Consider the following 125,857-nt stretch of genomic DNA (forward strand, 5'->3'; position numbering starts at 1 on the left):
TATTTTTTACAATAAATATACAAACAAAATCAGATTATGTGGAAAAGTTTTCAATAAATTACTACATATTTTTTATAGAAATGTATAGTCAGAGCAAATGTACAACAGATAATTATTATAACTAAATCATTCTTATTCATCCTGAATTGCATTTTTAAAATGATTGTGTATTATTGATGAACCAATTTATTTTATTTCCTCCGGTTTCCTCCCACATCCCAAAAACATGCACGGTAGGTGAATTGAAGACTCTAAATTGCCCGTAGGTGTGAACCGCGAGTGCCAATGGTTGTTTGTTCATACTGTATGTGGCCTGCGATTGGCCGGCGACCAGTTCGGGGTGTACCCCGCCTGTCGCCCGGAATCAGCTGGGCTAGGCTCCAGCACGGCCTCGACCCTCGTGAGGTTAAGTGGTATGGAAAATGGATGGACGGATGTGTCCGTGGCGATTAGATTGGCTTTATGGTTTTGTGCTCAATCTCTGTAATGTCCCAATCACTCCCATCTCCATTAGAGACCGTACGAGTGCACAACAGCAGGTGGTGTGTGCGTGCGTGCGTGCGTTCGTGTGTGCGCTGCTCGTCCTTAAATGACCCGGAGGCCAGCGCAGGCCGAAGGCCAACCTTTTGTTCCTTCAAAAGTCCTCAGTGACCCACTTCCCACCTCCCCCTTTCCTACACACACACACGCCTGCAGACGGATACATGTACACACACACACACACACTCAAACACGTAGACACACAATAATATATGTGATAAGAGTGTTTAATGACACCAGCTGGCTCAAGTGAACCAAAAATGGAAAGTTGACCAGGATGAACATGCATGCGAGATTAGGTTTTCCTTTTACTGCGGCATCAACATTCATCGCCATGCTCTGTCCACGCGTGATGTCCAAAATTCAAATTCTTTGACATTTTTGATACATGGTTTCCCGTCAATTTTGGAGAAATTGGACAAAACAATCTAGAAGTGGTTTGTGTTTAAAAGAACCCTGGAAATGGGCAAAATGATCATTTCAACCCCAAAACAAAAGGGTGATTTTTATTTTTATTTTGTCTTTTTAAGCATGGCTTCTTCAGACTTTTTGGAGGGTCTATTCGTGATATATATGTGGACCAAAGGTTCATATCTGTATTGCTAAGAGAAACTGACTTTGGTGGTTTCATTTTTCGATTTTTTTTTTAATTCGAAAGACCCCTGGAAATAGGCAAAATGAGCCACAAATGTCTGCTTTAAACCAAAATGTCAGACTTCCTGTGTCTTTACGGGCATGACCTTTTGAGACTTTTTTTTGTGGGTCTACTCATGATTGACAAGCCTACCAAATTTCATGTTGCAAAGTGAAACCGAATTGAAGTCTGAATTTCGAAAACATGAATTTTTCGAGTTTGGTGTTTTTGTTTTTTTTTTAACTCGTGATCAAATTTCCTCGCCATGTTCACTCCACATTCAATGAAGGAAATTGAAATGCTTCACAATTGAATGTCACCCGTATGTTTAGTACTCATGCTTCCAATTTGGGAGCGACGGGACAAACCATCTAGGAGTTGTTGGTCTTTGAAAGACCTTGTGGAAATGGTCTTTTCTGGTGTTTTTGAAACAGTGACGATGCAAACATTGATGGTCCATTTGGTGGTTAGTCAGAGAAGGTTCGGGCAAGCGGGACACCTGTTCGCCAAGCAGATGGTCCACACGCGCGTGCGCACACGCACACACATATGCTCCCTGAGGAGCGAACCTGTCAGCTGTGCCCCAATTAAAGAGTCACTGCGGGAGTGCGTGTGTGTGTTTGCATACGCAAGTGTGTTTATGTGTGCGCCGTCTCCAAATGTCCAAAAGTGTGGAGGTGCGCTTTTCAGGGAAAATAAGCCACTCTGCCTGTTCTGGCTGCTCAGTACAATATGGCTAAAGCAAACAAAAACAATAAATAAAATACTGCATATAAATGAAATTGTCACAAAATAAAAAAAATAAGCAATAAATATGTATTATATAATGTTTAACAAGAGAAATCACTAAGTTAAATAATATATAATATTTATATTATAATGTGTATTTATATATATATATATATATATATATATATATATATATAAATGATCACAAAATAAATTGTATATAAGTAAAAATCACAAAATAAAACACATTAATACATATGTATTTAATCCTGTATTAAAAAATAAACAAATACGAACAACATAACACTTGAAACAAAAATCACTATATTAAACATTAACATTTATATAATAATGTATATACAGAAAGACACAAAATAAAAGAATAATTTAATACAATCATAAAATGTAAACAACTTATGACTATGTATTTAATACCATATATGAAGAAAAAATCCCAACATTAATGCAGAAATAAAATCTGATAATGTATCTAGCAAAAACAAAATAAACACTGTACATAAATAAAATAAAATCACATTAAAAAAATCAGAAATATGTCTTAAACTATATAAAAATAAGAAAATGCTGCTTTAAAAATAATAATATAATACTGGACATAGAGAAAGCAATAAATATTCAATGAATAAAAGTATTTACACAAAGAAAATAAATCACTACATTAAAAACAAAAAAATTACAATGAATACAATAATATATAAAGAGAAACGAGAACATTAATAAATGAAACCGGACAAAAAGAAAATTCACTACATAGTACTGTGTATAAAGACTATTTTGGATGATGAACACTTGTACTTGACCTCTTTTTACATTTCAACGACCCCTAAGAATGTTAAAAAGCACAAAAATGTGTGATGCGCCACCTTTTTTAACATGACATCTTTCTTTATTATCCACCGATTAACTTTGTTTTTACACATTTATAACAGCTAAGAAGGTTTGACTGACTTAAAATGTCAAATGTACACTTTCAGCATGGCCACAGCTTGACCCAGGAACAGATGATTCCGATTTCCCGTTGGGAAATTGCGTGTTTGTAGACGGCGTACAGCTTTTATAGCAGTGTCGATCTACTGTCCCCTCCAATTAACTCAACACGCAGCCATTAATGGTTAAGCTGCTGGCAACAAAGGTGAGTCCACCCCTAAGTGAAACTAGAGACTACTTTTAATTCAAAACATTTTTTAAAAATAATCTGGTGATTGAATATGTGTGTGAAATTGTGTGAGCGTGTGTGTGTGCAGCTGCCTACTGAAGACCCTCCTTTGTGCATACGTGCACCCCCCTTCCTCCGACCTTTATTGTGTGTGCGTGTCGAGGGGGGAGGAGACAGAAAGGGGTGGGGTGAGTGTTGGTGGAAGTGTTCCACAACGTAGACGGGACCCATCTCACTCGAAGGTGGGCCGCCGCAAAGGAAGGAAGTTCCCAATCGCTCCCCACGTTGTTGTTTTTATGGAGACATTGTGATTTTTTTTGAGGGGGGGGGGTGGGCGGGGGGGTGGGGGGGTGGGGGGTGACATTGTGCATCTGCATCTCTGCTGGCTACAAGACGCACTTGTGGGAAATTCCACTCCAAAAAGAAGAAAAACAACACAGGTTTCAGGAGATTCTTCTCTGAGGTAAGTCAGTACTAACTGGTAAAATCTCTTCTTTGTAAATATATGTATATGACAGTGAGTTTGCAAGTCAAACAACTACCCTATAATCTGTACTAGGAATGTCGTTTCTGAAGAACCAACTCGCTCAACGTTTTTCAACTCAACTCAAATGGTGAGTTTTAAAAAGGATTTGAGACGTCGGTTGATCGACAGACCACATGTGGTAAAGGCCCTGTAACATTTACAATCTCTTGCATTCCTTTAGCCATTTCACCCCTACAATTAATCCAAAAAAGAAATCAAATTAATCAGAACTAATCAAATACTTTTTTGAATCGATAAATTATATAAAACCGCCCCACAAATATCATTTGAAAAAAAATACTTTAAAAGTTGCTTAGAAATGAATGCCACAACAGAAGCGCATCAAATAAAATATCTTATTTGACATTTATTATTATTTATTTATTGTTTTTCAGTATCCTATAATTATTTTTTCCTAATCTATGAATAGTTTTGAGGATTATATCTTAAAAAACAAACATTCACCATCTAAAAAATGTTTAATATTACAGTCACGAAACAATCAAAATTTATTTTACTATAGAAATCGGGCATGTACATATATACGTAGAGGTAAGCACTGAAATAAATAAACTTTTCCACCATATTCCAAATTATCGAGATGTATCTGTAATAACACCAAGAATAGAGGTGTATAAAATTATTTTACATATATGATGCATACATTCAACTTCTGTTTACGCCATCTGAATGGTCTGACGCCCAAAAATCACAAACTAAAAGAACACAAATAAATAAAAATAAAATGTAAAAAAAAAAAAAAAAAAAGGAAACTATTTTGCATATTCAACTTTTTTAAGATGGCCTACAACTGGTTTGCCCTTCCAAAAATCACTTAATTAAATGAAAATTTAAAAAATGGATGGCACAGCAGAACTGTATAAATAAAAAAGGTGGGGGGGGGGGGGGCAATCACTTAATTTTATTTATGCTTATTAGGTATTATTTAGGAACAGCCCTCAGCACAACGAGTAACTAAATGTAACGAACTTTGTCGCGTCATTACATAAGGTGGTCAAAATATTAGGAACTGCCCTCAGTATGGCATTACCGACTCCTGTGTGTGTGTTGGGGGGGGGGGCTTTTGTGAACCAGATGTAACGATCTGAGTGTGTGTGTGCATGTGTGTGCACGTCAGAGGTGAAAGCGAGTGCACGTGCGCACACACTGGTGACATGTATATCTGGGGTGCACCACCAGTTGCAAGATGCTTTCAGAGAGTGTCCTCAGCAGGCATCTGGTGCCCCCTCCCCCACTCCGCACCGCCCAAGGGGGACTATCATACCCCACCGGACCCCCCCCTTCCAGCCGGTCCCTGGCAGCCGCCCAGCAGGCCCCGAGTGCCGTGTGGAGGCTTTTCCAGGCCTCAGGGGAGGAGGGGGGGGCATAGAGGGGCACCCCCCCACCTCCCCTCCAGGGAGGTCAGTGGCTGAGGAGGCATCTGCTCGCTGTGGAGGCATGAGGTGCAGACCCGCCCTGCGCAAGCCCCCCCCGGGCTAGATATTACTCAGCAGCTGAGTTATTTCATGAGTTTGCTGCGTGGCTCCTTAAAGTTTGTAGTAGCACCTTAAGAAATACTCAAGTACTACCATCATTACAATACTGTCGCGTAGTAGTCTCATGTGTTCATCAAAAATAAGTATATTTGATATTTTTGGGAGCCACGTTAGCATGATGCTGTTTGAACATTTAACACTGCGCTTAAATATAGGAAAATAAAATGCTGTACAATTATTTACTATAGTTGATTTTCGTCATCCATCCATTTTCTGTGCCACTTATCCTCACTAGGGTCGCGGGCGTGCTGGCGCCTATCCCAGCTATCTTTGGGCGAGAGGCGGGTACACCCTGAACTGGTCGCCAGCCGATCGCAGGGCACATATAAACAAACAACCATTCCTGCTCCCATTCACACCTACGGGCAATTTAGTCTTCTATTATCCTTGTTTTTGGGATGTGGGAGGAAACCGGAGTACCGGGAGAAAACCCACGCAGGCAAACTCCTCACAGGCCAAGCCGGATTTGAACCCGGTCCTCGGAACTGTGAGGCAGATGTGCTGAGCAGTCGTACACCGTGCCGCCCTCATTTCAGTTATATCCATCTGGATGGATACTTAATGCTCATTGAAAACATGTCCCACCTCCCCAAAACATGCATGGGAGGTTGACTGAAGACTCTAAATTGCCCGTAGGTGTGAATGTGAGTGCGAATGGTTGTTTGTTTATATGTGCCCTACGATTGGCTGGCGACCAGTTCAGGGTGTAGCCCGCCTCCTGCCCAGAGTCAGCTGGGCTCGGCTCCAGCCCAACAGGATGAGGGGAAGCAGTTCAGAGAATGGATGGATCGATATTTGGAATTGTTCATTTTAGTCATATTTTATGTTTTTGAAATAGAGAGCTACTTCTTGGGTACCGAGTAAAGCAAAGGGATACAAGCGTCTCAAATAACCTTTAATAATAGTTTATTATTATGTGATATTATTAATCATTATTGATATTAAATTATGTAAGGTACTGATCATCTTAAATGATTTCTCACAATAATTAGGAAATTAATAAATATCAATATTCAACACTTTATTCCCATAACTCTCTGCCAGTGTTTACATTTTTAAATGATTAAAAAACAAATAATATATTTCTTTTCTATTTCTATTATTTTTATATTTTTATTTCTATTATTATTTTTAGAAGAGGCCTGCAGGCTACAAATGTAGTTCCTAAAAGTTTAATACACATGAACCGTACACGACTGGATTATAGGAACGTGTAAGCCACTGTACCATCTATCTATCTATCTATCTATCTATCTATCTATCTATCTATCTATCTATCTATCTATCTATCTATCTATCTATCTATCTATCTATCTATCTATCTATCTATCTATCTAATCTCTTTGTTTTGATCTACTTAAATTGTTATCAAGAATGTACTTAAGTTAAATTCATGACGAACCGTGTGTGTGTGTGTCTGTGTGCGCGTGTGTGTGAGAGAGAGAGAGAGAGAGAGAGAGAGAGAGAGAGAGCGACAGTGGGGGAGGACATAGGGGGAGGTTTAAAAAAATCTCCGTCTGTGCAGAGCACCCAGAACAATACTTTGTGTCACAGAAGGACAGATTGGCTGGCAGCTGCTTTGCTCAAAAGGAGCAAGCCAGACACACTTATAACCCCCTGCTACACAAACACACACCCACACACAAATATATTCTTTATCCCCTGAAAAAAATGACCATAATTACCGCAATTTACTGAGCTTAGTTGTGACCGTCAAGAGGTGGCCAACGTGGCACAACAGAAGGAGCAGCACAATGCCCAATGAATTGAAGCAAAACATTTTGCAAAAACGGTTTCATTCTTGACATTCTATGTAATTATGTCATTTATGTATGTTTTTATACATCACAATAACATAGAGTGCTATTTTTCTTACTAAATGCAACAAGACCGACAACATCCCTGATCTAAACCCAACCAGGCAAGGAAAAACTCCAAAGAAAAGAAGAAACCTTAAGAAGGGACCACAGGTGGAGGGATCCCCCCCCCCCTGCAATGGATGTCGAGTGGGCAACATTTACAGTATCACATCGTATGGTGCTGTACAACGTTAGCCGAAACAGCACGAAAGTCCACTCCGAGAGATTAGATGAAGCGCTGCAGAACCGGTCGGTCGGTGCAGAATCCATACAGCAACGGCCTCAGATTCGATCATTGCCGCCTCGGAGGGGGGGGAAGGAGAGAGGAGAATCGGCAGTCAAACAGGCGTACGTGTAGTTTAACTCAATGCCAAAGTGTAAAATTAAGTCTGAAGTCGAGATTTCAACATTTCTCACTGAGGTCCCCCCGGGTCGAGCGTTTCAGAGTACTGGAGCCCAGCTTCCTTTTGGCTCTCGCAGTCACCAAAAGAACATACTGATACAATAAAGTGTATACATGGGTACTGTACGACAGAGGATATTGATTACCACAACTGTGACTTAAATGTAAACTCGTCTTCACAAGTGCTATGAATATGAATAGTCTTCATCGCAACTAATACTTAAGTGTATACTCCTCTTTGTGACTACTAGATTATTCTCTTTTCTGCAAATACTGGCTATGAATATGCGTCATCCAAAAATGACCAATATCTATCATCTTCAACACAACTATTAGAATATTCTTTTTTTGCGAATATTACAAATATGAACTTAACACAATTACTACTTAAGTGTATACGTACTCTTCTTCCTAACCATTACTAGCTTAAATACTCTATAACACGTAACTAAAGTGCATACTGTTGATCACGAATGTGTACTTTCTACTCCTTACCTTACTACTGAAATAATACTTTAGTGTACACTCGTTGTAATTATTCTATGATTACTTTGGATCACAGTAGTTACTTAATTATATACTCTGCTTCACAACTATTGTGTACTCTTCGCAACTATGACCAACAAGAATACTCGTCATCGCAACTAATATTAAAGTGAATGCACTTCTTCAGAATTCATACTAGCGAGTATACTTACTAACTATAATGACGTATTTTAGTTGCACCTATTACTCTTTACCTTAACCTCTATGCAATTCCATATACTCTTTAAAACTATTACTAATATGAATACCTTCCATCAGAAAGTGTGTACTCTTCATCACCACTAACTATTGAAGACTGTACTCTTGATCGGAAGTAATAGTAAAATTGGTTAGTCTTGCAGCTACGATACCATTTTTGTTATGGTTGTTGATAAGGTGTAATGTGGGTTATTCCACACCACGCGCACCCACATAGATACACTATTTTGCCCAAAGTATTTGCTCACCTGCCTTGACTCGCATATGAACTTAAGTGACATCCCATTCCTAATCCATAGGGTTCAATATGAAACCCTTTGCAGCTATTATAGCTTCAACCCTTCTGGGAAGGCTGTCTACAAGGTTTAGGAGTGTGTTCATGGGAATTTGTGACCATTCTTCCAGAAGCGCATTTGCGATGTCGCACGCTGATGTTGGACGAGAAGGCCCGGCTCTCATTTGTCATTTGGCCGCTCGTTTCCATAACAATTCAGGGAGCAAGCGACGGGCACATCGACGCATCCGAAATGCGACTTGAGAGTCATGCAATCAAAGGGGTCTTTGGGATGTCTCCTAGTCCACGTTGTGCTTTTTAAAAGGAGGTCAACACAACACTCTCTGTTTGACCACTCCACTCTGTTCTTTATCTCGGAAATACGTAATCCTCGTGTCAGATTATTGTGGCTGCTTGGCATTGTCGTGGTGATTTAGGCCTCCAGGACCCCTTAAATCAGGGGAGGCTCCGATTTAAGGGATTCAGACATTTGTAAATGAAATGCATGTTCACGTTTTAACTGTATCACGTTATTTATTTATTTTGGGGTTTTTTTTTACACAGAAGCTCATTGAGTTACGTATTAATTAATTCCATAATCAAGCTTGAAATGAATTGAATCCCATTAATCCATTGCAGCCTCACTGAGGTAATTTGTTGAATTAAAGTTTTTCGCATGGACACAGTTCCACATCTTAAAATGTGTCACATGGGGAGGGGGATGAAAATGGTATGTAAATAAATGTAACTTTAAGGAATTGTTTTAAGTGTAGATTTCTAATCGGGTGAGAGAACAACACTGGGTGGCAAAGGAGAACAGCAGGCTTGAAAACAGTTTATACCACTTATTTGAGCACAACCGACTATACAAATAATTTGTAGTGAAGCTCAGTCCACAATGTCGACAAAAATAGTCTAATCGGTGCTAAAATGGGTAAAACAGAGTTAAGACCACTAAAGTATAAAAGGCAGTATTCAAACTCTTTTAAAGAGTGGCAATGGGTGGGAAATTAGTTTTCAAGTCACAATGAGGTTAACTCATTCACTGCCAGTTTTCCCAGTTAACATGGATATTTGACTTATAAAGCCGTCAATGGCAGTGAATGTGTTAAAATGGCTGTCTCACACATTCCGGCAAAGGCTAGCTGTGTCGCAATGTGGCCGAAGTTCTTTCACAGCCATGGACGACCACCGTGGGATGGGCCCTATAGCGACAGGGGACAAAAATACCAGTACATAGCACACACAAAGGTCACCAACGTCACAGTCCTCGACTCAGAGTGTCACAACTTCTTTTGGGGTTGTCGCGCCACAGGCAGCGCTCCTCACTCTGATGTTGCAGTTATGTTGCGTCATGACACCCTCCCGACTGGCCGACCAAGCGTCGCTCACCAAACCGTCTGCCCCATTCTCCACCTTCGCATACCTTTGCATTCTATGTCCCACCTTTGCACACCTGCTCCCCCTTCTGGTCATCCATCCATGTGTGTCTTTATCCTTTTGGTTTGCCTTTGTTGTCATGCGCCCTCAGCCTCGAATTGGCTGATTTAGTGTACTTTTACAGCGAGGTAATGTTGTGGACGTTGTATTAGTTTGCTGCTGCCATCTAGTGGCTGATTGTTTAAGCAATGTTTTGTTTGCGACACAAAGCAAAATAAAAAGTCTGACAAGCGACAACTCATAACTTAAAAACCTTATAAGTTGTGGAACTCGCAATGTAATTGCCTGTAGATGCCACAAGATGGTGCCAATGCATTTGTTTCTTTTTGACAAAGCTATGACCTGACTAAGCAAAGCTCCTCCCCTCAGGTCAACATAGGTGCTTGGCACCAAGATGCCATCACAGCAATATTTTTACACGAGACATGGCTTTTGGCTCAGCACACAAAAAAGTGACTAACAGAGGATAGGTTACACCAAAAATCCCCAAACAGGCAAATCACGAATGCTGTCCCGCGAATATGCAGGTCTTGTATTTGTTACTTCCCACCACTGGAGAAATAGCAGTATGATCCATGACACCGAGTTGCACCTGAATTAACTAATTGTCTCTTTTTTTTTTTTTTACCTTAATCTTAATCTAGTCTGCTCGCTTAATCTAGTCTGCTCGCCAACGGCCGGGTCTGGATGTGTGAGGCGGCTTCATGGGCCTGAGGGACCATGTGGGGGATGGGACAAGCCACATCCTCAGCCCGGGGCTGGTTCTGGACTACCTCCACGTGGACAGCTCGAGCGCCGGAAAGGACGCCGGGAAGGTGTCATCGACAGCGGTGTCGGCTTCCGGAGACTCTGGCCTCAGCGACAGCACCAACAGTTCGGATAGCAGCAGCGCTAGCGTCAGCAGCTTCTTCTCCGAGGAGAGTGGAGACAGCGAGGATGAGCGTCTCCACAACGCTTCCACCCAAGCGCAAAACCGGGACTCCCCCACCAGGCTGGACCTGGCGGACAACCCGCAGACGAACACCGACTGCCGCACCAAAGTGGACTTTGCTCTGAAGCTGGGCTACTCAGAAGAACTGGTGCAGCTGGTGCTGCAGAAATTGGGCCCGGCCGCGCTCATCAACGACATCCTGGGGGAACTGGTCAAACTGGGAACCAAGGCGGCCCCAGTGGAGCCACCAAGAGGTGCGAGGGGCTCTCAGTCTCCTTCATCTTCTTCCGCGTACTCCTCGTCTTCCTCCTCAGTGGGCGGGCTGCTGTGCTCGTCCCAAATCCTGGAGGACAAAGAAAACCTTCGGCCTGTGGTGGTGGATGGAAGTAACGTGGCCATGAGGTGAGGTCCCCAATTTACCACCAAGCTTTGTTCCATTTTACAACCCTTCCTTCTCCGTGGTCATTTTGACCAACACATTAATGGAATTTCAGCTGAAATTGAGCTAAAGAATACCACTGAACTGATGCGTAAGCAATTTTAAGAGCAAGCATTTCTGTACTTTTAATGCACGTGTAGTGTAGAGTTAATGCCAGATTCACTCGTATGGAGTATCTAGACCAGCCACGGCTGGTCCATAGCCTGTATTAAAGTGGGTGGGTTGCGTGAGGAGGGGCATTTGGCTTAGCTACTTTGACCTTTAATGGTTCAACATGAGACCATGGGGGAATCTGTAATTTGACTCAAACAATAGAGTTGAGTACTTTGTAAATCGTCATATCGTGTGGATGTAAAGGCTGGCAAATCGTTGTCACCCATGTCCCTTTTACGCCTTCAGTCACGGCAACAAGGAAGCGTTCTCCTGTCAAGGCATCCAGCTGGCTGTTGATTGGTTCTTGGAGCGAGGCCACAGTGACATCACGGTATTTGTCCCCGCCTGGAGGAAGGAGCAATCCCGTCCAGATGCTCTCATCACAGGTAACCACACACGGCAGAGTTTTAAACCCTACATGGTATTCGGGTCAAATGTCATCCCTTTTGACTTTTGACATTATAAAAATGGCCTAAATGTAATTCGTTCACTCTGGAATTTGATGACTTTTCCGAAAGTGATCCGAAATTCACTTTTTCTTTTGTACAAGTGCTACAAAGTTTGTAGCCCAGGCTGCCAACTTTCTGTCCACATTTGCACAGGAAGCTACCTGAGTTTATATTTCAGTGACTGAGGTTATGGCAGACAATTTATCGTAAATGTTTTCATACAAAAACAAGTGGGGTAAAACATCAAATGTACTTCCCCATTTCTCTGAAACCTTGATTAAGGATTAATCCTCCATGTATTAATGTCAGACAGGCTATTAATACGTAGCTCTGTTGTTCATAATTGATATAGACAATTACATAGATCGTTTCACACTTGAGACAATGTGAGTCCCGGGATGCACCTGTCTGGAAACAATGAGTCCCAGCCCTGGAACAATGAGTCCCTGCAATTTATCATCAGCGAATACAGATCCAGTAATCCCTCGCTATATCACGGTTCTTGAAATATTGCAGATTCGTATTACAGTTGTTCCTCTAGTTTTCATACTGTTTGTACAATATTTTAGTTTGATCTGATATAGATATATTAGAGCATAATAATGCAAGTACATCCTTTTTATCAACAATTAACTCAAAGAATATATTGAGCATTGGAATGTAGAACAATCAATAAAATATCTTAGATAAATATAAAATATAAATAAAACACACTCAGGCTCTGTTCATTAAAATTGCACAAATATTAAACATCGGGCACAGATTCACAGATTACACACATTCTAGCCTTAACAGGCAATATACAGTCCCGCCAATCAAGTTTCCAGTTGGTTGAGAAAAAGTGCAAAGTATAGCAACATTACAAAATAGCACAACAAGTCGATCAAAGCAACCGGTTTTGATTCACGATTTGTCCTACTTTTCAAAAGTCTGCAGCCTTTCTTGAATTGCTGCTTTGTCGACATGTTCAATGGCTGCATCTCTTACAATACTGACTACACTATATTGTACATAATGTGAGCATGCATGCACCATGTACGCGTTCACGTTTGTATTGTCGGGCAAAGGGTTCCATCATTTGCGGAGATTTATTTGTTCCCCCCTCCAAGACGGATGAGTGTCGAGGTGGACCATCACTCTTTTCTTTTTAGCAGGACCATTCAGAAATTAGGGCACTTAGGCGACCAAATTAATCGCACTCTAGAGCCCTGCCCTGTCACGCCCGAGTCCCAGCACCACGCCAGAATACTTTAATCCATAGCATTGCGTCCTGGGACGCAGATTGATTTTCCTTTATGCGTCCCTGCTCATTTTTGTGCATCTCAGATCAACCGAGAGCCCTGCAATTATTACATGGATATTTTTGGCCCTGGTCAAACTTGATCCGGAACCTATTATATGTGCGTGGAAAATGAACCGTATGTACTGTAAGTCTTAATAAACCTCCCTCAAACTTCTCCTCAAATTGACAAATCAAACTTTTTTGTCTTCAGACCAGGACATCCTGCGGCAGCTGGAGAAGGACAAGATCCTGGTTTTCACGCCGTCCCGCCGCGTGCAGGGACGGCGCGTGGTCTGTTACGACGACCGCTTCATTGTCAAACTGGCTTACGAGTCGAACGGCATAATTGTCTCCAATGACAACTACCGCGACCTGGCCAATGAGAAGCCAGAGTGGAAGAAGTTCATTGACGAGCGCCTTCTGATGTACTCCTTCGTCAATGACAAGTAAATCCTTTTTTGTGCCCTTCTAACTCCCTAAAGTGTGTGTGTGTGTGGCGGGGGGGGGGGCCTGATTATTTTGAATCATCTTCCATCTACTGTCATTAGATTCATGCCACCAGACGACCCGCTCGGACGCCACGGACCTAGTTTGGAGAACTTCCTAAGGAAGCGACCAGTCATTCCGGAACACAAGAAGCAGCCGTGTCCCTATGGTAAAAACATTTTGGCTTTAGGTGATTTGAGGCGGCGCTAATGTGTGATACCTCTTGAACTCCAGAAACCCATTTATTGTGTATTGACTCACTTTTCCTTAACAGTCCTTTTAATTAGCACCTTTTGCTTCTGTTCTTTCTTAGGTAAAAAGTGTACGTACGGCCACAAGTGCAAGTTCTACCACCCAGAACGAGGCAGTCAGCCTCTGCGTTCCGTAGCCGATGAGCTCCGGGCCAGGGCCAAAATATCATCTGCGGCATCCAAATGCCGGTTGGAAGACACCCTGACGGCCAGGAACCAAACGCCGTCTGAGTCCGGCCGGGCAACCCCAAAAAAAGCATCAAGGTCCCTCACTGAGCTCCTGGCAGACCATCTCAGAGTTCAATCCAAAGTAGAAGAACGCAGGGGAAGCGGTAGAAGCACTCTCGGGCATCCTGTGCCTGGGAGGTTGCCTTTCTCAGGAAACCCAGATGGACGGGATTATGCACGAACCTCAGGACCAAGACCAAGGGATTATCGATCTGAGTCTCCAGTGTTGGGCTACAACTCTCCGGTGAAGACCTCGCCTATCCTGAGTATTTCCACTCCGGAGAGTCCCGAGCACTTCTACCCTGTGGGTCTCCGAGCCAGGTATCTACCCTTTGACTGCAGCAGCGAAGGCAGCTCAGAGTCCTTCTCCCCGGATCTGGTTTTGAACGACAGGCCCCCGTGCCACCACCACCTGCGCCACCATCATCCTTGCCCCTGCTCCAACCAGTACAGAAGACCCATAAAGCGGAGTCCACCTGGTCTGAGCCAGGACGCTTCACCTGGAATTAGACAACTGGATTTAGATGTGGAACAAAGTCCTTTCCAGTCCATTTCCACTCACGGTCGGCTGACTCATCTGCCACTTCTCAGAAGAAACCCAGGAGAATGTCTGGGTCCTGGACTTCATCCACCACAAACATCCATGTTTTCTCAGTGCTCCCTCCTGGCCAGTTCCATTTGGCGAGAGGACCGACACCAGGACTCCAGAGGGTACTATCAAGGGTCACTGTTTCCTACCAGGGGGAACCAATCTGAGTTTCAACAAATGCAGACGAACTGGGACCAGCACAATCAACAGCCACCCAAACCTTGTTACGATCTCTTCCAGCTCCAGGATCTTCCAGAGGCTTCTGAGAAAGTCTGGTCCTCTCCACAGATGAGCAGACATTCGTCACAGCGTGGCCTCGCACCCTCACCACAGATGTCTTTTTCGTCCCCCCTGCGAATGAAAACACAGTCCCTGCACCGTGGGGAGCCCTCCTCGGTGGCTCAATACCAGGACCTGCGGGAGAGGCTGTTCCTGAACCTCTGCGGAATTTTCCCGGCTGATTTGGTGAGGATGGCGATGAGCCGGAACCCGAGCGTGATGGACGCGCAAGAACTGGCTGCCGCCATATTGATGGGAAAATCTCATGGTGGCTCCTGAACAACTTTTGAACCCCAAACCCCCGAATCCAAAAGACTCCCAAGGTTCAGGTAGAAGGTTTTCATACTTGGTCAAAGTCATTAATCAGCAGTTTTTGGAAACATTTTTTAGTTACGGAGAAAAAAAATTTCCGTGGCCAAATTCCTAAAGCTCTGACAAAGTTTCCCAGTTCTGGGGCATAGTTTCTCGTTCCATGGCAAAGTGAAAACACCTGCCATATAAGTGCTATTTCTAGTAGTACATATAAATACATAAATATGCTATACTAGCACTTAAGAACCTTTTGGGATTTTGTAACATTGTAAAGTGAAGCCGTTTCCATTTTTGCTAATACGGTTTGTGAGTCCAGGCTTTCAAGGGTAACGGTGCATTTTTAAGTAATTTATTCCTTATATTTTAAGTTATTTATATTATCGCTATTATTATTATGATTTGGGCACTTTTGTTTCTTGCTTTTATTTTTTGGGCAATCATATCAGGGTATTACGAAAGATAACACAGCCTACCTCTGAGTATTCGTGTTTGTGTCAGGTTATTTTTCGTCGGTGTAGATTTCCCCCCGAAAAAGGGAGGTAAACTCAGAGAGCAACTGCGAAAAATCGAAAAAACATCCCCTCAAAACTCCCTCTACTGATTCCGCTAAAGTCATTCATTGTTCAGAATTATTCTGTGTTTTGGACCTAAAGCTTTGTTTATTTTTGAACCATTATATGGTTTTAAGAGGTCCTTGAATGAGGTCCCTGAAGCCATATTTCTAGCCTAAAAGCTTCAGGAACTATTTAGTTACATAGTTCTTGGTACTTGTTAGTTCCTGAAGCTAAACCGTTCCAATCAGGTTCCTGGACCTCTCCAAAGTACTCAAGGGTATTTGTTTGGCAACTAAATATAGAACACAGTTCCTGCAGTCCAAACGCAGAAATGGTACTACTAAAGTTCCAGTTCCGGAGCAATGTTTTCAGTTCCTAGTTCCGGTGTGTAAATTGTTTCATTCCGGGACAAAAGTGTGGAGTTCCGGAGCAAGGTTTTTCCAGTTCGTGAGCAAAGTTTGAAGTTCTGAAGCAAAATTTATACTTCAGGGGTAAAGTTTCTGGTTCTGGAGCACAGTATCACCTTTCCGAGGAGAGTTCCTAGTTCCCATGCAAAGTTCCTGCAGAGGAAATGCTAATTAGTTGCTGAATTGAACGTTTATTTATTATCATTTTAAAACTTGAAATCATTCCTTAATATACAGACACGACTGCCACTTTTTGACAAAAGAAATGTCTTTACAACAAATAGAACATTTTATCATCTGCTTTCCATTCGATCAAAGTTCATTTTCATCATTTGCGAGCCAGAGGAATATTTGTCATTTCCCGGCATTACATTTTCAAGTCAGATTTACGACTAACTTACGCTTTTCTTAAACAAACGTTGTATTAATCTGACAGTATTAAAAAAATTTAAAAAAAATTGCTCCAGTAAACATGGATCAATTGGTGCCTGGTTGGCATATGTTCCTGCATCTTCTTTGTTGATACAAATTGTATCAAAATGACGATATATACGTTTTTATATGAGAATATAAGAAACATCTTGTGAATTTGTGACAAACTTTGTCACATCTGTTTTTCTATTTCCTGTGACCATTCCCGATAAATTATTTGTCGATGATGATGATGTTGAGTTTTAGGATGTCATTTTTTAATGTCGGGCTCAGGTGGGTGACTTTTACATACGGAGAAGTAAAAGGTGTTGTCAAGTAACTTGTGTTAGTAAGAAAAGCACGTAACAACTTTTAAAAGATCTAAATTCCACCATACAATGAGAATCAGATAAATCATCAAAGACAATACGACTTCATTTTGTCAGTAGAAACCATCAAAACAAAAAAATGCTGTGTTGTAATTTGTAAAAAATAAAAAAATAAATCAAAGATGAACTAAAGTCATGGAATTAAGTAACAAAGACAAAAAATGATGTTGTTTTATGATTAGGAAATATCAACAATGACATTTGCTATGTCATCAAAGACATAATGATGTCAATGTAAAACAATTGGGAAATATAGACAAAAAAATAGCGTCATGTAACTGGGGAAGATAAAATATACGTTGTTCAGCAGCATCAAAGACAAAATGATGCCATGTTGTCGGTAGGATTATTGTTATCATTAATTGGGAACATTAAAAACAATATTGTGACATGTTATTCAGATGTCATCAAAAACAAATGTCATGATTTCAGGAAAATTAAAGACTAAATTATGTCCTGTTATCATTAAGAATAATCAAAAACAATGTCATGATGTCATTAGGAGACAAAAAATAAAATGTTGTTTTGTGTTTAACAAAAATCAAAGACAATGTGATTTCGTGTTGTATTTAGGAAATATCAAAGGCAAAAATTGTGTTGTAATTGCGAAACACGGCGGTACGGTGAGACTGGTTAGCACATCTGCCTCACAGTTCTGAGGACTGGGGTTCAAATCCCGGCCCCGCCTGTGTGGAGTTTGCATGTTCTCCTTGTGCCTGCGTGGGCACTCCGGTTTCCTCCCACATCCCAAAAACATGCGTGGTAGGTTGTTTGAAAACTCTATAAATTGTCAGTACGTGTGAATGTGAGTACGGATGGTTGTTTGTGTATATGGGCTCTGTGATTGGCTGGCGACCAGTTCAGGGTGTACCCCGCCTCTCGCCCGAAGATAGCTGGGATAGGATCTGGCACGCCCGCGACCAGAGTGAGGAGAAGCGGAAGGGAAGATGAATGAATGAATGAATGAATTGCGAAACACCAAAACAATATTATGTCTTGTTGTCATTATGACAAAACGTTGTCATGTTGTAATTAAGAAACAGCAAATTTTCATTATGGAATTAATAGGAAACACCCAAGACCAGATGATGTCATGTTAAAATTAGGAATATAAAAAAGACAAAGCATGGATGGATGATGTCCCATCGTAATTGTGCTTCGATACACAAAATGCGGCTTTCATCCGCATAAACTGTTTTTTTGTTTGTTTTTGTTTTTGCTGATTTGTTGTTTACGTTCAGGATTGAAACATCAAAGACAAAAATGATATGTGGTAATTAGGTATTGGCATCATAATGTACATCAAAGACAAAATGAATTTAATGCTTTCCTTTAAACCAAAATAATTGCAGCCATCCCTTCCTGAATGCTTCAAAATGTTTTTTTGTTTGCTGATTTGTTGTTTACGTTCAGGATTAGCCGGAAAACATCAAAGACAAAAATGATATGTGGTAATTAGGGATTGGCATCATAGTGTACATCGAAGACAAAATGGATTTTAATGTTTTCATTGAAACCAAAATAATTGCAACCATCCCTTCCTGAATGCTTTAAAATGTTTTTTTGTTTGTACTGTGGGCATCGGGGGAGCTAAAGAAGCTTTACGTACCCCAAAGCACAAAAATTAAACTTTTCTTCCCGGTGCAAATTGACTGTTTGTGTTTGTCATGTTGAAAATGAGCAATAATTAAAAAAAAAAATAAAAAATTTTGGTCTGGCCCAGTTACAACTGTAGGTGAGAGTGGGGTAAGATGAGTTTGTGGGTAAGTTCACCCACCCCTTGTTGCTAAGCAACAGGGCGAGCAGTCCATTGCATGGCATCTGTGAAGGTATGAGTCACATGGCAGAAGTGATTTGATGTTTTTCACGCACCATAAAAGTGCACCATTTTAGCTGTAGGGATTAATACATTTAAAGTGGAAACCCTGGGGTAAATTGAGTATTATAGCCAGGGGTGGCTCAACTTACCCCATCAAATGTATTCATTTGGCTGTATAGCAATTTAATAGATAGCGTAATTTAAAAAAAAATAAAAAAATGTGAAGACACGTATAGTGACTGCAACATCTAAGAATTTGTTGGAGGCGTGTCGCAAAGAGATAGAAAGGCAAGAGAAGGAGAGAAAGGTGAGAGGCCTAAAATAATAATAATAATAATAATTGCTCCAATAGTGACACCGTGGTTCTATTGGAGACAGACCATGAGCGCTCCGATTCCTCAATTGATGAGGGAAATACTGAGGTCACAGTGGGTGACTTTGTAGTAATGAAGTTTAACTAGAAGTTACAACTACATGAGTCAGTAGCAGAAGGTGGATGGTGACAACCTAGAGGCCAACGTTTTGAGAAAAGCCCAAGCTGGAAGATATCGTCAGTTCGATGAGCAACTTACCCTGTGCATGTTGAAAATTCTGCCACAAGACAACTCTTTTGAACAGGCTATAGCACTAAAACTGTTATACTCACACTCAATCCGCCTGTTTGCAGAGGAGCGTAACATCCTCAAATATACAGTGGGTACGGAAAGTATTCAAACCCCCTTCAATTTTTCACTTTGTTAACGAGTTGCTAAAATCTGAAGTTCATTTTTTTCTCATTAATGTACACACAGCACTTGTTAAATTTTTGGCAGATTTATTAAAAAAGAAAAACTGAAATATTACACAGCCATAAGTATTCAGACCCTTTGCACAGTATTTAGTAGAAGCCCCCTTTTGAGCCCATACAGCCATGAGTCTTTGGGAATGATGCAACAAGTTTTGCACACCTGGATTTGGGCATCCTCTGCCATTCCTCCTTGCAGATCCTCTCCAATTCTGTCAGGTTGGATGGTGAACGTTGGTGAACAGCCATTTTCAGGTCTCTCCAGAGATGCTCAATTGGGTTTAAGTCAGGGCTCTAGCTGGGCCATTCAAGAACAGTCACAGAGTTGTTCTGAAGTCACTCCTTTGTTATTTTAGCTCTGTGCTTAGAGTCATTGTCTTGTTGGAAGGTGAACCTTTGACCCAGTCTGTGGTCATGAGCACTCTGGAGAAGGTTTTCGTAGAGGATATCCCTGGTACTTGGCCGCATTCATCTTTCCTTCAATGGCAACCAGTCGTCCTATCCCTGCAGCTGAAAAACACCCCCAGAGCACGACGCTGCCACCACCATGCTTCACTGTTGGGACTGTATTGGACAGGTGATGAGCAGTGCCTGGTTTTCTCCACACATGCCACTTAGAATTAAGACCAACAATTTCTGTCTTGGTCTCATCAGACCAGAGAATCTTATTTCTCACCATCTTGGAGTCCTTCAGGTATTTTTTTTTTTTAGCAAACTCCATGCGGGCTTTCATGTGTCTTGCACTGAGGAGAGAGAGGCTTCCGTCAGGCCACTCTGCCATAAAGTCCTGACTGGTGGAGGGCTGCAGTGATGGTTGACTTTCTAGAACATTCTCCCATCTCCCGAGCGCATCTCTGGAGCTCAGCCACAATGCTCTTTGGGCTCTTCTTTACCTCTCTCACCAAGGCTCTTCTCCCCCGATTGCTCAGTTTGGCCGGATGGACAGCTCTAGGAAGGGTTGTGGTCGTCCCAAATGTCTCAAATATAAATTAAATGAGTGTCACAGCAAACGGTCTGAATACTTATGGCGGTGTGATATTTCAGTTTTTCTTTTTTAATAAATCAGCAAACATTTTAACAATTCCGTTTTTTTTCTGTCAATATGGGGTGCTGTGTGCACATTAATGAGAAAAAAATATGAACTTAAAGGATTTTAGCAAATGGCTGCAATATAACAAAGAGTGAAACATTTAAGGGGGTCTGAATACCATACCCACTGTACATTCATACTAGTTTGTCCCCCCAAAAATAACTACATTCTTGTAGTGATCCTGATAAAGTGGCTCAACTTCTCCCACTCCTTCCTCCCCCTCAAAACAAATCAAGATGGAAGTTAACATATCAATTTGTTTTTAACAGTGGCAGGCGGGGACTTTGGGAGCTGGGCCTTCAGTGGCGTAATCCACCTCTTATTAACACCATCACGCTGCAAAAACAAAAATGTACAAAAGCACTACACATGTATAACTATGTGTGGCATAAGAGAAGAGGCAGAAGAGACAGAGGCATTCCCCATACTGTATTTGTGGATGAAGCTATTAATATTTGATCCAATAGGAGAATAAGGACCGCAAGGAAAACGAGAGCATCACAAACATGGGTGCGATTGGTTTGCGTGTTATTAGTCACCTGAAGAGCCACATGAATGTTTGTTCTTATCCAATAAGAGACTAAGGGCCGGCAGGGAAATCGGGAGCGCTGCAGCCAAGTGGAGACGGTGACGCAAAAAATGGGACGAAAAAAGAGCTAGAGGACTGTCTTCACTTTGCTTGGCTATCCTGGTCAGCTGATGAGCCACAGAAACGTCACATTTTATCCAAACGGAGACTAAGGGCAGCAAGGAAAACGGGAGCAAAAGAAACAGAGTGAGGACAAATGCGTTTCTTTCGCGTGGTTGCTGGCTAGGGACAGCTGATGAGGCACATGAGTGACATTTGATCCAAGAGACTAAAGACCTCAAGGAAGCCGGAACACTGCAACAAAGTGGAGACTGTGGAGTAGAAAAGGGGCACAAAAGGCGCAAGGCGTTGGGTTTGCGTGTGTTTACTGGTCAGCATATGAGCAAGAGGAACGTCACATTTGATCCAATAGCAGACTAAGGGCTGCAAGGAAAACGAGAGCGTAATAAACGGGTAGGACTTGTGCAATTTTTTTTTGTGAGTTTACTGGTCAGCTGATGAACCGCATGATTGTCAGATTTGATCAAATAGGAGCCTGAAGATTGCATACAAGAAAATGGAAACGCAGCAGCCCAATAGACACTGCGGAGTAGAAAAGGTTCACAAAAGGGCGCAAGACGGGTGAATTTTGTTTGCATTTGTTTACTGGTCAGCTGATGCACCACATGAGCAGGAAAATAAAAAGAGAATCCTACGCAGGAAACAAAAAAAAATGCTCAATATAATGTTAGCCAAAATAAAATGTTGGAAATAAAAGTGAGCGACATTAAAGCGTTTGAGTCATTCTTAAGAGTTGGCCATTTTGTCGGCAAGTAAAAAGACGCTTTTTGGGAGCTTGGCGGATCTTTGGCGATGCGCAGGCGAGAGTCTCCGCTTCCACTTTTCTTGTTCGCGGCCCTCACATGGACTCAAACTCGTCGACGCGCTGCTTGGTGTTGCCCTGGCGGATCTGCCGCAGGGTCTTGTATTTGTCGCGGCCCACTCGCACGTTCTCGGCATGGAGGACGTCGTTGGCCGTCGTCTTGGTGTCGTCGCGAGCCTCCGCCAGCTCCGAGCTCAGAGCCTGCCAAGGAGTTCAGAACAGTCAGATATTCTCCGTTCCCATTGAAAATATTTTAAAAATTGTGGGAAATTTACTCATTATACCAAGCAGAAAATACACTTTTGCTATGGCCTTTTAATAAATGACTCTTTTAAAAACTTTTTTTTTTTTTTTTTTAAATATGCAACTTTTTTCCAAAAATATGACTTACCTGCAGCTGCTTCTTGACTCGCTGGTTCTTGTGCGCCTCAGTGACTCTGTCCTCTTCGCTGCGCTGGCTGCTGACGCCGTCGCTGAACAGCTCGGCGCTGGCCTCTCCGTCGCTCTCGTCGTGCTCGTCGTGCTCGTGCGGCGCCGTGTTGGGTGAGGTCACGGCCGCCCGCAGCTCCTCCCGCGTCCGCTCCAGGTCTTCCTGTGCCGCCATGGCCTGAGCGAGAAGGTGTCGTCAGGGGACATTTTCCAAACGCTAAAATGATGAAGCGAGTGTTTTCGAGTTTACTTTGTGCTGCCATTCGTTGGCGTCGTCCTCTTTTTTCCTCTTGGCTTCTTCCAGCAGAGAGATTTTGGCGGTGAACTCGGCTAATTCAGCAGCCTGTCAATCACAACACATCATCACTACACAGACTACTATCCGTATCACATCTGCATAGTATTCATTAAGTAAATAAGTAATTTACTGTTATCCCTAATGGTACAGTATCAATTTTGGGACGTGACAATATAATGATACATTACGATATATCTCGCATAGTACAGTATCAACAGCAAAAATGTCACTATAGCAATATACCGTACAGAGTAGACACTGGTACAGTATCAATTAGGGGTGGGACAAATTATATAGATAACATAATATTATCTCTCATGGTACTATATCACGGCGGCACGGTGGACGACTGGTTAGAGCGTCAGCCTCACAGTTCTGAGGCCCCGCCTGTGTGGAGTTTGCATGTTCTCCCCGTGCCTGCGTGGGTTTTCTCCGGGCACTCCGGTTTCCTCCCACATCCCAAAAACATGCATTAATTGGAGACTCTAAATTGCCCGTAGGTGTGACCGTGAGTGCGAATGGTTGTCTGTTTGTATGTGCCCTGCGATTGGCTGGCAACCAGTTCAGGGTGTACCCCGCCTCCTGCCCGATGACAGCTGGGATAGGCTCCAGCACGCCCGCGACCCGAGTGAGGAGAAGCGGCTCAGAAAATGGATGGATGGTACTATATCAATTAAGGGTGGAGCAAAATATCAATATGTATCATACCAGTTACACAGGGAGGGAGGTGATAAATTGAAAATGTGATCATTGCATTACTGATCGATTACAGTTGGGCCAACATATTGATTCTGTATTATACCATACCGTATCATTATGTCTCACAGTACAGTGTTCATGATGGGGAGGTGACAACAATGTATATTGCAATTTCCAATAATGGGTGGGCAAAATATTGTAGCGGTGTATAAAACGCGTGTACCAGTTGTTCCTGGGTCTTCATCTGGTCGGCGGCCTGCTGCGCGAGCGCAGCTTTGGCCTCCTCGGCGGCTCTGCGTTCCTTGTCCAGACGCTGAGCCTCCTCCTTGGCCCGCTTGCGCTCCTGTTCCAGCTCCAGGGCCTTGCGGGTCTGCTCCTCCAGTTCTTTCTGCGCCCGCTGCGTCTGCTCCTCGATGTTGCGCAGGCGCTCCATCAGCTCGTCTTTCTCGCGCTCCATGCGCTGCTTCTCTTTCTCGGCATGCTCGCGCTTCTTCTTCTCGTTCTCCAGCTGCGCTCTGAACCGGGGCCATCAAGAACGTGACATCAAGAACAGACCACAGACAGGAAGGCTGGCACAACACTGGCCCTTATTGCTCACACAGCCTCACTGACACATCATGACCGAGGCCATGGTTGTTTGTGCCAATTTTCAATAAATATAAAAGCAATTCAATATTTATTTTTCATCATCATCATCATCATCATGAAAATTTTAATTAATTGATTATTTTGCCCATAATACTATTTAAAAATCTATTACTTACATTTTTTTTCAATAAATTATATTTGACCTATTTAAGTCTTATTTTCACGCCAATTTCTATATGGAGTTTTTCATTACCTTTTTAGATACTGAATGGATAGATTTTTTTACATTTGAATTATTGATTTAAAATAATTTTATAATTGGGTACTATTTAACTGACTTTTTAAATGTATGGCATTTTAATGCAGTTAAGGCCTTTTTATTTTATTAAGTTTTAATTCTTTAACAGAGTTTTTAATGAGCATTGTATTTATTGCATGAATGGAATTTCTAATTAGGCAATTATCCATTCATTTAAGTAATTATTTTTATTAGAATATATATTTAAGAGCAATGCCATTAACTAAAAAGGTCAATGAAGTTGATAAATAAAAAATAACAAATAACTGATAAATAATTAAAAATGACATAAAAGTAAATGAAAATGTCATTAAACATTCATTCATTATTTTTTTTGTCATTAAACAAATAAAAATGTCATTCATTCAATTTAAAAAGACCTGTTAAATACGTTTACATATATATATGAATTAAGTAAAAAGACAATTAAAAAATCTGTTAAATAATTAGAAATGGCAGGAAATAAATAAAAATGACATTGAATAAATAATGATGCCATTGATTTAATAATATAAATCTGTTAAATAATAAAAAATTGAAGGGAAATAAAAAGGCCATTAATTCAATAAAAGCAGCAAAATAATAAAACATATCAAGCAAAAAGCCATTAAATAAAAATAATCAAAAATTAATTAAATGAAAATTAACGAATAATTATAAATGAAATACAACTGCCAATCAATAATAAAGAGGTAATGAAATATATAAAGCAGTCCTGACAAATTATTAATATATATGGTCAGATATAATTATTAAATACCGTCTTTCACAAGTTCATTATATTAATGGACAGTTTAATTCTTATTATTTAAAAATACCCTGTGCTTATTAAAGCAGACTTTTTCGTCATTTGTACACTGCCTGGGACGGAACAAAAAGTTTTTTTTAAATAGCGTTTTTGTTGAAATAGTGGCCCCTGCTCTAATAATCATTTAATAGACACCTCTCCATCTGCTTGTGATGTTTTTCCTCCCGGGCCTGAGCTTTCATCTGCTGCACCTCGATGGTGTCGGGCTTTCTGCGCCGCATGTACAGCTCGTGGTTGCCCATACACAGCGCCAGGATGCGCTTGTTGATGCGCAGGCGCGGCGCGTAGAAGACAAAGTCCTGCAGCACACACAGTTACGTTTCCATAAAAAAATAATAACCATAACTTTTCATGTGCGGAGCGGTGGACAACTGGTTAATACGTCCGCCTCACAGTTCTGAGGACCCGGGTTCAAATCCGACCTCGCCTGTGTGGAGTTTGCACGTTCTCCCCGTACTTGGGTGGGTTTTCTCCCGGCACTCCGGTTTCCTCCCACATCCCAAAAATATGCATGGTAGGTTAATTGAAGACTCTAAATTGCCCGTATGTTTGAATGTCTTTGTTTCTATGTGCCCTGCGATTGGCTGGCGACCAGTTCAGAGTGTACCCCGCCTCTAGTGAGGATAAGCAGCGTAGAAAATGGATGGATGGATAACTTTTAATAAAAAGACACAGGACTTACCGGCGCTTTCTTGTCGATGGGCTTGATGACAAACTTCTTGTCGTTGAAGGAGATGTTGCGGATCTCGCTCCATGGGAAGCCTATCTTGGGCGACAACCTGAGGAAGATAGAAGCATTATTAATACCATAAAAAACAGAAATCAAAATAAAATAAAACATCTAATTATATCAAAATAAATCATTAAAAATTACTTGTTGAACCAAGCATCTCACTCCATAGACCACAACAATAAAAGACACAATTTGCTCACAAATCTGATAATTTTCCAAGATTTTTCTTTAGGCCTCTTTGATAAAAATATTTTTTTCATGTGCTCCATTTTAACAGTATTATAAGTATAGTACTGTATCAGTCATTCTCAAAATTCTAAAATAAAAATGAACCCAGGCCAACACAATTACTAAGTAGTCAATCAATATTTAGTTCTGACTACTTTTTTCCCCGTAAAATTGTAAAACAATGACCATAAAAAGTGTATAACCTTGAGTGTTTTTCTTTGTCACTGCCGTCAATATATTTATACCATATACAAAAAATACATATGTCATATATCTATGTAACTAAAATATTTTTAAAAGTACTATATAGAGAAGGGGAGAAAAATATCTGCATAGGAATATACATCCATTTTTTTGCCCAAATTCTAAAATGTTTTTTCTTACGTTTAAAACTACAGAGGGTTCAATTTGCCCCTCACCTGAACAACAACATCCGGGTCATGAGCTTCGGGCTGACACTCTGGCTCACCAAAGGAGGGCAACGTAGCCACATAAATGCCATCCTTGTGAGGCAGCGTTAAAAACAGCCGATGTAAACATCAACCCTCAGACTTGCCCTCTAAATCCCCATTCGCTACTCGGGTTGACAGTAACATATGACTTCCAAGTTAGAATCGAATCATTACTCCTTGCGGTATTACAAAACAAACAAATGAAAAATCCAATTTGATGATAAACCATCTACTGAACCGGAAAGAGTACGCGACTGCATTTTGGCTGCCTCTGGAAAAATAAAAACATATTTTTAGTTTAAAATGGCTTGCTTACTTACTTAATGCAGCCGTGAGCCATGATCAGTTGCAGAACTACAGTAGCCTACTATACAACCGCACATATACGCATGCACAGTCAATCAAAATGATGTCGGCCATAAACGTAGGCTAGTAAATGCGGCGTGGCAGCAGTTGCAGCCTTTGTCAAAATAAATATTAAGTCGTATGATATTCTAAGATTTGTTGTGATTCGAGTCCAAAAATTCTCATTCGATGATGCCTTTTCCACGCTCATTTGAATCCCGTTGGAGTCACCACCCGTTCGTCAATAGCCCTTAACCCTGTTGTTATGTTGTGGATCAAATTGACCAATAACCTGCATTTAAAAAAAAAAAAAAAAACATTGCGTACCTTATCCTACTTCAAGCATGATCTGCAGCAGTCAATGCACTAATAATCACTGATTCTCAAAGTATTAATATTTAGTAATCTATTGCGCTTACTTGTCTTCGTGCTCATAGATGTTGAGTCCGAGGGCGTCGACGCCCAGCCACAGCTCGGTGCCCTTCTTGTTCTTGATCTCAAAGTAGTTGACGCCGTACATCTCCAGATCCTGGGCGATCTTCAGGTACTCCATCATGGCGTCCTCCCTACAAATATACACAAGCCATTTTTCTCATGCAAAATGAGTCATCGAAACAACAGGAGGGATTTATTATTGCCCCTGAACAACAACATCCAGTCGTGAGCTTCCGCCTAACACGTTGGTTCACCAAATGCATTTTGCATTTTCATTGTCACATCTACATCATATTTCTCCCATTTATTTTCTACACTACATACTGTATTTCAAGTGTACCGCATTGACATCATATTTAATAAACTGTACGCACCCTCTAGTATACACTACCATATGCACATCATATTCAATGTCTATACGCCTCTGGCTTGAATTTACCACATTTAAATTGTATGTAATATACAGTATAATTTGTACCTCTAATGTACCACATACACAGCTTGAATGTACTACCTACTACGTACCATTTTTACATTATATTGTTTATGCACTTCTAACGTACCATATTTGCATATTTAATGGGCCCACACCTCTAAGGCCCACCGTACACTGCGCAATGCGCTCAAATCTGATTGGACTGAATCATCGCCAAAACAAACAAAACAAAACAAAACAAAAAAGACAGCTGCCAACTCACCCCCACACATTGAGTGAACGTATATATGGATACCCTGAACCACCAACCTGTATAAGCGTTTGATGCTGCACATACAGTGTATTGTACTTTATCATATTTATTCAACCATAAAAAGATCGATTAATAGTTAAGAAATCAGCAAGTTGCTACGAGACATGGGCAAGAATAAAAGTGAGGGTAGATATTTTACAAGTGGCTCGCTCGCTCCCATTCACTTGAATGTACCCAGAGCGGTACGTACTGCGCGCATATTTCATCCACAGGCACATTATAAATATAGTTAATTAATGTTGTAAAACACAATATTATATACTGTAAAATGATTTCTGTTTTTCTGAGTAGCCTCTGTAATGTCTTCATTTGAAATGTGGACATTTCATTTGAAGAGAGTTTGGAGGAGGGATATGTTGTAATGGGAGTCGGATTCGTCATTCCCTCGCCGTGTGATGTTCTTTCACCCGCGACTTTCGACTTGAGATAAACACTCACTAGAACGCCACTACAGAGTGATACTGTTACAATATGCTGAAGTAATTTGGCGGAACCTCTCTTCGAGGAGGGGGAGGCAGCGGCGGCACGCGTCTGTCGACCGACGGGGCTTCCCGGTCATAATACTTCGTGTCGATACACCTCTAGTGTTCGATATTTACATTATATTTAATGCTTGTTCAACGACTGTATCATATTGACATCATATTTAATGCTTCACGTAGCACCCACCTGAGCATGCTCGTGTGTTCCTCGTGCCAGGTCTGTATCCTATCCTCCCACTGCTCCTTTGTCAGCTTGTGTTGCTCCAGAACTCTGCCGCCACCCAGATGAAGACGATAAGATGTCGCCGTGACAACAAAATGGCGCCATCATCATCTGACAACGTGAATTGCACATTTGTACCTTTGTGGCAGCAGGCGATCTGCGGCCAGGTAGCCGGACTTGTGCATGTCCTTGTTGTGGTCGCCAAACTTGGCCTGGACGGCGTAGGAGGCCAAGAGCACAGCGGTCTCGGGGGGGCAGTAGTTCTCGTCATTCAAGATGGCTTCCTTTACCTGCACGGATATAAATAACATTAGGGAGTGTGTTGTCCAGTGTCTACGGTCCAGTGTTTTCCTGCATACAAAATTTGGAGGCAGCCATCTCCACCTATTTGGTTTCTTGAAGGTGTATTTTCGTATAATACAGTGGTACCTTGACTTACAGGTTTAATTCATTCTGTGACCATGCTCCTAACTCAAATCACTTCTATCTCAAAGTTTTCCCCAATGAAATGTAAGGAAATGCTATCAATCCGTTCCAGATGCCCAAAAAACACCAACAAATTGTTTTAATGTGTTCTTAATAAGTAAGACACTACAGCATTTCATGGTATAAATACCTACAATAATAACATTATTAACTAGAATGTAAAGAATCGAACTGCTTTAGCAATATGCTTTGATTCAATGGGCGTTGTGCTGCTCCTTCTGATGTGTGCGCTTTGGCCATCAGGGGAAAGTATAATACATATACTGCAAATGCATGCAGATTTGATGATGAAACACAAAGACGGTCACAACTAAGCTGTAGTATGTTTGTCAATTTTCACAGCAATAGAAGAATATAAGCCTATGAGTATTATTATATGCACTGTCTGTATGTGTTGCCGCACCATTAGCATTCAAATATAGGTTAAAATAGGTTTAAAGGTTTCTCGCGCCTGTAATAGCGATGCTAATTTAGTTAGCCCGTCAACGGCGTTTTCCATTATGAGCTACCATCAAGCTAGTGGACTTTCGTAAGACAAAGTTACGTGGTTTAGTTACAGTACAGTAAATACATGTGCTATTCTCTTTTTATGTTTATTTTGACAGTAAACTTCAAATGGAAGAGGCACTAAACAACTTTATGCAAGCACGAAACACACAGGGACGGTGGAACTGACATTAGCGTTTTAGGCTCCATTGTATGTTGCTCTCAACACAAAGTGAAAGAAATTGACTCAGTGACAGCTTGTAAAAAAGACTAACTAGTTGGGGCACTCGTAAATAAAGGCACTGCTGCATATGATTTAAGAAAAAGAAAACATTTAAAAAAAAAACAATAAAATGCATGGAAGCGCTTGACAGAAAAAGGCTGCCAATGATCAGAATCAGAATCAGAATCAGAATCATCTTTATTTGCCAAGTATGTCCAAAACACACAAGGAATTTGTCTCCGGTAGTTGGAGCCGCTCTAGTACAACAAACAGTCAATTTACAGAACACTTTGGGGACATAAAGACATTGACAAAAAACAATTGTGCAAAAAGATTCAGAGTCCTCTAGCACTTAGAGCAGTTCGAACGACTAATATTGCAATAGTCCGGTGCAATGACCATTGTGCAAAGGGCGCTGAGACTTCAAGGAGTGTATGCGGTTTAAAGTGACGAGTAGTGCGATCATCTGGGACAATGTCGGTTGTGCAAAATCAGAATGATACCAGCTCTAGCTCAGTCTGAGCCAGGAAAAATCCTATGTACCTGAAGGAAAAAGAGCCTCTGTGTGATCTCCTGGATGAGCTCCTCCGAGACGTCCTCTGGAAAAAACTTGGCCCTGAACTTGAACTGCAGAGGGTTCTCCTTCTTCACATCCTGCTGTGTCACCTGGACAAAAAAACCAAAACAAAAAAAAAACACCGTACCCTCTTTAGGAAAGGGCCGTGTTGCGTTCAGTGGGCTTCAGTCTCACACACCTTCTTGTTGAGCTTCAGCCACGTGACGTATCCTTTGCTGTCGGTGTACTGCAGGCCAAAGAACCACACCTCCCTCAGGCCCACCGTCTTTACCACCTGGAGAAGAATTGGGTGTTTTCTTAATTTGTAAAGTGAATGGACTGAGGTTCCCCCAATCTTACGTTTGGCTTGGAAGTACAGAATTTGCTGCCTTGATTGTGGAGGAAACTACAGTACCCAGATAGATAATCCATTATGGGTCATGAATTTCCCAAATCATCAGTCAGTCAAGGACATTTCTAAAGTGAATGGAGTGAGGTACCCACTTTGGCGAAGTTAGCATGTCAACAAGTTGAACTGGCTCATTTGTCTCGAAAACAAATCCTTTTGTTAATTGTGCATTTGAATGTGAAGAAATTTAGCTCAGAACATCAGAATCTGCTGGCTTGATTGCATGGGGAACCAGAGTACCTGCATAGATGATCAATTATGGGTCAATCATTTTCTGAATCATTAGTCACCAACATTTCTAAACTGTATGGAGTGATATTCCCAAGATGGTGAAATTAGTGCTTCAATAACTTGGACTGATTTCACATATTGACATGTTCATATGTCTTTACGACTAACATAATTGTGTTAAATGTGCATTTGAATATGAAGGTGTTTGGCTCAGAACTTCAAAATCTGCTGCCTTGATGTTGAGAGGAAGCAGAGTTCTGTCCCCCAATAGATTATCAATTAGGGGTCGTGAATTTTCAAAATTGTTATTCAAGGACATTTCTCTGACAACACATAAATGTAAATGTAACATGAATTGAGTAAGGTTCCCCAAGCACGAGTTCTACGCGACTGCATTCACATAGTGGCGTGTTCCTACTCCTAGGTATGACTTGATTTTGTTAACTTTACTTGCACATTTGAATAGGAAGACATTTAGCTCAGAACCTCAGAATCAGCTCTCATTACATGGCACCTATATACTTTTGTTTGGCATAACACAAATAGATTATAGAAATTTACACCGCCCCAATCGTTGATAAAGGCAATTTCTTTAACACAGGCTGGTACAAAGTGAATGGAGTGAGGTTCCTCAGGCTGGTGAAGTTAGCACAACTTTCACTTGCTTGCTTCGCCATATTGATGTTGATATCGGTCTTTACCTTTTTGTTACACTTGACCAGTGGATAAGACGATTAGCTCGGATCCTCTGAAGAAGAAGCTTATTTTAAAAGGTAGCATTAAATGACAAGTAAAAAGCAGACATTATGACGTCTGGATATGTCAGAGCTCTTACAAGGAATAGGGCTGATTTAAGATGACATGTATTGTTACAGACACTTGTGCCAAACGGGTGTGTGACCTCCTTCTGAAAAGCAGAACACATAAAAGAACCAAAAGCCCCTTTTCCCTTTCATTTGTTTTCCTTCCTCTTCATCACTGAAGCCTTTCAGGCAACAATACTGAAAGCTGCCCTTTGACACGCACACACACACACACGCATACACACATATATATAGGCACAAAGAGATCTTTGTCAGTCTCGTATTAGATGGAACCAGAAGCCACCCAAGCACCTACTGGCACACATTTGCAGTGCCGCCTTTGCTTTGATGGAACAACAAAAGATGACTCAGACGAATTGTGTGGAAAAAGCCCCCCTGATTTTGCGTTGTCTATGTAGTATTACCAGAAAAAAGGTTCTAATTTTACATTTAAAAAAATACAAAAACAACAGGAGAAAAGATTGTATGTGGGGGAAAAAAAAGAATTAGGCTCCAGTACACCAATGACTCGCCTGTGGCTAAGCGCTATAGAACATGGAAGCATGGTTAACGGGAGGAAAAAAAAAAGATCCAAGAGAAAATATTATAATTTTACCTTAAAAAAGATGTTTTAAATATTACAAAACAGGTTATACAACCATCAAAATAAGAGAAGGTTGCACTATCATGTGGGGGAAAAAACAAATCAAAATACAGTATTAGATGTATGTAAAAATGCAATTTTTTTTAAATATCGTGAAAAAAAAGCTTATAAACATAGATAAAATTAAAATGTTATGAGAAAAAGTCACTTATACGGAGAAAATACACATTTTATGAGGGGAAAAACATCTAAACTGTGAGAAAAAGTTTTAAACAAAAAGTTTAGTTTCTCAATATGGGGAATTTTTTTATGTGCTATGTGCTACAATCATCAAAATAATACATATTTTAAATATGAAATACTTCACTCTGAGTCTCTGCAGTGTGCAGTTCATCTCTATAATTTCACGTTTTGAATTGAACTACCTAATAAAAGATTTACACTATTCACGTGTGAGTGCCAGTGATGTGTGCGAGAATGTGATTGACGTGCTCACGTGAAAGCATTTGAGTAGCGTTGATGAGAGCAAGACGCATGCGTGTGAGAGCATTTGACTAGTGTCAATGAGAGCATTTGAGTCGTGTCAATGAGAGCATTTGAGTAGTGTTAATGAGAGCAAGACTCATGCATATGAGAGCATTTGAGTATTGTTAATGAAAGCAAGACTCGTGCCTATGAGAGTGTAGTCCTTATGAAAGCCTTTCAGAAGTTTGTGTGTGTGTGTGAAAGCATTTGAATAGTATGTGTGAGAGCTAATCCTGAATAATGTCACTAACGGCCCCTCATACATCTCACCTGATCAAAGAGCTGCTTGCCGGTGGTGTTGGGCTGGATGGCAAACTCCAGCTCAGCATCCATGGTGGTAACACGGACGTTTGTCTACAGGACACAGATGACCAAATAAAAATGAAAAATAATAATACACAAACAGGTTTGGCATGTATACACACACACACACACACACGCACACACGTACTTGTGTGTGCATTTGTATGTGTGTGAGACGGAGAGAGAGAGCGGGGCCATATGTTGCCTTCGAGGTCACTCTGTGTGCATGCACGGCTGCAGCTTGTTGATAAGGTTTCCACGTTATGCAAACAAAGCGTACATGAAGCAATTGGTGGCTTCATGGATGTCGCTACTCGGCAGCCGCCACCAAAGGGAGTACCGTAATTCATTCAGGCCCGACTAGTATGTTGCCGACAAAAATAAATGACTATTGACAATATAACAATTTTATTCTGGTAAACAATAAAACTTCTCTCTTGTGCCATTACAACTTATTGCTTTTAAAATTGACTTATTGCTTGTAAAATAAAGACTATTCTTGTAATGTTAAGACTTTATTTTTTGTAACATTACGATACATTTTTTCTTGTAAAATTACAACTTTATTCTCGTAACAATAAAACTTTGGCAACATGAAAACTTATTTCTTATTTCTAAGATTGTAAACACAATTATGACTATTCTTATACCATTACGACTTTTGTCCCATAACGTAAGTACTTTTTTTTCCTCAAAGCTTTATTCGGGTAACATTGCTGTGTAAAATTACAACTTTTTTCATAATATTACAACAACTTTTTTTCTCGTTATATCACGACTTTATCCTCTTAAGACAATGACTTTATTCTTGTACCATTACGATTTTTCCCTCATCAGTTTGATTTTTTTCCCTCATAACAATACAACAGTTTTGAAATAAAATAAAATAAAATAAATTTTCTCCCATTCCAGCTTGATTCTTCATAACGTGGATTTTTGTTCTATTAACTTTACGACTTTATTCAGTAACATTCTGACTGTATTCATGTGCCATTACGCCTTCTTTTAAAATTATTACATAATTCTTATAAGTCAGTCACCAGAGGGTGGAATTAGTGTAGGCCCGACACTAGTTTGTTGCTTAAACAGGTGGCAATCGAACAGGAAGTGAGCTAAATTTGAAACCGTTTCGAGTAAGAGTACATTAGGGTGGGAACAATTAATCAATAAAAATAGCTAATTCAAAGTGTTGGCAACAAATTACATTATCGATTTGTTGTGTCGCACGATTATTACATCAGTCACCCATTAGTTGCGGCCCTAGAGTACATCATTTCTTCGAAAGCCCCATCTTTGTTAATCAGGATCACATGAGTACAAGACGCCACCGGACAGACGCTGCCAAGCGGTCAGGGCGGATTATCCAGATTGTTTTATGGGATTGCCCAGTTCCAGATTATAAGAAGCACAATAAAGTCAGTAGCTGGGCTTCTGAAGAATAATGAAGTGAAGAAACAAGACAAGTCTCCATTTTGTGTTAGCAGCCTCCTCTAGAGCCTTCCATCCTGCCTCATAACAATCTAGGTCAACACGTACGTAGGCCTGCGTGTGTTTTGTGCTTTGTGTTTGTGTGCAGCAGGACCACCTGGTGACACTGTTTGTGTATGTCCGTGTCCAGACTCAGACAGCCATAATTCAAAGCTCTTCGCTGCTAAGCTGGTTAGCAGGCTTAGGGGTCAGCGGCGGCAAACTTCTTCAACTCTTCCTCACCATTGCAAATGTAATGCCGCTGCTAAAGAACAGTAGGCAGACATTTGCTGGGCCGAACGGCAGGCCTGTGAGCATTCTACCAGTATTAAGCAAATTGATGGAAAAGATTATGAGTATGCAGATTCAATGTTATTTTTGATGGAAATTATATTTACAGTGTCTTCATGTATATAGGGCTGGCTATTCCACGAGCACAGCACCAACATCTGTGACTGACAACTGGTTTGAAGACAGGTCTGAGCCGCTTCTCCTCACAAGGGTCGCGGGCACGCCGGAGCCTATCCCAGCTGTCATCGGGCAGGAGGCGGGGTACACCCTGAACTGGTTTGCCAGCCAATCGCAGGGCACATACAAACAAACAACCATTCGCACTCACAGTCACACCTACGGGCAATTTAGAGTCTCCAATTAATGCATGTTTTTGGGATGTGGGCGGAAACCGGAGTGCCCGGAGAAAACCCACACAGGCACGGGGAGAACATGCAAACTCCACACGGGCGGGGCTGGGGATTGAACCCGGGTCCTCTGAACTGTGAGGCTGACGCTCTAACCAGTCGTCCACCGTGCCGCCTGAAGAAGCTATTAAATTAATCAATTAAGTTATTTGTTCAAAAGGCTACAATGTGTGATGTTTAATGGTGCGTTTTCACATACGGTGACAGTACAATCCGGTGTTCCACAGGGGAGTTGCTTGGGTCCATTATTATATTCAGTTTATGTTAATGATTTACCAAATGCAATGAGAAGCCAGCGTCAGGCAGGGTCGTAGCAGCGGGGGAGGGAGTGAACTAAGTAATTCGTTCAGTGAACTGGTGTACTGAGGAACTGAAGAACCGAAGAGTGATTTCTTCAGGGGAGGGACTTAAGTGAACTGGGTGATTCGTTCAGTGAACTGGTGTACTGAGGAACTGAAGAACTGAAGAGTGATTCGTTCGTTGACTTATCGTTCACGATCCGTTAGACACGAGTGAGTCATTCGTTGAACTTCTTCGTTTGTGATCCGCTAAGGAGCGATGTACTACTACGATGAGTGATTCGTTTGCGCAAGGAAAGCGTACTACGCCGTGAACGTACTCATGAGTGATTTTAACCGCAAGTCCCGACGTCCTCGTGGAGATAGTTTTCACTAGCAGCCGTTTCTGCAAGCTAACGGCTAATGTTGAGTCAGTCAAGCACATGCAAACAAGTACACTTATTTAAAATGCATGTAAATTAATAATAAATACATACACATCATTCCCTCTGTCTCTAATGCAATTATTAAAGCTTTTTATTTAATAATAATAAAAATACATTCAACTTATATAGCAAGACATTCAGACACTTTCCACTATTCAGATGACAATAACAGTAAGGTGGGTGAGCAGCTGTGGTGGCGGGTCTTCAATTAACCTACAGTGCATGTTTTTGGGATGTGGGAGGAAACCGCAGTACCCCAATTATGAACTTTTTTAAAATAATATTTAAAAAGTGTGTAAACTTACAACTTTCTTCTTCCTCTAATATTTTGATTTATTTCACATAGAATTACAACTGTTTTCCCCCACAATATTGTGGTGGTTTATTTAATGAAAAATTAAAACCTTTTTGCTTGTAATACTACAAAAATTGCGCAAAATAAAAAATGTTTTCATTTTTATTTTGAATATTTTCAAGTAAAATTACAGCTTTTTTCTCATAACAGTTCACCTTTTTTTCTTAATTTTATGGTTATTCTCACTCGCGCACACACACGCATGCAGACACACGCAAACACACACGTTCATACGTGTTACACCTACAGCATGTGATAAATGAATAATGTACGACATCATGGCGTGGATTAACAAGGCTTCATTGCGCATTGCTTGGGGCTGATTTAAGCGTATAAAGAATCCATGTCTTTGAACAGATGTGACCAGGGTGATGCTGATTCTCCTTTGTTGGTGTTGAACACATTTTGTTTTCCTTGGGAAGAAATATGGCTTCCCTTCCCAAGACAAAATAGGGCTCGTAGAATTGAGTTTACATCAGACAATGCCTCTCATAAGATGACAATTTTTTTTCTAGTGACATTATGCTTTTTTCTTGTAATATTAAGAGACTTTACAACATTTTTTTTAAGAGACATTACAACATTTTCTCCTTATTATACAAACCTTTTACCCTAAATATGACTATTACCATCACACCAATTTGTTTTCTCTGACTATTACTTATTTTTCTTGTAACATTTTTTTTCTGTAAATGTACAACTTTATTATTGTACCATTACGACTTTGTTCTCCAAACATGACCTTTTTTCTCTCAATGCTATGACTTCATTAAGAGAGCTACAGAACAACCATTTGGAAAATCATCGTCTTTCAACAGATTGTCCTGCACCATTCGACCTCCTTTAGGGTTCCGTTTATTTGATCTTTTGGGGGTTGTATTGTTGCCACGTGTGTGTTCTCCTTTGGTTTCTTACACGCATTTAAATAAAACAGAAAATAGCTTTTTATGGGATGTGGCAATGCACCTTGCAACTGAATGCCTCTGCAGTTACATCAGCTCTATTTGTAGGCTGTGTCATATAAGCAAAAGGAAGCGATCAAGTTGCTCTTGTGTGTGAAGCGTTGCATTGTGGGACGCTTGCAGGCTTTATAATAAATGAAACATGAGATTAAGATAAGGGGGGACGATTAGATTCAGGTATGTAAGCGCACACACTAGGGCTACACTGTAAAAACTTGGTTTGGCAAATTTTCCTGTTCTATTGGCAAGTTTGCTCAAGTAATGATGACAACCACCACTTCATTACCTTGTTTTTCATATATTTAAGACCAGTTTTTGCAGTGGAATACAATGAGACTTTTTCGTTAAAAAAATGCTTGAAGCAAGTAAAATGCTCTGCCTGGTAAGAAAAAATATCTTGGCAGACAAAGAACAAGAATATTTCGCCTTGATTCGAGATATTTCGTCTTTGTTAAATACATTTTTTTGCTGGCGACTGGGGGCCTTTGAGGATACACACACACAAATGGCATTAAAAGACAACCTGAGGAGGCCCCGCAGTGCATCGGCGCCGTTTTAACGGCCTGATACGCAGCTAACGAAGCTAAGCTAGGCGACGCGTTTTTTTAACAAGCATGGCTGCAGGGTGCCACAATGCACAGAGCAGGCAGTGAAAGGGTCCTGTGTGTTTGTGTAGGGGACACGGGGGATAAGGTAACCAGACGGGGAGTTTCCCCTCAAGGTGGCATTGGATAGCTGAGGTGGACTCCAACAAAGTGCCTCTCTCTCTCTCTCTCTCTCTCTCTCTCTCTCTCTCGCTCTCTCTCTCTCTCTTTCTCACTCGCTGCCCGAAAACATATGGCCACTTTCTGACCATTTTGGCTTTCTAACACACTGAAAAAAAAAAAAAACCCATTTTGTTTATATTTGTTAGCTAAAGAAAACTTTCACATTTTTGTAATTCGATGAATACCCATTTTGACTTTTTAGAAAAGGTTGATATACGCATTGTCGCTATTTGATGAAAATCTTGTGTGTCCACTTTATGACAATTTTCATCAACTTCCACACTTAGCACCACAGCACTAGCCGTTGTGTACTCTGCAGCAGAATATTATGCCCGTCCTTACACACCAAATGGACACCCAGCTCAACACAACCATGTGAATCATAACTGGGACAATTCGCTCAACACCACTCCCCTGGCTCCCTATCTTATCAAACATTGCTCCCCCACACATCTGGTGAACAGCATCTACTCAAAGGATGTTCCAAAAGATTGAAGGCTACCCCCATCTACCGATCCATCAAGATATCCTCAACCCACCCACTGCTTGACTCCCATCAAGACGCCTCATCTGGAAGAACTTCCCACCAGCTGACTTTACCATCCAAGCAGCTTGGAAGAAGGAATGGGCATTCGAGGAGGTCCCCAATAAACATCTGGTGTTAGACCCTACTCAACAAGTCCCTGGCACAGAGCTTTCAAGGAGCTAGTGTTCAACCATTAATAGATATAGGACTGGTCATGGTCCGTACTTGGCCAACCTTCACAGATGGGCAGTACCCAGTCCACCGTGTGCTTGTGGAGAGGAGCAGACAATCGAACACCTCATTGAAGCGTGCCTTCTCCAAAGACTGAGAGGACGATTAGCCACCCTCCACTCAACAAACCAGGAGGCAACTGATTAGCTGAAGGACTTTGCATTCACTGAATAAATACACTTTTACATTTGCACCCACATTGTAACTGTTCGATGAAAAGTTTGAAAATCCACTTCACGGCAATTTGGACTTTGTACGTCCATATTGCCGCTACTGTGTATGTCCACTTTCTGACAATTGTTCTTATGTCCATAAGGTCAAAATTCAACAAAAAAAATGTAAGTCCACGAAGTAAACTTTTCCATCCACATCCATTTGATGAAAACCTTGTATATTAACTTCTGGACGATTTAGAATTTTCACTTTTTCTTTTCTTTCTTTCTTTCTCTTTTTTGTCGCCTGTTCGTCTGTTAGGTCAAGCAGAATGGAAACTCTGTATCCCTTTTATTCCAGAACAGTTTTACTGTGTCACAGTGTAGTTTTTAAGCTTCCGCTGTGGTTCCTTAGTATTACAATTCAGGTTTATTGAGAATCAGACTTGATCACTCGAACAGAACAAAGTTTCTAAACGGGAGAGAGAAACAAGGACAAAAGACAAAGCACTAATTGTAAACAGGATGAGCACATTTCACCGCTTTTAAGATCACTGCATTGGCTCACCAAGTGTTTCAGGATCGTGTTTCATACACGCCTTGAAGTCTCAGCGCCCTTTGCACAATGGTCGTTGCACCGGACTATTGCAATATTAGTCATTCGAACTGCTCTAAGTGCATCTTTTTGCACAATTGTTTTTTGTCAATGTCTTTATGTCTCCAAAGTGTTCTGTAAATTGACTGTCTGTTGTACTAGAGCGGCTCCAACTACCGGAGACAAATTCCTTGTGTGTTTTGGACATACTTGGCAAATAAAGATGATTCTGATTCTGATTTTAAGTTTATTTTACTAGTTTCCAAATGTCTTACCGACCATGGCCATCATATCTACAGTATCTGATATACTTGTGTCATTTTAAACCTTGCAAGTCTTAAGGTCGTCCGGCACCGACCTTTTAACTATTCCAAAAACTAGGGGAAAAAAAACACAGAGAGGCTGCATTCAGCCATAATGCTTTCAAAAGGAGACTCAAGACTCACGTGTTTGCTTTAGCTTTTTCTTCTTTTCTTTTTTATTTATATAGACTTTAACTGATTTCTTTATTCTTTATTTAGACATTTAGCGACTCATTTGCTTATTAATTTAAATGTTAAATGTCACAATTTGATGAAAACCCTGTATGTCCACTTTACAGCGAATTTTGAGTTTTTACCTAATGTGACCGCCGTTGTCCACCGTTGTCGCTATTCAATATAAATCTTGTATGTCCACCTTGTGGCTATTTTGACTTTCTAATGGTAAAATAAAGGGAAAGACTCACCGGCTTGGGCATCTTCATCCTCTCTCTGCCCGTCCTCTGTTGATGAGAAAAGAGAAAGAAGTCGTCCTCTGTCTTCCTGCTAACAACACAACAACAGACAATGGCGTTAATAATGAAATAAAAAGTGTTAAGTTTGGAACTTTACCAAAAGACTTGTACAGTTCATGTAGGTCACACTGTCTTCTTTATCTTTCCAACATTTTCACTGCAAGAGGATTTACATATTAAAATGGATCTTGTCATTTCTATAATCCCATCCAGGCTTCCGGAATTAAGGACGCTGACTTAAATGTGACACCTTCCAATCATTACGTCTCTTTTAGGACAAGTCCTGAAGGTAAACGTGGCCTAGAATAGGAGACCATGCAGCCTTCACTCTATGCTTCTGCTGAGATTGGTACTTTTGTTGTTGGTTTTTTTTTTTAGCTAAAATGTTAGCGAGTTTAGCGTCTTCTTGTACACTGATTGAGAAGGTATAAGAATTTTTCTTTTCACACTAAGCATTTTTTGACTCGCAAGTTTTTTTCTTGAAACATTACAATTTTATTCTTGTAATGTGACAACGTCTCACAGAAATATGATTTTCTCAAAACATTACAGCTGTTTTCGATAAGACTTTTGTTCTCAGAACTTTTTAATCGTACCATCATGACTTCTTTTTAGTACGGTTTCTGTTTCTACTACCGACCTTTTTCTCGGACAGCTACACATTTTTACTCCTACCATTAAGCATAATGTGTACATTTAAAAAAAATCATGGTTTCTTCTTGTATTAAAGACTTTTTCTCAAAACATTACAATTTTACATTGTACATTTTCTTCTATCTTCTTCCACACAACACTGCGTCTTTGTTTCTTGTAACATTACGACTTTATCATACAATCATGACTTATAACGCGCAACATTAGACTTATCTTGTAGCATTACAACTTTATTCTCATACCAATACCTACCACCTTTTTACTCATACCATTAAACAGAACTCTTACATTTGACAAATTCCACTATTACAAATTCTTCTTGTAAAAATAAGACTTGGTCTTGTACTATTAAAAAAAAATTTCTAATTATTACAAGTCACACTATTATGAATTTGTCACGTAACCTTAGGACTTTATCTTGTACCATTACACCTTCTTTTTTTTAGTATCATTACGACTATTTTCTTGTAGAATTACACTTTTTTCCTTGTACATTTAGAAACAATTCATACCCTTATGAATTTTGCTCGTACCATGATGAATTTTTTCTCATACCATTATTACTTTTTTCTCATAACTAAGATTTTCTTCTCAATTAAGAATTTTTTCTTGTAACATTACAACCTTTTAGCCGTCTATCATTCATAACTTTTCCCCCTAACATTGCATCTTTACGACTTTATCGTACCATCATGACATTTAACGCGTACCATTAGGACTTCTTATTGTATCACTAGGGCTTCATCTTTTAACATTGACTTCATTCTCATCTCATGACAAATTTTTCCATTTAAAAAAAAATCTCGTACTATTAATTGTACACGTACTACGTGTTTTATTACAGCTTTCTACCTGTATCATTACGACTTTACTCCAGCTACAATTTATCCATACCACCTTTTTCTAGTACCATTCTGACTTTTTACTCATACTATGACAACTTTTTGCTCAGACGACTACAGTTTTCTTGTGCCAACTTTCTCATACCACTTTCTGTCTCCTAATATTACAACTTTATTCTCAACTATATTAAAATGTTCTCATAAAATTACAGTCTCAAAATGACATCTTTTTTAGCAATATTTTGAAAAATACATGTAACATTCTGGCGGCACGGTGGACGACTGGTTAGAGCGTCAGCCTCACAGTTCTGAGGAGCGGGGTTCAATCCCCGGTCCCGCCTGTGTGGAGTTTGCATGTTCTCCCCGTGCCTGCGTGGGTTTTCTCCGGGCACTCCGGTTTCCTCCCACATCCCAGAAACATGCGTGGTAGGTTGATTGAACACTTGAAATTGCCCGTAGGTGTGAATGTGTGCGCGAATGTTGTTTGTTTGTATGTGCCCTGCGATTGGCTGGCACCCAGTTGAGGGTGTACCCCGCCTCCTGCCCGATGATAGCTGGGATAGGCTCCAGCAAGCCCGCGACCCTAGTGAGGAGAAGTGGCTCAGAAAATGGATGGATGGATGGATGGATGTAAAATTCTGACTCCCTCCCGTAATGTTTCAACTCATTTCTCTTCATTGCCCTACTTTATTCTCATTATAGAATTAAACTCATTAACGCTGTCGTGGCGTTGCACTATTTCCCCTTAAATTTTTTCACTTAAAAACTAGCTTTGTGTCAGTCACCACAAAATGTCTGCTACCCATCAAGTCCTTTCATCCAGTGATTTCTTTTAGTGAGAAGATGAACATGCACATTTTTAATACTTTGGATTAATTCCTGACATGGACTTTATCAGCAAAAAAAAATAATAATAATAATAATGCAGGTCCACTTGAGAGATCCTCCTGGTGACCTGCATTATTATTATTAATAAGACCTGATGTATAATTTTATAGCTCCACTCTAATCGCTTTGTTATGAGTTTTGGCTAGACTTCGTCAATCAGCTTTGTTCCTCGTCCAACACAGTGAATATGATTGCACACGGTAAAACTTAATCATTTTAATGGTCCAGGTTTTATGGCAACGCACACCGAAAGTGACCTGCTGTGTGCGTGCGTGCAAGTGTGCATGCGCGCAACGTGTGCTGAAACACAGATCAGCTCTGTTCAGAAGTTTGCTGTTTTGTAAATGGGATGACCTGCAGTAATAATAATGCTACAGGGAGAATTGTGTCGAAAAATTGAAAGAAATTAACAACAGGGAAAAAGTGCAAATATGAGGGGGAAAAAAAGTCACTTTTACATGGAACAGAAGTTTTTACAAAAAGTACTCTCTCTATGTGTGTGTGTGTGTGTGTGTGTAAAAAAAGTTTTCCATGCTAATTTTCTAAATGAGAAGTCATATTTTTTTAAAGAATAAAGTTGTACTTTTATTTTTTTAAAAGTGGCATTTTTACATGAAATATTCAGATATTAAGAGCAAATTTGTAAAATGTTACAAGTAAAAAGTCAAAATAATACGAGATTAAAGAATAACTTTACAAGAAATAGGTTGGACTATTTCAGAATACAGTCAGAGTATTACAAAAGATTTTAAAAAGGAACGAAGACTATATATTACAAGTAAAGAAGTCATCATTTTGTAACAATATTTTCCAATAAGAAGGTTGTAATATTATGAGAATAATTTAAAACAAATTACAGGAAATTCTAAATACATTTTTATGGAATACAAAAAGTCAAATTGTACGGAATAGTTTAACTTTAAGTTCACAAAAAAATACCATCAAAATGTAGTAACATTAGGAGGGGGAAAAAAAATTAAAAAAATAAAAAAATATATATTTCGACAACACAGTCCGATTTTTTACAGGATTTTAAATGAACACACTTTTTAAAGAAAATTACAATATTTAATTCTAAAATAGAATAAAATACAATAGAATATAATAAAAATGTAACACCATATCATGTTTTTTTTTTAACAGGAAAAATGTTGCAATAGTTAATAGAATAATCAAAATGTTGAAAGTTTCTTTGAGAATTAAAGTTGTTAATTCATGGCAAAATCTGAATATTTAAGTATGAGAAAAATGTGTAATATTCTCAGCATTCGTTCTATGATAATCTGCATACATTTGGTATATAAGATCTTGTGTAAAGACAACAATGTACGAAGGACCTCGCGGTTAAGATAAGTCCTCACACTAAGCATTTTTATTTCCGTTGACACTTCCTGATTCAACTTTGTCATACTACTCTAGTGCTTTTTGGTAATATACATATACATCAACAAATGTACAAAATACAGCCTGACAGTGGCAACTCGTGTGAGAATTGACTGAATTATGAATACATTTCTGTACAAACCACATTTTACAGTAGTAATAATAAGAATTTATACATTGATTTGGGAGGTGTCACTATTTTCTAACAGCGGTAACAAGGAACAGATGCTATCTTGTTTCTTGTTAGCATTTGACTTCGAATAACTTTAAAAAAAACAACTTGACCATAGGATTTATGTAGCAATACAGAAATGCAGCTGAAAGGGGGGAAATAAGTGGACAGCTTGACGAAATCAGCAATGTTAAGAGTGACATACGGTGCACAAGAACAGACAAAAATAGGTCATTAGAAGAAGAATCACCTTTATTGTCACGAACATGCATGTATGTACACGAAATTTGTTCTCTGCATTTTACCCATCACAGTTGCTCAAGGACACAAGTTAGATAGTGGTTTCTTGGCACTTTTTTCTTGCAATATTACAACTTTATGTTTTACTTTTTTAAATTAAACTTTTACTCTTAAAAAAAAGTAAAACAATGTTTTACAATGTGTGACTTTTTCTCATGCTATTTTGATTTTGTTCTTGAAATTTAGACTTTTTTTAAAGTGTAATATTTTGACTTTATTCTTTCAAATTTCCATTGTGTACTCATAAAAATTATTTCCCCCCCCCTCAAAATATGATAACTATTGAACAAAAATTGTTACTTGTACTATTATGCCTTACTTCTTGAAAACGTGACTTTTTCATGTAATATTTCAATTTTATTCTCAAGATTCTCTGACTTTGTCGCTGAAATTTTGTGAAGTCGATCACAGAAATTCCAACCTTGTATGCGTGTTAAAATTACGTGTTTTTTCTTTGTTAGATTTTGACTTCATTCCATAAAGATTTTTTCTTGCATTTTTTAAAATGTAAGACTTTTCCATGTTCCCAAAAAATTTGCAACGTTCTTTCTCGAAAATTCACCGCTTTTTTCCTAGTAACATTTTGACTTTATTCTCTGAAATTACACATTTGTACTCATAAAATTACATTTATTTCCAGAATGTTATGACATTCTCCAAACTTTGCAACTTTTTTCTTGTAATATGACTTTATTCTCAAATATTTGACTTGTTTTCCCGAGTACCATGGCAAATTAATTTTCTTAAACATTGTGATTGTAAAAATTTGTGATTGAGAAAAAAAGATGTAATGTTAAAATAAAAGTTGCAATTTCCACACTAACTACCCTGACGTGCCAAGGAACTGTCGAAAAGGCGTGAGCAACAAAGGATGCCGCCAATTAAAACACTCCTCCACTCCCTGTTGCCCAATCAGCGGGGCTATAAGGAGGACCTTGTGGCAGTGGGTCTGAGCGACAAGCAAGGCAGCCAATCACGATGCTCCTACGCTGCTGCTTCGCCAATCAGCGGACTTTAAAACTCACCGCTTCGGTTTGAGCTAGGAGTGTCCCCTGGCTAACGGCGGTTCAGACGCCTTATTTAACTGGCGTTTAAAATGACATGGTGACGTGCGAAACGGGCTAAAATAGCGGATGATGGGGGAGTGATTCAGAGCGGCTTTATAAAAAGGAAGTGGAGATGACTCACTGGAACAAACGTATTCGGACTAACTTAATGTGCCTCAACGTGTCAAAGCCATTCGTGTTAACGTCAGTCGATGTAGCCACGGGCTAAGATTAACCAATAACTAGTGGGCAGCCAGGTATACGTCTCCAGACCAAAAAAAACACGCTTGTAATCTTCACAAATTTCGTCAATGTAACGTCTCAACAAGACAAGAGCCACCTCATGAATTCGGCTAAGTCATTAAACGTGCCCCGGAGGTGCCCCCGGTAACTCATTAGCCTGGCCGTTAATGACGCACCTCATCCTCGGAGAACATCGTGACATCTCGCCACTCTCCGTTCACCTCCAAAATGCCCGCCGAGTCGGCGCCGGAAAACGCCGAAGAAGCGACAGATATCCGAACTTTTCAAAAGGCATCACCCCTGGTTCGAACTCACCTGTACGACCGCGCTGTGTCGAGGTAAAGGGTGCCTGCGGTGGAGTGTTGTTCCCGCGCCAGTACCGGTCGAGCACTCTGGCTGTCAGTGGGCACTGCAGCCAGGTAGATATCGAGACCCAAAAAAAGTTGCTATAAACATCACTAATATTCATTCAACGAAGCACACGTTACAATGGTATATCAACAATGCACGAGGCAGCGTAAAAAAAATGTGGCTACAAGTCATTCCGGAGATGCCCCCTGTATACTGGGGGTAAAACTAATTAGCCTGGCCGCCAATGACGCACCTCACCTCGCCGACAAAAGTGATACCTCACCGCTCTCCGCGCAGCTTCAAAATGTCCGCGAATTCTGTGCCGGAAAGCGCCGAAGAAGCGACAAATATCCAGACTTGACAAAGAGAATCACCTCCGGTTCCAACTCACCAGCACGGCCGCGCTGCGTCAAAGTAAAGGATGCCTGCGATGGAGTGTTGTCACCCCGCCGCCACCGGTCCAAACTCTGCACCTCCTCCTCCTGACCCGGGCGCTGCCGCTTTATATATATCCACGCTGCGGGTAAAAATAGCCCGCTGCTTCGGAAACGGAGCTCACTGATACGGGTAAGCGTCGTCACACACTCACGCGTACTGTCAATATGGCTGAGCAAGTTGCTATAGTGAGGCGTGGTAGTGGTGAGCGGCTCGCCTCAGTCTTGCTCGCCTCACACGCTCTCTCACCAGTCAGGCAGTCACCACTTACTCACTCGCCCCTCCCTTTTCCAACAAGCTCCAGATTTTATTTATTATTATTATTATTTTTTTCTCCTTTGAGGTTTTTTTTCCTCCTTACTCCTACAAAAAAAAAAGTAAAACCATGAGCAGGAAAAGGTCGTCATTTTTGGGTGAATATATTTGTATATTACAGGAAACGTACAGTCACAATGGTGCCTTGAGATACGAGTTTAAATTTCCGTGATCACACTCTCATGGCAATGGAAAAAAATAACTATGCTATTGTATGTTATAACAGCAAACTGACATGATTCAATAGAATGTTAAGATTAACAAGATTAAGAATGTTAACGGTCTTTGCCACATTTTTGCTTCAATTCAATGGACATTGGGCTGCTCCTCCGAGTGTGTGTGTTGGTCACCTGGGGGCAGTGAAATAGAGAGAAACTTTAAGTTTCACAACTGACTCAGTAAGCTGCAGAAATATTAGTCATGTGTCCACAAAGGGTAAAAATTAGATTTGTTTAATCAGAATCATCTTTATTTGCCAAGTATGTCCAAAACACACACAAGGAATTTACTTCCAGGACATGGAGGACAAATAATAGTACTTATTTGTTCTACTTTCTATTTTGTTCTACTTTCTTTATACTTTTGTTGTTCCCAACATCTGGTGAAATTTTCAGGTCAATAGCACCTTTGGAAGTATATTTAGTGAGAAAAACGGTGACGTGTTAAATACTTATTTTTGCCGCTGTATATGATGATAAAGCAATGATTTTACTTATGGGGAAAATTTGGATTTTATAAATACAAGCATGACGTTGAAATATTGAAGGGGGAAAGTATTCATTTTACAAGAAAAAATGCCATAATTTTATGAGGGAAAATATGGAATACTAAAAAAGTAGAATATTTTTTCAAGACTAAATATTCATTTTTCAAAGAAAAAAAAAACTACAAAAAGGGTTACAAAAAAGTAGAAATATTGCCATAGTAAAGTTGAACTATGAAGTGAAAAAAAATCTAAATATTTTTAATAACAATTAGTTTTATGAGAATAAAGTACCAATTTTAGAGGGGAAGAAGTTTAAAGAATAAAGTTGAAATATGAGAAAAATGTAATTTTGCAAGAATATAGTCAAAATATTTAGAGAATAAATGACAAAAAGACATGACAGTTTTTTTAGTTTTGTTTTTGTCTTAAGTGAAGAATAGTCCAAATAGCAAAAGAAAAGTCCTAAACTCTTGAAAATAAAGTAGTTATTTTTAGAAGAAAAAAATGGTTAGATTTTACTGGAAGAAAATGTAGTGAACAAAGTCAAGTTTAACAGGAATGAAGTTGAAATATTTCAAGGGTAATATTTTTACAAGAACTGTTATGAGAAAGGGGATGTAATGTAAATAAAATGGTGACTTTTGAAAGACAAAACGTACTGAAATTCCAATTAAAAAAAAGTGGTCCTTTAGAGCATAAAGTCAAACTATTAAGAAATTACCTTAACATTACAAGAAAAAAAAAGCTCTTTTCTTAAAATACTCAAAATATACTCAGACAAATGTTTTATTTTAATGAGTATAAAGTGAACATTTTGAGAAAAAGTTGGATTGTAAATAAACACTTTACATGGACAAAGTTGAATTGTTACAAGGAAAAGGTCTGAGTATTATGAGGAAAAGGTCAGATGATAAAACGTTCCATATTCATCACCTGACGAGTGAGTGTATGAGTGAATAAGAGTAAAGTAAGCGCCTCACATGCTCTTCACCCAGCATCTTCCTGTGTGAGTCATATGCATGCTTATCTGTCCTAGTCAAATGAAGGGCACATGCAAAGTGATGAATGAAGCCAGTAAAGGATTGTGACATGCGCACGAAGACAGTCTTGACAATTTTTGTGAGCAAATATGGTCTTTCATTGGCAAAGTATTGCATTCTTTTGGAAAAAAACATTACGTTTATGGCCATATATAATTTTTGTGACAAACTCTAATAGTGTGTGGGGCCTTTTGCTACACGATTACGACATTTTGTGGTCAACAGTTGCATTTTAAGGTGTGTGTTGAAACAGCATCTAGCTTTATCTTAAAATTGGTGTGAAACACTGACACCGTGTGACCAATTTGGAGTAGGACAGCTCGTTGCCAGGGCAACCCAGACTCATCAAAAATCAGCCTGCGTGATTCTTCACTTTGTCCACAAGGTGTCAGTAAAATACCACAATTTGCATTAGAGGTGAGCTTTAGCTCCATTTGTCATCAGGAATCGAATATTAACCTCTTTCAAACACTTCCATCCCGACTTTTGTGTGTAGAGGAGTGTCCTATTTGGCTTTTCACAATGGATGACGTCATGACACAATAGCTAATCATAATGTGTTTGCCCAGGGAGGAGATTTGACCTCAAGCTGAGTGGGAATGCGCCATGGTCATCTTTTGTTTTGTTTGTTTGTTTCATGATATTTTCATATTTGATAAAGCGCACCCTCGTCCCATTAAGGGTTACGCAAGATTTAAGGTGGCAATAGGATGTCATGATTACATTATTGCATTGTTTTTAAACTAATAAATCAAAACTTTATTTGATATAGAACTTGTCATGCACGGGAACTGCAGCACATAGTGCTGCACATAATAATTTCCCCCCAAAATCAAAAGGAAAAATACGAGAATAGAACTAAAAACAACTGGCTTTTAAGTTTTTATAATGTTTGAAGAAGAGGGTCTTCCCTGATTTGAAATCCTAATTTCAAAACCTAACCCTAGTTGGAGGCCGTAACCTTTGTTTGAAACCACAACTTCAAACCTGAACCCTGGCTTGAAAGCCCAACTTGAAACCTGGACACTGAATTGAAACACCAAATTGAAACCCTACCACTACTTAATCTGAAACCCTAAATTTTGCTTGAAACCCAAACCCTGGCTTGAAACCCTAAACTTTATCAAGTTTGAAGCACGAAACCTGGCTGAAAACCATAACCATGAATCCGGCCTCCTATGTATGCCGTGCCCCCGTGGGTTTTCTCCGGGTACTCCGGTTTCCACCCACATCCCAAAAACATGCGCGGTAGGTTAATTGAAGACTCTAAATTGCCCGCAGCTGTGAATGTGAGTGCAATGGTTGTTTGTCCCTTTGTGCCCTGCGATTGGCTGGTGACCAGTTCAGGGTGGACCACGCCTCTCGCTCAGAGGCAGCTGGGATAGGCTCCAGCACAGCCACCTTAGTGAAGATAAGTGGTACTGAAAATGGATGGGTAGAATTTGAAATCCCTAACCTTGACTTGAAACCCTAAACCTGGCTTGAAACCCCAATTTCAAACCCGAAACAGTAACCTTTGCTTGAAATCCTTACCCCTCTTTAAAATCTAAAATTGTAAACCTTAATACTGCCATAAAGGCCTAACTTGAAATCGGAACCCACCTCTGCTTGGAACATTCATTTGAAAACATAACGTTTTCCTTTGAAACCCTACTTTGAATCCCTAATCCAACTTTTAAGACCTACTTTGAAGCCTTAACCCCACCCTGCAAAAACCCCAAATCTTACCAAGAATATTTGTCTTATTTGTAGTCGATCTGATTACACTTAAACTGTCAGGATTCAGGTTGCAAGTTGGACCCAGATGCAGAGAGGACAGGGAGGTGAGTTTGTGAATAACGGTTTATTGCAGTTTGGAAGCGAACAAAGGAACTCCGAGAACTAAATTCAGGATTGGCAGGGTTCCAACGAGGACCGGTCTGGCAGGGTAGGAGTCCGTGTTGTCGGTGGGCCGCAAGAGGTGAGCGCTGGTTTTGCAACTCTGAATTTGAATCTTTAAGCTTTGCTGGAAACACCTAAAGTTGTCTTTGTACTTGAGTCATTGCAAGAATTATGAGATATGGCGCAGATTGCAGAAAACACGTCAATGTCCCACTTCAACTAACCGCGTGGACCTTCTGTTGATGACAATCGTATAATTGTTGACAGTCGGCACGGGTCGTACAGTGCACACGTTTAACGACGGCTTTTTGATTTCCCTTCAGGTTCAAAGGCGTGCATGGAGTCCTTTAAATCACAAATAGGGCCACGATGCTCCCGAGCGCCGTAATTAGGGAATGCTGTCCGCAAACAGTCTTGCGGAGCTTACATAACCAAGCAGCAGAACTATGCAGTGTTGGGGACTAACTGATTACATGTCATGAGATTACGCAATTTAATTGCAAAATATATGTACTTGTAATCCAATACATTACTAAGAGAAAAAGTGCAATTGCAGTTGTGCTCATAGGTTTACATACCCCGGCAGAATGTATGATTTCTTGGCCATTTTTCAGAGAACATGAATGATAACACAAAAACCTTTTCTTTCACTCGTGGTTAGTGCTCGGGTGAAGCCATTTATTATCAAACAACTGTGTTTACTCTTTTTAAATCAAAATGACAACAGATACTATACAAATGGCCCTGATCAAAAGTTTACATACCCTTGAGATTTTGGCCTGATAACATGCACACAAGTTGACACAAATGGGTTTGAATGGTTACTAAAGGTAACCATCCACACCTGTCTGCTTGTAATCAGTGTGTGTATAAAGGTTCAGTGAGTTTCTGGGCTCCTGACAGACCCTTGCAGTGACATCTCTGGATTCTGAGTCGTGGGGAAAGCAAAAGAATTGTCAAAAGATCCGCAGGAAAAGGTAATTAATTGAACTGTTTAAAACAGGAAAGGGAAATAAGAAGATATCCAAGGAACTGAGAGTGCCAATCAGCAGTGTTCAGACTCAAATTAAGAAGTGGAAAATGAGAGATTCTGTTTGAAACCAAACCACGATCAGGTCGACCAACAAACATTTCTGCCACAACGACCAGGAAAATTGTTTGAGATGCAAAGAAAGAACAACGGAGGAGGTCACCTGAAATACAGGACTTTCTGGGAAAAAAAGTGGTGTGGATGTTTCAAGATGCACTTGAAGAAAAATGGGCTGCGCGGTCGAGTCGCCAGAAGAAAGCCATAGCTACGCCAATGCCACAAAAAAAAAAATCACGCTTACAATATGCCAAACAGCACAGAGACAAGCCTCAAAACGTCTGCAACAAAATCATTTGGAGTGATTTTGGCCACAACCATAAATGTTACATTTGAATGGGAGGCAACAAGGCCTGTAATGAAAGCTACATCCTTCTTGTTGTGAAACATGGAGGTGGATCGCTGATGTTTTGGGGATTTGTGAGCTACAAAGGCGCTGGAAACTTGCTCAAAATTGATGGCAAGATAAATGCAGCGTGTTATCAAAAAATACTAGAGGAAAATTTGCACTCATCAGCAGGAAGCGGCGCATGGGACGTACTTGAATATTCCAACATGATAATGATCCAAAACACAAAGCCAAGTCGACCTGTCATTGGCTACAGCAGAATAAAGTGAAGGTTCTGGAGTGGCCATCTCAGTCTCCTGACCTCAGTATCATTGAGCCACTCTGGGGAGATCTCAAGCGTGCAGTTCATGCAAGACAGCCCAAGAAGTTACAGGAACAGGAGGCCTTTTGCCGAGAAGAATGGGCAGCTTTACCATCAGAGGAAATAAAGAGCCTCATCCACAACTACCACAAAAGACGCCAAGTTGTCATTGATGGTAAAGGGGGTAATACACGCCATTAAAAACTGGGGTATGTCAACTTTAGATCAGGGTCCTTTGTGTACTTTCTGTTATCATCATGATTTCAAAAGAGTAAACACAGTTGCTTGACAATAAATAGCTTCACCCAAGCACTAAGCACAAGTGAAAGAAAAGTGTTTGTGTTATCATTCATATTCTCTGAAAAAAATCCTAGCAGGGTACGTATGTAAACTTATGAGCACAACTGTAAATTACAGTTGCATTTTGAAATAGTTGTGATTACAATTGTATTACATTTGGAAATATAGCCACAAAAGGCTCAGATGTCTTTCATATGACTTCCTGCTTTGAAAGCCGGCGCTTGTGGTTGGCTCTTCTCTGGTCATGTGCTATTCTCCCGTAGTCTCAAACAGCTCATATTTTTCCAGCTATAACCTCCAAGTACCACTTTGTGGTGCAATCTATATAAAGTTTGTGTGAGATTTTGGAAAGGTTAGACTCGTAGTTACACTGCATACTTTTTAACACATAAAAGAACATTGACTTTTGAATAGTTGTAGCTTTATAATTTCTGACTTTTTATGGAACCTTCACTGTCTGGTTTGTCATATCTAAATTGTGGATATTTGTCATTTGGTCAACCTGGTATCATGTTTTATGTGCGCTGTACACATATAATGCAACAAACACATTTATTATGTATTTACCTTTCATCATGTTTTGTTTTCACTTTGTTTGTGTAAAGACCAATTATGTGGTTAATTCCAAAATAATGATCTATGCTTTTAAGCCACGATTTTAAAGGAAACATCCAAGGGTCCTGTTGATTTGATTGAAAATTACGAGAAGTAATTCAAATGTAATTAGTTATATGACTTTGAGAAAGTCCTAGAAATATTTACAAGTACTATTACATTTTCAACAGGGTAACTTGTAACAAACTACATTTCCAAAGTCAAATTCCCAACACTGAGTTTGTCTGAATACAGTTTGTATGGGTGCTCCGCAATGCTGTTAATGTTCTTGTGGTGTTCGCATGTGGCAGCATGCCAGTGTCGTTCGAGCACTGGAGCACGGTTCAAAGACGACGTTCAAAAAAAACGTCAGTCAGGACCCGACGATGCCGTAACTCTGGCGGCGAGCACACTTTGTTACTGTCACACTTTGTCCCGCCTGCTTAATGCCGTTGTTATGAGTGCCTTGAGGCAGAATAAACTTTTCCTTTGTTTGGTGTACACACGTTGCATTTCTACGCCTTTTTCGCTGCTTTTTGTCACCCCAACGAATTGGTCAAGAGATGCCGAAGAAGTCATTTTGTGACAGGTTTAGCAACTAATTTCAAACCCTAACGCTGGTTTGAAACCACCCTCATTTCAAATCTTAACCTCGGCTTGAAACCCTTGTTTGAAAACCTTAACCAGTCTTGGAGCCCTAATTTTAAACCCTAACCCTTGTTTAAATAACCCCTGTTTGAAACCCTAAATGGCTTAAAACCTTACTTTGAAACCCTAACCCCAGCTTCCATCCCTGATTTGAAACATTTGCCATTGCTTAAAACCTTAATTTTAAAACCTTAACCCTGGCTTTCAACTCTAAATGCTAACCATGGCTTGAAACCCAAATTTGAACACCTCACTCCAATTTGAAACCCCAACGTTTAAAAATTGTAACTGCTAGAGTGGTAAGAGAGCATTTTATTCAAATGTTGTACACAACTAGACAGAAATATGCAGCAAATAAAGTTTCTATGGCGACAGCAGCAGCAGTACATGTACAAAAATACAATTTGATTTTATCATATAGCAAATATCAGACATATTTATCATATACATATTTCTGTATTATAAATACAAACAACTTTACAATGTGGGGGAAAAAGTTTGAAGAAGACGCGTTACTTCATTATACAAGATGATACGGTGGAAAATTTTGCCAGGAAGTGGCGTTTCAATATCCATATTAGGATGTAGAAAGCACTCATTCAGAAGCATGGGCATTAATTAACACTAATAAATAAATACCTGCCAGCTTGATTCAATCATTACAAAATAATAACTAAATATTCATGTGGTAAAAAGGTGACTCTCTTTCATTTTGGCAACTGCATGCTAGTTCAATCCCCAAATTTGTGTCACTTTTCAATTAATTCAACTAATCTTATGTGTTTCCAGCGCTTAATTTGGCAGGTTGTGAACGCAGATGGCACCCAGGAAGTGGGAAGTTAAGTCATCTAGGTCTGCTACCTTAGCCACATTTGCTTCTCATACATCACTATTTGTTTTAGCAAAACTGATTTACATGCTCTTATTTTGGGAGAATGTGAATGGGCACCCGGGAAGCAAGAAGTCAATCTGTACCTGCTTCTTATCCAAATGGTGTCTGTTTTTGTTACTTTGGAATAAATTAGAGCTGCAACTAACAATTATTTTATTAATCAATGAAGTTGTCAATTATTTTTGGGATTTATTGATGAATCATCTTTAAAAAAAATAAATTAAAAAATCTGCTTTTCAAAAACAGGACATTATTTCAAAGTGAAAGTGAAATAAATTGATTTTGATTCCGTTACTGTTTTGGGCTGTAACATCCGTCACAAAAATGTTGATCATTGTTTTCCAAATAAAAAGCAGATGTTTTCAAAATGTCTTTTATTTTGATTAAACACAAAAGATAATCAGTTTGGCTTCATCGCGATGACAGAAATCGAAGAATATTTACTGTTGAGAGGCTGAAATTCTGATAATGTGGACAATTTTAAAATAAACAAGGTCTCTAAACGATTAATCGATTATTAAAATAGTTGATTAATTTTAAAATCAGTTGTCGGTTAATCGATTACTTGTTGCACCACTAGAATGAATTCTTTTCATTGTTAGAATTTTATTTTACTTTTTTTAATGTGAGTGAATATTTATCTGTTACCTCACACATGTGGTGCCTCTTTTGGTCACTTTTGGGTGAATTCTCTTTTTTTTTAATACACCAAAGTGCAGGTTGCCTCTCTAATGCTCTTAATTTGGCGGGCTATGAATGCAAATGCTCTTATTTTGTGTTAATACATATGGCACTAGGAAGTGCATCAATACCTGCTACCATATCCATATGGTGCCCTTTTTTTCACTTCTGAGTGACTTCTGTTTGTTTCACCGGAACCAAAACCACCTTTTATTTTGGCGGGTACCTTTTTAAAACCAGAAGAAGTCACCCACCCTGGTACCGTAAACACACCACGTAGACAACAGTGAGTAATAAAAAGCGGGTACAAAGGTGGTAGTTACACGTAGGATTCTTCGGCGAAGAAGAGCTGGTCGAAATCGTCTAATTGCGGCTCGCTACACTGCCGACTGTGCCACTCCCTCTTGGCCTGGGCGATGGCCAGCGCCACCTCCTGGCTGCGCCGCGCGCAGCCCGCCGCGTCCCCAGTCGTGGAAAAGTAGTCCCGCACAGTGCGATTGGCGGAGGGTGACAGGGGCTCCACATCCGACACCCTCAGGCAGGCCCGGGGTCTGTCCACTGTGCCCGTTTTGGAGGGGTGGCACACGGGCTCGGACCGGCGGCGGGGAAGCGTCCGGCTCTGGACAGGGAGTGTCAGGGAGTGGGACTTCTGCCGTTTAAGTACAAGAGTGGTGGAACTTTGTCCATAGAAGACACCCATGGGGGGCTGGACAGTGTCAGTTCCCACAGGGGGCGTGTCGTGGAGGAGCCTAAGCTCTCGCACCGTCAGGGGTTTGTCCGCCCCCTTGTAGAAAGGTGAGGTGCATTGTAATTGAAGCAGCGCCTGCTGGTAGGACGGAGGACTGCTGGAACGCCGGTTGGGCGTCCCGTTTTGGGTACCAGTGGACGGCGGCAAGTCCTCACTTGCGTGTCCGTTGAGAGGCTGCTTCAGGGACAGGCGGTGGTCCTTCTTGATCCACGTGTTGGGGTGGGCGCCGGGGCGAGGATCCTTCTGCGGCGGAGAGCACCGTGGGGACCGAAGTGGGGCATCCCCCGGCGGGATGGCACCGTAATCGGTGGAGTACTGCGAGAAAGCGGAGTCTAAGGAGCTGAGTGAGGAGCCGGTGGGGGAGGTGGCTGGCGAGGAGAGGCTGGAGCAGCTGGCGTCCAGGCGCAGCGAGGGCGGGGGTGCTTGCTTGCTCTTCCGCCACCCACTGTTCTGGTCCTGTTCCGAATTCAGGTGGAGCCCCTTTAGCTCCTTCTCCAGGAACTCTTCCTCCTCTTCCTCGCCCTCCATGGCGGCATCATAGCTGGCCTTGCGTAACGGGAGGCGTCCCCCCGTGAGGGCGGCCAAGGCGGGCTCCGAGCTTCGCCTCAATCTCCGGCTGGCACCCTGCGAGGACACCCCATTGGCGTGGCGGACGCGGGGCTGGCGCGTTGCGGGGCTGAAGCGGCGCGGCCGGGCCAGGGGCGGCAGTTGCAATAGGAGGTCATCGGCGCGGCCCTCAGCGTCGGGTTCGCAGTCGCTGAGCGTGAGAACCGAGTCGCGGCTGCGGCTGTCGGGCTTGTCGCGTTTGTCACGCAGAGGCAGTTGGTCCTGGCACGGGGACTCGGGCTCGTCGTTCAGCTCGTTCTCCAAACTGTCGTACGACGAGTCGTTCATTTGGAACGACGACGCGTCTAGAAGGGACCACACACAATGCGTAAATGTTTGGTCAGCACATACAACGATGCTGCCTAGTCTTGCTGCGTTTGTTGCCATTCACATTTGCACATGTACAGTACTGTATCCTATGCATCAGCTGCTTACACATAGACTAATTATTTATACACATACAGTTTTTTATATACTACCCACTGCTGCGGATGATACTGCCTTCTTTCCACATTCACATCTTATAGTAAAACAGTGTATTCAGCATCCTCCATACGTTATTATACATTGTTGTACATACTCTTTATTGACACCATGTATATCTTTTTTAATATATAAAATTCTGCTGACTATTTTTGCTGCCTTTTGGTCACCTGGAAATGCGTATGTACTGTACAGTATAACTTACGATACTATCCATTAACTGCTTCTATGTAGATATGCAGTTTGTTGTTTGATACAACCCTGCTGACTAGTCTCGCTGCCTTTCGTTGTCATTCACAGCTTTATACTTATGTATATGTACAGTGGGGTGCACAGTAAACTATCAACTGCTTATAAAAAAAACATATTATGCAGTTTGTTGATGCATACAATGCTGCTGACAAGTCACTTTAATTTCATATTCAATACCAAAGACATGAAAAAGGTGAAAAAAAAAATTATTTGTGGGGGTCTGGGGGGACCCCCCGCCCCCTGCAGAGAATCTTTTTTATTTTAACAGAAATTAAGAAATCTGGAAGACTCCGAAGACTACAATAAAGCAAAATTAAAAAAATATATCTTCACGCAGAAAAACATTTATTTACACCATGTTAATGTACAAATTTATGATTACAATTAAATTTGCCTAATTTCTTTGCTTTTTTGTTTTGGCCTCCAACTTGAGCCAGGCCCATCTCCACCTGCACCTGATGCCTGCTTCAAGCTGTGCCACATGAATAGCATCCTCCTCTTTCAGCACTCTCATTCTGGAAAAGAACTGGCGACAATCGTCTGTTTCACTTCATTTTTCACTATCACCAACTTCAAAGGCTAATCCCAAATGCATCCTCCAGGAAAATATTAAGTACAGTATTTTTCTGTTTCTGAATTTGAAATTAGTTCATTCTGTGATGTGACATAACCCCTAACATCGCTCCGTCGCTGAATACATTTAACATTAACATCCGTAAATTAATTAGATAATTGTAGACGCGTTTCCTAATTAATACAAAATGTACTAGCGGATCAGCTCTTGTCGCCGATGTTACTTACATGCGCTTTGCGGGTCCGCTGGGACCACAACCAAGCCGCGACCGGCAGCACCTCAACGCAAAAATACAAAAGACCAGTGCAACAAATAAGACACTGGCTGATCTGCTGAGCAAAAATGTTGCTTGAACGTAAGAGTAGCAATAGAGGATGTCCGCTCCAGAGGTGGGCAGAGTAGCCTAACATTGACCTCAAGTCAGAGTACTGTTACTTGACAATAAAGTGACTCATGTAAAAGTAAAAAGTAGTCCTCCAAAAAAATACTCGAGCAAGAGTAAAAAGTACACAGTGAAATAATTACTCAAGTACTGAGTAAATAGCACAAACAATAAAACAAAAAAACACGTTATAAAAAAACACCAAAAAACACCACGTTTGCGCAGACAAATACTACAATACATGAAAGCTGTTGTTTTTGTTCGTCTAAATGTAAACAAGAGTAGCGCGCAGTTGCCTTCATGGTAACGACAACCTTCTCAAAATGGCGGCCATTCAGGCACGACGATCAGCCGGGCTGGCTTATCTCGTGTTAATACCTATGCCCGGGAAGCCCAATTGAAGACATTGTGTGAGGTCATGTGACTTTCCCTTGTCGTTTGATTGGTGAACGCCTATGACAACAGCGACGGCGACGTTCCATATTTGTATCGTACTGTCACGCAACATAACGCAACTGTCACGCAACATGTCACGCAACATAACGATGGGTGTCTCACCAGAGCTGTGCTCACTGCCGCCACCCTTCGGGCTGAAGTTGGAAAAGAGCAAGGTGACATCGTCGCCCAGCACGGCGGTGCAGTTCTCGATGAGGAAGCGCACCAGCTCACACACCTTAAAGGCGGGAAAAGCAGTGTCAATCTTCACACAACATTTTGAAAAAGCAGAGTTATGTAAAAATTAGTATGAGGAAAATGTGAGATTGTTGTCACGTGAAGGACAATGTATCCTGCCCGTTCTGGTTTCTGTATAAAACAGGCTAAATTTCTCTTTTCTGTATGAAGTGCAAATGGGACTAAGTCAATTTCAGTCAATTTCCTGTAGGATGCAGTGTTTCAGTGTGAAAATTGCAACAATACCCTGCCTTTACCGAGTTCTGTGTAAAAGTCCTAATTAACAGTTGTGCAAAAATATCTTGCCTTTGCTGTGTTTTGTCTAAAAGCCACATGCTGATAAATGCTGAATTTTCTGTTATGCGCCAATTTCCACAGACTGTGCATACTCTGTGATGTATGCATAATCGACCTCCCAAATTAATATTCACAATCAATACTCGTTGCATTTCCTATCGCTGAGAAAACAATTTTACTGAACTAGAAAAATAAATCTCTGTTTTTTGCAGATGATGTGGTTCTGTTGGCTTCATCAAGCCGTGATCGCCAACTCTCACTAGAGCGGTTCGCAACAGTGTGTGAAGCGGCTGGGATGAAAAGCAGCACCTCCAAATCTGAGACCATGGTCCTCAGTCGGAAAAGGGTGGAGTGTCCTCTTCAGGTCGGGGATGAGATCCTGCCCCAAGTGGAGGAGTTCAAGTATTTTGGAGTCTTGTTCACAAGTGAGGGAAGAATGGAACGAGAGATCGACAGGCGGCTCGGTGCGGCGTCTGCAGTGATGCGGACTTTGTATCGGTCCGTTCTGGTAACGAAGGAGCTAAGCCGAAAGGCGAAGCTCTCGATTCAACGTTCGATCTACATTCCTACCCTCACCTATGGTCACGAGCTGTGGGTCGTGACGGAAAGAACAAGATCCCGGATACAAGCGGCCGAAATGAGTTTCCTCCGTAGGGTGTCCGGGCTCTCCCTTAGAGATAGGGTGGGAAGCTCGGTCATCCGGGAGGAGCTCAGAGTAGAGCCGCTGCTCCTACGCAGGATGCCTCCTGGGCGCCTCCCTGGTGAGTTGTTCTGGGCACGTCCCACCGGGAGGAGACCCCGGGGACGAGCCAGGACACGCTGGAGAGGCTATGTCTCCCGGCTGGCCTCAGAATGCCTCGGTATCCCCCCGGAAGAGCTGGTTGAAGTGGCTAGGGAGAGGGAAGTCTGCGCGTCCCTGCTAAAGCTAATGCCCCCGTGACCCAACCTCTGATAAGCGGAAGAAAATGGATGGATAGATAAAAAAATAAACAACATATATCAATATTAATCACTGGTTAAATCTCAACATAAAATACATTGCATTAGAAAAAATGAAAATGAAAAAATCTGTTACATACAGTAATTACATAGATAGCTGGTCACCCTTTTTCAACATGCTGAACCTAGATCTTTGATTCCTCTGCCTGGGTAGAATGCCATCTGGCAATAACAATATTACATAGTAAATGTAATAGCAAAGTTTTGCCTTCTGTATTCTTTGTTGTTGTGGTTTTATTTTCTCCTTTTTCTCATGTATTTATTTACTTTTTCCCTTTCTCATACTTTACACTCATTTGCATGATGAAAGGACACATGCATGGGTTGGGGATCTTCTCTTCTTGACCCTGTGCTCAGGTTCCGCGTGTGCAGGTGTGGTACTAACTGGCGTCGGCTTTGGTTCCCCGTTCTGGCTGCTGGTGGGGATGGTGGCGCCTGATTTCTCCTCTTCTCTCTGGTCCTTTCGTCCAGCTGCGGTCGCCTACCCCTCTTCCCGTGGGTGGCGGGGGGTGCCCTGCTGACCGTGGAGCTCGCTCAGGGGTTTTGTCACTGCCTGGTCCAGGGGCGGCTCCACCTTCCGCACTCTGGGACAGGTAGCGGGCGCTGGCTGGGATGGGGGGGAGGGAGGTTCCAGCGGGCGGTACAGCAAGGCTGTGTGTGACGGTCATTTCTCCCTGTGGTTGTCCCGCTGGATGGGCCCGGCCTGCAGGAGCCATTCCTCTTAATCACTCAGCACATATTCACTCACTTCATTCCCTCTCTCACACCGCTCAATTCTGGTGCGGGCGTCGGACCGGGATTCAGTACATCAGTGCTGGTTCGTGGTCTAGACGCTTTGCTTCCCCCCCGTGAATGCATTACACACATCCATCCGCATTTTTTTAATGCGCTACATACACTGATTCCTGGGGGGTCCTCACGGGCCACGACAGATTTTAATTCACTACACCACTCGGGTCACTATGCACAGGGTACGGCCAATGACTGGCAGTCGGGGACCAGGGGGTTGGCTGGGAGGTTGACTTTGGGCCCCTGCGGTGTCCACCGGTTGGTGGAGCTTTGGTGGAGCCAGTGGACCATCCCGGGTCCCTCTGTGTGAGTGAGTGGTGTCCTGTCAACTGGGCCACTCTAAGGTGGGCCCCTGGGCCCGACCCCGCCTCTCTGCTGGGTTGGGTGGGATCCTCTGCCCCTGCGATGCAGGCGCAGCAATTCCAGATCACTTCTGAAAGTTATTGTGCATGCGAGACGGTATCAATTCACTTGCATGTGTCCGCAGATACTCACCTGGAAGTACTTCTGCTTTTCGCTTAGTGGGGCCACTCACTCATTACGATAACTAATAACTATGCAAACTTCCTCGGTGTCCCCTCACTTGCACTTCTATAGATGTTTAGAATTTACATAGCCACTCCCACCACACTTCAGTTGTACAGCTGGGGTCCACTACCTCTGTCCTGCATGCGTCCCCTCCTATCCTTGTCCTGTACAGTCCTGTCCTAGATTTTCCTGCCCTTCCTTCACAGGGTGTAAGCACTACTGCTCCATACAACACTCAAATCTAATCTGTCATTGTACGAGGCATATAATGATTTACTTTTGTCATCTTTATTACAGCTAATGTCCTGTCTTTTGTTTTGTTCTCTTCCTATATTATTTAGTTAACTTTTCACTGTTTCTCCCCTTTGTTTTGTTAGTTTTTTTTCTGTCATTCCCCTTTCAAACTTTGTTCTGTTTTCAATAAAATTCCATCAGAATACAAAGAAACAGTGGCAGCTTAAAACTCCACTGTGGCACAATAAAAGTGTTCTGGCATAAAAGGGATACAGATGCTCCTTTCTGTTTGACCCTACAACTGAACTGGACAAAAAAAAAAAAGATGTGCCAATTTTACGGTATCTGTATGAAACAGGGGTCCAGTTGGGTCCACACGGTTGTGCGGAAATATCCTGCCATTACTGGCCTCTGTGTAAAAGAAACAAGACGCTAAAATCTGGATCTTATGTTAGCTGTATCTCTGTATGAAAGTGGTTACAGATATATTACAATATCCTGCCATTGCTGGGTTCTGTGTAAAAGTAGCAGTATCTCTGTGTGAAAGTGGCCAATTGTGTTAAAATATCCTGCTTTTGGTGTTTCTATTTTTCTTTTTAAAAAAGGCCAACAAAGTGCTGGATCTTCAATTAGATGTCGTTTTAGTGGCATCTTCGTAAAAAGCATTTTTGTATGTGCTCTGTGTAAATTGTATGACGTCAGTTTCAGTCAATTCTACACAGGAAGCTGTGTTGCAGTCTGAAAGATGAGGTTCTTTGTGAAAGGCACTGATGAAGAAATGTTAGCTCTCTTACAACCTAATTTAGCAACATTTCTGTGCAAAGTTTTCCAGTAATAGCCTTCATTTGTGGGGTTCTGTGTGAAAGCCAGAGGAACTGGTGATCTCCTGTTATGTGCCTATTTAGCAGTATCTCTGTATGAAATCGGGTACAGTTGTCGTCAATTCTCTTTGTCATTTTTCTGACAATTTAGTGGGATGCTGTGTGAAATTTGCAGACTTTTTTTGACAAAGGCAAAATAAATGCTGAAACTGCTGTTACATGGCAGTTTTGCAGTACCACTGCGTGACAGTGTTTTCTTCCTCTACACACTAGTGGTAGTCATCAGACAACACTAGTGGAGTGTTTGCTCACATGAGACATGCTTATTGGAGGAATTCCAGACCTAAATAACTTTCCCCCCCCCCCTTGATATTGGCACAGCTGTCCAAACTTTTCTTCACATATTTTTATTCTGAGAATATCCACCTTTTCCAACACCCACACGCGCATTCCAAACAGAACACGTAAACAAGAAACCCCCCCTTGTACCTCATCATTTTGGCAGAAAATCTGGGCCGAAATTGCAATCTTTCTTCACGTTGACTGGTTTTATGTGCATTTATTTTCACCGAATCCTTTCTTGACATAAACTGGACAATAGTTGTAGACACTTGTTAGTGCATCCGGAAAGTATCCACAGTGCTTCACTTTTTCGACAGTTTGTTGTTACAACCTTGTTCCAAAACTGAATTTTTCCATCAAAATTTTACAATAGGTTGACTCCAATTAAGCTCTAGAAACATCTGAAGGCTGATCAGTGGAAACAAGATCAGCGCTTGAGCGCAATTTTGAGCTTCATGCCAAAGGTTGTGAATACTAATGTGATTTCTTAGTTGATAAATGTTTTATGAATTCACAAAAATCTCAAAGCAACTTTTATTCATTATTGGGCTGTTTTCTTTTCAAATGTACTATAACTATTACAACTATTGCAGCACATCAAATTGCTTAAACTGATGGAAAATGGCAATGTCGGTTAAATTTAAACCATTTTCTAATAAAGCTATGACATAGCAAAATGTGAAAAAAGTTATGTAGTGTGAATACCTTCTCGATGTACTGTCTATATCTATCTATGATTTTTAAGTTTTTGATTTTTAATAAATTTGCAAAAATCTCAATACTACTTTTTCACAATGTAATTATGGGGTGTTTTGGGTACAATTTTGAAAATGAATCGTAACTAATTTGGAAAAATGCTGTAACAAAGTGGCTACTAGTTGGATATACACTTCTGATGTGGCTTCAGGATCAACTACATGTCAATTACACATTATCCATTCGACGGCTGCAAAAAAAAACATTATTCCCAAATACATTAAAATAACTATTACTTTTTTCCATATGAGTCAGTTACTAGTTTGGTCTGTAACAACTTTCAGAAAGTCGTCAAAAATGATGGTTATTGTTTTCGAAAGTAAAAATGTTTGCAAATGTCTTATTTTGATTCAACACAAAAGATAATCAGTCTGCTTTCATGGACGACCACAGAAATCTGAGAATATTAACTGTTGAGAGGCTGATATCAAAGGATATGGAAAATTTTAAGGTAAACAATGGCGCTAAACGTTTAATTGATTATCAAAATCAATTAATTTGATGATCGATTAGTTGTTGATTAATTGTGACACCTCTACGTAAATATTTGCTTACCATTATTTTCCATGACTTATGATTTCAAATCAATTTTATTTATTCAATTTGTTGTTTAGCATATGGTTTTCAGAGTCATAGCAGAGTGTAAATTGAAATTTCCCCCTGAGGGATTATAATGAGCATAATAAATAGCACTGTAAAAGGAAAGCATAACTACAATATGAAAATGAGTTTAAGTATCTAAAATGTCTTCCAAGGAAAAGTAGACAGAACAAGGCCTGCATGTGTTTGCACAAGCAAGTTAGCCTCGCTGACGCCATGGAAACGCAAGGCACCTTTTGTTTGTTTGGCTCCAGATGTTGCGGCTTAGTGCGTCTGAATGCTGTTTGCATCTGCGCGTAAACAGCCAGGCTGCTCTCTGATGTCACTTATTTGTCCGATTTTTAAAAAGAGAAATAAAAAGAAAAGACGGCCACCTGGTTTGGGATTAGAAGAATCCACATTCCCAGCTGTGGTTTTGGATGACGTCCACTGTGTTCTTTGCAGATGTGGCTCCAATATGCTGGCAGTGTGGAGCCGAGAGTGTATATTATTGCCATGACATCCTCCTAATTCTCCTCTTTTCTTCTTCTTAGTCTTAGTGTAACAAAGATGAAGCCAAAATTTCCTCATATGTGATGACAACGAATCATTTTTAGTCTTTTGAAACAGCTAGGAAACGCAACATTTGCGCCAATCTACGAGCAAATATATTGCTTGAAGGAGAATCCATACTCAAGAATGATACCGTAAAATAAGATACAATGGTGCCTTTAGATACAAGTGACCCCAGTTACTAGCTTTTCGAGATGCGAGCCATCGTTCGGCTGAGTTTTTGCTTTGACTTGGAAGCAAAAACTTGCGGTAGGAGCGCTGTCTGGTGGCAGTGGAATCAACTCACTTTCGACCAAGCAGCAGTTTGGCAGATAGAATTAATTAACAATTCTTTTAAAATTTCTTCACCCTGTTTATTGCCACTCCCAGCGGAAGTTTGCTGTCAAACTAAACATAAAACAAAGAGGCTGACTGGCGACCAGTTCAGGGTGTAGTCCGCCTTTCGCCTGAAGTCAGCTGGTATAGGACTCCAGCACCCCGCGACCCTAACCAGGATAAGTGGTGTTGTAAATGGATGGATGGATGTTTTGAGTTGAGAGCATGTCAGGGAATGAATTAAACTTGTAACTCAAGGCACCACTGTATAATAGGATACCCAAAAAGAACCAGAGACCCAACAATTGCCCATTAACTTATCCCATTTCCTGTGGCATGCCAACATGCTAACATTAGCACTCATCACCAACAATGTCCCCTATTATGTCCCACTTTGTCCCCTTGTTTCAAATTATGTCCCCCCCACTGTATTATGTCCTGAAGTATCCCTGTGATGAGAGTTCTACCATGGAGTTATCCGGAGTCAAATGAGATCAAGCGTAATGCGTTTTCGCGTTGCTTATCTCTTAGCATTTGAAAAAACTAAACGCTAATTGTAAACAACAGCGTGGTCATGTGACTCCGGTCTGGATTGGAGACCGGTCAGGACTCAGCAGGGGTGCACCACAGTCAGGCTTGGCCGCCGACTCAGGCAGGCCCCACTAGGGGAAATGTCGTAAGCAGAGTGTTTGCCAAAGAGATATTTGTGGTTGCTGAGGTTATTTTTTGCTGACATGTCACTTTTTTCCATCTTAAAATGGAAGTACACGCACACACACGCACGCATGCACACACGCACGCATGCGTTGGAAAAGCAAGCTAATGTAATTCAATATTAATAACATCGCAAGAGACTTTTTGACATTGACTGCTAATGTTAGTACCTTAGCATGCCAGGTTATGTTAACTGATAAAGTTTTAGGTCCAAGCAGTGTTGCCAGTTACCTTGAAAAAGTAACTTTGTTACTTTACTGATTACTTGAGCTTAAAAGTAACTTAGTTACTTTACTGATAGCTTAATTTCAAAAGTAATTAAGTTGGAAAAAAAAGTACATTTTTAGTTACTTTCAGCAGCTGTCAAGTGGCAGGAATATCACTTATCCACAGTACAAAAAAATGCATTAGCTTAACCGTACCCATTACTTGGTAAGAATATAGTGTTTTGTCTGTTTTATTAGTCATTACTAAAACAAAGGCTGAATATTGTTCTACATTTACGACATACACCATGACTGAATCAAGTGTCTTGGTTATTGACTTGCCTCATGTTCCCAAGAACTGTAGTTTGTTAATGATAAATATCTGTTGCCTGAGCTTCAATAGCATATTTTAATATCAAAAGCATATAAAGCTCTGATTCTGGTGAACAAAAAAGTAACTCTTTGCAGATAAATCAAATTAACTAATCTGACTACTCTAAGTCACCTGACCACATTTTTAAAGTAAGTTCAAGTACTTTAAGTAAGTTCAAGTACTTTAAGAAGAGATGTTTAGCATTAAGTGCTTGCTTAGCTTTTAGCATGCCCAAATGCTAACAGTTAGCCTCTTGAAAGAACATACCTGTTGTATTGTTGCTGTGCTTGATGACATTTGGAAGCACACTATTGGAGTTGATGTCATCACTCAATCATTGTGATAACGATGCTAGCATGCCAAGGAACCGTTATTAGGATTCCCACATAGTTTCTAACCAGGACACGCCCCGCTGCAACATGATTGGCTCCTGCGTCGTGGAAGTACAGGTTATGCAGATGTAATGAGTTACCATCCCAAACGTATCAAATTTGTATGCAAATTTTTTTTTAATAATAAGACATAAAAGTATGCTATGGTTAGGTTCAGAGCAAGGTTTGGGCTTAAAACCGTTTAAGATGGGTAAAGGTTAGGATTAGGATGGGTTAACAACGCCGCCACACTTGGGTCACATACTTCTTTTCCCATCTGGCTGCAGTAGGACGTGTTCTACCGGGATACAACAGCCAATCATAGTGCAGCGGCGCATGTCCTGGAGCCAGTAATATTGGAGCAGGGCGTGTCCTGCCTGGACACGATGTGGGAATCCTCATAACACGCCAGGGAAATTGGGATGAACTACAGTTACTGTATGTTAAGTGTTAGCATAGCTATTGGCGTCCTCAAATGCCAACAGATAACACCTAATGTCATTTGGTAGGCCTCCATTATTGCTGATGCTGGATGCTTATGTTGGCAAAGTCATCGTGGCAATTTGGAATTCGGATGATTTCTGAAATGTTAAGTGTTAGCTTAGCTTCTACCCTCCTCAAATGCTAACAATTTAACCTTGTGAAAGAACGAAGCTACTGTTGTTGCTAGGCTTGACGTCATTAGGTATGACAACATTTTTGTTGGTGCATGTCATGCTAATATTGTCATGTCAGGCTAATTGGGATGAGCTAATGTTACATGCTAAAGTGCTGGAGCTCTGTCAGTCCAAGTACTGTAAGAAGGAATATTTGTGTCGCAGTCATTGTTAGCTTAGCATTTAGCCTTCTCGAATGCTAACCGATTGCGTTCTCTCACCTTCTTGGCACCCTCCCCCTCCATCTCGGGGGTCCCAGGTGTGGGGGCCCAGAGCATGCTGGGAGCAATGCAGACGGATAGGTTGAAGGCGTTCATCTGGTTGTCGTGGGCATAGCCTTGAATGCGGTACAGCACGGCAGCCACGTGGCGCAGCAGCAGAAGATTCTCGGCGGGCAGCAGGCGCAGTAATCTACAAAATGATGGGAAAATGTGGTTATTTCTGTTGATCAAGGGGGAATTAGATTAGCTCGTGGCGAATGTCACTACCTGTGGACTTCGCCGGTCACGTCGTCGCTACCCTCACTGTCCATGGCCACCGTCCACTGGTCGTAAAGGTCCGAGCACAGCAGGCTGCCCGGGATGCTGCGAAGGAAGTCCTGTAATGGGTAAAAAAAAAACAACATTTCTAGTCATCTATTTTGATATTGTGGATCATTTCTATTTTGTGACATGGTGGTTATCATGACTAACTGTCTAGAGTGATTCTCAAACTGTAGTACAAGTACCAATAGTGGTACGCATTCTCCCTCGGGTAGTACATGAAATAATTACTGAATTAAATGTTTCAACTGTGCATAATGTTTAAAGCAAATGTTCTTTTTTTTTAAATCCAGTACCTTTTGTTAAGTACAGTTGAGTTGTATTTGACTTTTAAATTATATTTTAGAAAAAAAAAATATTTTTTTAAATCAAATTTTCTATTTGGTCTTCGAAATAAACTACTTTACTCATTCATTCACTCAAATTACTATTTCAAGTGCGATAGATTTGCATTTAATCATTTAGAACTGTCTATTTTCAAACATTTATTTAGGTACGATATTTAACTGGTGTGCAATAATTTTTATTTAATCACTATTCAAGTGCAGTTTTTCATTCCCCTATATTTGAACGCAGTCCTAATGTTCAAACTGGCATAATGTAACAGTGGCTGAGAAAAATATTAAATATACATTTTAGGAATGGCGGCACGGTAGACGAGTGGTTAGAGCGTCAGCCTCACAGTTCTGAGGATCCGGGTTCAATCACCGGCCCCGCCTGTGTGGGTGTTTGCATGTTCTCCCCGTGCCTGCGTGGGTTTTCTCCGGGCACTCCGGTTTCCTCCCACATCCCAAAAACATGCATTCATTGGAGACTCTAAAATTGCCCATAGGTGTGAGTGCGAATTGGCTGGAAACCAGTTCAAGGTGTACCCCGCCTCCTGCCCGATGACAACTGGGATAGGCTCCAGCACGCCCGCGACCCTAGTGAGGAGAAGCGGCTCAGAAAATGGATGGATGGATTTTAGGAATTAAACTGTCTGACTTTTGATTAACACTTGGTCCTACTACATTACTGAATGTTTACGTTGTTCATTATGGTGGTCATTTGAAATAGCGCCAAGGTGGTACTTGGTGTTAAAAGTTTGAGAACTACACGTCGAGAGGTTTTATAGGAATTGTGAAGGGAACCATCACATAAGGAAGTATGTTACTAAAAGAAAGTTAGTGTGTCTGTTTTATGTGTATGCTCATGTTACCTTGAGGACAGCGGCAACGACAAACACGGACTGACTCGAAATCTCGCCGTCGTCTGTCCCGGCATCCAGTCGTTCACGCAGCTCCCTGCAGGCCTTGGCCCCTGCTGAGCGCCGGAACACACCCCGAGTATACGGACCCTCCATGTACAGGAACACCAGCATGTCCTGAACAAAGACCGTTGTTTACTATTATTAGCATGTAGCTAGCCTAGTGTAAGGTTAGCATTTTGAGGTAACAACAGTGTAACATGATTTTACAGATAATACAAAGAGGAAATAAAGGCTATCTATCATTGTTGCTATCCTGATATGTGGTAGCATACCAACTGTTTGCATCTTAGCATTCTAGCAACTCATTAGAAATAGTGTAGTAACCAGCTAAGGAGCATGCTGTAAAGTCATTAAAGATATGCCTTAGTGTCTTCTCTTCTCAGGTAGCTAGCTTGCTAAATGTTAGCATGCCGACTGTTAGTGAGCAGCAATATCTTCTTAAAAAATTCTAAAGGGTATGATGTAAAATCCTTTCTATCTGTCATTGCGCTTTCTCTACTGAAGTTGCTATCTTGTTATATGTTAGCATACTAAGTTGTAGCATGTTAGCACTTTAGCAATTGTCATTCAAAATGGTATCGGACTACAAGGCAAGATGCAAAACCCTTATACAAAACCCAATCTATGAATGTGGGATAATAATAATTTAATCCTTTTCAACCTATATTTAATTGAATACACCACGAAGACAAGATATTTAATGTTCAAACTTTTAAACTTCATTTTTTTGTTTTGTTTTTTTTTTGCAAATATTCACTCATTTTGAATTTCAGACATGCAACACGTTCCAAGAAAGCTGAAACAGTAGCATATTTACCACTGTTACATCCATTTCCTTTCAACAAGACTAAGCGTTTGGGAACTGAGGACTAATTGTTGAAGCTTTGTAGGTGGAATTATTTTTCATTCTTGTTTGATGTACAACTTAGTTGCTCAACAGTCTGGGGTCTCTGTTGTTGTATTTTGCACTTCAAAATGTGCCACACAGATTCAATGGGAGACAGGTCTGGACTGCTAGCAGGCCAGTCTAGTACTTTTGCTACAAAGCTACGCTGTTGTAACACGTGCAGAATGTGGCTTGGCATTATTGTCTTGCTGGAATAAGTAGGGACGTCCCTGAGAAAGACGATACGATACGCACTGTATGTGGCTTTCGCTTTGCATGGTAGTTTTAACTTGCGTTTGTAGATGTATCGAAGAACTGTGTTAACTGACAATGGTTTTCTCAAGTGTTCCTGAGCCCAGGTGGCAATACATAGAGTACCCCCTGAGGAATCAAAGGTCCCAGTCTTGGTTTTAGGCCTTGCCGCTTACTTGCAGAGATTTTTTTCAAATTCTCTGAATTTTTTGATAATATTAGATGAAATCCCAAAATTCGTTCCAATGATACATTGAGAAACGTTGTTCTTCAACTGTTGGAAGTGGTAAACCTCACCCCATCCTTGCTGCGTTATTAGGAATCCAATATTACTGGCTTCAGGACACATGCTGCTGCATTATAATTGGCTGCCGTATCCCAGTAGACCAACGCCCTATTGGTTCCAGACAGGAAAAAAAGAATGTGACTTAAGTGTATCGGCGTTAATGTTTATGTATTAACCCTAACCCACCGGAATCCTAATCAACCCATCATAAACCTCCTTAGCCCCAACCCAAAACCTAACATTAACAAACTTTGTTTGTATTTCGCACAAATCTGATACATGTTTGGAATGAACGTCTCGTTACATCTGCGCAGCCTGCCCATCCTGCGATGCAGGAGCCAATCACGTTGCAGCGGGACATGTCTTCCCAGGAACGCATGTGGGATTCCTAATAATGCATCCTTGCTTGCTTTCATACCGACACTCACCTGTTTCCGATTAACCTGTTCACCTGTGGAATTTTCCAAACAACAGGTGTTTTTTGTTTTGTTTTTGAGCATTCCTCAACTTTCCCATTCTTTTGTTGCCCCTTTCACATCTTTTTTGGACCGTGTTGGAGGCATCAAATTCAAAATGAGAGAATATTTGCACACACACACAAAAAAATAACGTTCATCAGTTTGAACATTAAATATCTTGTCTTTGTAGTGTATTCAATGGAATATCGGTTGAAAAGGATTTGAAAATCATTGTATTGTTTTTATTTGTTTTATACAATATCCCAACTTCATTGGAATTGGGGTTTGTAGATAAATGTCAGCTCTTTGTCTTCTCAGTTTGCTACTGTATATTGCTACAATATAAATGACATATATTCTAAGTTACAATACAACTGTCAGCATGTTAGCATTTTAGCAATTCTCATTTGAAATAGTACCCAACTTCAGGGCAAGATATAAAATCCTCACTTATCTGGTTAAGCACTGTCTCTACCCTGATTGCTATGTTGCTATATGTTAGCATATCAACTGTTAGCATGTTATCATTCTACATATCTCAGTGGGCTTTAGGTGCATAGCCACTGCTGAGGCACAAAAACTAATCTCAAGGGTAATAAGCGGGTTGTTAGCATGCAGGCTGTTAGTGTGTTAACTGTTAGCAATGGTAGCTGTTAGCACTTGGGTTTTGTTAACCGCATTGCGCTCACCATGACAGGTTTGGGCAGGCCAGTGTCCTGCGTGCAGACAGAGGCGAGCGGCCGCCCGAAGAGGTGCCCCGGGATGGCAGGTCCGGGCGAGGTGGGGCTGAGTGGGGGGGCGGCGATGTCCAGCTGACTGCTGGAGCCCCTCCAGAAGGGCCAGTTGATCAGAGAGCGCTTACGCTTGAACGACTTCGGCTGGGCGGCGTCTGCATGGAGGAAGAGCAACTTGTAGTCAGTCCAACCTTCATTCAAAACTGGAACCACTGTTTTGAATCCTAATTTGAAATCTTCAAACTTGTTTCATCGCTAATCCAGGCTTGAAACACTCATTCGAAAGCCTAACCCTGGTTTGAAAACCCTTTAAGGCTGAAAGCTGGAGTGCATAACTTGTTTTTGTTAGAAAACTGTTTTTAAAGTCCTTTTCACCCAAGCCACAACTAGAGATGACACAATGCTGATTAAGCCTATCAGCTCCTCTAACGTCTTGTTGTATTTTTCAGTATTTCATTTTTTTTTACATTTTGTGTCGCCCGGCAACAGTCCAGCGCCGGCCCACTTGGTGGTGCACCGAAAACGACGTAGCAGAAACGACGGTCCTAAAATTTTCCAAAGACTTCTTAGCTGCTCAACAAAGTTCCTGATGTAAAATACACCAAGTTCAGTACCGAACAATGCATGCCCAAATGCAGCAATTGTAGGGAATAAACAACAATTACATCCACTGAAGAACACTCTTTTTTTTCCCCTACTGGCTGTTCTTCGAAGCGAAATATGTAAAACATGTTGTAGAATGCATGGCCTACGTCAATCATATTGAAGCAACAGCTCTGTTGTAATACTGAATTCCAGCTTAGGGTACGACACAAGTTGCATACAATACCTAAAACCTAAGCCTTCTTCAAAACCCTTACCGTGCCTTGAAACCCTTATTTTATTTAATATTCCATCTTTCATTTTATGGTCTCAGTTCACATTCTTGACTGAGCATTGTTGGGTCTAATGCGTACAGATACATTCTAAGATATAGAGTGTGATAAAGATGAATGGGGTTTGTGTCCTAGCATGTAGCATAGCTTAGCATACCATATCAGATGAAGTGGTGCGTCGCCAACATGTACCACAGACAGAGATCCATTGATGAATCATGGGTGCCATTTATGTGAAGGCCTTTTGCATGTGTGTGTTTTCCCAATGGGGTCCTTGCACCCGTGCACAACGTCCACCTGCGTGTGTTGTTAAGTGTGCCTGTATGTGTGTGTTCAATGAGTAACCACACAACTAACATGTATGACACATACTGACTTTTTTATTTGAACAACTCTTTTTGTTGTTTGGAGTCACGTGTGAGACCTCAGCTCAAAGACAAACTCGGATTCAAAAGTATCTCGAAACCTTACTTTGCAAACATGCAAACACCCAAAAAAAAAAAAACCAACTGTAGGGAGGTCTGGGGGGATTCCCCGGGCCCGCACAGAGAATTTTTTTTTACAATTTTAACATAAATTAAGTAATCTGGAAGACTGAAGAGTACAACAAAGCAAAATCAATTTACTTCACGCAGAAAACCATTTACATTTTCATGATAACGACGACCTTCCCAAAATGGTGGCTACGCAGGTACGACGATCAGCCGGGCTGGCTTATTTTGTGTAAATATTTAGTGTAAATTATTTAGTGTAAATACCTATGCCCGGGAAGCCCAATAGAAGAGGTATTTGATTAGTGAACTAGATTTAAATGTCACTACCACTTAAATTGGATTGGCGCAAACAGCACCCAATGCGGAAGTCGTAGTCTCGCGCAAAAAATAGTTGATAAATAAGCAATAATTGATAAATAAAAGTAGCGAGCGACATTTAGATCATTGTAACGGAGTAAAAGTACCGTTACTTCTTAATAGCAGAAGCGGCGGAAGTGTTCTTTTTCGGGTGTCATCAACTCCTGTGACCAAAGCAGGTCCCGAGCGCGCAGACGGAACCTCACGCCGATGCGCTCGCATATTAGTCCGCTGCGGAGTAATATTCAGAAATTACATCTGCTGTGTGGATGGTGGATGTATCGAATGGATCGAGCTGCCAGCGTTCAAGGAGTACGAAACAGCCTATGACGACGGCGCCCCCCTAGTTTGAAAGCCCAACCCTGGCGTGAAACCCTACTTTGAACCCTTCACATGATCAGATGTTATTCTCTTATAGAGTCTCACTCACATGATTTTTTTTTTTTTGGGGGGGGTGTGTGTTTCCCTGCTGTCAGCGTCCATCTTGTTTGTCTTTCCCGCATTGTCCCGTCCCGTTTCCTGTCCTATCGCTTACTCGACGCCGGCTGTTGCTTTTGCCCGGCTGCCTGCTGACCTTCAAGCGTGGTTATCTCCACTCACGTTTCCATCTTCCTTTTCCCATATTCGTTCTTTGTCAGTAACGTTTGAGGGGGGGGGGGGGGTTCAAGAATATTCCAGACGGGCTGTGAGGCAACATAGCACACACGTCGCATCACTTGCCTCCTCTCGGGAATCCCCCGCAAAGGAGCTTGTGATATCGCTGCATTCTTCTCAAAAAACAAGCTCATCATCTTGTTTTTGTTTTCGATATATACATTTTTTTTCTCTTTAGGTTTTATAGATTAAAATGGCAGGGGGTGAGGTAAAGAGGTAGTTAAGTTAAAAAAAAAATAAAAGGAGAAAAAAAAGTGCCTTGAGATACAAATTTAATTTGTTCCCTGACCATGCTTGTAACTTAAAACACTTTCACCATTAAAATGAATGGAAATGCGATTAATCCACAGCCCCCCAGCGACCCCAAAAAAAATAAAAAACATTTGTAATGTGTTTTAATAAGGAAAATAGCACTCTATAATACTGTACTTTAAAATAAACACAGTAATAACTAATGAAATGCGAAGAATTAAAGATTACGGCAGCTGACTGAGTCAGTTGTGAACCTTTTCTGTCTGTGTCATACTGCACCCAGGTGGCCAAGGCACGCACACCTGAAGGAGCAGCACAACGTCCATTGAACTGAAAACAAAAAAACAGTTTTAATTCTTTACATTCAATTTATGTCGTTACATTTTAACAAAGTAAATTAATAAAAAGTGCTACTTTTATTACAAAGCAAAAATGTGGGGGTTTCTTTTGGGAGGCTGGAATGGATTAATGGCCTTTCCATTCTTTTTAAATGATGATTTAAGATATGAGCGTTGTCAAGGAACGCATTAAGCTCTTACGTCAAGGCGCCACTTTCTGGCTATTAAAATGGTGCTAATGACTCTGGCGCCGCTGTTGCTCACCTACGAGTGGGTCCGCGCTGTGTGTGACTTTGCTGGGTCTGAGTATGAAGTGGCACTGCGTGTCCGGAGGCAGACAGCGGTCCAGGAGCTGAACCTCAGGACAGTCGCACGGACTGCTCGCATCTCCTCGACTCCCTCCACCGTCTCGGATGTGACTCATCTTGATGCTAAACGGGAACTCATGGCCTGGACGGGAAGGGATTTGCAAAAAATTACCACCCCACCCCTAACCACTGGAGCGGGGATGTTTGGAAATCCAAAACACATAAATGCCATAAAACAAAATGGACACACTGAGCTTCCAGATGTGGAAGTTGAAATGAGGACATGAAGGTCTTCAAAGTGATTTTCAATTGGGACTAAGGCATTTAGTAAGAGGTGGTCCTCACCGATCAGAGGGTACGGCGGCTCGTCCTTACTGGAGCTCACCCACAAGCGGTGGTCCTTCACGCAACCCTATGGACCAAAAAACACACGGTTAGGGTGTCAAGCCAGGGTTAGGGTTTCAAGTTAAAGTTTCAACCCTGTGTTAGGGTTTCAAATCAGGATGTGAAAGTAGTACTTACGGCTATCCCGAACTGCATGAGTGCCATGCCGATGACGTCGTTGGTGTCGTCCGTGTTGTTGACCGCCAGTGTTTTGGCCTAAACACACAGAGTTGTGCTCTTTTATTTAACCACAGAATTAGTCATCAGAATTATGTTGATCATAAAAATAATAATAAGAATGTTACATAAGCGCAGTTTCCGATATCCTTGGCAAATATTTTGAGCGGGACCGTCTTGGGCTCATCTTTCTCCTTTCCCTCGTTGATGCGACTGACAAGCGAACACAGAAAATGTTTGTTGTTGTTGTAAACATTGCTCATGGATTTTTTTTAAACAAAAAAAAAAAAAGTAAAAACATGAATACAACGAAACTGAAAAATTATTTTTAAAAATGAATAAGAACTTAAAATGACAATACCTTGATTAAAAATGGACATAAGCAGATTAATGGAAAACAAATCTAAATATATTGTAAAAAGTAGAAAAAGGAACAATAAATAAATTCACTTTAAAAACACACTAAATAAAAAAAATAAGAAATTATAAAACATGAAAAACTAATACATTAATAAAAACATACATTCATAAATTTTTTAAAAAATAAATAAAATAAATTGAATAAAAAAATAAAATAACAAAAACAAATGTAAATAAATCTGTTCAAAATACTGTGTGTGTGTGTATTATATAAAGGAATACAATATAAAAATAAATAAACCTTCAATTTACTAAATTAGAAAAAACTATTTAAATAGATAACCCCAACCCCCTTAAAAACAAAGATAAATTACTAAAAATAACACAATAAAACTAAATTAATAAAAACATAACTACAACTCCATTAATTGAAACAAAACATAAAATGAATGAAAACTCACATTAAAATGAATTGCATCTAAAATAAAATACAACAATAAAAAACAATATAAATGAATCAATACAAAATAAATGTATATACAGCAATAGAAATAAGAATACAAATAAAACAAGTACATTAAATAAAAACAAATTAAAAATGTATTAATAAAAACAATAAATAAAACATTTAAGTAAATTAATGAAATATAACTCCAAATACATGAATAAAAACCTCAATTAAAATAAATTCCCCCAAAACTAAAATAATGAGAATTTTTTTTTAAATAAATACATAAACTTAAAAAAATCATAAAATGAACTAACAAACTAAAAAATGAAAACGTAAAAACTAAATACTAATTAAATTGAAATAAATTCATAAAAACAATGTCATGAAAATTTTCTTTTTTTTGTCTTTTCTCGCTAGAAACCAACATGCCATTTATTGGTGTCGCCTGTTCCATTTCAGCCTCCTCCTATTGAGGTGACAATTCTAAAACGTTTTCAAACTGAATACGAAATCCTCCTCTACCTTTTGATGAGCAGCAGCCACTTCTCCTTGTGCTCCTCGGAGCTGATGAGGAGCAATGAAAATAATTAATATACACATTACGCTCATCATAATATTGCTGAAAGACGCGCTTTGGTGACGTAACAGCGCTGAAGCTACGGACGGATTCCCGCTGAGGGGGAACGTTAGAACGTTACGCCATGTCATGGCTGCCTGCGATGAGGCCACAGGGTGTAATGGTGTAAACTTACTACTCCACATGTGAACATGCGTGTTTGTGTGTGTGTCTGATGTTAGCCTGTCATGCTGCGGTTTAGCTGAGGAGCGTGAGGAACGACTTGCCGCCCTTCAGGCTTCAGGGTCTGTGTACTGTACTGTGTATATGTATACATATTGAGGTTTCCCTCTTCAAGCTATGCAATGTATTTTTACAGCCACTTTGAACAATGGAAATAAACACAATGACTCAAAGTAATTCAATGAGTCCAAAAAGTCCACGGTATGGTCAGTCACACGCAATGTAGTTAAAACCAGATGTCTACATACACTATATAAAAAGACATACTCTTTTTTTTTTTTTTTTTTTCCCCCCCCTCACTGTCTGACATATTATCAGACTAAAGTTTTCCTGATTTAGGTCAATTAGGATTACTAAAATTATTTCTATTTGTTATTATTTGTATTTGCTAAATGCTAAACTAATGCGAGAAGGATTTTTTGAGGCATATACAACTAAGAAATGTATTTTAAGCAACGCTGGCTCACCGCATGGCTCGAGATGAACGCCAGTGGCTTTTTTACATGGCATTCATCGTCCACTCCATGGATTACGTCATCTTTTCTCATGATCGCGACACACGCGTTCTACTTCCTAGCGCGACACATACTCTGTTTATACCAATTCTAGACATACTCTATTCGAGTGTCAGGTGCCTAATCTTGACTTCCAACGTGTTGGCATTTTTCTCCTTCATAATCGACGGGACAAGCTGAGATTCAGTGGCGAATCTTTATCTTCTACTCCAAAGCTATGCTGATCTCAAATCCAAAGCAACGCCACCATCTGCAGGGATCTTCTAGGCTACGTTCACACTGCAGGACATGATGCCCAAAAATCCAATCTTATTTATGTAGTCGTTCACATTGCAAAAACAAATGCGACTTCTACCGTGGACCGAATGAGTCCGTGACGTCACATGCATGCGCACAAAACAGGACGTCGTATTGAAGTAAATACGGCCCCTTGCGTAGGTCTCGTTCTGACACATTTGTGGCAATTGCAAGGATTTTGTGCAACCGGAGCCAAGATTTTCTAATATTTATCTGTTCAAAAGCATCTCCTTTTTTTTGCTCCTTCATCCACAGTTACTTTTGTGGCATGTCTGTTTTGTCGAAAAATTGTGACGCTTGTTGCCTTTTGATGACCGATAGGTCAGATGAGAGCAACTTGCATGTGCACACTACACACACATCAGAAACATATCCAATTTATATCCACATATAAAAGAGTCCTGGGTCGGACGTGAAGAAACGATTGGATTCCGGTGGACAAATACAAATGTACTGATGATGACAGCCACCGTAAAAAATAGAAATAAACACAATGACTTTCGCAGGAGCACAATGTGGGCAACGTTGCGGTCTGTACCTGAAGGTGGCCACGCAGTTGCAGGTGGGCCATCCCAGGACAAAGCTCCTCTCCAGGCTGGTGCTGCCTTCGCAAACCTCCTCCACGCAGGCGGCTGTCCACATCTCGCACACGCGCACCCGCGCCTTCACCTTGAAGTGGGACGAAGACCTGCGGGGTGAAATTATACCATGTTAGCACTTCATTATTGTATGAGCAGTTCAAATGAACACTTTTCATCGCCAAATCCATCAAAAGTTTTCCAAATAGGAAATAAATTACATTAGTGGAAAAAAATAAGTATTATTTTTTATTTCCATAAATGCTGTCTGTCATCGAGCAAATATTGCCCACGTACTGTTAAAATTGGGCAAAATAAATTCATTTTCTATAATACATTTGTTATTCATTCATATTTTTATTTGGTAATGAGCAAGAAAAAATTACTATAGTTCAAGTATTCCATGTTAATATATTTACTAGCAAGGAATACTTGTATTTGCTATAATTATATATTATTTATTAATTCACTTGCATATTACAATTAATCATTTATTATTTGTATTATATCCCAAAATGTGTACAGTCCTAATATTTCACTTCTGTCACTCTAACTGCCATTGTGTGTATTTTGATATATTATATTACTCTATGAAAGAAATTAATGCAATTTGCTATATTACATTTTGTATTTATTTACACATTTAAGTTAGATCTTGTTAAAAATTCTCTCAATTCACTATCCTATAAAACCCCTCTTGCAGCCGTCACCTTATTGTGGTGGAGGGGTTTTGTGTGTCCCAAAGAGGAGCTAAGTTGTCTGGGGCTTCACGCCCCAGGTAGGGTCACCCAAGGAAAATGGGTCGTAGGTCAGTCCAATCCCTGGCTACAGAACATGGCTCAAGGGACGTGGAACATCACCTCTCTGGCAGGGAAAGAGCCTGAGCTGATGTGCGAGGTCGACTAGATATAGTCCGGCTCGCCTTGACACACAGATATAGTCCGGCTCGCTTTGGGTCTGGTACCAACCTTCTCGAAAGGGGTTGGACCCTCTTCCAATGTGGTTGGACTCTCTTCCACTGTGGTTGGACTCTCTTCCACTCTGGAGTTGCCCACGATGAGAGGCTCCGAGCAGGTGTGTGTATACTGACTGCCCCATGTTTCGGTGCCTGTATGTTGGGGTTCACCCCGGTGGACAAGAGGGTAGCCTCCCTCCACCTTCGCGTGGGAGGACGGTTGTGTCTGCCTATGCACCAAACAGCAGCTGAGAGTACCCACGTTCTGCTGGGGGACTTCGACGCTCACATGGGCAATGACAGTGAGAACTAGAAGGGCGTGATTGATCCAAATTTGAGAGGTGTTCTGTTATTTGACTTCTGTGCTCGTCACGGAACTGTTCGTAACGAACACCATGTTCAGACATAAGGGTGTCGTATATATGTGCACTTGGCACCAGGACACCCAAGGCTGCAGTTCGATAATCGATTTTGTTGGTCGTGTCATCGGACTGGCCGCATGTTTTGGACACTCGGGTAAAGAGACGGTTGTAGCTGTCAACCGGTGGTGTATTGGCTCTGATGGTGGGGGAACATGCCAGTCTGATCTGGAAGACCCAAACGTATTGTGAGGGTCTGCTGGGAATGTCTGGCAGAGTCCCATGTCAGAAGGAGTTTCGGTGAGGCCATGGAGAACGACTTCCAGACGGCCGCAAGGAAATTCTGTTCCACCATCTGGCGCCTCAGGAGGGGGAAGCAGAGCACCATCAACACTTTGTTTCGTGGGGATGGGGCGTAGATGACCTCAACTAGGGACATTGTAAGTCAGTGGGCCGAATACTTTGAAGACCCTCTCAATTCTACCAAGACGCCTTCCCAACAGTCCCACCAAGGTGTCTCTTTAGGAGAAATTTAAATGGAACAACCAGAGCGAGTAGGTGAGCTTAAAGACTAAACCTCAACCATGTGCAAAGCCCTATAACGCGAATGAACGATTGTGCGACGTTTACGAACAGTTATGCTCACCCAAAAGTGCATTTTAGCTGCTGCAATTACAGAAAAGGGCGTTCCAATTGTGGGCGGTGCACGTCAATCCGGGACGGCCATTTCGTCAAACATTCCAGAGAGTTGGCCCGCGTTCAGTTCAGCCGCAGTGTAATAAAGACAATTATAGCCGAGGGGTCAACTCCGACTGGAACCGACCACAAAGGTCCTGCTGGGTCTGCACACTGCGTGTGTGCGTGCGTCCGTGCAGCAAATAAGGCAGTGCTGTTTAAGTTTCTATTTCGGTACACTAGTCTGGGTGGGGAGCCCTCACACTGGGCTTTGATCCCCGCCGGGCTTCATATGGATTTAATTGGCCGGAAAATAATTACATGTTTAGCAGAGGGAGTTGAGGAGGGTAGAGTTCAAGAGGGAGGAAAAGGGGAAAGATGAGGCAATAGCCAAAAAGAGGGAGGCAAGGAGGGAAGCAGTGGGGGGGGGGGAGAAAGGAAGTAGTTTAAGAGGTTGCGAGGCGAGGAGAGCGTTACGGAGGTAAAGAGGGAGCTAGAGAGCTAGTGAGGGTCAGAGGTAAGGGCGGGAGTCGGGGAGGGAAAGAGGAGGGAAGGAAGGACGAAGGTGTTAGGGAGGTAAGGAGGAAGATGGTGAGGTAAGAAGACAGTGAGGGGAAGTGAAGCACTGTGTTAAGAATGTAGGCTATTAGGGATGGTGAGGAGGTATTGCAGTAAGGGGGTACAGTGGCAAGTAAAGGGCCTATCTCACTGGGAGAGACCGGCTGAGGTGCGGCAACTCATGAGACCTTACCGGGGGCGACGTCTCGCGGAGACCTATTACCCCGGAAGTGGCAACGTCGCTGTGACAACGTGGAGACGTCTCCCCAGTCGAGGCTCGAAAAAGGTCGCCGCAACGTGGCCCCCCCAAAAAATAAGAAATACACCTAATGTTTGAATTTACCGCGATTCCCTGGCGACCCTCTCCAGGGTACGTCGCCAAGACCAGCAGAGCCTCGAGTTGCCGTCAGGTTGCCAATTTGTCTAAAAGGCCAGTGAGACAGGCCCTTAAAGTAAGGAATCAGTGAGATATTGGGGTCGTGAGGTAAGGAAGTCAGTGTGAAGGAATGGTGGTAAGAAAGTAAGGTGGTAAAGAGGTAAGTGTATGAAGTGAGGGCTGACTTGGTCTTGGTGACGATGAGCGCGTCTGTGAAAAGGAAGAGATGTCTGTCCTGGGTCTGCAGGCCCATCTTCATCTGGACTTGAACGTGACCCAGGAACGCTTGGCCCGGACTCTCACTCAGGAAGCTCTGGACCAGACCACAGGACTCTGGACTCACCGGAGTCAGGTAGCTCTCCCTGAAATGAGACATCCGCCATCATGTGACTTGACCTTCTTCCGATTGGCTACAAATGAGTATACGGTGGACTGGTTGTCATGACGATCGAGTCAGGAAGTGCTTGGGTAGCTCCATCCTTTCCTGTTTGGACAAATAATGTCATCTTATCTGCATCCCATCCGTGTTTACAAACACACGCCGTCCCTCTCACGAACACTCACCCCAACCCGACTTGCATACTAGCACATCAGCATCAGTGGCGCCACGAGGCCTATTTTAGGGGGGCTGCAGTGGTGTGTGTTTTTTTTTTGTATTATTATTTTATTTTTTTAACCCCAAAAGTACTAACAAAGTCAATATAAGGTGGCCAGAATTTACGTTTTAATAATAAAATCATCATAACGTGTAATTATTCACTTACATATGATCAGAAAGCTGCCGGTTCCTCTTCACTTCATCGTGTAGGAGCCCCAGTGTGTTATCGAATCCGTTCCGCTTGTTTATATAGAGAACGCCCTTATCACGATGATTCCAGTCCACGTTTTTGCTGCGACCTTGTGGCTCTGTGTGGCTCGTGGCCCCCGTCTTCCCCCCCTCCCCCTCCCCCTCCCCCTCCCCCTCCCCGCCCACAGCCCTTCAACGAGCCAATCACATTTGGCCCCGCGCAGTCTGAAATCCGTCTTTCAGGAAGTCTCTGCGGTCTATTACGGACGCTTTGCTGGAGGTTTGTTTCGATTTAGACTTGGGAGCAAAAGCTTTCCCTCAGGAAGAGAATTTCTGGAAGACGCTCTTCTTCCTGGAAACGTGCAAACGCGGTGACCTCAATGACGTGAGGAGACAGTTTTTTTGGATGAATTATTTTCTTGCATCATAAACACTGTGAGCGCGGTTGATTTTGCCCTGTGAGGTGTTTTTGTTTTGCTGATGTCACGGAACGGTCTGGACTGGATTTCTCTGTTGCATTATAATTCCTGCGTTTCACTGGATTGAACTCACTCACTGTCTCACGCACATGCCATTACTTCTACATTCTAGATTGTTTCTCTTTTTGTATGAATTTGCTTTTTGACTTTGGTTCATTGCAAATATTTTTTGGATTATTGTTTTAATTAATTAATTTTTTAAATTAATTTTTATTTTTATTTTTGAATTACATTTATTTCATAATTTCAGTATTTTGTCAGACATGACACGTCTTTTACAACCTCATATCCCTTGGGTTTATTGTGGGTTCTGCTGTCTAGGGAAGACTTTAATTGTTCTGTTTGTCATTGCATTGCAATATGGCACTAGATGAACAAATAGATATTTCTAATTAATAATAATAATAATGTGGCGGCACAGTGGGCGACTGGTTAGCACATCTGCCTCACATTTCTGTGGACCCGGGTGCAAATCCCGGCCCCGTCTTTGTGGCGTTTGCAAGTCCTGCCCGTGCCTGCGTGGGTTTTCTTCCGGTACTCCGGTTTCCTCCCACATCCCAAAAACACGCATGGTGGATAAACTGCGTAGGTGTGAATGTGAGTGCAAATTGTTGTTTATATGTGCTCCTGCGATTGGCGGGCGACCAGTTTGGCGGGCGACCAGTTAAAAACAATGAAATGAACAACACTACATTTGTACGGCGTTGGGCGAATGGTTGGCACAACCGCTTCACACTTCAGAGGTCTTGGCTTGAAATGTGCGCTGCGGCCTTCGTATGTGGAGTTTTGTTCCATTGTTGCAGCTTACCGTTGCATTTGGATGAATGAATGATGATGAAAATGATAATAATCCAAGTTTGGCAAACGTATTAAGGAGCTGTGCTCAAATCAGTCTCTCAGAGACAACAGCCATGAAAGAATTAAAGCATCAAAGAACTCTGTTGACACACGGGAAGGGAACAAACAGACAAAAGCGTGATGACACAGGGATGATGCGTCCTGTAGCATGTGCCCTAGCGTCTCACTGTGGCTCAAGCAAAAATAAATACTGGAGAAAAACATAAATAGTGTCTCCCCCATGCCTGTGTGGGTTTTCTCCGGGTACTCCAGTTTCCTTGCACATTCCCAAAACATGCATGCTGGGTGTATAGAAGACTCAAAATCGTCCATAGGTGCGAATGTGAGAGTGAAAAAAACCTAGTGACGTCTAGTCACTAGGTTTTTCTAATCAGCATAATCAAATTTTGGGGTTATCTTTTTGTGTTCTCGTGTGCTCGTTATGTTTTCGTCTGTACACGATCTCTCGCTGCGAAGCGACGCTAGAGTGGTAAACTACGTTACACCACACTACAATGCTAAACGATGTTCCGCGACAGCGCCACGCTGTCACGCTATGATGTTGCGCTACAGCATTACACTACAATGTTACTTAGTGATGTTACACTATGATGTCACGTTGTGGCATGTTGCGTTGTACTTTGCAGCATCATACCAGTAACCTTAGAAAGAATTAAATTAACCTTGAACAAAAAACAACAACAAAAAACAGCTGAAGTTCCTGAAACGGTGACTTGTCTTCCCGGAATAAAAGCGCAACAGAAGACATCGTCAGTATTCAGCCTGCGTCCCGCCACACTGAATGCCAGATTGGCAGCTGAGTGGACCCCACCTCTTTTTGAGCGTGATGGATGCGCCGCTAATGGCCACCGCATTGTGACGCTCCCAATGTTGATTAATGGCACCGGCAAACAGGGACACACAACACGGCATACCAATCGCTACTAGCACGGCTCGGTAGAGCCATCATGGAAGTTTTCGAAACTTCACCCCCGAAGCCTGTGTCCCTTAGCAACATGACATTTGGTAGGCATGTCTATCATAAGTGGACCCACCAAAAGAGGACATATTTTGTGGCCATTTTAGGGTCATTTTGGCCATTTACAGGTGTCCCTCAAAATCAGACTTTTCCGAGATTCCCCCCCCCCCCAAATTGTTACAAAACCCACATCACTGAAACTAGACGGATGGGTGACACTAAACTGTAGATGATTTGAGTTTTGGTCATTATGATTCGCCATTAACATAAAAGTCTCATATTGCAACCAGGAAGGAGCGCACACACAGGAAGTCTATCATTTTGGTTTAAAATTCCAATTTACCTTTGAAATTTTGTATTTTGAAATTACGATTTTTTTTTTCCGGCGCAATTGGTTAGCACATCTGCCTCACAGTTCTGAGGAGCGGGGTTCAAATCCCGGCCCCGCCTGTGTGGAGTTTAATGTTCTCCCTGGGCCTGCGTGGGTTTTATCCGGGCACTCCGGTTTCCTCCCACATCCCAAAAACATGCGTGGTAGGTTGCTTGTAGACTCTAAATTGTCCGCAGGTATGAATGTGAGTGCGACTAATTGTTTGTTTCTATGTGCCCTGCGATTGGCTGGCGACCAGTTCAGGGTGTACCCCGCCTCTCGCCCGTAGATCGCCTCTGGGATAGGCTCCAGCAAGCCCGCAACCCTAGTGAGGAGAAGCGGTACAGAAAATGGATGGATGGATGGATGTCTAATCATGAGTAGACCCACAAAGAGTCTCAAGAAGACATGCGTGAGAAAACACAGGAAGTCTGCCATTTTAGTTTGAAGCAACCATTCTAGGGTTATTTTAGCCATTTGCGACCAAATTTGAAACACATACTGTACAAGGCAGGTGGACAACTCTAAATGGCGAATCGTTTCAATTTTCGTAGTTGCGTCTGGGTGGAGCATGACACCGAAATTTGATGTTCAGTGTCACAATAAAACACCAAAATCTATGAGCTCAATAAAGGAAAAAAAAAAAGAAAAAAAGCATAGCCGCTCCACCGTGATCGTTCGATTGACAGGCGACCACAGGAAGTTGAACATTCTCACACTTTCTAAAGTCTTCCCACCCGTGCGACTCACAGCCCCCATCTGCGCTGCCACACACACAAGTACGCGCACACAGAATGAGGTCAGAATATTTTTTGTCTTTACATTAAAAGAGAGGTGGCATAATGTCCTGCATGATGGCATTGTAGAAGTGTGTGTGTGTGTGTGTGTGTGTGTGCGTGGAAGCAGCCAAGTTCAAATCCACGGTCTCTGTTTTGGGGGCTCCTGATGGGAAAGCCAGGCCAGCAGGAAGTGACCTCCCTGCATTATTGAGTTTCACTTTTAACAATGTCAGAATGTCATGTTGCCTTTCGGAAAACAAGTTGCGAGGTTACAAAGACACACGCACGCACACACTTCGGTACTTTCCTGCCTATGATGAAACAGCAGCAAGGCAGCATGAGGTCATGTGATTGGACCAATGTGTGAAACTCGCCTGCATAACAAAAGGACCCATAGGGCCGACTCAAGGTGTGAGCGCTCGGATTGTTTACGTACCTATACGCGCGTACGCTGACATATTCATATATGTATGTAAGCAGACAGTCACGCACGCTCATGCACATGAACTTACGCAATGACACAAATGCACGTGTTCGCGTACAAGTAGAACACATGCAGGAACACACGCACACAAACACAGACACACAAACAATGTACTGTACATGTCTCGACATGCACTTGTCCATACATGCACACATACTGTACATTCCTACACACATGCATGCATAAACACACAGTCCACCGCTACATGCGGGAATACACACAAACAAACATATGATCCTCACAAGTTATAACATACTGAATGCACACAAAAGCAACACACACGAGCACACGATTGTGCACACATACAGGGATGTACAGCATACACGTGCAAACACTGAAACTCACGGGGGCTGCAACGAATATTCAAGTATTTCGAGGACTCCGAGGAGGAGAAACGCTCGAGGAATTCTTTCTGACTTGGGGATCCGCTTATTTAACTCTTTGACTGCCGGCCCTCTGTTTGATACTATTTGTTTATATGCCTGTTAATGGCAGATAAATAGTTAATTGTGAAGCGTAACAGAGCAAACGCACAAAGACAACATGCTTATGTCATCGGTGCGAGGCATGTTTGGATTTGTGCAGCACTGCCCGTGATCGTGTGCGTCTTTGAACCACAGTAACTACACCGTTTACTGACTCATAAGCAGATGTGGGTAGTAATGCGTTACATTTACGCCGTTACATTTACTCGGGTAGCATTTTGGATAATTTGTACTTGTCAGAGTAGTTTGAATACATCATAGATTTGACTTTTATTTGAGTATTTATGTTTGGTCGAATTGATACTTTTACTCTGTTACAACGATTGACATGTTGCTCGCTACGTTGGTTTATCCATCATTGCATGCGCGATCTATTTTGAGACTTCATCTTTGACTTCCACATCGGGCGCCATTGCGCCAATCCAACGTGATCGCACACGTCATTAGACTCCAATTCACCAATCAGATGGCACAAGGCAAAAATGTGTATACCTGCACACACACACACAAACATAAACACATGCATACACTCATGTAGCACATATGGTAGAATCATACACACACACATACCTACACACACGTGTAACGGACACACCACGCACACACATACTGTACATGTGTACGCATACATACACTCACACGCGCTTATCACACACACGATAGTACGCACATAAATTCTGGCACATACACACGCGCACACACACACACACACACACACACACACACGTAGACTGCATTTACTTTGTTGTCATGTAATGATGTCACGCTACAGTAGTTACGCAGCTAAGACAGCTAGCATCATGTGCTAACGCTCAACACATGTTGTGGTGCAAACATGTTGGTTTTTATTATATTGACTCCATGTTTCATGAGAGGGCCGATGGGTCACGGGCCACGCCAAGCGCAGCGTGTGTGTGTGTGTGGGGGGGGGGGTCATGTGACTCACAGGCAGCTCTGCGGGGGGCTGATTGACATGTTTATGAGATACGAGCGTGTTCTTCGTGGCACGCGTGCACAAATCCCTTCCTTCCTCTTCCACCTGATATGCACAGACAGCCAAACGCACCGGGAGAAACTTTAATTAGCCATGGCCACACCAGCCCTGTTTCATGGGCTGCCAGCTTGGCGCAGGAGGGGGAAAGAAGGGACGGTGTGCGTGCGTGTGTGAGTGTGTGCGTGTGTGTATGCATACCTGGACGTGCTTCTAGACCTGGTCAGTGCTTTGCTGATAACCAATGAGGGAGCAGATTGTCTTCTCTGAGCCAGCGTCTTCATCTTACACACACACACACACACACAGAAGAAAAACACTCAATCAGACACGTGATCAGTTTTTGTGTTTATTTTCATTGACGCCGCAGGAAATGCCATTAGGAAGCCAACTTGTTTGTGTGTGTGTGTGTGTGTGTGTGTGTGTGGCAGAAGAGAGACTACAAGAGGAAGTGTGGCGGCTGGAATGAAAAGAGAAGTGGCCACAGCGGACGAGAAGGAAAAAGAGGAATTGAGTTTTAAGCGCTAAAGATGGAAAAGTGGCGAGGGGGAAAGTCGTCTGTGGTCAAAAGTATTGAGACACAATCTATCAGTTGACTTGACTTGACTTGATGAGCCCACTTATTCTCAATTCTTCATCTCATTGTGCAACTTCGTGGAAAGCACCTGTTCTCCTCCTAATGCAGAGCGAGGTTTAGCTTTCTTTATAGTTCTTGTGTTCTTTAGTTAAAATGTATTTTATTTAAAGGGTTATTCCTTCCAAAATGGTACACTTGCTCACAAAAGTGTAATACTTGCACGCAAAAATTCAGTAGTCCACCAGAACAAGTTGTATTTTGACAAAATATATTCTTTGCCCCCAAATCTGACGTATTAGACAATATTTTGTCATTAAAACAGCATACTGTGGTGCCTTCGGATACAACTTGAATTTGTTCCGTGAGCCTGCTCGTAACTCAAAACATTCATATCTCAAATGATCTCTCTTCGGCGACAGTATAATAGGTCAAAGCTCCTCGGTAAGCCGCAGTATTCGTTCTTCGCAGAGGATAAATAATATATGCCTGTGAGTATTGTTGTATACTATTATCAGTCTACACATGTTGCTCCACCGTTTGTGTTCAAATATCCATCCCTGAAAGCGTGGTCACGGAACGCTTTAAACTCAAGGCACCACTGTATTAGTATTTGTACACAAAAGGCCAACAAAAAAAAAGAGGCTTTGAGCTGATTAATGCCATTCCCAGGTGAAATTCGCTATCAAATAAACAAAACAAAGAGAATAACATGTTGTGTATTTGAAGAGGAAAAGTCCACGAGCTTAATGCTAACATATAATGGGATAAGCTAAATAACAGCATCAGTGTCATGCTGTTTATAACCCTTTAAGCAATGGATATTTGAACACAAGTTGTCAAGCAACACATGTAGACAGATAATGTAACCATACTCAGGCATACAGTATATTCTTTATCCTCTGCAAATAGCTAATATTACAGCTTACTGAGGAGCTATGACTGACTCCATGTACTGTATATGCGTATGCCTGTATAATATTGGGGCGGCACGGTGGACGACTGGTTAGCACATCCGCTTCACAGTTCTGAGGTCACGGGTTCAAATTCAGCCTCCGTGTGTTTGCATGTTTTCCCCGCGCCTGCGTGGGTTGCCGCCGGTTACTCCAGTTTCCTCCCACATTCCAAAAACATGCATGGTAGGCTCTGTGAATGTGAGTGCGAATGGTTGTTTATTAGTATGTGCCCTGCGATTGGCTGGCAACCAGTTCAGGGTGTACCCCGCCTCCTTCCCCAATGATAGCTGGGATAGGCTCCAGCACGCCCGCGACCCTAGTGAGGCGAAGAGGCTCAGAAAATGGATGGATGGATGGATGGATATTATACTGCCCCCACGTGGCCAAGGCGTGCACACCAGAAGGAGCAGCATCATGTCCATTGAATTGACGCAAATAAATATTTCATTCTTTACATTTTATTTTGTTATATCATTACTGCATTTTTTTGTACAGCACAAAGTGATATTACTGTATGTTTTCATAAAGTACAATACTATAGAGGGCTCTTTTTCTTGTTAAAAACGTTTCAAAAATGTTTTTTTCTTTTTTTTTTTTTTGACCAGGTACTGATTAATTGCATTTATTTTTATTTCAATGGGGAAAGATGTGTTTTGAGTGACAAGTTAATTGATGTAAAGCATTATTTTGCTATTTAAATACTGTATTTGTTCACAATAAGGCTACATTAGGCGATGAGAATGTTGTGTTTTGCCACTCATCAACTATTATTTGAAAATAGTGAGTGTATATTGGGCCACCGAAACAGAAGCTTGATAATAAATGATAGATTTTTGCTTAGCCAAGCTGGTTTCCCACGTAGATATGATATGCCATTAAAATCCTATATTTCCTCACAAAAGCTTGCACTGCTAATGAAACTATATTATCTATCGACGTGGACGTATATTATGCAGGTACCTGTCACCAAGCAGCCCATCCGTCATTCCGACGTGAGCGGCTCGAGTCAAAAAGGCAGATAAAAGTCGGCATGTGGAAATTCGACACTTGTGAGCACTTTGGTGACCGCGAGTGAAATGTACTAATGATAACAAAAAGCTCACCAGGGTGCAGCTACTCTTGGGGGGGGGGGGGGGGAAACATCTACAATTTTACACACATTTGAGACGCCTTCACCGATGTGAAATGCAGCATTACATGCTCCAAATACCAATACCACATGCTTACTCGGTGTTTATGTCTGACTGCACTACTTGGTTTGTGGCATATATGGCCAGGAAAGTGCAAGATGTGTACACAAAAATGCAAGAGTCGACCATGAAAAGTTGTTTTTTTTTTTTGTACAAAAACGGTCACATATATGAGATATTTCACCAGAAAGGTGGTAGTTTCCCATTACGCAAATAATATTTTTTGCCACTAGAACACTGAATTTGATCATAAAATGACTACAACAGGCTATCAGTATGTTAAGAAAAGAGGGACTATTTAGTACACTTGGATATATGTTGCTCAAACAGGCTTGTTTTCATTGTAAATGTGATATTGCACCATTAAAACACTATATTTGCTTACAAAAAGTTCAATATCTGTGCATAAAATGCAACAGTTGAACACAAAAAGTAGTGTTGTGCCACAAATGTGTGGGGGAAAAAGACCCGTCATATATTGTCACAAAATGATATATTTTGGAATGAAAGTGGATTGTTTCCCAGTATGCAAATGCAAAAACATTTTTGCCATTAGAACACAATATTTTATCACAAAAAGTCTACAACAGGCTATGGATGTATCAAGTCAAGAGACTTTTTAGTGCACTCGATTGCTCAAACAGGCTAGTTCCCATGTAAAAGTGATATTGTGCCATTAAAAAAACTATTTGGTCACAAAAAGGGCAACATCCAGTATGTGTTCAAATGCAATAGTCAAGTCAAAAAGTGTTTGGGCACAAATGTGCAAAAAATGGTATGAAAAAAGGCTACTTTAGCCAAGGAAAATGCCTCAGAAATGATGCCCAAACGGGTTAGTTTTCCAAGTAAATATCATAATGTCAAGTCCATTAAAACACTATTTGGTCACAAAAGGGCAGGATTTGTGCACAGAAATGCAGTATTTGATCACAAAGCGCATGGGGAGTGCTACATTCACTCTTAAATATTTTGGGAGGAAAACTACCAGTGCATCAACAATCAAAAGGACAAACTTTGCGTTTTCTTTTTTTTGTTTGTTTAAACTTGATCTTAGTTTTATAGTTTTTTTAAATGCCATACATATATATCGCCAAACGGTTACAAAAAAAAAAAAAACGGAAATTCTAACTTTTTAAATGCAAAATTGGATCGCGTTACACAAATAAAAGTGCGATTCCAACAATGACCACTGGCCGCGCTGTTTACCAGGATTTGTTGATACCACTGCACTTGTTTTGTGTGCGTGTGTGTGTGTGTGTGTGCGCGCGCGCACGTCAGTCACTTTAACACATTTGTAATCAATGTGATCGATCTCTTATCAATTAATCTAATGTTATGTGTCAATCTAATAAAGCATCATGATAAATTAGAACGTGTGTGTAAAAAAAAAACAAAAAAAACGCAGAGAATATTATTATAATAATAATAATAATAAATGCATCATACGGAAATTAAAGTGACATGCTTCCCACAATTTTTCATGTTGTGCACACACGCTAGTTTCTCATGTAAATTAGTTTCTTTTTTCTTTCTTCTTTTCTTCATTAAAACACTATTTGCCAATAAATGTAATATGTGTGCTTGTAAATTCAACAATTGAACACAAAAAGTTGTTTGGGGGGCACAAATAATAATTTAAAAAAAAAGCTAAATGTTGCCACAAATATTTTGCAGTTGGTCAGTAAAGTGGTAGTTCCCCACAGAAATGCAATTTTTGCCATTAAAACACTGCATTTGATTACAAATAGAGGCTATGGAAATTTTAATAAAATAGACACATATAAGGCCACAAAGTGTGCGAAATTGATTTGCTGATTGTGTAAGATGCGCACACAAGGATGCACAATGTTTCAGGGGAAAAAATGAGAGAACGGGAAAGAGGAGCGGCCGTCTACCTTCTTACTATCCGCGAGTGACGCGTTGTTCCCGGCCACAGAGTCGGAGCCGCTCCGGCCCATGGCGGCGCCCTGCTGCTGTTGTTGCGGCGACATGCTTTCCATCAAGAAACGGATCCACCGGGCCGAGCGCACCGGGCAATTGGTATTCCCATGACACGGTGGTCCGATAAAGTTGTTGCTTTTACCCGGCGGACAGCTGGACGCAAGCCCGAGGAGGATCCATGACGGCGGGGTTTCGCCAAGAGACACGCCGCGACGCTGCTGACTCCGACCGGGCGCAATTTGGTCTGAGACCCCACCCCCCTCCGCAAGAGGACCGACCAATTCCAACACCAACGTCAAGTTAGACGGGGTTAAACAAGAGACTTCCGATTTATTACCAAAATAAAATGCATACACGGAACAGAGTGTGACATATTGGTTTCTTTTTTTGAGCTACACTTTATTTTGACATGTCAGCAGTACGCGAATTGACAGGAAAAAGAGACGTGCTTGACTATAATGTCTTAATTGGAAGATTTCGGAGACAGAAAACGTTTAAAAGAATACATTAATGTTGCGATTGAATTATTTAGAAATCTTATTAAATTAGAAAATTCTTAAACTTTTTTTAAAATTGAAAATGATATTTACTGTGGTCATTTTAATAAATAAAATAGTAAATTACATTGGAATACATTTTAAAAATGGAATATATTTATTCTAGTTCTTGTAATCCTTGATGGTGAGCACATCTGCCTCACTGTTCTGAGGTCCAGGGTTCAAATCCGGCCTCCGTTCGGAGTTTACATGCTCTCCTTGTTTCCACGTGGGTTTTCTCTGGGTACTCCGGTTTAATTCCAAAAACATGCGTGGTAGGTTGATTGAAGACTGAATTGTCTGTCGGTGTGAACGGTTGTTAGTTTATACAGTATGTGCCCTGCGATTGGCTGGCGACCAGTTCGGGGTGTACACCGCTTCTCGCCCAAAAGTCAGCTGAGATGGGCGCCAGCACACCCGCGACACTAGTGAGGATAAGCGGTTCAGAAAAGGGATGGATGGACTTACACTAGTTCATGATTCATGTATCATGATCAATGATTGGGCTGTTTAACTATAGGCTATATGAGAACTATTGCTAACAAGCCACATTCCTAACCACTCCTCTAATGTAATATTAGAAGCAGCTCTCAGTATGATGCAGTACAGTTAAATGAGGGTCCAGCTGAAGTTGGAGCCAGTGCAGATGCTTTTCGAGGCAAGCTGTCTGTTTCATGTTGTTATTCCGGACAGCAGCAGTCTGGTCTGGTCTGTGTGGAGGATCCAGAGCGCCGCGCCAGACTCGGTCCAGGGTGTGTCGGCGTTGTGGTTGGCAACGCCACGTGCGTTGCCTGCCTGCACTGTTGGCGCTCTTTCTGCCGGCCAAAGGTTGACAACAATAGCAACGCTGCAGACTTTTCCTTTCTTTGCCATGTCCTGTCCATAAGGTCATGTACCACGCTAATTTAACAGCCTTCCTGCATTAGTAGTAATGGTAGTTGTAGTACTTTAAAGTAGTACATAGCATGCTATATAATAGCATATGGTAGGTAGAAGTTAGCAGTAGTATCTATGAAGGTAATATTAGTAGGTAATACAGTAGGAAAAAATATAGGTAGTAGTACACAGTAGAAGTAGTAGTATCTATTAGTAGTACTCAGGATGCACTAAACGTATTAGTGGTATGTTGTAGTAATGGTATGGAGTGGAAGTAGTAGTATATAATAGTTTTAATAGTAGTAGGAATTAGTAGTTGTACAATAGCTGGCAATATTATTTGTAGTAGGATGTATTATAAGTAGTAGTAGGTACTAGTTGTAGTAATAGTAGTGGTGGAAGAAGTAGTAGTAGGAGTAGTGTTAGTACTTAGTAGTAATATTAGTAGTGGGTAGTAGTAGTAGTAGCAGTATCAGAACTATTAGTAGGTAATATGAGAAATTGTAGGTACCGCTAGTACCATGTGGTAGTTGTCATCGTAGTATGCGGTAGAAGTATTTGTGTATTTGTAGAAGTACAGTAGTATGTAGTAGTAGGAAGTAATAGTACCGTATGCAGTCGTACTATTGTATAGTAGAAGGAGTATTTATTTGTAGGTGGCTGTAGTATATAGTATAGTATCGTAGTAGAAGTACTGTAATATTAAATGCTGTAGTCGTCGAAGGAGTAGAAGAGTAGTATGCAGTATTATTATTATTAGTGGGTAGTAATAGTCGTAATCGAAGTAGTAGTAGTGCGTAAAAGGGAGTATACTATTTAGTAGCATTGTAGTAGTAGTAGTAGTAGTAGGTAGTAGAAGGTAGTATAACATGTTGTAGTAGTAGTAAGAGGTGGTAGTAAAAGGTTTGTCATATGTAGTAGGAGGAGGACATTTATCCCAAAAAATTGATCTTTTTTTTTTTTTTTTTTTTTTTCTTGTCACACAAGCACTCACTTGTTGCTATGCAGAGTTGACAGGGCTCAATTCCAGCTGCCCCATTGGCTAATAACAAAAACATTAAATATCCCTGCCACGCCCCCCACCAGATGACATGCACCAGATGACATGAGCATCCTCGACAAAACTACAATTATTGCCACTTAGGAGGCTGCCACGAGAGCCTGAATAAAAAAAACAAATGTTTGTTTCAGACCTTTGCGGAAGATGAGACAGACAGACAGACAGACAGACGAACGTGACGTGATAGCGAAGAGAGACAAGACAGAGAGGCAGACGTCTGAGCCTGGCCACTGTCCTCTTACACGCACGCACGCACACACACGAACACACATGCACACACGCATGCACACACGCATGCACACACGCATGCACACCCTGTGACCTGACTAATCCGATTAGTGTGGCGTGCCCGCAGAGAGTTGACATGCTGTTGACGTGCTGCCATGTGCTCTTCTACTACTACGACTACCACTACGACCACTACGACTGTTGTTGTTGTGATGTCATGCAGTGATTGAGAAAACAGGGCAAATGGCAAGAACAAGGATTTGAAAATTATTTTCTACTGCTGTAGGTTGAAGGTGTCACGATCTAATATTTTTCGAATCGATTCTATCGAATATTCCATTGATGAATTGAAAATTGGCAACAACTATTTTGCATTAAAGTTTGTTGCAAAATCTGTTATTTTTTTGATTACTGTTTATTAACCCATTATTGTTGTTCATATGGTATTCAACGATAAAAACAAAAACAAATAAACAACAATAAAGTTAAATTTAAATTTAATAAATAAACAATAAAGTTTGCATGTTCTCCCCATGCCTGCGTGGGTTTTCTCCGGGTACTCCGGTTTCCTCCCACATCCCAAAAACATGCGTGGTAGGTTGATTAAAGACTCTAAATTGCCCATAGGTGTGAATGTGAGTGCGTATGGTTGTTTGTTTGTATGTGCCCTGCGATTGGCGGGCGACCAGTTCAGGGTGTACCCCGCCCGATCATAGCTGCGATAGGCTCTAGCACACACGCGACCCGAGGAAAAGCGGTTCAGAAAATGGATGGATGGACGATTCTGAGAGAACCAGAATGTTAGTCCCGGTTCTCGTCTGTTCTCGAGTCTCGATGCCCAAAACTAATCCGCACATTAGTACAGGGGAACCTTGCTTATTGTATGGTACAGTTCTCATGAGATTCGGTCTTTGACGATATTTTTCACCAAAATTGTATTTTCGTACATCATGGATATATCAGCCATATTACGATCTGTTTGCTACTCGGATGTACCCAGTCACGGTGTTTCCGCCATCTGTATTTCTGTTAACTTCACATTTTGTCAGCCAAGTTTAAGTATGGTCAGACGTTGCTGTGTTAAAGGGAGCAGCACTCCCTTGAGTGAAGCACTGCCGATCGCTTACTAACTGAACTATATATCTCACAGCATAGGTGCATTGAGCTTTTTACCAATAGAGGGTGCTAACAGACTATAACATGGTCATAGCGGCCAAAACTTTCGTAAGCTTAAACGTGTACGTTAAGGTGAAATAAAGGTAATAGCGATTTAATCTTCATGGAGGTATTTCATTTCATTTATATTTATTTTTTCTGGATGTTAATCTACAGTTATTTGCTATAAAAAAATATATTTTTGGGTGTCTGGAACAGATTAAATCGATTTACATTAGTTCCTATAGGAAATAGTGCTTTGGGCTGCGTAACACTTCGTTTTGTCAGACTTTTTGGAAACTATTAGTTACGAAAACCAAGGTTACACTGTATAAGTGAATGCATTTATCATCTTCCAAGAAATAATGATAGATTTGATGGATGTTTGGATTTAGACCACTATTGCACTAAACAATTATAATCCCAGTTCGTTTGTTTGTTTTTTCAGGAAACCTTGACGACACTGACCGGGATCCAACCTATGAAACTGAAGAAGATGACAACACCGCAGTTGCGGGTATGTGCAACATGTGCAAAATGCATTTTATTGCAGCCATAGAATTTTAATCACTCTCCTGCAAAATGACAAACAAGGAGTTACAGAAGCCCACATTAGTTCTCAGTGGCAAAAATGTCTTCCAAAAACCTGATGATGGACGTTTTGTTCTGTCCCTTTAGAAGTGCATACTACATCCTGCCAGATTCTGCTGAATACATTTTTTATAATGTTAAAAAAAAAAAAAAAAGTCACTTTCTGCTACCTGGAAGAACGCTGGCGCTTACTGTTTGCAAACATTCTGAAAAGGTCTGTTCGGGAACCAAATTGAAAGCTCAACGGGGCTCTCGAGCTCTCGGTTGGAGGATGCAGACGTGGAGCCACCAAGGCTGATCAACACAAGACAAGTGTGTTAGTTGACTTCCGTGTGTGTGTGTGTGTGAGTGTGTGCGCAAGTGTGTGTGTGTGTGTGTGTGTGTGTGTGCGTGCGTGCATGCATACGTGCGTGTGTGTGTGTTAGTTAACAGTCACGTTCACAGCTTCGGTCTCGTATTGTATCATATCAGAGAGGTCAGGAGCCAAGAGGTCTAAAAGCCACATTCCACCTTGGGAGGGGGGCCGGGACCACGAGGAGAGACCTGGACAGCGAGAGGACATCTAAAGTCGTTCCCACTGACTCAAGGTCAGACAATAAACAAAAAGGTCATAGGTCGCATAGAGGAAGCTTTGCATGCTGATGTTGGGATTTTTTGGGTCAGGGGGGAATCTGGGGGGATACAGATTCCCTAATAATTAAAACAAAGGGATAATATGATAATATATTTAACATAATAACATAACAGATCAGGTCATTTTTCATTTGAGGTAAAAAAAAAAAGTTTAATAATTATATTATTTATAATTCATTTGATTATAATTAATGTAACCAGTTATTTGATATAAAAAATAATAAATGCATTTTATATTTTATAGAAGGAAAACAGCTTTAACTAATGCAACACTCTGGACTATATGCATAACACAATTACACTTATTAAATGAAAAGATGACGACGATGTCATAATTATCCTACTCACGTGTTTTTTATTTTTTTTATTTTTTTATGAGGGTCCACATAAACACAAATACATCCACACACACACGCATTGGTGTTGCTATTTTGAAAGGTGTTTTGAAAGCATGACAGAGCCTCCTTTTCCACCACAGGGGCTCAAGTGCGCTGTCATAACATCAAACAAAAATGAAACAAAAAATAAACGTGGCATGTCGGAGCAAAGCCAAGTAAGGAAAACAAAACTCCGCTGGACTTGTACCTTTTCTTTTCCGCATTGTGTGCGTGTGTGTTTATTTGTCAGGACTCCACTTCCACAAAATGAGAAATAAATCCCATTGGCCAAAACATTAGTCAGAGAACCAACACAATAGTTGTACCTAATGTTTTGCCCAAATGGACGACTAGAGCCAATGCAGCAAACATTTGGCTCTGATGCAACATAGGAAAAAGATTTTTTGCCAGCGCATGTTGTCTTTTGCCGTGATTTGTCTCGTTAAAAAAGTGTAAACGTCGTGAAGCTGCCAAAACAAGCAAACCTAGGTGTAGTACTTGTCCAACAGCTACATGAGCTTGGGGAATACTGGACCCACAGCAATGTGATTGTTGGCCAACAAAAGTCCACAAATGGCATTAATCTGTCAAATAGTCATGATGGCATAAAAATGCCTGTTTCAAGTCAGCGGCCATGGTGGTGAAGCATAGTGCAACGCCTATTAATTGTCAGCATCTATATGTTAATGAGGTTAAAGAGGTGCGTATACAGCAGCCATCTTGATGGGGTAAAGTAATAGGCACAAAGCCCTGCCTCAAATAGAGAGAAAACACAAATAATTGACATCCCCCCCCAAAATTTCCGTAATTACCTCATAGTTTAAACTTGGGCCCAACCGATTAATCAGCCGGCCGAGTTTATTGGCCAATATTAGCCATTTTCAAATCGTCAGAAATTCGCAGATTTATTTATTTTTTTAGTTTTTAGTTGTTGTTTTTTTACACATTAACACATTACAAGACAGAGATACAGTAGTTTAAGACAGTGTTTCAATATTAAGAGTGCGTTATTTCATTTTACACTTGTATGACAATTGCATCCATCCATTTTCTATACCACTTATCCTCACTACTGTCATGGGTGAGCTGGAGCCTATCCCAGCTGTCTTTTGGCTAGAGGGAAAATACACGTCCAATCACAGGGCACATAGAGACAAACAACCATTCACACTCTCGTAATCACTCCTAAGAACAATTTAGCATCTGCGTTTAACCTAAGAAGCATGTTTTGGGGAATGTGGGAGGAAGCTGGAATAAAAAAAAAAAAAAAAAGAAACTGCACAATCACGGGGATATCGTGCAAACTCCACACAAGAAGACCCGGATTAGAACCCACAATCTCAGAACTGTCAGGCAAATGTGCTAACCACAGTTACTAACTACTTTTTACACTTGTTTCTCATGGGAAGCAATCACAGGAAGAATGGATTTTGATATTCAGTGACCTCAAGTGTCACTGCCATGCCATGATTATCTTGTAATCTTGTTCAAACCGGTTTTGTGGTTTCAGTGCAGTGGTCTGAGCAGCAGGGGGAACTACTTCGCTCACCGTTGTTCTAAAAGTTGACTGTTGCAACAAGTGCCATGGTCCATCTCGTCAAACACTCCATCACTTCCTTACATCCTTCACTTCTTTCACCTTCCAGCTATCCCCCCCCCCCCCCCTTTCTCCGAGTGTCCACTATGAATCCGCACCCCCCCCTCCCCCTAGTCCACTTCTGATGGATCAGCCGGACTTAATCCCACCCACCTCTTACAGCTGGCCTAATACCTCCTGCCGCCATCCTGACGTCTCAGACTTCGCAACTTGCCAAGTCACCGCCTCCCGTCCGAAAACCTGACTCTCTCGCTACGAGTTGGTCAAGTAGGAGCCTTGAGCCAGAGCCCACCCAGGGGCACGCCCCAGATAATGTAGGTCAGATAAAGTCTTTGCTTGTTCGGAAGAAGGCGGACAAATATCATGGTCTGCTCAGTACCAGGACAGGTCACAGTCGAGTTTCGGTCTGGAGTCAATTAAGCCCAAGTGATGTCACGCATCTTCTTAAAACATATATAATGTTGAGTTAACATCGGGGTGTCATCCACTGGGACTTCAGTACGTAAGAATGCTTTCAAAACTCTCAGGGGTAATTGGGAGTTGAACAGGGTCAAGTCTTAGGGTTACGGTTAGCAGTAGACCTGTCATGATAGTTACTATTCTGACTTATTGTTTGATAAATAAAATGAACACGATAGTTTTTCCGGATTCGGTAAATTGTCATTGTTGTGCTGAGCCGGCGTGCGGATCACACAGTGAGCCGACAGAGTTGGGACGGCTGTGTCATAAGCCGCGAGTGGTCTCATGGAACCCTGGCGGACTGGTACACTCTTGTGGGTGTTACTCCACAATACTCCACAGCCCTGTTCCATAGCGCATAGATTCACACAAAAGAGACACTTAAGGCAAAGTTAAGTGTTGTGTTCGCTAGCCCACGACCTAACGAGCTGGCGAGTTAAGGAGCTAAACAGCTCGCTCCAAGGCAGGCGAAGTCGTTTAAAACGTCAGCGCCTCTCTCCGAGTTGTGTGTGTTAGTCCCCATTTAACACGAACAAAGTTAACTGTTTATTAAGCATAACGTCAGTGGCATCCAATAGCTGACTACATCGAAATATATTTGATCGACAGGTGAAGGGCTCGTCTTCAGCGGACCAATCAAACAGTCTTGCATCTGTTTGTACTTTATTTCAGACCCAGGGGGATCCATATCGCAGAGTAAAGAAAAACTATTTAACAGAGAAACAAAAAAGGAAATTATAATAATAATAACAACAACAATACCGATTTAACAGTATAACTTTAAAATAATAACAAATAATAAGGGCTGGCTAAGGGCTGCTCAATTAATCTAATTTTAATTGTGATTGAGATTTTGGCTTCCACGATTGAATGTGCCTGATCATCAGCGATTTGTTTTTGTTTTTTTACATTTAAAATGCGACCACTGCTGCATATGAAAAGTGCTTCATGTGCAGCAGTGCCCGCAACCTAGTGAACCAGCAAGCAGGGGGCGAATGTATGGCGAAGGCTTCATTAAAGGCTGTGGCCAACTTCAAAATAAAAGGTTCAAATGGCATTGATGTCCGATGTAGCGATATATGAAGCTTTTATTTTCAAGTTGCACATTGCCGGAGAGGTGGCATGTCACGGTAAGACACACTATTAACTCATTCACTGCCAACCATTTTCAAAGCAGAGTTCCTTACATTGTCAGCATTTTGGCTAATCTTTCAAGAACCACAGAATATTGTGTTCTGTGACAATATAAACACCAAAGCTACCAAAAGAAAGAGTACCTCAAACTTTAGAATAACAAAAACAAGACTGAGAAAGGGCTTTTGGTGGTAAAATAATTTATTTACAGATCGGATGACAAGCCGAAATTCACCACCTAATCTTTATCTTCACTGTCCATGGCAGTGAATGAGTTAACAATCGTTGTCGCAGCTGCCTTGACTTACACTTTTCGGCTTGCCGCAGTAAAAGAAAAACGCCAGAAGAAAATAATGGGAAATCACAACCGCCGAGTTCTTTGCGCTTTGTGACCGGGCAGGACTGACCAATGGCCAAGCAGAAAAACGGAGATGTACCGTCCTTGACAATTCACTATATTGACGGGGGTTTCAAAAGAAATGAAAAGTTGATGCTTACAGTCTAATATTAATGCCTTTTATGCATTAACTAATTGCTTCCATTAAGTTCCAATTCATGATTGCACTTTGTAAAAGCATATTAGTTAGCGTTTGGTAAAGTAGAATTTTTTTAAGCGACGTTTTTTAAAATAATTATTATAGATCCTTGTTTAAAGATTCATTTTGCACTGAAAACTGTTACGGAAATTGGAAGTTAACTGTTTAAGAAGTGAATGGAAAATGGAAAGAAGCTCTTGGAATGTCTGCTGGTTTTAGTTTGCATTGTTCGATAGCGCCTACCTGAGGGAAAGAGGTGTAATAGGTGTTGACCAGCATATGGAAGGTCCAAGAGGATTTTGCGTGCCCTTGTTTTAGTCCTGGCAGTGTGCAAGACCTCAAGAGTGGGTAGGTGGGTACCGATAATCTTTTTCGGCAGCCTTGACTGTCTGCTACAGTCTGATTTTTGTCCTTCTTTGTGGCAGCACCAAACCAGACTGTGATGGATGAACACAAAACCGATTCAATAACTACTGTGTAGAACTGCCTCAACAGCTCCTGTGGCAGGCCATGCTTCCTCAGAAGCCGCAGGAAGTACATCCTCTGCTGGGCCATTTAGAGGATGGAGTTGATGTTGGTCTCCCACTTCAAGTCCTGAAAGACTGTAATTCGCAGGAACTTGAAGGTCTCAACGATAGACACAGGGCAGCTGGACAGCGTGAGGGGCAGCTGTGGCGGAAGATGTTTCCTTAAGTCTACACCTACAGTCTTGAGCGTGTGCAGCTCCAGGTTGTGTCGGCCCCACCACAGCTCCAGCCACTCCACTTCCTGTCGATACGCAGACTTGTCACCGTCTTTGATGAGGCCGATGACTGCGGTGTCGTCCGCAAACTTTAGGAGTTTGACAGCCGGGTGTGTTGAGGTGTAGCGGTTCGTGTAGCGAGAGAAGAGCAACGGGGAAAGGACACATGCTTGGGTGGCCCAGGTGCTGATGGTGTGTGTGGATGAGGTGATGTCCCACAGCATCACCTGCTGTGTCCTGCCCATCAGGAAGCTTTAAATCCAATGGCAGATGGCATATGAGACGCTGAGCTGAAGAAGCTCTGAGTAGAGGAGGAGATGATGGTGTTGAAAGCAGAGCTGAAGTCCATGAACAGGACCCCTGTGCCGTTGAGGTGTTCCAGGATGAAGTGCAGTCCCGTGTTGACTGTGTCAATCACGGACCTATTTGCTCGATAGGCAAACTGCAGGGGGTCGAGCAGGGGTCCTGTGACGCTCTTGAGGTGGTCCACCACAAGGCGTTCAAAGGAATTCACGACCACAGATATCAGGGCGACGGGTCTGTAGTCATTTAGTCCTGAAATTGCAGGTTTCTTGGGGACTGGGATGATGGTAGAGCGTTTGAGGCAGGATGGGACTTCACGCCGTTCCACAGATCTGTTGAAGATCTGTGTGATAACCGGGGCGAGCTGGTCGGCACAGACTTTCAAGCAGGAGGGGGACACACTGTCCAGGCCTGTCGCTTTGTTGATCTATTGATGTTTAAAGACACGTTTCACATCCTGTTTGTGAATGGTCAATGCGGAAGCTGTTGGTTCAGCCCTACTCCTGTTGGATGATGAGGTAGTTTTAATTGGGCCCACATTGTTAAAGCTTATCGGCTTAGTGCCCAGTGACGAGGACTGGCTAAGTGTGGTTAAAGGTTTAGGCACATAAACACACGTGATGTTATGGCTAACTACACACAAGTGTGGCTGGAAGATTTTTATACTGTTGAGCCGAATTGGCTGGTTGACCCAGTGCCGACCCTGGTAAATATTATTTTCAAAGCTTGCATCCAAATCCTTGCTGCATGTGCACCTTTGCAAACATTCACAACTTCAAACAGGTATTATTTATATATTTTTTTAATCTTGTCTAATTTGATCTGATTTCTTATTCTGTTTAATATGTCAAAAATCTTGAGATTTATTGGGCTAATCTGGGATAGTGGCTATCAAATTTTGTGCCATATTGTGTAAACGTGTGTTAGTGTGACAATTGAAGTCCTTGAATCCTTGAAAAGCGGCGAAAGTGCAGAAACAGAAGTCATAAAATCAAAGACATTCACCCAAAAAGCCAATCAGCAGGATGAGCTATTGGACTGCCATTTTACAATCTGACTTTAAACTGCTTGCATTTGTTAGCTTTCTGGACCATACACTCGCATAAAAACACATACACACACCCCAAAAACAACATCTATTAAATCAGTCATGAGAACAAATGCATGCCTGAATACACCGCAATTGTATCCCACACACACACACACGCACACACGCACGCACGCACGCACGCACATGCACGCACACACACACGTACAAGACTCTCGTCTAAATGCATACACACTACATCGTCAGTATTGCCTGGCATGTTATGACTTGGGCGAGGTAATGATACAGCAGAACAAGTCCAGCACACTTAATGAAAGCTCTCCAACTTCGTATAATCACTGCGTGTGCGTGTGTGCGCGCGCGCATCTGTGGTTTCGTACTTGAGGCTGATGGCCTCACTGACCCCCTTAATGCTTTTCCCTCAACGCATATACCTCACACAACCACCATTCCTCAACATGGGAAGATGTCGAAACGTGCCGTCGTGGGGTCGATGCTACCTGGGGGTTTACACGCTTACGTTCAGTGCTGTTAGCCGTTAGCCAAACTGCGACTAACGATGGCGTAAGCCCTTCCTCACGGTTTGGGTGAATGCCGACGGGGACAATGACAAAGCAACTGTCGGTACTTTAAACGTCTACGGCAGGGGTGTCAAACTCATTTTTGTCGCGGGCCACATTGTAGATACGGTTTTCCTCAGAGGGCCATTATGATTGTAAAACCATATCAATGTTTAATTGCCTCATCATATTATTACACATCTGTTGTTTTGAACTAAACTCACCAGTCCAAAAATGAACTAGTTCCTAGTTTTTCTGTTTATGTTTTTTCAATATGTTGTTGAATTTATAATTTTTATTTTTTTAATATTACCCTCAAAATACTAGCATTTCATTTCCCCATTGTTGCCACCCATTCAGTCGACACTAGTAGTAAGCTGCAGCTTTCACCCTACAATCTCAAAAACATGAGGAAAAACATGTTGCTTCAATAGTGTTTTTTTTAAATGAGGAATTAAAACAAAAACAGGAGTTTTGTCCTTAATGCGCAAACAAAAACCCGCAACACAGTCTGACAGGAACGATGGTGAAAGGACTGATAACTTTGCGTTCCTCGCAGGGCTGACTATTATAACAAAATAATTGATCTATTCTTATATTACAAAACAAAATAAGTTCCATATTATCAGAGTGTGATCGTACAGTGTTTTAACCAAAGCATTCTGATACAAATAATTTTCCTAGTAATCCATTTGTACAATTCTTTACTATATAACAAGAGAACACATTCGCTCCCATTTACGCAGTGTCCCTGAACACACCTCGCACATTGCCGAGTGCCTGCCTCGTTTCATTCTGAGGAGCAAAATAGGAAATGCAGCGAGTGTACAATATTTTTGAGAATGTCCATTCAGCTGCCTCTGCTGGTTACTTTTAATATGACAGTTGATTTACCGGTTACAGGTGTGACCAACATCGCAGCGGACCCTGCGATGTGACTATTGAGCACACGGACATCGCAATGACGATCCTCAAACTAAATATCGTGCAGCCCTAGTGTAAGGTAACCAATCCACGGTTACAGGTTGCCTTTTCGGGGGTCGGGTAATTTTGTTTGGGGTGGGGTTTAAGGTTTAGGGGCAGGGCGTGGATTTGGGGTTGAGTTTTAGGATTGTGCTTAGGTTTAGGGTTTTGGGAATATGTGACCGATCCTGGGTTACAAGATACTGAATGTTGTGGGAGTTGGGTTTGGTTTCATAGTTTATGATTATCGGAACTGTTGCGGTTTGGGTGTAGAGTTTTGGGGACAGGCTTTCCGTTTGGGGATAGGGTTTAGAGTTTAGGTTTGGCTTCAAGTTTAAAGTTAGGGTTTCTAATTTAGGTTTTGTATTTAGGGTTAGTTGTTAGGTTTGTGTTTAGGGGTATAAGATTTGGGTTTAGAGTTAGGGGTTAGGTTAGAGCTGGTGTTTGGGTTTAGACTGATGGTTTGGGGTTGGCGTTCGGGCTAAGGGTTAGGCTTAGTTGTTCAGGTTTAGGCTTGTGGTTAGGATCTAGGGTTTAGATTTCGGGGTTAGTATTGTGGTTAAGGTTTAGGGTAAGGCTAGGGTTTGTCACATGGATTTAGGATTTTGGGTTTATGGGTTTAGAGGTTTGCATTTAGGGTTGTGGTTAGTGTTTAAGGGCTTGGGGTTAGGAGTTAGAGTCGAGGTTTAGGGGTTTGAATGGGACTCAATGTGGTTAGTGTCCGATCAATTCGATGGATGGTAGCCAAATTGTGTGTCAAAACAAAGGCTACATTACTCTCAGCAGGTGTGATGGAAGTCGCGTCACACACTGTCGGTGGCATTCCTTTCAGTCTGGAGGCGACCTCACGTGGTGTCACCTGACTTCTTCACTACTGTACACTTGCTTGCACTCACACGTCTGTAATCCCACCAAAAATGGATGAGAGGTACTGTAGGTCACAAGAAGAAGAAATATTTACATCAGCGTAAATCCTTCATGAGAACCGTTCTCCTTGGAGGTATTCCCTGATCTGGATTTATTGCTTCATAAATATCTTAAGAAAAGAAGACATTTTCATAGTCCCTGCTTTAGACAGGATTTGCACAGCTGGCCCCAATTGTGACTGAGTGTGTTTATCCCTTTCAAAGTGATCCATATGAGCATGTTTACATTTACTGAACACCTGAAGTGGCATAATAACGCTTCGACATTAATAAGAAATACCTGTGACTTGATCCGTACTTTGGGTGACTTGCGGAGGTTTTGCCGTTATGAAATAAAAGCTTCCAGTACGTAATTCTTAAAGAGGTTTGGCTAGTTGTCAGCATCATTCCTGCCGCTGATTTATGCTCACGTGGGAGATTTGGACAGAATAAGAAATCTCAAGAAGCCAAGCATGGAAAGACACAGGAAGTCTGTCATTTTGCTTTGAAGCAGCCATCTCGGGATCAATTTGGACAATTGCAGTGGTCTTGCGCAGAAAACGTACTCCAAGAGAACTTGTCTAATTGCCTACAAATTGGAACCAATTCTAAAATCGACAACATTTGAGTTTTCATCATTGCATGTAGGCAGAGCATTGCAATAAAGTTCGATGACTTCCAGGTTTTGCTTTTTTATTTTTTTATTTTTTTAATTCAACCCCAAAAGAAAGTTTCACTTAGTAACATCAAATTTTGTAGGGATGTCTTTTATTGAGTCTACCTACAAATAAACTCTCAAAAGCCATGCCCAAAAAGACACAGGAAGTCAGCCAATTTTTGGGAAAGTTCTGTCCCCAAAGCCAGTTTCACTGACCAACATGAAATTTGGTAGCCATGTCTATCATGGGTAGACACACACAAAAAAAAAGTCTCAAGAAGCCATGTCTGAAAAGGCACATGAAGTCTTCCATTTTGGCTTGAAGCAGCCATTCAGGGAGGCTGTGGCTCAGTTGCCAGAGCGAGTCATCCACTGTCCGAAAGGTCGGCTCGAATCCTGGCTCCAACTGCCCGCTGCCGAAGTGTCCTTCGGCAAGACACTGAACCCGAACTTGCCTCCAGGTCGGCATTGTAAATGAGAAACTGCTCTCGATTGCCTGACTTGGTTTAACAGGAAATTTCAGGATCAGTTTGGCCATTGCCAAGTGTATTTCAAACAGAAACTATTCTTAGATTTTTGGTCCAAATTTGAATCATCTATACAACACAGATGGACAACGCTGAATTGTGCAGTGCTTGAGTTTTTGTCATTGGGTGTGGATGGCAAATGGCAGACGAGTCAGATGACTTGCCACAAAACATGAAACTCTTAACTCAGCTCAACAATTGTTTACAAATTCAGCCCCTGAAGCCAGTTTCACATAGCAACAGCAAAATTTGGTAGAAATGTCTATCATGAGTAGACCCACAAAAAAAGTCTCAAGAAGCCAGGCCTGGAAAAAAAAACAAGAAAAACAACAACAACAATTCTGCCATTTTGGTTTGAAGTCGACATGTTAGGGACATTTCCAGGGGTCCTTCAAAAAGGTTCTCTAGAATTGTTTTTTTTCAGATTGTTACGTAATTCGAACCACATATACTCGACAGCTGGGCGAAGTAAATTGCGAAACAGCTTATTTTTTTCACCACTGTGTGTGGGCTGAGCATGACTGGGAAGTTTAATGACAAAATTCAGCTAGTCATGACAAATGAACTCTTCCCAAAGTGGACTGCACACACTGCTTCATTTCATGTCCGAGTGTGAAACGAACGAGTGGAAACACCTTCCTGTGTTCGTGTGAATCTATGAAATTCCCACACCAATCACATCCCACATGCGACCTGTCATCACCATTACTATCATCAGCTGTCACTTCCACTTGTGCGTGAAAGGCACTCACCCTGATGCTGTGAAACTCCACGCAGCTACCTGCCCGGCCCCTTGCCATCTCCGCTTGCTCTTCCATGTCGTGAAAGTTGTCCTGAAGCATTTACCCCCACAAAAAGTCAACCGGGATCAGTCTCCCGGATTGTGCTCATGTGTAGTGGAACCTGTAGCTGTGTAGATCCATTGAGGAAGACGGCGGAATCTTCACCAGCATGTGAAATGTTTCTCTTTGCTGTCTGCTGCCCGTCTGGCTGGGTGACGAGTCGGGTGTTTGGTCCTGTCCGGTCGGTTCCCCCCACCACACTTCGCTACCTCCTCCTTCAGCTCAGCCCAGACCAGCCTGCCTGGTCCTATTGGCTGCTCAGGTGGAAAGGGGGTGAACAGAGCTGGGCTGCATAGTGAGTTACAGCAAGGGCAAAAAAAAAAAAAAAGGGGGGGTCGATGTGCAAGCTTTGCTCCTCCGTGATTGGTCTACAGTAGAAGTTTGGGGGTGCAGCAACAGTTGATGATCTCCTGAGGAGAAACAAGAGATATATCTTTTTTTTTTTTTTTTTTTGAAGACCCACGCACCACCTTCAACATCCCGACACATTTGACGCACCCTTCCACAAACACCCTAAAAATGTTCATCTATCACATTTTTATTTTGTGTTGTTAATCCTACGCACCACACTTGACTTTGAAGATGTGGTGAAAAAAGGTCAGGCTGGAATTAAGAGAAAATAACATTAACAAGAGAGAGACGATCGGTGTTTTTGCATCTCATGTCTGCGCATCAGACCATTTTCCCACGTTTGGGAGATTTTGAACCCAAGGTTGAACTTTCTGGCCACAATTCCAAAAGTTGTGTTCGACACAAACACAACATTGCTTTTCACCAAAAGAAAACCACACCTACAGTGACGTATGGTCGTCGAAGCATCGTGCTTTGTGGCTGTTTTTGTTCAGCTGGAACTAGGGCCTCAGTAAAGGTAGAGGAAATAATGAACAACTCCAAATGGTATCAGTGTTAGCACAAAGCATCCAGGTGTCTGCAAGACAGCAAAAAAAAATGTCAGGAAAAGCCGACGAGAATATCTTAACTTCATTTGAGGTTAATGAAAGGCCCCCTAAATGGTGTGTAATGACTCCCAATTAACATGAGTTAGAATTAACATGGCTAATTCTGAATACAGCCACATCCCAGTTATAAGAGGGTGTGCACACTTGAGCAACCAGCATTATTTCAGTTGGGTATTTTTATTCCCCCTCTTGAACAGATAAAAAAAACATTTATTGAGTTGTACAGGAAATCGGTCACATTCATAGTGGAGAAAGTTTTGAAATTGTATAGCTCGGTCTAAAAAAATCTGGCATTTGAACAAAGGAGTGTAGACTTTTTATATTCACTTAATACAACAGATGCTAACGTCATCTAATTACAGTGGTATATTCACTTACAAGTGTCCCAACTTGGAGTCTTTCAAGTTGCGAACCGTCGCTTGGTTGACGTTTTGCTTTGTGTTGTGAGACAAAATTTGAATTTCGAGCACCACTCGAGTGAAGTGAAAAAAATAGGATGCACTTTCATCCAGTTATTGAACGAGACAAACAAGGAACTGCTGTAGGCCACGACTCACGCTCAGATGCTCACACGCAGACTCACTGACCAATTGACCTTCGGCTCTTGACATCACTCACTAGGCCACGCCCCTTTAAGGCACACAAATCCAACCCGAAGCAATTACACTTCATAAAAGTAATGTATTTACATTTTCTTGAATCCTGTTTTATGTTATGCTTTTCTTCTTGATTAAAAACATTTCATTCATTCATTTCTTTGCGAAACATTTATTTGCTATAGGTGTAAATTATGAGCTTGGATGAATTCAACTCATAAATTAAGGTACCATTGTATAACTTGTGTATGCATGTCTGTTGTGTTCAATGTGAAAGATGGTACAATAAATCCGGTGGGCCGATTTCAGGGCACCTGGGCACTATAGTGACAACGCTCTGTCAGGAATGATAACAAACTCTTGAGCGGCAAACTTGTGTTTGGATTTCAGAAGTCGAGGACACTTACGAGGACATTAACGCTCTTCTTGAGAATCATTACAAACAAGCTTTGACCCAGAAATGTGGACTGATGACGCAAAAGCCTTCCTGCAAAGGGAAGCTCTCTTATCGGCTAATTCATTTACCTCCATTTGGCCGCGTAACTGCATAGCAAACTGTCTTAACGACAGGGTAGCTTCTTCTCATGAACATTCCCTTCAATGACCGACTCATCCTAGATTTTATTTAACCTATTACTAGCAAATGTGAAAATCATAAACCAGACCGATGGACAACGCTAAATTGCAAAGGGTTTGATTTGGCCTTTCCAGGGCTCTTTCAAATGTAAAGAGATTTTGTCCATTTGTTACAAAATTTCTACTTTGTGTCCTAGACTGATGGCTGCTGCTAAATTGTGACACATTTGGGTTTTTGCCGGCGCATGTGAGCCGAGCAAGATGGCAAAATCTGATGACTCGCCAAAAAACATGACACTCGTTGTCTTGAGTAGCCATGCCCAAAAAGGCACAGGATGTCTGCCATTTTGTTCTGAAGTGACAATTCCTGCATCGATGGGCCATTTTATACATCAGGGGTACTAACTGGACGATTTTAGACTGACAATCTCCAGACTTAAACCCTATAGAGCATGCAGTTTAATGGAAGAATGCAATAGCGTCAAAGCCAAATTTTTTCAGTCTAATTGCAATTATGAAGGAATCAAAGGATAAACTGGCCTCACAGTTCGAATACTTTGTGAGGAGAGTAACATGAGCAAAGTGGCAAACACTGTTAAGCGTTATAGAGACAAGACAAGCTCCTTGCCTTGAAGGTTTCAGTGGGTCCTCACATTTTCGAATAGGAGCTGGTTAGGAGAGGGCGGGGCATTTGTGTGTGTGTGGGGGGGGGGGGGGGGGGGGGCAGAAAGGACAAAAGGCCACGTAAACATCATGACCAAGCATAACAAGTCTGGGAATGAGGCCTCCGAGCTGAGAGGATTACGGCGGCTCGCGGACACGCTCCAGACTTTGATCCGTCAGTCACAGCAGTGCCGCTAACACCTGCAATAACTACAAAAATAAATAAACATGTGTTGTATCTAAGGCCAGTGATTGGCAGTAATGAACTGAATTTTCTTAATTACAGTACTTAAGAACTACCGCTTTTGAGGATCTTTACTGTACTTTACTTTGACTGATTTATTTTTGGGAGACTTTACTTTGACTCCACTACATTTGAAAGGCAAATATTGTACTTTTGACTTCACTACACTTTAAAAACTACCCGTTAAATTTGCGTTGGAGGATTTCATACACTGTGACTGTGGTTATTTTATGAAAGATTGTATTTTGCATAGCGATATTTCTTTGACAAAAATCAACAAGAAAAATAAAATTAATGTTGGTCCACTTGTCAGTTTGTTTGTTTCCATATAATTTGCTTCTTTAAAAAAAAAAAAAAAATTCCAGTTCAAATTAATTCATTTACAGTCAGAGTGCATTGTACTATAGTGTTTAAAAGTACTCTTTGACAAAGTACTGTGGTGGACAAAGTACTGCCGTCGTGTACTTCTACCTCTGCATTTTTGATTAAGTTCCGCCTTCCCATGTGATCATGGTATGTGATTGGTAGGAGGGGTTCTGTCCCACTTTTCAATCATGAGAGCAGCACTACCAATCTCCAGATGGCATTGCTACGGTTGGGATGTCTTGTGTTAGAAAAAGAAGTTGAGTAGTTAACGCAAAATCAAGTAAAAATAATCACACTATGTCACCTGATGAACATAGAATGGACGCCTGACGGGCACGGAATGGACACCTGATGGACAAAAGCCAAACAGACTTGCGTAACCAGTGCGTGAGCTGCTCACCGAGGAAGAGATTGATTCGTCCGGTGTGGTCGGCCTCACGGAGGTCTGGACGAGTGGCCGGCCAACCCCTGATCCCCGTGCAGGATTCAACTAATTGGATCATGCCGCATCTGAGCCTTCAAAAGGCCAAAAAGCAGACAGCCGCCAGAGCGAGACACTAAACAGCTAATTAGCGTCAGCAGACATCCCAGGACTCCCAGGAAGTACAAAATGTCTTCCCACAGCTTCCTCAGTTTTCAAAACCATTTTGTTACCTCTTTCAAGCCTGTTAAATTTCCACTGATGTTTGTTTTGATCATTACACAAAAACTACTTAATTTCGCAAATTTTTAATCAGAACCATCTAGCGAGCCTCATTAGTGTTGCTGGCTCATCTTACACTCTTAAAACTGCTGGGTTAAAGTAACTCAAATCGGGTGAAATGGCGAACCCAGTGCTGGGTCCAAAGGTGACAGAGCCAATGCTGGATTACTTACATCCAGCGCGTTGGGTTGAGAATTTGACCCAACATGTTGGGTCAGACTCTCGAGGAGTGAAAATGACCTATCGTGTTGAGTTACAACTACCAAGAATTGGGTTACCTGGTTATCAGTATAACGTAACTCTGGTTAAAAATACAAATTTTACTACTAGCATTTTCGAACAATGTTACAATAAATTTACTTGGATTTCAGCAAATTGCAATTTGATATAAATTACTATTACCGTAATTTCTCGTGCATTATGCGCACCCATGTATAATGCACACCCCTAAAGTTGACCTCGAAATTCTGGAAAACCCTTCAACCTGTGTATAATGTATTTTTACAATGCATGATTTTACTTCTACCCATATGATCAAAACATTAAGTATTATCTCTATTTTGTTAGGTTTTTTTTCAAAGAATGATTCTGAAGAACTTTATTTGAACACATAATACTTTCTTTTTATTTACCTGTTCTTATTTTGAAATTCACAGCCCTAATTTTATTTAGTAAATGAGAAAACACGCAGTTGTGCTCATATGTTTGATTACCCAGGCATCATTTGTAAGATGTGCACAACTGTACATATATGGAGTCATATGTACCCCTGTCATATTGGAATGAAAATGTAGGCTACACCTTTTTCATTACCACTAGGTGGCATACTAGAATGAAAGTGTACAACTTTTTCATAACCTCCAGGGGGCGGTGGCATATTGGAATGAAAGTGTACAACTTTTTCATAACTTTTAGATGGCAGCATAGATTTATAAAATGTGAAAGTCTTTAATTTTCTCCTACAGCTAATATAATGCGCACTATTGACAATTTTGGGGGGGAATGTACATTATACACGAGAAATTACGGTAAATGATGAAACAACCTGCGACTGACTAGCGACCAGTTCAAGGTGTAGTCCGCCTTTCGCCTGAAGTCAGCTGGGATAGGGTCCAGCGCCCCGTGACCCTAACCTGGATAAGCGGTGTTGAATATGGATGGATGGATGATGATACTCTTCCAAACAGTCTTTTATTGACTATTAGAACATGCTTTAATTGTCACAGCACAAAACACTGTAAAACAATATTTTGGAAATATTATTATTAGAATTAGAATTATATTATAGAATATATATCCATCCTTCCATTTTCTGAGCCGCTTCTCCTCACTAGGGTCGCGGGCGTGCTGGGCCCTATCCCAACTATCATCGGGCAGGAGGCAGGGTACATCCTGAACTGGTTGTCAGACAATCGCAGGGCACATACAAACAAACAACCATTCGCAACTACGGGCAATTTAGAGTTGTCAATTAACCTACTAGCATGTTTTTGGGACGTGGGAGGAAAGCGGATTACCCGGAGAAAACCCACGCAGGCACGGGGAGAACATGCAAACTCCACACAGGCAGGGCCAGGGATTGAACCCCGGTCCTCAGAACTGTGAGGCAGACCCTCTAACCTGTCGGTCCCCCGTGCCGCCGAGAATATATATCTATATATATATATATATTTTTTTTTTGTTTGTTATTTATATCAGAACAGTTTAACTTCTTAAGCAAAATTCACAGAGAGTGACCACTCACCAGAGGCTGTATTTATACACACACCTTGGCTTTACCAATGGCGTCTTCCTACACTTGACACATGGCATGGTGCCTTCACACAGTTTTGTTTCTGAGCGTCTTATCTGCATATCAAGTGGAAAGTCAACATTTTCCTTAGGGGTGGTAGCCCTGTCCGTACAAGGCACTTAAAACCCCCCAAAGCAGATGATCCTGTAACATTTACGCTGACCTTCTTCAGGGAGCGGCCGGATTCCGTCAGCGTGACAGAGGGTCTCATTAATCTAATTTACAAGCGGCATCAAGTTAGCCGCCGCTCTGTGAGCATTACCTCGCTGGTTCTGGTCCAATGAGGAATTAACGTTGCGGTTAATGAGGCCTGATGTTTTTTTATGCACGGCTCAGTGTGTGGTTTCATAACATCTACTGAATGTGAAAGAATACAGTTCGCTTCAATATAGTTTACTATATAAGTGGATCTTTACAGAGTAGATTAATAGTAGTCATAAATAAGGAAATGAAGTATGTTGAAAGACATCACGCACAAATCAAATCAATGACCTTTTGGCAAAAAAATCTAGTCTCTATCAGCTCTAAGTAACTCAGAGGTAACTTATTTTCTTTCAGAACAACTGTTAAAAGCCAAAGAAAAAGAACAATGATGTTGATGTTAACGGAGCAGCATGACACTTGTCACACAAGATACAAATCCAAGTCCTTTGTTCACAAAAATCTACTCGATATACTGACAGTCGTATGAAGCCAATGACGATTGAACAAAAAAACAGAAAGTAGAATTAGTTGTTATTGGCACGAAACTTGACCGAGGAAGTTGCAACCTAAAAAAACAAAAACAAAAAATGGTAACAGTGCTAAACAACCTGTCTGTTCAAAAGTATTGCAAAACCACTTAAGGAATAAACTACAATACATAAATCCAAATAAATGAATACATTTGAACTAACACATTTTGGGGCGGACAGCTAAACCTTTAAAAACATAACTAATGTTAAAAAAACATAACTAATGTTACTGTCCTTCTCACACGTACACACACACGTTCATATATTTTGACAGATAACATCATGCCTCACCCTCCCCAGTGCTGAATCATATTTCTACGAAAACTGAGGAAAGGCGATACGTCCCAGAGATCTTATCGAGATCTTGACTGATGGATGTAGAACTGCACTCACTCAAAATGTGTCGAGTTTAGCGACAAAATGTGACGAGGGCGACCAAAACGTCAAAAAGTTCACGTTTTGGGAAAATAAAGGCTAATGATTGTTTGGCAGCCTTTATTAGCGGCACATTTCTGGCAACGACCCTGCAGGGACTCGTTTTTTTTAACGTGATTACTATGAGGTCAAAGTAATTGCTGTACTAGATGTGTCAGAATGTGAAGCCACCCAGGCTGGAGAGCAGTTCACGAGATAGAAAAATTGCAATTATGAGGCTGAAGATGGGAACAATGTGGTGCTTTTAACAATGAAATGTGTCAACTACAAGCAAAACAAGCTGATCTTAGTCAATTTATTATCCAAGTTGAGTGGAGTGAATTGCCTCATCATTGAAGTGAATCACATCGTAATTGCAGTGAATTGAATCGGGACTGCAGTGAACTGTGCCATTCAATAGTAAATCGTATTTTATTGCAAAATATCATAATTAAGAGTAGATTGTTACGTATTTGATGTGAATCATGCTGTAACCGGAGTGAACTAGAGTAATTAGTAACTAGAACTAGAACTGTACCAAATTGTAATGAATCAAATGGGAATAGAAGTGAATTACAGCCTAATCGTGCTGGAATTTGAGTGAATCATGTAGTGTAGTGAAGCGTATTGTATCTCATTGTAATTGGAGTGAATCGTTGATTATTGGAGTGAACCATGTCACATCATAATAGAAGTAAATCCTATAGTAATGGGAGTGAATCATATCGTAATTGGAGTGAATTGTATTGTTAGCTAAATGAATTCTATTGTTAATTTAAGGGAATCATCGCGATAGTGAAGTAAACATGTCATAATTGACGTGAATCCTATCATAATTGGAGTGAATCATCTCATAATTGATGTGTATCATATCTATTGCAATTGGAGTGCGCTATATTGTTTTGGAATTGGAGTGAATCATACATTGTCATACTTGAAGTAAATCCTATTGTAATTGTAAATAATTCTATTGAAATTGGAATAAATTATATCGTAATTGGAGTGAATCATATTGTTACTCAAGTGAATCATATTGTTATTTATCTGAATCATTAAATTCTCTTTGGAATTGAAGTGAATTGGGCCGTAATTTAAGTGAATTGTATCATAGTTGAAGTGAATGGTATCATAATTGAAGTGAATCATATTGTAATAGGAGTGAATCATAAAGTAATTGTTTGAATCGTATCTAGTGCAACTCGAGTGCTGTATCATATTGGATTTGGAGCTAATTGTACCATAACTGAAGTGAATCGTATCGTAATTGGAGTGAATCCTATTGTAACTGGAGTGACTCGTCATGTAATTGTGTGAATCATATCGACTGCAACTCGATTGTGCTGTATCACATTGGCTTTGGAGTGAATCATATTGTAATTGAAGTGAATTGAATTGCAATAGCAGTAAATTGGATCATAATTAGAGTGAATTGCGTTGTAATTTTAACTAATCATAAATTGTAACGTACTGAATCCTATCGTAACTGGATAGAGGCCGCTGCTGCTCCATTATTTACTTGATTATTTACTGTATATGTCATATTCCTATGATGAGCTGCTGAGCTTGGTGGTTAAAAAAAAAAATAAAAAATGCTGCGAAACAGCCGGTAAACACACAGGGGTTCCTGAGGAAAACCCAGAGACGGCATGGCCCGGCCCAGAACAATGTGATGTGTTTTATTGACGTCCAAATATGGTCATAAACGCATCATCCCACTGGGAGACGCTGTCGTCTGTCACGTTGCTGACGGCTGGAGAAACACTTTAAATAACAGAAATAACGTGTCCTCTCATTCAACTCTTTCAGTGTAATAATAAGAATCCTGGGGTTTGAAGGAAGTCACATTGAACATACTTTAAAGGGGACATATTACAGACAATTGCTTGTATATCCACGTCCAGTGTTTGGCTCCCTGGGCTTTGACATCATTGTGATGTCACAGTCTTGATTATTTGAATGATAGAGCCCAAACACGAGTTTCTCCCTCCATGACTTGGTTGCTCCTTGGGCAAACATCAAATTACATCATGATTGGGGTGAATTCTATTGTAGCTGGAGTGAATTGTGTCCTAATTGAAGTCAATCATACAAGAATTGGAGTGAACCATATCGTACTTTGTAATTGGAGTGAATGTTATAACTGGAGTGAATTGTGTTGCAAAGAAAATAAATCGAATGGGAAATGGAGCGAATAGTTTTGTGATTGGAGTGAAGTGCATTGTATCGTAATTGGAGTGAATCATATCATATCGTAACTGGAGACTATCGTATCGTAACTGGAGCTAATCGTTTTGCAAGTCGAGTGAATCATATTGAAATGGGAGTGAATCATATTGATTATATTATATAGATTTTTTTGATTTATTGTTTTGCATCTGCTGCAGACCCCACACATAAAGATAAAAAATCCCCACTCGCCACAGGCCCTCCCCTCTCACATGCACACTCGCTCTTCAAACGCTTATAGCTTTATCCATCCATCCATCCATTATCTGTACCGCTTATCCGCCGCGGGCGTGCGGGAGCCTATTTTGATCAATTCCTTAATAAATTATATATTAGTACGTTTTTTGTTTTCTTTTTTAGCACGGTTACGTTAAATGTTATTGATGAAAGGCTCCAGACAGGCTTACACACAGTCGTGCACACATAAACAAAAACAGAACGGGGCACCTTGGGCATTCAGGGCAAAAGGGCAGATGCCTGCCGCCTGGTTCCTCCCCCTCCTCGTTGAGTCCACACACACAAGCACGCACACACACGCCCGTCCCTTCACGTCATCCCCTGCATGTTTTTTTTTTTTCCCAGGCAAGTTTTAGCAAGCGAATTTCAACGTTTTTTTCCGTTGTGGAATTTGCATCTTTGCAAACTAAACAAAGAAATACAGGTAACTGCCCGCATCCATGTCTGCCATTGTACAATATAATGCAACGTTTTAAAGTTGTTTAATTTGCGTCCTTGTGCATTAACGATATTGTAAATACAACTTCACTGTTGCACGTTCAAGAAACAAGAAAATCAGTCCATGAATGATGCCTTCACTTACCAGTCGGAAGCATCGATATCAGACAATACGACATGAAACGTGAAAGTATGTGAAGTGCCTGTGAACATATAATAATTTCGTAACAACTCATTGTATGAACAGTACTACCACAATCATTCCTGAACAGTCATGTCTCAGGGTGTGCCCAGAACTGGTCGCCATCCAATCGTAGGGAACACATACTGTAAAAGCAAACAACCATTTACACTCACATTCCCACCTACGGGCAATTTAGAGTCCATCCATCCATTTTCTGAACCGCTTATCCTCCTGACAGGTCGCCGGTGTGCTGCCCCCTATCTCAAGCTGACTCCGAACTGGTCGCCAGCCAATTGCAGTTGTAGTCTTCAGTGAATCTACCTTGCATGTTTTTTTTTTGGAATGTAGGATGAAACTGGAGTACTTTTAATCATTTTAAGCATAATTATCCAGCAAAGAAAGCTAGTAAAAAGGCCCAGTGGCTTGTGACTCTCGTGGCTGGTGGGCAAAAAAGTCAGTGTTAAGCCTGATTGCAAGTGTAGTCAATCATACTGTAATAAAAGTGAATCGTATGATAATTAGAGTGAATCATATCGAAAGTGGAGTGAATCATCTTGTAATTTAAGCGAATCATATCCTACTACCACTACTCCACATATTTACAATAAAACAACAACTGGTAACAATAAATTCTCCAATAAATGCAAGATGGAAGGATCAAATAACAACTCAAAGCTTTTTCGGAACACTAATTGTCTTCTTTTTAGGAAACGAACAGTGCAGATGAGTAATTATGACGTTTCAAATGAGTTAATAAGGATAATGTACAGTCAAAAAGCATATCGCTAGCCGTGCCGTCCGCTAGCAAGAGGCAAAGGCGCACTGTGTTTGTTTACAGTTCCACTTCCTGTCCCTTAGCCAGCACGTTCCGCGTGGGAACTCAAATGCGAATACATGCAGCGTTATCCAGAAAAGCCGTGTTGCCGAAACTCACAATGTTTCATTTCATGTAGCTCAACTGGTCGTTCACTCCAAGTTGATCCAGGTGCAGTGAAGAAGAGCGTACTCGTATAAAAAGGGCATTAGCCCGCAACCCTGCGGAAAATCATCGGGGTGTTGGGCCAGATCAATATCACAGGAATGTGAGTAACACAAGCCCCTTCCTTACTACCTCCATGAAGCAATAAGAATGTTTTGGCCACCAGACGACTTTTATAACATGTTGTGAAATCAGTTTGTTACGACTAAATATGCATGATGGTAAATCTAAGGTCTTGGCTTCCAGGGGTTCTTCAAAGAGGACCTCCTCTGAGACATTTTCTCCAAACGCTACCAGATTAGAACCTTGTATACCAGACAAATGGACGACACTAAATTGCAAAACATTTGAGTTTTCGTAATTGTGCGTGGGTGGAGCATGGCGGGTGAAGTTTGATGACTTGCTGGGAATCATAAAAAAAAAATAAAAATAACTGAACCACAATAACATTTTTTTTGGGGGGGGGGGGGGGGGGGGGAGGGGAATTCAGCCCCTAAAGCCACTTTGACTTGCAGACATGATATTTGGAAGGCAGGTCTATCATGAGTAGACCCACAAAAAAAATTTCAAAAAAACATGCCTGAAAAGAGACAGGGAGGCTGCCATTTTGATTCCAAGCAGACATTTTAGCACAAATTTTTAATAATACGAATAAAATCAGATACTTTTGAGAAAAAAAAATCACTTCCCAAAGCCAGTTTCATTTACCAGCATGAATTTTGGCAGCCATCGTTAACATGCATAGACCCACAAAAACATCTCAAGAAACAATGAAATAGTTTAACTACTAACCTACTAAGAGACTGCCATCTTGGTTTGAAGCAGACATTTTAGGGTGTTTTGGCCATTTTTAGGGGTCTCATGAATTTTTTTTTTAATCTGTCCCAAAGCCAGTTTTACTTAGAAATGAAATTTTGCGAAACATGTCTATCATGAGTAGACTGACAAAAGGGGGGGGGGGGGAAATTAAAATAAAAGACACAGGAAGTCTCCCAATTTTGTTTGAGGCTGAAATTCTAAATTGCAATAGTGAAACAGGATTCTTTTAAAAAATCAGACTTTGAAGCCAGTTTTACTAACGTAAAATTTGGTCAGAATATAAGGAAAACACCCACAAAAAACATCGAAAAAACCCATGCCCAAAAAGACACGGGAAGTACGCCATTTTGCATTGAAGCAGACACTTGAGGCCAAAATTCTAATATGAATGAGATAGGATTCTTTTGTAAATTCAGCCCCCGAAGCCAGTTTCGCTTAGCAGCATGAAATGTGGTAGGCATGTCTATCATGAGTAGGCCCAGAAAAAAAAAAAAAAAGCTTTGCCCAAAAATACACAGTTAGTATGTCATATTGCTTTGAAGCAGACATTTGAGGCCGAAAATCAAATGGAAATAATGAAATAGAATTCTTTCAAAATTCAAAGCCAATTTAACTGAGGAATATAACATTTGGTAGGCATGTCTATCGGAAGTAGATCCACAAAAGTCTCAAAAAGCCATGCCTAAAAAGACACATGAAGACTGTGAATTTGCTCTAAAGTGGCATTTTTGTGTTGCTTTGGCATCGATGTAACATGTAAGATAACGTGATGTGGAGAAGATGGTGTGAAATGAGGAGGTGGGTCAAACGGTCCCCCTTGGGGCTGGCTTTGCTCTTTGAGCTAAGGCCTTCGGTTTTAATTAAGAGCCTCTGTCCTCTGTGTGTGCGTGTGCGTGCGGGGGGTTGGGGGGTGCATGTGTGTATGCGCCCCGGCTGTTATAGCTGCCAAGCCTGGGCTGCCCAGCCAACTATGGCGGGGTCCTCCGGAGGACACAGCGTTTACGTAATGCCATGGAGAAGGAGAGACGAAGAAAAAGAAGAGAAGGACTTTCATTCATGGCTATCTTGAGCCTGTGGCTGTTTAAATGCAGGCAAACGTTATGGTTAGAGGAGAATGCTGTGTGTGCATGTGTGCCAATTACAGTCATTTAGAATCACTGGCAAGCAAACAAGGACACGCATGGAGGAATATACAACATTTACTGGCTTGCTGTATCCTTCTGCCGCTTAAAGTCTGTTTTCCATACATAAACGCATCCACGTTATTGACAATAAGTATTGAGACACACCTCTTAAATCAATATTCACATAATCACTTGACTCCTAATTCTAAATTGTTCATGTTGGACAATTGTATGTGTCCAAATTTGAGGCGAACAGTTCGGTGTACAAAGCGAGCTCCATCAAGGCAGGCTTGGATGGGTTTGGTGCAAAATATCATATTTGGCCACTAAAGTTTAGTATTCATACAAAAAAATGCAATAGTTGACCACAAACACTTAGATTTGGGCACAGAAAATACAATATGTTTTCACAAAAAGGATATTTTCAGTCAGGAAAGTGGTAGTTTCCCACGGAATGTTTATGTTGTCAAAAAAAAAAAAAAAAAAAAAAACTAGATTTGACCACAAAAGGTAACATCTTGTCGAAGGGTTTCTATTATTTTTTGTAAAAATCTTTGAAGTTTTTTCAAATATTCAAAATTGCATTGGTTCACCAAAAAGTTGTATTCAGGGATAAAAATGCTATGCTGTCCTCCAAAAATGGAAAAAAAAAAGTGAAATATTTTGCCAGGAAATTGGTAGTTTCCCATATGCATGCTATATTATGTCAGTAAACCATTATATTCATGATATTATTCTTTTATTTGCGCAATGAGTAAAGAAAACGTACATGACGTACGCGTATTGGGACATATCAAAGACAATTTCAATCCTTTGATCAGCCTAACGTACGTAAAATTACTTTTTTACCTTTTAGCCAATTTAGTCCACAAAGAGCCTAGCGTACGTTTTCAGAAACATCAGACAATTTCAAGAGTTCCAAACATCAAAGACAATTTTGAGTGTTCAGTGGAACCGTGCACATCAAAAACAATTGTCATTAAACTAACAGTGTATTTGTAAACATCAATTTCAAATGGTCGTCGAGCCTAACACACCTTTTTTATTTTTCTCAGAAACATCAAAGACAAATTCAGATTACGTGTTTTTGTAAACATCAGGGGCAATTTAGAGTCTTTGATGAGCCGAACAAACCTTTATTTTCACAACATCAGAGACAATTTCAGATAACGTGTTTTTGTAAACATCAGGGGCAAATTAGAGTCTTTGATGAGCCGAACAAACCTTTATTTTCACAACATCAAAGACAATTTCAGATTACGTGTTTTTGTAAACATCAGGGGCAATTTAGAGTCTTTGATGAGCCGAACAAACCTTTATTTTCACAACATCAAAGACAATTTATAATTTTCTAGGAGCCTAACTTACCTTTTTGTAACGTCAAAGACAATATCTTGCATGTTTTATGATAGGTTTATTATCTGTATAAAATAACAAATAGGTGGTTAATTCCACAATAATGATCTATGGTTTGAGTCCATTTTTTTTCCAGGAAACATCCAAGGGTCCTGTTGAAAAGAAAAAAAGGCTACAGTGTAGCTTTGGACACGTTTGTTGTGTATTAGAGTTGAGAAGTGGTTCCAGCCTGATAAATCCCACCCAGTGGGAATTCTGCGGTCTTGAGCTGGAACGCCGGACGGAGGATTGAGGTTTTTGATTAGGCCCTGCGCACTTCCTTGAAGCCTGACTTTTAACAGCAGCTGCAAGCGAGAAGGCCTTGAATGAAAGCGTCTGCATTTTCAGTTGATTGTTTGTGACGCCAACAAGAAATGATCTGTTTTGTGTTTAGCGCAAAGCAACAAGCCGGGAATGACAAAGAAGTGTTCGCGTTTTTGTGTGTGTGTGTGTGTGTGTGTGTGTGTGTGTGTGTGTGGTTTGGAATGGCAAAATTTAAGAAAGTGGGGGGTCAAGAATGACACAACCGCATGGCGCGTTCAGCCTGGGACTGAGTGTCGTCTCGTAAAATGTTGCTCACCTTGCACGTCTCATGCCATTTCAAGCCAAGTACAAAGTGTCTGTTCACAGGTTTAGCCAGAGAATGCACCTTGACAACTACTTGCGGTATTTCCTCCACTGCTGCCACCCAAGAAGGAAAACTTACACGTACTTCTAACACTTACACATGACGACTACACGTATGGATGAATTTATGTTGAATCATATCACGAGAGAGCAGATATTGCAGCGTCAAAGCTGTTGCAAAGTAGTTCAATTACACTAATATTCCTAAACCAAAACCAACCACAAATTTGCAAAAATAGTCCCGAGAAGTTGCTTATTTACTCCTTCAAAAGTCCATAAATGCACATGCAATTTAAGTATATACGCCCTAAAAGCTACATAGATAAACTCAAATCTACTGAATTACTCCCTAAATTACATAAAGACTCGTGAATATCCTAAAATCCACTGAAAAACTCTCAGCCATTAACTAAATATTACAAATGTAATAAAATATTCCCTAAGAGTTAAGTACTTTTTTCTCTTTTTTTTAAATGTTTATTAGCTGGTTGTTTTTGTTTTTTTTTGTTTTTTAAATGCTTTTAATCATGTTGAGCACACTGAGTTACCTTGTGTGTATGTATGTATGTATGCACTACATAAATACATTTGGTTTGCTTTGCTTTGCTTTAACCATTTAGGGTGTATTTCAGTTGATTTAGATCATTAATGTTTCAGTAGATTTAGGAGATTTTATTTTATTTTTTTTGTAGATTTAGGAATATTTAGTCAACTTTTGGGGAGTATTTTGGTAGATGTAGGGGTATTGAGGTCACTTTTAAGAAGTATTTCAATAACATATTTTGATATATTTTTTAATTTCAGTAGATTGAAGTAACTTTTACAGAGGATTTTGGTAGCAGTATTTCATTAGATTTAGGAGTATGTAGCTAAATGTTAGGGAGGATTCCAGTAGTTAGGTAACTTTTAGGGAATATTTTAGAAGATTTTGGATTGTTTTAGGTAGCTTTTAGGGAGTATTTGAATAGATTGCAGATTATTTAAATACCTTTTGCAAAATATTTCAGTAGATTTAGGAGTATTTAGGTAATTTAGGGAATATTTAATAGTTTAGGTATCTTTTAGACAGTATTTTTTAGGTAGCTTTTATCAAGAATTTCAGTTATTTAGTTAACCTAAATACTCCCAGATTTATGGAACTACTCCTTGAAAGTAACCTTAACACTCCTAAACATACCAAAATTCTCCCTAAAAGTCACCTAACTACGCCAAAGTCTACCGAAATATTCCTTGATAGTTTCATAAATATTCAATCAACTCTGGTACTCCCAAAATGTACATACTCATCCATTGAAAGGTTATCTAGATTTCCAAAACTCCTATTTAACCTATTTTGAAATACAACCCCAATTCCAACAAAGTTGGGACGTTGTGCTAAACATCAATAAAAACAGAATACAATGATTTGCAAATCATGTTCAACCTATATTTAATTGAATACACTACAAAGAAAAGATATTTAACATGAACATGATTTGCAAATCATTGTATTCTGTTTTTATTGATGTTTAACACAACATCCCAACTTCATTGCTATTGGGATTGTACTCTCTAAAGGTGAACTAAATACTCCTAAAGGTACTGAAATACCCCCAAAAGCCCAGCATGCAAGGCCCCATATCACAGTTGAGCCCCATCCAGACAGATGAGGATGAAAGACGACCGACATGCTGCTGAAGTACATCCCTGCAGCGTGAGCTCATGTGCAGGCGCGCAACACTCTTTCGCTCATCTCGGCGGCCAGGCGGGTGTGTCTTGTTGTTGTTCCCGATAGGATCTAGGCTAAGTTAAAAACAAGAAGGGGGACAGAGACCCCCGGAG

At 41.1% G+C, this 125,857-nt stretch overlaps 3 protein-coding genes across 10 annotated transcripts; 1 reads left to right on the forward strand and 2 right to left on the reverse strand.

The window, feature by feature from the left end:
• Positions 1-3,456: 3,456 nt before the first annotated feature.
• On the forward strand, positions 3,457-18,531 carry LOC133411002 (probable ribonuclease ZC3H12C). The gene is made up of 6 exons (XM_061692775.1): positions 3,457-3,543; positions 10,527-11,215; positions 11,652-11,791; positions 13,348-13,582; positions 13,685-13,791; positions 13,936-18,531. The coding sequence occupies exons 2-6, from the start codon at positions 10,587-10,589 to the stop codon at positions 15,246-15,248; spliced, it is 2,424 nt and encodes an 807-aa protein (XP_061548759.1). The 5' UTR covers positions 3,457-3,543; positions 10,527-10,586; the 3' UTR covers positions 15,249-18,531.
• Positions 18,532-21,927: 3,396 nt separating this feature from the next.
• Positions 21,928-47,385, reverse strand: LOC133410319 (radixin-like). 3 transcript variants are annotated; one of them, XM_061691323.1, is made up of 14 exons: positions 47,102-47,385; positions 40,784-40,859; positions 33,547-33,630; positions 30,904-30,999; positions 30,692-30,814; positions 29,092-29,243; positions 28,918-29,001; positions 27,484-27,630; positions 25,989-26,085; positions 25,442-25,605; positions 23,836-24,127; positions 22,866-22,958; positions 22,578-22,793; positions 21,929-22,387 (listed from the first exon to the last, which is right to left on the reverse strand). In XM_061691323.1, exons 2-14 carry the CDS (start codon positions 40,799-40,801, stop codon positions 22,223-22,225), a joined length of 1,731 nt encoding a protein of 576 aa, XP_061547307.1. In that variant the 5' UTR covers positions 40,802-40,859; positions 47,102-47,385; the 3' UTR covers positions 21,929-22,222. The 3 variants fall into 3 exon arrangements, with proteins under 3 accessions (XP_061547308.1, XP_061547307.1, XP_061547306.1); XM_061691322.1 differs by having other exon boundaries at positions 40,784-40,862; XM_061691324.1 differs by lacking the exons at positions 29,092-29,243; positions 30,692-30,814; positions 30,904-30,999; positions 40,784-40,859; positions 47,102-47,385 and having other exon boundaries at positions 21,928-22,387; positions 33,547-33,605.
• A 7,278-nt stretch (positions 47,386-54,663) lies between these two features.
• On the reverse strand, positions 54,664-109,254 carry LOC133410959 (rho GTPase-activating protein 20-like). 6 transcript variants are annotated; one of them, XM_061692659.1, is made up of 17 exons: positions 108,871-109,254; positions 106,806-106,959; positions 93,185-94,581; positions 88,771-88,847; positions 82,564-82,740; positions 79,416-79,565; positions 77,789-77,830; positions 76,584-76,668; positions 76,417-76,494; positions 76,240-76,306; positions 75,851-76,036; positions 72,572-72,771; positions 69,950-70,114; positions 68,698-68,807; positions 68,431-68,620; positions 59,543-59,657; positions 54,664-57,598 (listed from the first exon to the last, which is right to left on the reverse strand). In XM_061692659.1, the coding sequence occupies exons 3-17, from the start codon at positions 93,287-93,289 to the stop codon at positions 56,259-56,261; spliced, it is 3,087 nt and encodes a 1,028-aa protein (XP_061548643.1). In that variant the 5' UTR covers positions 93,290-94,581; positions 106,806-106,959; positions 108,871-109,254; the 3' UTR covers positions 54,664-56,258. The 6 variants fall into 6 exon arrangements, with proteins under 6 accessions (XP_061548643.1, XP_061548641.1, XP_061548642.1 ...); XM_061692657.1 differs by having other exon boundaries at positions 88,771-88,853; XM_061692658.1 differs by lacking the exon at positions 106,806-106,959 and having other exon boundaries at positions 88,771-88,853.
• Positions 109,255-125,857: the final 16,603 nt, after the last annotated feature.

This window comes from Phycodurus eques, chromosome 12 (assembly GCF_024500275.1).
Source record: "Phycodurus eques isolate BA_2022a chromosome 12, UOR_Pequ_1.1, whole genome shotgun sequence".
In the NCBI taxonomy this organism is placed as follows: domain Eukaryota; kingdom Metazoa; phylum Chordata; class Actinopteri; order Syngnathiformes; family Syngnathidae; genus Phycodurus; species Phycodurus eques.

Bases quoted from the DNA above. Each gene is read 5' to 3' on its own strand.
- LOC133411002 (XM_061692775.1), top strand. From the start codon at position 10,587: ATGGGCCTGAGGGACCATGTGGGGGATGGGACAAGCCACATCCTCAGC. The intron at 11,216-11,651 runs GTGAGGTCCCCA...TTACGCCTTCAG, and splicing joins GGAAGTAACGTGGCCATGAG to TCACGGCAACAAGGAAGCGT. The intron at 11,792-13,347 runs GTAACCACACAC...TTTTGTCTTCAG, and splicing joins TCCAGATGCTCTCATCACAG to ACCAGGACATCCTGCGGCAG.
- LOC133410319 (XM_061691323.1), bottom strand. The intron at 29,002-29,091 runs GTACAAATGTGC...GGGTGGCGGCAG, and splicing joins GATCGCCTGCTGCCACAAAG to AGTTCTGGAGCAACACAAGC. The intron at 22,959-23,835 runs GTACACGCGTTT...TGTGATTGACAG, and splicing joins TGAAGACCCAGGAACAACTG to GCTGCTGAATTAGCCGAGTT.
- LOC133410959 (XM_061692658.1), bottom strand. From the start codon at position 93,289: ATGGAAAGCATGTCGCCGCAACAACAGCAGCAGGGCGCCGCCATGGGC. The intron at 88,854-93,184 runs GTAGACGGCCGC...TGTGTGTGTAAG, and splicing joins CACTCGCGGATAGTAAGAAG to ATGAAGACGCTGGCTCAGAG. The intron at 68,808-69,949 runs GTAACATGAGCA...TACCCATTACAG, and splicing joins TCGTTGCCGCTGTCCTCAAG to GACTTCCTTCGCAGCATCCC.